Source organism: Scomber scombrus, chromosome 19, assembly GCF_963691925.1.
Source record: "Scomber scombrus chromosome 19, fScoSco1.1, whole genome shotgun sequence".
In the NCBI taxonomy this organism is placed as follows: Eukaryota; Metazoa; Chordata; class Actinopteri; order Scombriformes; family Scombridae; genus Scomber; species Scomber scombrus.
In genome coordinates this window covers 19,172,123-19,296,755 of record NC_084988.1, presented here as the reverse complement: position 1 = coordinate 19,296,755, position 124,633 = coordinate 19,172,123, and the positions used below count along the sequence as shown (strand labels likewise).

At 42.6% G+C, this 124,633-nt stretch overlaps 6 protein-coding genes across 13 annotated transcripts; 2 read left to right on the top strand and 4 right to left on the bottom strand.

Annotated features, from left to right (window-relative positions):
- The first annotated feature begins 28,287 nt into the window (after window positions 1-28,287).
- On the top strand, window positions 28,288-57,443 carry runx3 (RUNX family transcription factor 3). 3 transcript variants are annotated; one of them, XM_062440360.1, is made up of 6 exons: window positions 28,288-29,415; window positions 30,161-30,317; window positions 31,874-31,978; window positions 45,461-45,607; window positions 51,768-51,845; window positions 56,955-57,443. In XM_062440360.1, exons 1-6 carry the CDS (start codon window positions 29,158-29,160, stop codon window positions 57,434-57,436), a joined length of 1,227 nt encoding a protein of 408 aa, XP_062296344.1. In that variant the 5' UTR covers window positions 28,288-29,157; the 3' UTR covers window positions 57,437-57,443. The 3 variants fall into 3 exon arrangements, with proteins under 3 accessions (XP_062296344.1, XP_062296346.1, XP_062296347.1); XM_062440362.1 differs by lacking the exon at window positions 51,768-51,845; XM_062440363.1 differs by lacking the exons at window positions 45,461-45,607; window positions 51,768-51,845.
- A 19,551-nt stretch (window positions 57,444-76,994) lies between these two features.
- Window positions 76,995-95,996, bottom strand: clic4 (chloride intracellular channel 4). The gene is made up of 6 exons (XM_062440696.1): window positions 95,628-95,996; window positions 84,273-84,382; window positions 82,113-82,238; window positions 81,339-81,445; window positions 80,020-80,201; window positions 76,995-78,981 (listed from the first exon to the last, which is right to left on the bottom strand). Exons 1-6 carry the CDS (start codon window positions 95,694-95,696, stop codon window positions 78,817-78,819), a joined length of 759 nt encoding a protein of 252 aa, XP_062296680.1. The 5' UTR covers window positions 95,697-95,996; the 3' UTR covers window positions 76,995-78,816.
- Window positions 95,997-96,783: 787 nt separating this feature from the next.
- Window positions 96,784-106,664, bottom strand: srrm1 (serine/arginine repetitive matrix 1). Of its 4 annotated transcripts, none has more exons than XM_062439960.1 (17): window positions 106,575-106,664; window positions 105,729-105,818; window positions 105,385-105,507; window positions 102,954-103,124; window positions 102,647-102,747; window positions 102,325-102,549; window positions 101,888-102,073; window positions 101,636-101,755; window positions 101,201-101,412; window positions 100,824-100,904; window positions 99,818-99,904; window positions 99,474-99,609; window positions 99,267-99,356; window positions 98,707-99,186; window positions 98,420-98,606; window positions 97,774-97,947; window positions 96,784-97,617 (listed from the first exon to the last, which is right to left on the bottom strand). In XM_062439960.1, the coding sequence occupies exons 1-17, from the start codon at window positions 106,593-106,595 to the stop codon at window positions 97,507-97,509; spliced, it is 2,595 nt and encodes an 864-aa protein (XP_062295944.1). In that variant the 5' UTR covers window positions 106,596-106,664; the 3' UTR covers window positions 96,784-97,506. The 4 variants fall into 4 exon arrangements, with proteins under 4 accessions (XP_062295944.1, XP_062295945.1, XP_062295947.1 ...); XM_062439961.1 differs by having other exon boundaries at window positions 101,201-101,409; XM_062439963.1 differs by lacking the exons at window positions 105,385-105,507; window positions 105,729-105,818; window positions 106,575-106,664 and adding exons at window positions 103,668-103,785; window positions 105,015-105,304.
- A 931-nt stretch (window positions 106,665-107,595) lies between these two features.
- On the bottom strand, window positions 107,596-112,533 carry tdh2 (L-threonine dehydrogenase 2). Its single transcript, XM_062440050.1, has 8 exons — window positions 112,126-112,533; window positions 110,632-110,674; window positions 110,469-110,539; window positions 110,170-110,319; window positions 109,908-110,080; window positions 109,699-109,789; window positions 109,335-109,604; window positions 107,596-108,710 (listed from the first exon to the last, which is right to left on the bottom strand). The coding sequence occupies exons 1-8, from the start codon at window positions 112,322-112,324 to the stop codon at window positions 108,565-108,567; spliced, it is 1,143 nt and encodes a 380-aa protein (XP_062296034.1). The 5' UTR covers window positions 112,325-112,533; the 3' UTR covers window positions 107,596-108,564.
- Window positions 112,534-113,335: 802 nt separating this feature from the next.
- Window positions 113,336-119,052, bottom strand: zgc:154055 (uncharacterized protein LOC556036 homolog). 3 transcript variants are annotated; one of them, XM_062440047.1, is made up of 11 exons: window positions 118,668-119,052; window positions 118,249-118,305; window positions 117,730-117,838; window positions 117,454-117,579; window positions 116,241-116,414; window positions 115,936-116,153; window positions 115,660-115,821; window positions 115,210-115,351; window positions 114,052-114,272; window positions 113,760-113,925; window positions 113,336-113,682 (listed from the first exon to the last, which is right to left on the bottom strand). In XM_062440047.1, the coding sequence occupies exons 1-11, from the start codon at window positions 118,850-118,852 to the stop codon at window positions 113,620-113,622; spliced, it is 1,623 nt and encodes a 540-aa protein (XP_062296031.1). In that variant the 5' UTR covers window positions 118,853-119,052; the 3' UTR covers window positions 113,336-113,619. The 3 variants fall into 3 exon arrangements, with proteins under 3 accessions (XP_062296031.1, XP_062296030.1, XP_062296032.1); XM_062440046.1 differs by having other exon boundaries at window positions 113,336-113,695; window positions 113,774-113,925; XM_062440048.1 differs by lacking the exon at window positions 118,249-118,305 and having other exon boundaries at window positions 113,336-113,695; window positions 113,774-113,925.
- A 1,513-nt stretch (window positions 119,053-120,565) lies between these two features.
- Window positions 120,566-122,877, top strand: fam167b (family with sequence similarity 167 member B). Its single transcript, XM_062440401.1, has 2 exons — window positions 120,566-120,921; window positions 121,376-122,877. Exons 1-2 carry the CDS (start codon window positions 120,619-120,621, stop codon window positions 121,637-121,639), a joined length of 567 nt encoding a protein of 188 aa, XP_062296385.1. The 5' UTR covers window positions 120,566-120,618; the 3' UTR covers window positions 121,640-122,877.
- Window positions 122,878-124,633: the final 1,756 nt, after the last annotated feature.

The window sequence follows — 124,633 nt, the reverse complement described above, 5'->3', positions numbered from 1 at the left end:
AACCACAGTTCACATGCTCGTTGAATTTAAGGGAAATGTCACCCTGTGTAATAGTGTGGCTCACTGATGAACAAATCTATGACAGAGCAATAAGCTATATCAGACACTGGCTACACAAACAATACTTTTTAGTTCTGGTTTTGCCCATTTAATGGGATTTGTAGGAAATTTCCATTGTTCAAATTGGGTTGTTTTTCTTGTCTGACTTCTCCATCTTGAAAGTCAGTAATAAGTGACATTGCAAGCTTTTAAGGGATACGTTTGTGACGTTAAAGCAACTAAAAGGAGTTTTTAACTAGAAACCATAAAATGAAATGAAACAGTCTCAATTTAATCCTGATGCCTCTGTATGACCTACATAATAAAACGAAACCATCATTGAGAAGATTGGCCATTTCGATGTAGTTATTCTTCTAACGTTAGACTTATTGTTGGTTTCCTGACTCATTTAAAAAAGAAAGAGTGTGAGCGTGAATGTTGTTGAATCAGTTGAATCGGAAAAATAAAACGTTATTTTCCGACTGTTTCGTGATGGTTATGTTTTAAAACACGTTCACACCTCCACGCAAACCCAAGGGAAGGCGTCACATTGCAGGATTTTGTGTGAATGCAGCCTTACCTGTAACCAAAGTTTATGAATGTGACTATCACAGTCGTCATATTACAGTTATTAATCATACATAGCCACAAACATATACATTACATCATCGCTGTGCATTCTGCAAACAGCTGTGTTTAAAAAAAAAAAATCTTTCTTCCATTTGCTTCCAAAACAATTCCACATACTAGCCAGATCAAGATCTTTACAACATGAGGCGGTGGAGCTCATGGGAAATGTAATCTTCACTCTGGAAAACATTACCGCTTTTGTCCACAGGGGCCGCTAAAATCAACACGGAATGAAAATTCTTTGTCGTAACTTTAAAGGAGCAGTTAAAGGGCATTTCTTCATGTACTGTGTGGTTAAAAATCTATGGTATGTATGAGGCAAGATTATACACATTTTATAAATAACAATTTTCTTCTCTGTACGAGCAAATTTAAATTGAGAGAAATTTAGCGGTAAGTAGAAACGTGCATTTGCTCTTGTGATTGCAGCACAGTAAATGCAAATGCTTGAAGAGCTCGTTTTTTATCAAGCGTCAGTCTGAGCGGGAGTTTCATTAGAGGTGGTCTCAAGGTGCTTTTTGACACTACAGGCACTATGTATCATATAGGTCTTAGACTGGGGGAGAGGTTCACGCAGTCCACCTACTCTGCTGCTGTGCACCCTTGAGCCCCACCAGTCATCCAGCCTTCCAGCCAGTCCATGGGGCCTGGGATGCATTAGAGGCCAGGGGAGAGGCCGCCCTGAGTGGCCTTCATTAGGAGCAGCATGGCCCCCCCACCACCATACACCCACACGCACACACACACACACACACACACACACACACACACACACACACACACACACACACACACACACACACACACACACACACACACACACACACACACACACACACACTTCCCTCCCACAAAGGAAAGACTGTATGTCTTCGTCAGAATAAAAGCCAGCCCTGGATCATAGATCAGACGTGTAGGGTATGCCTTGCCTGGTTCTCGACTTGTGAGGAGGGCCTGTCGGAGCTGAAGGATTCAGCTGCATACGCACACACACATACACATACACAAAGACAGCAAAGGCATGCATGCATTGCAATGGATGACAGAGAGCAATGAGCTCTGATATTAAAGAGCACAGAGGATGAACGGGGAGGCAGAGCGAGACGGGGAGACTTTGGAGTGTGTGTTTGGGGAGTTGAGACAGTGTTAGGGGCCGTCAAGAGTGCCCTGTGTCACCATCACCTCATAAAGCATCCTAATGGACATCGCTCCTATTTGTCAAAGAGAGAGACAAATGAAAGAGAGGCAGCTCGAGGGAGGGGTGAAAGAGAAAGTGAGAATGACATTTTGGAGAAAAATGGTGTGCACTATCATGTTACTGGCTTTCAGAAGACTATAAAAGGCTTATGCACATATGCGTACATTTACAGTTACGCGGACACACACAGACACAAGTGCACACACTCACACACTCAAACACAGCCGTGGGTTTCCTGAGCCCCCTTCCCTTGTTCTAGGTCAGTAAAACCCACTGAAGTACTGATATGGCTGCCATATGAAAGCAGGTCACCGCTACACACACACACACACACACAAACACACACACACACACACACACACACACACACACACACACACACACACACACACACACACACACACACACACACACACACACACACACACACAGAAATCAGTGGAAGAGTGATGTGTGAAGGGTATGGTTTCGATGCAACCCATTACACTGAGTTTTAAAAATCCAGGTAAGAAAAAAATGTAAGAAAAACATTTTTATTTTTGATGACAATCAGTTATTTACTTCACATACTGCAACTAAAGTTTGAAGGTGAGGTGATTTTGCAGTGGCCCTTGGGGTCCATAAGTAGCAGAATTACGTGGCACTAGCGTTAAACACACAAGTAATGACGTGTTAGTTACTTGAATATAGAGAACAAAATCCCAAGTTGTTTTGATTTAATGATGTTTGAATTTGAAATATGACTTCGAACTAACCACTTTTAGGATTAAAACCCAAAAATGGTTGTAAAGAATATGCAAAAAAATAGGAAAATAATTTCAATATTAGAGATGATGATGTTTTTAGTTTCAGATGTGAGCAAATAAACTGCACAACTAATTTTGGTTAAACCAGCTGTAAGTCTCTCAGTCATGTGTTTTCTCTCACATGCTCAAGTTACTGCTTTGAGTTAATGAGACTGAAAAACAGACACTTATACACACTAGATAACAAATCTTAATGACCCTGAAATATATATTTATATATAAGTAGCTACTAGGGGTGTGACGATATTTCTCGTCGTAGTGAAAGCTGTCTTCGCAAAGCAATATTCAGCTGCAACCAGCATAAGTGGCTGATTTAGATATGGGCGATATGCGCATCATACACTGAAAAAACCCCCAAAAAACCCAACAACAACAAAATAGATGATCGGATTTCTATCCCTCATTTGCACGTCACGTCTTCTGTTTATAATGTCACCGTGTAGATCATTAACCCTGTTAGAGTGGCAGCTTCTACCTGCTGAGAAGGTCAGTCAGAAATAAGAGATAAGGAGAGGAGCAGGGGGAGGTTGACCTCAGGTCTCTACACTGAAAGCCTGAGGTAGGAGGAGCGGGGGAATCTAGTGCACCTATGGAAGCCTAATGATGCAAAAATGATATGTTGTTCTACTTGTGTTTTTGTGTGATATAGAATTTGTGCAATTTACTTTTATTTCTGTGTGGTTTTTTTTAAAATCATCAATATGTAATAATTTGTGATAATTTGATTCTTTATTTCATTTATATTTATGTACTAGAATTGTTATTTTTATCTATCTATATGGGGTGGAGGAGGGGAAACCTTTTACAGTGCTTGCATATTGCATACTGCATATTATAATTCTTACTTAGAAAGTAGAACTGAAGTATTAGTATTAGTTACATTTGAAAATGCAACTGCATGGTTTTGCATTTTATGACTTTCAGTCAAATAAAAGACAATTTTTACAGTCATATATTTTCTTAAAAATAGTGTTAAAATCTCGTCTCATCTCGCTCTCATGCACCCAACGTTGTGAATTGTCTCGTCTTGTGAGCTGTGTGTATCGTCACACCACTAGCAGCTACTGCTCTGCTTGGGTATTTCCATTGTATGCTACTTTATACATTTCAGAGGGAAATAGTAAACTTTTTGCTCCACATTTATTTAAGAGCAACAGGCATTAGTGGTTTTACAAATTAATATTTTACATACAAGATCTGATCAGTTTATAGAATCCAATACATTATTATTAATTAAATTGCCCAAAAAATATGTGAATAAGGCACATTTTGACCACATTCATATTGAACAAAAAAACATAAAAATGCAGCTTAAATGCATTTTTTCATCAGTTTTTTGTTGTTGTTGTTGTTGTTATTGCTATTTTACATTAGTAAATAAGCTGAATACTAGCCATTGCCTTTAAATCTTAAATTGCTACTTTGATTGAGCTGAATCTCAATGTGAATTTTTTCAGTGTTAATATCAGCCTTTATGCTGCATGCACACACTGGACATGTTTCCTTTGAACAGTTCTTAAACAAACTTTAATACCGAAGGGACCGTTTCACGCAGCAATGCAGCGACACATGCTCACACGCACACAGTGTCTAACTTAACCACTGTGCATCTGCTGTAGAGGAACATCCTGCCCCCCCCCCACACACACACACACACCAGCATGCTCGCAAACTCGTCTGTCACATCCAAAACCCATGTCTGAACCACAGGAAATACGTATGCGCACACATGTAGACACAAATACACAAGCACATGCGCACAGACACGCACAGGTAATAAAACATGGTGAGAGCAGCAGTCTGACATACTAACTGCAACTCTGCAAAGTGAAACACGAGACACACAGAAAAATCTGCATTTCCATATGAGTTACATTTCTGTGGTGGTAGCGACAACAATCGCATATTAAATAGAAAAAGAAAAAAGGCTGCAACATTGCACCTGTGTAAACTCAGATCCTGATGTGAGGTCATTGGGATCAGTTGGGTTTGTGGAAAGACCATGGTCTGCTCTATTCTGGTCTGGCTGGGGGACGAGCTGTGTGTGTGTGTGAGTGAGTGTATGTGTGTGTGTTGAGCGTTGGGGCATTTGGGGTAACTGAGGTCTCGGGTTTACGGGTGCTTTTATGTGAGGCTGCAGCACTTCACCCTCCAGCTGCTCCGTTGCCGTGATGTGGTGCCTCTGTGTACCTCAAAGCTGAGTGTAAATTTACCACTCTGGTGAAGACAAGTGGTTCACAAAACACACAAGCACAATGCGATAAGCATTGTGAAACAAAGTACAATAAAACTAGATGGCGCTCAGCGGATTGTTTACTTTGTTTTATAGCTCATCTTCCTGATGTTCAAAAGATTAGCAACTGAATATGACACACATTTGGCAGCAAACACATACAGTATATCACATATATCGAACCTTGCCTACAATACTTATCACCACTTACCATCAAATACATTTTAAAAAAGTGGAAATCCAAATTATTACAACTACTTCAAGAGTAACAAATCACATTTGTCTAATGCTGTCAAAAATAAGGAAATAACATACAGTGTATAAAGTGTACTCTATATGTTGCTTCCCTTATGTTTAAAGCAATAATCACCAACATTTCTATATAAAACAACATGTTAGATTAGATATGCAATAAATAGAAGAAAAAACAGAACTGACTGGACAATTATGCATTTCAAAGTTCTGGTTTATATTACGAGTAAATTATTTATGAAAAACTGAACCTGACTTCCTAGTTGTTTCATTGACTTTTATATCATGGCTATATTTATAGATTATAGATTGATAGATCGACTAACTCCAACAGTCACATCATTTTAAGTTGAACCAGCTTGTATGTTTTTACATTGAGTATCACATGACAAAGATTCCCCTCTTTTAGCAGACATACTTCTCATGCATCATTGTCATGTGTAGCTACTCTCGTTATCTCCTTAATAAAGACGTTCATAGTAAAGAACAGAATGACACCTTCAAAAACATATTGCTATCAAAAAAGCAGATTACAACTTCAAACTTTAACTAATTTCTTCCTCTTCGAATGCCTTAATTTGAATATTTACATCTGAGTAAATGAAGATTGATGCAATGTGATTGATGGGATGAAATTAATTTATTTTCTGTTTCATAAACTATTTGACAGCCATAAATTGTTGAATTAGCCTACACAGTTCATTGCCAGCGGTTGTGAGGGTTTTGAATCGACCTGCTGTAAAGGAAGCTGGATGCTCGGTCTTTGTGTTGGCACAGTTTCTGAATAACAGGAAGAGCTTGGGTGAAGCGGGTAGGATGGAGGCTTACTACCTGTAAACATGGTAAATGTGTCTGAAAGAGCAGCGGCAGGTGCCAGAGGTGCCGGTTACAGTGAAGGAATACAGCTATATCTGTAGCGGCACGTCACAGGCTTTCAGTTGTTACAGTATACATGTAGCACTCCTCAGGAACTCTGGGATACGGCCTGCGCAGTGTGTGGCGACACCGCGCCACCCCCGCCCCCACAACCCTCCCACCCCCCCTCTCTGTGTGGTTACCACAGTCTCCATGTCTGCTGGAGCCAATAAATAAATAATGGGCCCGGTGATCACTTCCAACCGTGATACTGCACGCTAAAACCACTGCATCTGGGAGTGCCTCGCTTACAATGACAACAACAACACAGACACACACACACACATGTGTACGGACGCACAAACACAAATTAATGCTGAGCTGGTAACAGTGAACCAATTTCTCATGCAGCTGCAACTTTCCAAAAACGACAAAAAGATTTTGTCAGAACCGATTGTCTAAACTGTTTGTCTGCTGCTGTGTTCTCTCTCAGCAGTTTATTTCAAACGTGACTTGTTGGGGAATTTTTATGTTTTATATTTTTCTTTCTTACACTGACCTTTGCCAACTTCTTCTTTGGTGGTGCCAGTTCTCCTAGAAATAGAGAATTAACTTAAGAATTTCCAGATTTAATTCTCTTTTAAAAGTGTCTCGTCACAGATAAAAGTGTACTGAATTGGGACTCTACTTCATCTGTCTTTTTTTATTCTCGTTCTTGTTTATTTTACAACCTGTGGAAGTTATAAGAATAGATTATGAGTATGCGGTAGTGAAAGTGAACAGAAATGAGCCTGTGTAATATAATTTGAAGAAAATGGGCTGTATGAGGTGTGAGTGAGTAGTGAGGACATTGGACCTGTGCTTGCAGCCTAAAAAACGGGCTCCCATGGCCTATCCGAGAGGCAGGAAGGACCATGGTGTTTGATGCAATGACGGCCACTTCATTATAAAAGCCTCCTCAAGTCCCACGCTGCATTCCACGTTTATGGGGAACATATGGGGAAGCCTGCAATTTTTAGACCACAAAATAAGCCCCTTTGCAGCTGGACGCACGACCGCACTGGGTCCTTTTTGCCTCGCGAGCCACACCCGAGAGGCGTAGGACCACTGACAGTGATTAAACCACCACAGTTTTCTCAGCAAAACAGGAGTTATATTAAGCTTAAATACAGGGGCTTGATAAACAAGGCCTGGGCAGGGGAAAAAAAGAATTGAGTGAAAGACGGCCACAATGATCTTCAGACTATTTTCCCCTCACGGTCATGGGCAGTGCAAAGCCATGAGATACATTTCAAAACATGAAGCAGATGTTTACCTAGACAAAGAAGAAAAACACAGAGCGGACTGAGGACTGAGGAAAAGGCCTTGACTCCAGCGCTTTCTTCAAATGTCAAGTTTGGACTACACTACAATGGAGCCAATTCCCATTCTTGCACAATGCTGTGGGATGGTCCTATATTTGTTTTGCTTTTCTCTATTCCTCATTGAAAATCCAGATGCGACGTTTTTCTTTCCACAAGTGGACAAAAATAAGGAAATTGACAATAATCCGAAACAGCCTCTTCTTGTGAAGACAACAAGCACAGAAATATATTTCTCACTTAAATGAAATCTGAAAAACAAAACAACATGAATTATTACCAGCAACATGTCTCGAATAATCTCTTGCACAAATACATGCATGTTAAATGATTATAAACTGAAACAACCACAAGCCTCTGAACTGTAAAACCAGTGACTGCACTTGTGAGCATCCCCCTTTCTAAACAAGCACCAGGTCTGAACCCTGAAGAGACCCTCCACTCCAAATACTATACCAGTTGGTCTGGATATAAAGAGACTGGATCCGGCTTGTTGAGAACAAAAAAACAAAGTTGCAAATGTTTACAGCTTCCTATTTCTCTCCTCAGGACATTAGCTAATGAAACTGACTGAAGTATAATTCAGCACACAGGTTTAGTCATCATGTCTGTGGCCTTGTAGACAGCAGTGTTTCCATGTGGGCCTGTATGACAGCAGTACCTCTTGTTCAGCAGAGAGAAACAGAGCTGTAATCTGTCCCTGGGCTGGCAGGCCAGGGCCGAGGCCATGTCGAGAGGCAGCAGAGGTGTTAGAAGAGGAAGCCTCGCTGTGTGTGAGGTTAAGTCAGAGGCCTGTAGTGGCCGCGTGGACGGACTGATAAAAGCCCTGGGGCCACGGCTGTGGCCTCAGCATTCGGCCACACTTGCCGACACGCCGTGTCATTTAGCCCGCGCTGCCGCCTAACTCAACGGCAACTGCTCATTTACAGGGCAGTGCGGGCTACCAGGAAGAGCGGCAAGCTCTCTCTCTCTCTCATTCTCTCTCTCTCTCTCTCTCACACACACACACACACACACACTCAGAACATGGTACGGTATATACACATACAAACACATGCTGTGGTCCATGTTGCACATTTGTCCGGCAATTAGCAGAGGACAACGTGGGCTTACATCCATACACAAAGCAGTGTGAAACAGAAACATACACACAACTACACGTGCACACACGCACACACACACACACACACAGGTTTCTAGGGAAAGCAGCTGGGTCACATGAGTGACCAGACAGTGGTTTGGGTCTGTTGTCCCGTGGCCAGACATGGTCAGTGTGTCACTGAGAGACAGGAGAAAGGAGAGAGGAAGTGTGGATACCACAGCTTTGCAAATGCCAGTGATTTGTGCACTTGCACACACAACAAACACACACATACACATGTAGTACTGCAGGATTGTCAGGTTAACAACATCTCAGCAACAAGTTGGTCTTTCTCTCTGCGTGTACACTTGTCACTGCGCATCACTTCACTTCTATATGAATCTAAAGGATCATGAATCATTTCCTGTTTTTCTCAAAACCTGCAAACTTTTAGCTAAATAGCTTGAATACCAAAAACTGAAAGCAAGAATGACACTCATAGAAAATCAAATCTCTGGCTGATACAGTACAAGCAATATAAGTATTAGCCACATCAGTGACAACTTTTCCGTTCTAAAATTTAACCCAGAAAATGAAAAAGTGTGAAAACCACAATCAGGTTAAATCGCTTTGCACTTTCAGAGTGGGAAAGAGAGCCCACAAATACATTTTCTATAAAGCACAGGGAAGCACAGGTCAAATATAGAAATATATAATTAAAACAGAACATTTTCAATCAAAATACAGATGAAGTCGAACTGAAGTCAATGTTCTTGGGGTGTGCTCATGTGGCTGCGTGATAAGATCAAATATAAAAGAAATTGAGAAAGAGAGACAGAAAAAAAGGTGTGAGTGGGAGATGGAAGATAAGAAAAGTAAAAGAAAGATGAAACAAGAGGGAACAAGAGAGGAGACGAGCCAGTCAGAGTCGAGCAACTGGAACTGCTGCTTCTAATGAGACTAAGATTATGATACTATCAAGTGGTAAGTGAGGGTGGAGGTTTTGCAGGCCCAAAACCACCGGTTCTTACAAACACAGATGTGCTGTGAGTCACACAAACATAAAACTAGCACAGGACATACATACACAGTAAAGAACAACTCGCTCAGTGTTGTTAAGCAGTTAGAGACACAACCCTTCTTCAACACTTTCAGCTCCTTTCCTGTCTCCCGTCAGTGGCAAAAGCCACAGCTATCTCTCATTTTCTCTCACTCTTCATCTCATGCGCTCCTGTCTCTCCCTCTTTCATGTGTTTGTGTTTGGCTCAATACATTTTAATGCCCTGTCTACACTTCTTCTTCTTCTGCAGTGGTTTGAGCGCTCTGTGCAAACTTCAGTGAGCCACAGTGGCGTAGGCCGCTGCCTGGTTTGAACTCAAAAGAAAATAGAACGTTTCCAAAACTTGGATGACCAATGAAAAGTGAGAGGGGAAGACGGCGAGTCAGAGGAGGAGAAGCATGGAAAGTAAAAACTGAAGCAGAGAAACCAGAGAAAAAGCAAAGACGATAGGAGAGGAAGGGAGGGAGGGAGAGGCCCGGTGACCTCACGTGACATGTGATGTGGGCTCCACCACTCACGGAGGGGAGTGTGCGTCTGTGTGGAGGATGGCGAGGAGGATGCAGATACACTGTGGCTTTTAGCTTTTTACTAGCACTGACGCTCCAGTCAGGCCACCACCATCGTGTGAGAGAAAGAGACAGACAGACCACGCTATCAGGCTAGCTGGCTAACCTCAGACCTTCAGCACGCCGTGTGACAGAGGACCACAAATCCAGCCCTCCTCACCGGCCTGCTTCTAACACCCGGTCTCCGTTTGGTGGGCCCCCTCTCATCTCCAGCCCTGGTGAGTCTACCTCAAACACCTGAAGACACAAATGCTGCTGTTGCTTCTTTAAAGTGCACTCTGCTTCTCACTCTCTCTCAACTGCCTCCTCATTCTGTTTCTTCTTTTCTTTCCTCCCCACTTCTCTCTCAAATCTCCCTTGGTGCTGCTACTAACACATGCTGCTGCTCTTTCTCTGCAGGCTTGTGGCTTGGGATTCCTGCGGTAGTCGCAAACCCTAGATTCTTGGTTGCAAGCGGGCTCTGAGCTCCAGGAGTTTTGTCCTCTTGTGCTCTCCTTCTCCCCCCCTCTCTCTCTCTCTCTCTCTCTCTCTCTTTCTTGTGCTCTTTTTCGATCTGTGTTTCAATCCTGTTTCCCCTCTCCAAGGTCGGTGGAGATCAACTGCATCGAGGTCTTCACACCGCTCTGGCTTCCCTGTCATGGCATCCAACAGCATCTTTGACTCCTTCTCCAACTACAGCAGCAGTCTACTCAGAGGTGAGTGCTGATCCTCCCCTCTCTCTCTCTCTCTCTCTCCACTCCACTCAACCAACCCCCCCCCCTCTCCTCCACCTCCTCCCTCCATCATCCCACCTTCTGTTCAGTTGTTTTGAATGGGCATTTGTCAGTTTGACAACTGTACGTCTACTTTGTTTTGACAAAAAAGCATTAAGACGTCCAAATGTGACAGCTTGCCGCTTCTCATAGTGTCAATGCATTTGTCTATCTGTCCACACACACACTCAGATGTGCACTGAGGGAGGTTTAGAAAGGAGGATCTGATTTGCACGGTAGCCCTCCTCTAGTTGACTGATAGGGCCCTTAAAGGCCTTTGCCTCTCTGCTCCTGTGTTTTCTGTAGGCTTGATGGAGTAGCACCATAATGGGATTCTCACCACAGACATTCATTATCAAGTATAACTCGGCGCTCTCTGTAAGAATACGAGCTCAGAGGCTCCATGTGACTGGGCCCTTTACTGGAACACGCCAATACAATAAAAGAGCAAAGAGAGAAAGAGAAAAAAAACAAAAACGTATTAAGCTCTCGCACTCTGCTTTACTTCCAGGAGGTACTTTTGGTCTGTGTGGTGAGGTGAGTGCACTATACTTGGCGACGCTGAACACTAGCCCTCAATGAAGAAGCCATTTGTTGCCATCGTAATTCCAATCAAGCGGCTTTTACTTGGAAATAAGGAAGCTCTTGAGTGCGCGCAAAGACGAAGGCGAGAAATACTGATGAGAAATAAGCGTTACCTGATTTCAATTTGAACTTCTGTTGCGTTTAATTCCTTCTAACTGATGATAAGCCCCTTTGAAAAACAGTGAAACATTAAGTAGTCAGCCTTGACAAACAAGTTGTTAGTGTGATGGTGGACAGTTATTCCTGCTGTTCCTCACACAACCGCTGAGACAGCCACCGAATGGCAGCAGAAAAAAACAAAATTTCCTTCCCAATTAAGGCCTCGTTGCAGTGTTAATTAGAGACAGCCACAGGAGAAATACTACCAGCTCCTAATTGTTTGCAGAGAATATCTTAAAATCTCTGGAGCCTCACACACTCGCACACAGTCAGACACAGACAGTCAGTTGAAACACACACACACACAGTATATAGTACATCTGTGGCTCACATGAGAACAATCCTCTGATATCCTCGGTGGAACCGCAGTGATAGCGGATGATGTTCCAGTGTTCTCACAGCTTCTACAGACACCCAGGCATTTATAGTTTCCTCCTGACAAGTCTCAGGCCTTTTCACCCTTTCTTCTCTATAACCGCTGGATCTGCATCCTTTTATCTCCTTACTGTTTACAGATCAGTGTGTCACTGACTTCAGGTTTCATGGATGCCATCCATCAGGCTTTTTATGCTGTTTAAACTTCTAACATTATGTGCTTTTTGGGGGGTGCCTGAGTTTGATTTTCAGCCCCACCAGAGCACAGAGACAGCATGTGAGACAGTAGGGCAAGAGGGGAGAGAAGAGACAAGCATTTAAAGCTGTAATCACCATTGGAAATCATTAGCGAATATGTAATATCCTTTTACAATTCATTCTGTCAGGAGACTGAAACCGAACTGCGAGAGTACAAAGACCAAGAGTCATTAAATCCTCCAATTCAATCTGAAAGCATTTCGAATCGGGACTACCTCATGTAAGCAAAATACCCCAGTGGTTAGTTTAACAACTTGCATTACACAGGCAGAGCAATTTGGCTAAAGTTCTCTTTTTTAGACTCAAATCAAACTGAAATTAAGAGGAATGGTTACAGAAAATCAAGAAGACTGTTAAATGTCTGGCTGCCCGAGCTCTGACTTTAATACTGTGTGACATGAAGCTCATGGAAATAATGTACTCATCTCTTCAGAAGTCAGGAAATACAGCTGTAAGCAACGTTTCATTTATTTAAGAGATGGAACCAAAAAAAGATAATGAATAGTCATTCAAATAAAAATCTAAAAAGAATTCTTGATAAAAATAAAACAATTTTGATCTTTGTCAGTTGTGACACCTTGACATTTAATTTATGATAACAAGCCAGTACTATCTCAAATATATATCAGCAGCACAGTAAAAAAGCACCCTGACTCTGTAGGTGTTATATTAGTAAGACTTACACATGTCAGCCTATCTCACAGTGCAGACAGAGAACACATGTAAGCATGTGATGTGCAACATCAGATGCACTTCGCGTGAGAAGCGAGAGGACGCCTCACCTCAGAAACCTCAGTCCTCTGCTAAAGCTCGGGAGACACACACACACACACACACACACACACACACACACACACACACACACACACACACACACACACACACACACACACACACACACACACACAGACAGACAGACACCCACACTCACATAAAACATATGACACATGCACACCAAGTCACTAAGACAGATCATCTGCCGTTCTCATAGCTCAGTATAGCATACAAGACAAAGTTAATAGTCTGACCGTTAGTAGACAGAAAGAGAAAGAGAGATGGAGAGTTTTGTGTCAACCAGGCGTTAATCTGATGCAGACTCACAGTGCTGCTGCAGCTCACTGATAATAACCACAATGAGGCTACACCTGCTAACCCCCACACAGCAGCAACACTATTTAATCAGAAAGCAACATTTCTGAGACACTTTTACACTTTTTTTTTTTTTAAATGCATGAGGCTCCAAAAAAAGCAGCGGACTTTCCCCATGTGAAGCTGAATTGTATAAAGTTTACAGAGTTTTCTGATTCTGACATATTGGCAGTGCTTGCATCAGGTGGGGTACCTGGTTTATAGCAGCTGTGATTGGACCGGTGTGGTGGGTCATATCCTTGGCTCGGTTTCTGTCACCGCATTTCCCTCCGCTTGGAAGGGCCGCCGTGTTCCCTGCAGGCTGTTTTATACAGGGGTCCGTTTTAGAGTGTTACGCTCTTGGGAGCCAGCTCCCTTTGTGGCAAAGAAAAAGGCCCTGGTTTATTAGGGTGGGAATGGTTTTATATGTTTGGCTTATTGCGCTGCATGAATGGAAGTGAGGGCTTGTGTGTGAGAAACGTGCCATGCCTCACCACAGTTGTAGCAAGGTTATTTTGGAGGATTCTGGGAGGTGGTCTGGTTTGTTCAACACGTTTTTTGGGGAGGGAAAAGCCTGAGAGACACATGCACAGTGTAAAGAAAAAGACACTTTAAATGCATGCAGCGCTAAAAAGAATCATTAACAGCGGATAAAGCTCAAGATGAATTTCAAAGCTCACAACCACTGACAAATAAAAAGGCACTATACAGTAGCTCTAAAAAGAAAAAGGCAATAAATTTGACAGAGCATATGGCTGGCCTCTGGTGAATTTATTAATAACACAGTCATATGGTGAAGATTTTTTTTTCTCCTCTCTTAAATTAACATGCTTGATTGGAGCCCATTCAAAATCCCGCTGAGTGTGAGGCCCCCGAGTGACGCCAAAACACAAGGACTGGCTGAGCGAGCTGAAATCTGTAACCAGATATTAAGAGTTTCAATATTCTAAAGTGAAAGCAAATAATAGAAAACTCATGACAGCCACAATCCTGTCTCCAATTTAGCTGAGCATAATATCTATTTATAAAACTCTGAAGGCATATTGGATAGAAGAAACGCTCTGGACTTGATTAGGGCTGTAAACGTTTTGGAGGTACTTATTTACTTTTTGGTCCGTCTCGCCGTTTTCACCGTCTGTCAACGCGACTTTATGGGGAACACTTTCAGGGTTTGCCAGCAAGATGGCTTCCAGGTAGACTATGCAGAAGGGGTGTACTGATTATGTGGTCGACTAATTCCAAACCTTCCTCCACCCCTGTACACTTTTGGCTCTAACCACCATGCTTAGTGTTGCGTTGGTCAAGGTTAGAGTCGTGCTAAGTGTAGTAGTAAATACAATTTTCTGGTGGTCGGCAAGCAACCACAGGGGCCAGATTCTTTACAGCCAATCTGATAATATAGATTTATGCTGTAAAGGTTTCTCTAACTTGGGGGGGGGGGGGGGTTGAACAACTTCTATCAACAAACACTCCTGAAGGAGGAGGGGTGGGGGTGGGGGACATAGCGCCGTATGTTCCTACGATTCCAACGCAGCAAATGTGATCTGAAGCTGGTGTCGAGCCAAGCAGGCAAGAAGAATAGCCAGCTCGGCGTCGCAGCCCCTTGAACACAGTTCACTGAGAGTTAGTCTGCATGTTAAACTCTGTGATCTGATTGTGCGTGGCAGCTGTGAGAGAGCTGAACTCAGTGGATGTATGCGGAACACATTCACTGAGATCATCCTCAGATGAAACAGGAAAAAGCAGTGAATATGTCCTATAGTCTTACATGATAATTAGAGAGTGGCTTTTAAAAATAATTGGTATGAGGGACACAAATGTCCAGATATAATGCAAGTGATGTTAGAGGAATTTATTATGTCTAGACAAGTTTCTTTAATTGGGACCTTCAGGAACAAACTCCATGTACTGTAGGCAGGAAAATATGCAGACTTCAAAAAAAATAAAACTTGTATAATTGGATAACGAGGTGGAAATGATCAGAATATAAAATTCTTCTTTAGCTTGATTTCTTAAAAGTAATGCCCATACCGGATGAGGCTCTTCCACATCTATGAGTCATTTCTTTACGGTTAATTTGCTTCACTTATGAGCTGATAATATTTCATATAAAGCCTTACGTTAAAATGATTAAATCCACATCACTGTTATTGGACTCTTCATGATCTCATTGCTCTTGCATGGTGGACAACCAAATTAAGGGAAAGCCTTTCTCGCAATTTTCTGTTTCTTAATTTTGTTTTAAACCTACGCCCTAAACCACAGGCCTGCCCCACAGCTTATTATATGGTGAGGCTGGGTTTGCAGAAAAAAGTATTATTGTAGGCTAATTTATGTATTATTAACCTAAATTTATGCAGCAATTACTTTAGTATATGGAATTTGCTTGCAATTTTCGACAAAGTGGGAAATAAGATAAACAATGCATACTGAAACCTGGCATAAAACATTTGCTTCATCTTATGTTTAGTTGGGTTTTAGGTCTGCAGCTACAATTAGAGAGCTGTGACCTGAGTTTGACTCAGATGAAGAAGACTCATTGTTTAGACCCCTCCCTGTACAGATGTTGTCAACAACATCCTTTTTTGTTGCTGCAAGAGGAGGGAAAGCAAAAACTGCCCGTGACTAAGCACAACGTCTATTGCAGTGCACTTTTGTTTTTAACATTACAGTTACATTCAAAGCCACAAATTACTTTAATGGGCAGGCATGAGTCTGGTCGGCAGCACATAAAATGACTCAAACTTATGGAGATCCCACATGTTCAGAAACATATCAGCGGACAGCAACTTTTCTCCTTTCTTTTTTTTTTTTTTCTTAGATGGAACACAGGAGGAAGGCAGGGTTTTTATTTTATCATGTGTGAAAGTTTAGCAAAGATCTGAGGCCCAGAGGAACTCATTCTGTCACCATCAAAGGATTAAAAGGAATGCTTTTCACAGACAAAAATCCTTCCTCCAGACTGAATCTTCACTTCATTATGACTAACTTTAATCATGCTCAAAACATCCTTATAGCCTATCCCTCTTCCCATAAGCAATAAAGAAAAAACTTAATTACGGTGGAGGAAAAATGCAGATAATGATAGGATGTGAGAGGCTGCAGGCTGTGAAATGTTTTCTGATTCTCCATTTTCCTCCTATTTTCCCAGATTTCTTTTTTCGACTTGTTTACATACAGATAATTGTCATTGCTGCAATAAAACATGTTTTTGGGTTTCTTCTCCCCTCCCCTCAAGCACAACTTTAACCACAGGGAATTGATTTTGTAGAGACAGCACTTCAAAAATGGGATTTCAGTTTTCTCTTGTCCTATTCATCAGGGGTTACAAATAACTGACGGCACTACTAACTGCACCAGTAATGGCCCACCTAATTGTACTTTCCTACTAAGCGCTGTGGAGGCAGGATGCAAATCTAAGCATTTGGCATTATCATTTGTGTTGTTACTAAACACTGATTGATCATTCTGGGAAATGTTGGCCTTCTTGCTGAGAGTTAGATGAGAAGATTGATATCACTAATTTTATGTATCAGTTCAATAAGAAGCTACAGCCAGGAAATGGTTATCTTAACTTAGCATAAAGACAGGAAAGCCCTATCTAAAGTTAACAAAATCAACCTATCAGCACCTCTGAAGCTCACTTATTAACATGCTATATCTCATTTGTTTAAACTAAAGTGTAAAAATCACAAAATGTCATTTTTATTCTTCTGTTTTTGTCTCAAATAAGCACAATTCCAATTATATTCAACTGTTCCTTTAAGTATGAAACTGAATTATCAAATTCCTCCTCAAGTGTCGCCCATATTTGCATGTCTTACTTCTACGTTAGCTTCTTTTCTACCGTCCTACACATAAAAAAACATGCAGAAGTCATAAAACAATCTATAATCCCTGTATTGCAGCAGATTTTGCCCTGAAGTAAACTCCAGCCAGCTTGTACTTTCTCTACAGCTGCTCACTTCTGTATTAGCTCAGTAGGAAACACCATGCCAGGGATTCCCCGTCAGCTGCGCAGCAGAAGTGGCCCCTCCATCTCTTCACCATAGTCTGTCTGCTGTGAGGTCACTCTGTCTGCTGCATACACTCTTCTCACGGTCCCAGACGCGGCCTTCACATGTGCAGACACATAAGGGCCCTCATGGTATACGCAAATGAAACTGCGACTGTCGTGTGTACATGCTCACAGACACGCGGAGAAGTCATCGCCTGATGTTTTTTCCCAGTGCTGAGTCAGAGAGGAGCAGTGCATGTCAACATGATGACCGTGACGCTTTCCCCCCTCCTAAATCCTGTCTGACCTCACCGTAATAGCTGGTCAGGACTAACATATGGTCTCCTGATGCCTTAGTCCAGCAGAATTACCCACATGGTGACTAAACAGCAGGGGACTTAACTGAAAAATATCAGTGACTGCTTTCTTGATTTTATAAACTGCCAATTTGTGTCCTGCGCTTAAAAAAATATTTAACTGACTACTGTGTCCTGCGGTTACACGAACAGGACTCTAACCAGCGAGCATTTCCTGTGAGATACAACCTTGTTGAATTAACTGTCCACAAAATCTAAGTGTGACCTAGAGGTTTAACCATTGATTTTAAAAAAAAGAAGTAAGGAGCTCAATTTTTGCTGTTAGATAGCATGTTAAAATGAGTGAAATCTTGGTTTAATTTCTCACTTTAATGGGGAGTCCCCTCTGGTCCCATAACCCCCAACTTTTGGAGCCACACTTGCATGACGGCTAGCTGCGCTAACACTGCCAACCTGGCAGAGAGACGTTTGTGTTAGAGGGCCTGACGGACTTGAACACAACTTTTCCCCTTTAATCAGCGTGATGACATAAGAGGCAGACAGTGAGCCAGTCATTCAGTCAGTATATAGTTTGATTAACCTAATCACCAGGCAGCCAGACTCCAGGCTACTGATTGGGTTTACAAACGCTCCTTGTCATCGTTTTGTCATTAGCTCGTCGTTAACCGTGGCCGCCTTGACGTGGAGCAGCGACGTGCCGGGCCTAAACACAGCAATCAGGGGATTAGTGTGCAGTTACAGCAAAGCCTCGATGGACGCCTCAGGCTCTGAGTCAATGAGAAGAAAGTCCTGCCTTACTACTCAAGCTCCACGTGGCCGGGGTGCTAACTGTACATGAGCAACGCCACTACTGATTAGTGATAGAGATGATGAGAGGAAACATTCAGTCACTTTGGACACACGGGTTGTTTCCTAGACTCCGATGAAGCCAAGCCCTTGACTCTTGCAATGATTTGAATAGAGAGATTGAAAATAAGGTTTTGCCTCCAATTAGGTTTGCTTAATCTAGAACTGGGAATCGAGCCCAAAAACATGACAGACAAACAGTTGCATGCAACACAGCGACTCTGCACTTGCTCCAGAAAGGCTCGTCGCAAGGCTCGTCGCCATCTGATTGAATATGAAATCAATTGGAATGATTGACAATAATCACCTACTGTGCTTAATAGTGGATTTATAGGGGATGACAGTATTATGCGTCTGAGTGCTGTCCTGAGCTCCTTGGCTTGCAGGCTGAGAGTCACCACACCCTTGTTTCTTTATGATGAAAAACCCCAAAGCCCAGCCGAGTACTTTCCAAGAGTTGTCTCACGTCTGCAGAGGAAAGTGGCATGGACACTTGTCAGGAAACCAGGTTCCTGCTTGAATCTAGTTGGATTCTGCGGTGAGTCAGATGGTGTTTGGGAGGCTGAACCCCTCTGAAGAGGGAAATAAATGCAAATGTAATATTTGGGGCCTCTTTGAAGTCCATTTGCAATTGAATGAGTGTGACAGAACCTGGAATTACCCCTGTTGAAAGGGTCCCTTAACGGCAATGAAAAGAGTTGAAAGGGACAAACAGTGTAGTTGGAAAAGTTGGAAATGTGTACATGCTGTTTTTTTGTATGTGTTTATATAACTCTTGAATGTGTGTCTGCAGCGGTGTCACGCATCCACAGACAGCAGAGATTAATAAGAAGGTTTGTCTCCATCTCAAAACCATTTGAATACCAATACACAATACAGCTAAAACAATACAGTTGGCACAGCGCCTGCCCCGGCTGGCAGACTCTCAGCTCTCTGTCTTGTGTTTTGCTGGTTAGCGTTCATACCATTCATTTCATACGTTACATACCTCACCGTGTTCCTTCGCAGTTCGAAGTAACTGCGACCTAGTCCCAAAAAATAAAAACGTGGCTTTTGTTGCAGGGAGGAATGAACAACAGCATTCCATGTGCAACCACATCAAAGGTCCTCCTCACCATGGGGCTAAATGAGGGCAGACTGTCCTACTTGCCCCTCCTGACACGACTGCCACTAATTAACCAAAGATCTAAAACTGACACTCCTCTTCATTCATGCCTCTGGATCTTGCTAGTCGTCATTTTTCCTCACATCTTCACTCTAATCTCCACAGTTTTTTTAAAAAATGTGCAGGGTTTCTCTTCGGGTTCCAGTGAGAGGGGACAGCCACACAACAAGCACAAAGGGGCATTGTCTGCTGGTGAAAATGTGGTTTACAGGCTCTGCTATAATGGCTTGGTGGTTGCTGGAAGCCATGCGCACTTCCTAATATTCGGCTCACATGCGATTTCATTTTGAGAAAAGACTGAGCTATGGGGCTTTGCCTTTGTGTGAGAGGGACGCCTCACAACTTATTTTCTGAGCCGACAGGCTCGGGCTCCCTTACCCCCTCCCCGCTCTTCACCCCCTCTTCCCCTCTCTGGTGGCGCTACTATATTTGTGTGGGATCTCTAGCGATGGAAGAGTAGACACAGGCTGCGTTGCCAGTCAAACGTGTTCGGGCTGTCAGACTGAACGGCTTCCAGCGCTGCGATCTGTCTCCTCTCCTCGTCAGTGGGAGCTGTTTGATCTGACAGAGAGACTCCATTAGAGACACAGGGAAGTTCAACTGCTGGGAGGTTGGATGGCTTCAGCAGTCAGAGTAGCAGCCCAGAGAGGAAAAGGTTTGCACACACAGTCTGGTTGCAATCTTGGTGTCTGTGCTGTGTATCTATAAATGTCTCTGAGCATTACTTGTCCTTATACTAGGTGTGTGTGGTTACACGTTGAAGAGAGCAACGTAACAAAGCCAAACTGGGCTGACATATTTTGGGGCTCTGTTGGGCAAAGGGGTGATGACGCAGTGGGTAATGATATCATAAATGTGTGGGGCTGTCGAGCTGCAATGTCAGAGAGATAGAGGTAGAGGTAGAGAGAGAGGGCGAGAGAGAGAGAGAGAGTGAGAGAGATTATTTGCTGAATGAGATGAGTAAGTCAACCGTGCTGTCTTCTTCAGCACACACCGTAGTTTTCCCTCAGTCTCATAGTGGTGATGACCTCATAAACCTGCGCCGCAGTCCAACAGAGTAGATGCTGGTGTCAAAGTGGTGAAATGGTAGACGATGGTTTGATAAATATGTATCAATGGTTCAGCCACAGACCGTCACTACACTCCCTCTATTTAATGTGGCTTCAACTTCCACTAATCAGGAGGAACTCTGACAAAATGACTCAATTCTCCAAGATGTATTTATAAGAAATATTAGGGCATTAGTAATAGGCATGCTCGGGGTAATTGTATCACCTGCTTGCACTGTTTGATACTGTCGCTGTTAAAAGAGAAGGGAGAGTGAATTGATGTGGCTCCTCTGAAAGATTGGTCTCCTGATCTGTGTGTGGCAGCTGGGCTCTGGCAGCGCTCTGGCACTTGGGCTGCATGGCAGTTAAACTGTCACTGGCAGGAACTGTAAATCTTTTGCAGAAGGTGAATGCAGCATGACAGAGCCACAGGTGTGGGTGTGTGTATGTGTATGTGTGTGGGAGTTTGTGTGACTGTGTAACGCTTTCCAATCACCAGTTTGTCACAATGCAACAGTTGCTTGTCTCTCTTACTGTCTGTGTCCCTCAGCCATCCTGAGGAGCGGTATCCAAATTTTTCACTGGACACATTTGGCAAAGTCAGAGCGAGTCAGGATACTGTGTGTGTGTGTGTGTGTGTGTGTGTGCATGTGCGCGTGCCTGTGTGTATGTGTGTCTGTAGGGGGTGGGGGTGCTGTCACTTTGGCAACGCAACTGCACATATTGCAGCGATTACCACAGCGGAAAAATGTTTTTCTGCAACATGCAATTACTACAGATTACAGATTGCCGTCCTTGCATCAGAAGCTCTCGCCAGAAAAAGGAGAAACACTGTGCATTTGTGCGTGTGTGTATGTGGATTTGCGTGTGTGTGTGTGTGTGTATGTCGTTACACACAAATAGACAGACAGACACAGAGACAAAGAAAGATGAGAAATGATTATAGCTCACACTAAAAACCACAACTGAAAAAAATAGGGGAGTTGACGTATTTATGGGACTCATTTAGATTTAAAAGTTATACTGACTTTCTGGGGTAAATAAGGACCCTGGAAAAAAAATACAATCTGTCCTTCAGTGAGATGAGGAAAAGCAGAGCGGGGTATATTTCGTAGGCTTTTGTCCATCATCATCAGTATTATGAAAAACATACACTGATCTCAACATGGAGTATACAACTGAAAAGGCCACAAGTTATATCAAGTTTGGACTTTGCATTTTGTTCCAGGTTGCAAATCACCCTCAATATCAAAAAGCTTCCTTCAGGTCACACTAAACAATATAACCCAAAAGTGGTGCCCCGCAGCAAGGCAGGGCCCTATTTACAAACTCACCAGATCAAAACTCAACCCAAAGTGCTCCTATAATAGCACTGGGGCCTTTTGGTGAGCTTACCATCCAATGCTACTTTTAGTGGGTTTCCAAAGAATAAACAGCCCTGCGAACCACATCACAGGCTGCTGACTGTCATCGTTGGGTGAGTGTACCCGACGGATGATGTGAGGGCGGAGCGACCGTGACACCGGGGTTTACAGCGAGCCCCCCTCCCTCACCCAGCCCCAGCCCCACCCCCACCCTCCCCTCCCTCGCCTGCCTCGGGGTGTGGTGTGTGCCATTGAACTGCCACTGAAAGGACAGGGAGGAGGGGGGGGGGGCCTGACCACGTTCAACCCCGGAACAGCCGATCGCAGTGAACCCATCAGATTGTCTCAATTGTGTCTTTTCGTGGCGTTTACTCTGAGGAGAAGAAAAGGAGTACGTCCTGATTTTGAGAGTTTAAGAGCTAGAGAGGTGTGTTTAATCTTGCAATCTTATATGCAAACTCTCCAAATCTGATCTGCAGCAGCCCCCTCTAGAGCAGTGATAGAAGAAGTACTCACATCCTTTACTTAAGTATCAGTGTGTTAAAAGTGACCAGTTCAAGTGCAGAAATAAAAGAAGCAAAAGCAGCAAAATGTCCCCTGTGGCTATTATGTTATAATACATGACACTATCAGACTGTTAATAGTGATTCATCAATGCGTACATGGCATTTTATTGTTGTGTCAATTAAGTCAATGTGGAGCTAGTTTGAACCATTTCATATACTGTGAGTTAAGCCCACTGGTTCCCAACCAGGGGGTTAGCCCCTCCAAAGGGTCACAAGTTAAATCTGTAGGGTCGTGAGATGAGTAAAAGGTTAGGAAAGCAGAAAAAAACTTTTTTTAATCTTTTAAATATTGGATAATTTGACCTCTTTGGGACTCATACAGCTATTCAATAATAAACCATCTGAGAGATTTAGAGGGGAAATCTTTCTTTGGTGGTTTTGCTAACAACTCATGGATATCTGATCTGACAGATACAAGCCAAAAAGGTTTAATAATGCATTGTATTTTTCTGCTTTTATGTTTTCTTTAAATGTAAAATCTCAATCTAAAAAGTAGTCAGTAAGAACAGCTGTCAATAGCAGAAAATGGATATACTGAAGGAAATGAGTTTAGTTACTTGCCACTGCTGCTCTGGAAGATTGGGAAACATCAAAGTGGTAACGCTACCAAACTTCTCCAATAATGCATTCAATATGAAATGAAGTGACAGATAGATAGATAGACACGCGCCTGGCATGTTTGAAATTGAATGTAGTCTTTAAGAAGCCCATTTACATTCAGCAGACAGAAATAAAAACAGAGTCGGAGTCGTCCCCCAACAGCCATTATGTTGCTCAATTGATTCCGAAGGCCTTAATAAGCCCTTGGCTCCACTCTGCACCTTTTATAAAATGTAAGCAGAGTATTAAAGATGCATGAGATGAATGTGCTCATTGTCTCCTCTGGTGACTTACCGCATCTCAACTCATCACGCTTGCATAGTAATTAGCTGCTCGGTTTGGAAATGTCACCATACTCTTCATCATTTTTAGTGTAATATATTCTCTGAACGCCTTCAAGGATCTGGAACTGGGGCCTGACACTCTACACTCATGAGTTACTGGATATATAAAGTGCTACAAGAGGCGAACTGTAGAGGAAAACTACAGAAATTCAAATTAAAATAAAGTCTCTTAGGGTCATTAGGACCTAAAACAAAGTTTGAGTACACAGATGCATTCCAGTGATCATTAAAACTAACACAGACAGCCTTGGTGGAGAAAAAATAACATACAAATTTATATGATCAAAATTGGTCAATGTGTTTCATATTTTCCTGTCTGAACATCAAAATGGACACAAATGACCACCAATTGTGATGTGCTGACACATTATGTAATCAAAATTTGAGAGAGAATCAGGCATCAGAGCAGCAAGAGCCCAAAACCCAAACAGTCTGTACCCACTCACTGTTGTTTAAAAGTTTCCCCATATACTTGTGTATATAAACACTCCGACGCTAGAATATGATTTGGCTTTGAGGAGACTGGCACAAATGGCTTTGGTGACTTACATCATGCTTGTGAGTCTAATCACAGACACTCTTGTCATATCAACCAGAAAAAGTCCATTTCATAGTGAGCTACATTTCAGCAAAAAAAAAAAAGAGAAAAAAAAGGAGGGAAGGGTAAACAAGCCTGGCGTTCCACAGCCACCGCAGAATTCATCATTCATACAAAAAAATACCCCGAGCCCCAAAGTGGAGCTAATTTAATCCGAGAGGAATAAAACTCCATTTCATAGAAGTCGTCCATTCAGAACACTCATATTTCCACTGAGCAGAAACCCCCGGATGAAATTTGAGCAGACACTTTTCGGAAGGAATGCATTCGGTGGGTTGAGGGCCAAAGCTTGCCCTGTAATTTGTGAATGTACAGAAATGTGTGACCGCCACAGCTTCTCTAAAGATAGAAATCTTTGTCTTATGTCATCACCGAACCTCAAACTATTTCTAATTGCCCCCATAGCCCCCTTTCCAAATGAATAGCTACCCATCCAAAGGCTTATGTGTGCAAGTCTGAAAATAGCCCAGGAGTTTACACAGGCTAATGGATCATATTCAGAATTTAAAAAATGAAAAACTTTAAAGGGATCTCCACATATCGGAGACTGTCCCCATCTTCAAAGTGACTTTTAAGTGGCACTGAAAGCTGTGTGGGTGGCATTTAGAATCAGGTATAAGTTTACAGACCCCAAAGGCTTCCATGGGTTTCTCTGCTTAATGGGGATCATACTCATATTAGCCTTTACAATCTGACTCATTACATGTGTAACCTAAAGTAATTGGGGTTTCCACTGCTTTTAAACACACACAGAAGGGGAGAAATCTCAAGTGTGTCTTTGTACGGACTCCAAGTAATCTTATTAGTTAAACTTAATTTTGTACATTTCTTTAAAGTGTCATAAAGGTCCCTTTTAGACTGGTTTTGGTACTGCAGAAAGACTTCATGGTGTCTTTATAGCCAACAAACCACTTTCTGGTACCACAGGGAGCTCTTTTTTTGTTATGAGCATGCATTCAGATTTCAGGCCTGGGATACAGAGCTGAAGGCAACTTCTCAGTCTCAAGTTTTCACAGAGTCACCATCAGTAAACAATGATGTGATTTCTTGATTTATATCTGAAGGATCCATTTTCCTTTTTTATCCTTCGATGGTACAAATTGTATATGCTGAGGCCTATTTGAGGTGGGTCTGGGGTTTCACGTGTCCTCCAGGAGTTCTGTCTTGATTTCAAGCTCAACCCACCCGGATCATTAAAAATCGTTCAGGGGCACGGCGGGCTCTGTCCTAAATGCCTGTGCGGCTGAAACTGTAGAAACTGCATGTTGAAATGCAGAGGTCTAAATGTGACAGGCGCCCGGAGCGCACATTACAGCTGAGCAGGGTATAGCTAGGGCGTGTGGTCACATATTAATAATGAACTAGGGCAGGAGGGCGACTAAAATATCTGCGGCATTGTCATTGTCCCATTTGAGTTTTATTTGAAATAGAGGCTGCACATAGGTGATCTGATCAGAGGTGATTTTTTTTTTTTTTTTTTTTACAGTTGATATTGTGGGGATGCTGCTGCTGCTGCTGCTGCTGCTGCTGCTCTACTGCTGCTTGTTATGTAGAGTGATTTTAGTGCAAGTGTTGGATACACTTCAATGATTTTGGCTTCCCCTTTAGTCAAAAACACCAAAATCGACACCTCAGGCCTCATTGTCTCTCCTCAGGGACCTTATTAAGTAGAATTCCTGTTGTGAAGTTATTTAGAAGATGGAGATAATGATAATTGCTTTGTTATCATGATTTAATGATTCTTTAATTGGTGTAATTAATTACAATAGTGAGTCTTTTTAATGTTGTTGCTAACCCCCTTGAGTCAATCAGACCCCACATCAAGAACCACTGTCCTAGAATCCCCGAAATAACAAGCAAGGAGTGTCTGAGTGTTTAAATGAGCTTACAGACTAATATTCCTGTGACCTCAAAAGTCCTGAAGTGGTGCTCAAGAAGAAAAAAAAAAGTGAGAAGAGAAGAGAGGGAAAGTAGATGCTCCTGATTACATGTTTAATTAAGTAATTGGATAAACACTTTCATTTTTCAGATGTGGTTTATATTTAAAAATGTACATTTTTTTCTGCTTGTCCTACTAAAGTGTTTGAGTATTCTGCATTGAAACTTCACCTCTAATAAAGTGAAGTTTGTGGCCAGGTGTGATCTCACGTAAACTACTCTGAAATCACGCTATGACGCACAAACTTTATTTGAACGTCACCTCCATAATTAGAAATTTCAGTTCACAGTTCTCTAATTTTTTTTTATGTTGTTTTAAAGCTGTGTAATCTTTGGTCTGCTTCTCTCTCTCTCCCTCTCTCTCTCTCACACTCTCTCTCTCTGTGGCTCTGACTTAGATCAGTGTGATGGGGGGAAATTAAAGGAAAATATGAAGCCCCTCTGATGCCAATTACCTGCCTTTAATTTATTCTCCTTCAATTAAAAAACAGCTTCAATCCCGCCACACAGATGCAGACGTGCACGCGCATGGAAATTAAGTGCGTTATCGATTGATTGGGTGTTTTTTAAACGCGCCACAACGAAATTCCAGATGGATGATTCAAACGTTTCTTTTCAATTTTTTTTGATTTGATTGAATTTGTGTCGTTTATTATTTTTCATCATATTTTTTTAAAGTATTTTTTAATATTAAATCTGGAAGGGATTTCTTTACACATTTCTGCACCAGTTAAGTCGCAAAATCTTCCAAAAACCATGTAAACTGTAATAATTTTAAACATAACAGACCCTAAAAAGATAAATGAATAAGTAGTATTTTAATCGGTGTTTACTTCTAGATAAATGAAGTGAAGCATCTGCAGTAAAAGTCACACAATACAGGGAGCCACTGAATCCCCTAAATGTGCCCTCAGCGATGGAAATATAAACTGTAATCCACCACATGGCTTCAGAGAGCGCTTATTAAACGAATAACGTCAACGCATTCATATTTATATCATTTCTCAAAAAAGAATCAAATTTATTGTGATTAGAGCAACAACAAAAAAACTGAAATCAGGCATTCTTTCAATCACAAAAAATATCTTAAAAAAAAAACAGGATTCGTTTTACTGTTTTGGATGAAGTCTAAATTAATTCAGATTTCCGTCTATCTTAGAGTACAGATAAAAGTTTCCTTTTCTCTGCAGCAGATGTGAAATGTCTGCCTCAGACTGTCTGAGCTGACAGCGATTGAAAAGGCAAATGCGCCAACTAGTGTCAGAAAGTAGCATGGCCGAGGGCGCGCAGGGTGTGCCGTCATTTGATGTGCAACATTCAGGTTCCTAATGAATTCAGCCTCTGGCACACGCTTATTGCTCTGTTGTGTCCTTTGATGTATCCAAAAACAACAACACATTTGTCTGTTTGCTTTAATTGTCTTATTAAATTAGCCCCGTAAATTAAAATGATACAGATCTGTCTCATACGCCCACAATTTCACTTTATGAAAAAATGTTATTTACCTGGAGTGAAGGTGTGATGTGACAGCTCTTCAAAAGGTGTAAAGGACAATAACAACACAGGTCTCTGCAGTCCAAACACTTCTCTAGATGCATTATAAACAGCTCTAATAAAAATAGGTCAGAGCAGGTGCTGTGACAGTGACGAGGATACATGTGCAGATCATTCTGCATCTATATTAGTTATGTATTATGTTCCCCGTCAGACTTATAACCCACATTCAACGCAGAGCTGGGTTTGCATTCTTTCTTTTTTTTTAAAGCGTTAAATTCAAATCACATTTAATAACTTACAGTTGTTTCATCTCATACAAACGGTGTCCAATGAGGAGAATTTTAAAAGCAATTTGTATTCAGATTCATTTATAGACTACATATGCAAAACTAAATAAATAAATAAAATAAAAAAATCTCTCTTTTTTATCGTTTCTATTCCTCTCTGTTAATATCTGTATATGCTGTATAAAAGCAGAAAGAAAAGCAGAAATGTGTATCAATAATTCAGCTCAGTGTGTAACAACAGTAAAAGGCTGCACCGGAGTGTGATTGGTCTGATGAAAGCCCAACCCAGCAGATTCATTGGTGGAAATCATCTCCACACTCCCAACCACTAAACACTAAAATGACTCGGGTAAAATAATATCGCGGCACTCTGCACTCCGTTCAGCCTCACGGCTCCTGCTTGCGCCCTGTAACCCCGCTCTAAAGGATAACTTTAAAGGAAATCCATCTGGAGTGACGGGACAGTTCCTGTAAACGCCAGAATAACGCTGTTGTGTGTGTTTTTTGGGGTGTTTTTTTTGGAGGGGAGGAGATCCAACGAGGATAAAGTTGGAAGAACTTTAACGCAGGAAAAAGGGACATTGATGTACTTCTGCGGCTTCAGTTTGACGCTAGATATTCGGCTTTGAGAAAGAGTTTTTCGGCATTTCAAGAGGAGGCTGGTGAGATCTGAAGAGGCGTCTGGCAAAGTTTAGTCGAGATCACTTTTTTAAAAAAAAGAAGTTTAGCCGCGAACGCCAGTCAGCTGGATTGTTTTACTTTTTACATCACGGCTGGATTACCTGATCATTACCAAGAGATCGCTCCTGATCGAAACTAAATTATTTAGGAGATTCATTTTAAGATTTAGACGGGAGGCTTCCAGTAGTTTGTGTAGTGTTGATTTATTGTTTACACGCGGCTGAAACTGTCCATCAGCGTGCGATAGATAAGAGCGCTGATCTAAGACAAGCGCAGAGCTGTGAGAGAGTTAGGAGAGCTTTTGTTTGTGCATTTTTGCAAAAAACAGAGCAACCCTGGTGTTCCTGGGCTGACATCCTGTACAGATGATCTAACCCACAGCTATCAGTTGATTGTTTCGGTTAAGGTAGCGAGGCTTTTCACTCAGACTCAGTGCGCTCTCGCCTCCATCCTTTTGCGCTGTGGACCTGAGACCATCAGCGTCCGGAGGAAAACAAACTGTTGTTCCCCCTAAAGAGTCCCACACGTGTGATACAACCCAGTCAGGTGGCACTGACCCAAGCTGTTGTGATGCATATTCCCGTAGAGCCGCCCACCACCAGACGGTTCACGCCGCCCTCCACGTCCTTCCCCTGCAGTAAGATTGGAGACGGCAACGGGGCCATGGCCACCTCGGGGCCCCTCAGGTCAAGACCGGACACCAGGAACGTGGTGGACGTCCTGGCAGACCACGCCGGCGAGCTGGTCCGGACCGACAGCCCCAACTTCCTCTGCTCCGTCCTCCCGTCTCACTGGAGGTGCAACAAGACGCTTCCCGTGGCTTTCAAGGCAAGACACATGGCTTCTTTTTGTCCTTTATAATATTTTTATTTTTAAATGACGCACACGCTGACTTTCTGACTGTAGTGCATGAGTGAGAAACGTTTTGTGGAATTAAAGAAACAATGTAGATTTTTTTAAGGAGGTTTTTAAGTTTCATTTAGTCATAAATCAGACTGAGCTCTAGAACTTGTGTTTTTAGCATTTTTCAGTTGCTTTATAGTTTTTATATATGATTATGAATAAAATGCACAGACAAGTTTAATATTAATTGGCTATAAATTGCACCATCCAAAATAATAATATCATAAATCGGGATATAAATTATTGTAAACAAGATTTTTGAAATTACAACAGATCTGAATAATTTTTGAGTAATAATTTTGTATTAAGCCATATATGAGTAAGATGCTTTATATCTGTGGCTTGTCTCAATATTAGTTATGTGTATTGTCATGTCCTGTGCTTGGGTGAGTTGAGATTAGAAAACAAGGAAAATAAATAACAGGACAAGAGTAGGTAATAAAATGCATGTCATACGAAATTTACATATTTTTTTTAATTTAAATGTTAAAAAGCTACATTGGAGCCCTCCCTCTAATTTATGCCGTATTTGTTGTTGACATTGTGGTCAAACTGAGAAGATATTCGTGCTTAATATTACTGGAGGCGGATGCTGTTTTACGCGCGCAGTGTGCGCTTTTGGTTTGGTGACCCAGAGTGACCGCCTGCTTTCTCTGCTTTGCTCATGCAGGTGGTGGCTCTAGGTGAGGTCCCCGACGGGACTCTGGTCACCGTGATGGCCGGGAATGATGAGAATTACTCGGCCGAGCTGAGGAACGCCTCCGCCGTGATGAAGAACCAGGTGGCCCGCTTTAACGACCTGCGCTTCGTGGGCAGGAGCGGACGAGGTGAGCTCAGGCTCTGAATTTCTCTCTCTCTTTTTTTTTCTCTCTCCCTCTCTCACACATAGGCACACATACATCGACAAGCAAAAACACACACACACACACACACACACACACACACACACACACACACACACACACACACACACACAGAATGGCACAGATTCTGCCTGTAATGCCATTTGCAGAAACATACTCGCTTATAATAATTATAGTGGATCATATTTCTCATATTTCTGCGTCTAGGTGACTGAGAACTGACAGCATGTTATTATTTTTTAGTGAATGTGATGAATTATTTTGCGTCTAGGTCACCAAATAGGTTGCACAGAGATTCAAATAGGAAACAGCGATGCAATGTGTTTCTGAAAATATGGCTTTTGAATAATTTCAATAAATTTGGGCCTCATTTCTGTTATTCCAAAGATAAAAACCGCAAGAAGACCAAATGTGGAATCATTTAGGTATGGGTACGGTGAGTGCCCTCATTGTGCCAACTGACGTTCATGGGTGTCATCTGAAACATCTGGCCTGCGTCACGGTGCACGGTTGCGATGTGGCTGTAATTTTCTTAATCCAGGGAATACAGATAATTATCCACGTGGTGTGGATCTGCGGGATGGATAAAAAAAACCCACCACGCAATTCATGTCCCCGGGGGCAATTTGTCAAACAATCCCCGCCACCATTTAGGATACATAAAGCTTATAGAGTAATACTGTATTTATCATGGGTGTTGTGTTTAATTGTTGAGGAGCAGACACACACAAGCAGGCTTGTTTGCACGGGCCCGCTGATGTAATTGTTTTTGCTATATTGAATAAAATCAAAAGCTCTACATTTTCATGCTCAGATGGAACGGACTGAGAATATTTTTAAAAGTCTGCTTGCTCCCAAAATTGTTCTACTAAAAGAGGCATTTTTCTTATTCCCCTCGGAGCCTTTTCTGGCCTTTGTGCGGCCTTTTATTTTATTGTTAGGATAATTGCTGGTTAAAAAAAAAGAAAGAAAGAAAAGTGTGGTTTGTCTCTGAATTAAAAAGTAGTCTATACCGTTAATTTCTGTACTCAATTATTCCACCCGAGGATTCTTTCTTTCTTTCTTTTTAAACTTTCCTCCCACGCAGTCTCTTTTTAACAAGAGATGCCTTTCTCATAGCTGGAGACATGTACCGGTCCCGCTGTATGATGCAGCTTTCCTCCCGCTGCACGGACTTTGATGCAGATGGGAGCAAGATCCTGTCTTGTTGAACAATAAACTATCGCTGTAAGCCTTTTCGGACAATCTGGAACACATTCTCTCAATAATCTAAATCATACCCACAGTCAGACGCATCAAAAGAGGTGGTCCGTGGCTGCTTCTTCTTCTTTCTTTTTTAATTCAAAGGCTTCAGTGGGAGAAAAGGCGGTGATGATTTGAAGTTGAACAAGTGAGGTATTGTTACAGAGGAAAGAAAACAATGTTTCATGAATAAATAGGGGAAAGGGAAGTTCAAGAAGGTGACATTAAACATTTTTTATGAGTCTCATAAATCTCACGGGCAATGATGCTGTGTGCAGGAAAGAGCTTCACTCTGACCATCACCGTGTTCACCGGACCCCCGCAAGTGGCCACCTACCACCGCGCCATCAAAGTCACTGTGGATGGACCCCGAGAACCACGCAGTGAGTACACACACACACACACACACACACACACACACACACACACACACACACACACACACACACACACACACACACACACAGGCACGCACGCACGCGCGCGCGCACACACACACACACACACACACACACACACACACACACACAGCTACTGTGTTGTTTCTGAAATGCATTGTGATGTGATGTGAGCGCTGCAGTCACTCAGTTGGAGCTGCTATTACTGGCTCTTAAAGTGGGGGTGTCAGTGGCTTTACAAGCTGAATGAGTCATATGCAGATAATATATGAATATCTAACACTTTGAGCATGTGGGGTTTTGCGTGTGTGAGAACTAGAGAGAGAGAGAGAGAGAGAGAGAGAGAGAGAGAGAGAGAGAGAGAGAGAGAGAGAGAGAGAGAGAGAGAGAGAGTGTGTGTGTGTGTGTTATACATCCATCACTTTGTGGAGGTAAAAAAAAAAAATGTTTTCACACCATCAAGATCAATCATGCTTCCACTAGATCTCTTTTGGGGTTAAGACTTGGTTTTTGGGGTTAAGATTAAGACTAGTCTTGTAGTGGTTATGGTAAGCCTCTAGAAAACAAAAGTAGGGCAGTATGTTGTCCTCACTAGTATGCTTGCGCAGGTGTGTGTGTGTGTGTGTGTGTGTGTGTGTGTGTGTGTGTGTGTGTGTGTGTGTGTGTGTGTGTGTGTGTGTGTGTGTGTGTGTGTGTGTGTGTGTGTGTGTGCGCGCGCGCAGTAGGGGCACAGGGACAGGCCCAGTCAGAGGAAACTGTAAAGAATATTAAGGCATAACCCAAGACCGCTAAGAGGAGCTGAGTGAGTCTCCAAGCCGCAGGTGGCTCAGCTCATTGGATCCCTCCCTCCCTCCTCACCCACCCCTCACCCCCTACCTTCCCAAGTGCTGGTCAGAGGGGTCGTACCTGACCCGACCACATAAGTGGCTCGTTGATTTAACACGGGACAGACTCTGAGACACTGTTAGGCCTGGCAGTGAGGCTCGGCGCGCTAAAAGCTGTTAGTACCACCGGTCAGCCGCAGCTACATGTGGTTTAATACTGCCGGTGTGGTACAGTAGTGTTACTCAGATGAATCAGGGGCTGATGGCTGGAGCTGTATCTGCAGGCACGCATGATTTATTTGTTATGTTTTGTTTTATTTAAGCTCAAGTTGGGATGGACGAGATTGGTAGGATTTCCTGATGGTTCCAGCTTTTAATGGTTCTAGTGCGCACCGTTTTAGAGGTGTCCAGTCGGGTTGATAGCTGAGGCTTTGTGCTCATGTCTGTGCAGGAGGATATTTGGGACAGGGGGCATTTAGCTCAGTCAAAGCAGAGAAAGGTAACAAGTGCCACATGAAGTGGTGGTGCATGGCAAAGAGAGAGAGAGAGAGAGAGAGAGAGAGAGAGAGAGAGAGAGAGAGAGAGAGAGAGAGAGAGAGAGAGAGAGTGGAGAGAGAGAGAGAGAGAGAGAGAGAGAGAGAGAGAGAGAGAGAGAGAGAGAGAGAGAGAGAAGGCCGAGGGGCACAGAGAGAGGGGACCTCACCCCTCCTGCCAGGCTGGACGCTATTTACAGAGGCATAAAAGAGAACAGTGACTGCCACGGAGGGAGGGACTAGATAATAATAAACACTGTATGTATGTGTGTGTGTGGATGGTTTCAATTGTATCGTGTTTGGTTTTGCAGAAGAAAGACAGAACGAAAGAACAGAGCTGAACGCGCCAGTCTGTGCATTGACGCATATTCTCATCTGCATCTGCAAGTGTCTCTTGAAATAACTAACTGTGTGCATTCAGGACGTCTCCTGCCTGTCTGTCTGTCAACAAGTTGCGGCTTCAGCTGAGGCGTCAGAGTGGCCGTGCTACTTTTACACTGGCGCTGGGTGCTATAAGGTGACACTGTTTAATATAGGGCAGGAGGAATTTAGGGCTCCATTAAAGTCTCTTACACTGTGCTGAAAGGAAATTCGTGGAAAGACAGAAAATAAACTTCTGCTATGGGTGTTTTTTTCTCTTTTTAATGCATCTGAATATTATTTCAATATGTACCTCACTCAGCTTTAACCCCATGGAAGCTGATAGATTGTTAGATTTGCGCAAATGTTTAAATGGGAAAAGCTTATCTGAAATATGAATAATACATCCAGTTACTTTGCAATGAAAACAGAGCCGGCACCACACAGGAAACAGCTGATCGCAGTTAATAGAATAAGCATTTTAAGACACAGCATATTTATATTGTTGATTATATTGGTCTGAATGAGCTGTCAGATCTGAGACTGAGATGAGGTTTCAGTCCAGTTTATTCTTTTGAAGGACTCGTGGCCTCGAAATAGAAATCGCTGGCAAGATTAGATAAAGGAGCCCAGTCTAAGAGCAGCCTATAATATCAGTCATGTCCCTGCAGTCAAAGCACAGGAACACACACTACCATTCAGACATTATTAGGACCATAAAAATAATTAGATTCTTCTCTAACCACAAGGCACCACATTATATCGTCTGTGCAACGTTTCGAGCCAAAGCAGAGAAGCACTTTTGCCAACACATAAAACTAACAGCGTTTTTTCATTATAACTCGCATCCTTAGGGATAGTTACATATTCCAGCGCTGCTTTGATCCAGTTTTGTATTTTTTTTTTTCATTTAATTTTTTTTAACATCATCTGTACACCTCCGTTTTATCATTCATAGAGTGCAGACAGCCTGACTTGGCCGCGCAGTGTTCACCTGTCCGCAGGCTGGCAGGTCTGCTGGGTGAGCCTGCGCTGGGCTTTACAGGCTGTTTGTGTAGGGGCTGCATTTGCATGGCTGCCTGCCGAGCCACGGCAGGAGCTGGCACCGATGGGGGTGGTGGTGGAAGAGGAGGAGGAGGAGGTTTCATTTAATGTTTACTGATCCAGTCAGGAGGAGAACCTGACTGACAGGACTCCAGAGCGTGGCAGCTCTCGCCCGAGGCAATGTAACAAAGAAGACGCACAGATGGGCATGACTGAGTAAACATTCTCACATGCCCCCCCCCCACACACACACACACACACACATACACACACGCACGCGCGCGTAAATGGATATAAACACGCACAGACAGCATTATGATTATGAGCAGAGAATAGGCTAAAATGAAATGTTCAGCTAAGAATGTTTTTCTCGCTTGCTGCCGATTTCCTCATCACACATCCGGCATTCGTCATCACACTACCCCCTCTACTCACCCCCCCAATCTATCTGTCATTCTATATTATCACACTTCTGCTGGGGCCAAACTGGAAAAAAACAACTGTCGTAACTAAAAGCTCAGCCTCCACTTCTGTTAAAAACAATGCCAACGACAAGAGAGGACACGCTGAGCTACAAAAAGAGAGAAACGCAAAAAATGATAGCAAGATGACTTAAGTGTCGAGACCCCTCCCTGCTTGTTGATGCTATCAGATGTCTCCCCACCGCAACGACGCAGTGTTATTCACACCAATGAATCCCACAACTATATATTTGGTGTCCTTCTCTCTCCCTCACTTATATATGACATCAGCCGCTGCCTATTTAAGAAAAGAAGATAAGATGAACTTACCACAGGAAAGGCTTGGTTACAGAGTTCAAAACTGTGTCTGAATATTTTGAGCTTGTGAAATAGGTGTTCAGAAATAATTTCCTTTTTTTCAGCATGTGGTGTGTGTGTGTGTGTGTAACTTTTTTGAGCCTGAGAAAATGATTTGGAAAGTATTTAAACTTATAAATAAACATTTCTCAGAAAGTTAAGTTTGTCAATGTATAAAGTGCAGTTGTAAATGCACAGAAAAGCTCTGCAGATGCGGTGGGAAAACATGCAGCATATCAAGATTAGAATTTGTGCATGAATGAAAAAAAAAAGTAGAAGGAAACGTCATCTTTGTGACTTTCTATGAGTAAAAGTTATCTGCCTGCATGTGAAACTCACCATTCAAAGGTCAAGTCAACTGTGACACTTGAACTGCAAAGAACAATTTTCTGAGCAGCAGATGAGAACAAAAACTTTTGACTATCTTAATTTTTTCAAACTCATTAAAATGAAGTCAAACAGTACAACCCACTCAGCAAATAGTGCTTTAAGACGTTCATTTATTAATTATAATTTTTTCTGAGCATCAAATCTTTTATACCCTTTCTGCTCACACACAGATCTGTGAGTGTGAGAACTTTGCTACAAGGAGAGAGAAGCAGAGAGTTTGTTAAATGATGAGGATGCGGGATGCCTCAGCGAGGTCAGAGTGGCAATTTGTCTGATGACACTAGATACATGAATACACCGTAACAGCTAACTCAGTTGTACAGTGTATATATTGCACCGGCATACACTGAGGTAAAGCATGTCGCTCACACCACCCACAGGCCCACACATCCACCGAAATAACACAAGTGCTGTCGTGTTTTGTTGCCTCTATTTATTCGGCAGGGTGTGTTCACACAGCTACAGGAGGAGAATGGCGGGCGTGGGGGGTCGCATGTTGGAGTTGGCGGGTTGATTCTATTTGCATTTGGCACACAGACTGTACAAAGTATGCAAATAGACAAACAATGACATTTGCTGTGTTATTTTTCCTGTGATATTGCAGTCTCTCTGTAGAGTAAACAAAAGGATAGCATGCATGTGTGTTGCTGCGTATGCATTTGCGTGTGCAGGTGCTCAGCTCACGCACCTGCCAGGTGCATCCATCTCTTTAAGTCGGCCCCTGCGGGCCACGCCCATGCCCCACAAATCACATGAAAGGTTCACCCTCGGTGCGAATTGCTCTCTCAAAGGCAACTTTGATGTTTGAAAATGGAGATGGGTGTCTTTGAAAGAAAGGCCTACAGGTGTATCAATGCCAGGGGAGGAGAAAAACAGTGTCATGTCTGACGTTGGGTGCTTTCCTGACTGCTAGTGGCTTACCATCACTCCGACATGTACAACCTGGACACATAGTGGCCTATGCACACACACACACGCACGCACACACACACACACACGCACGCACTCACGCACGCACGCATGCACGCACGCACGCACGCACGCACGCACACACACACACACACACACACACACACACACACAAACAAAGAGTGGCTAGCCTCAACAATCAAACTCATGACCATCTCATCTATGATTTCATAGAAGATAGTCTGCTTCAATACCACGCACAGAAAGATGGGAACAGATAAGGGAAGATTTTATGTGTTCGGAGAAATGACACTGTGGTGTCTGCCGTGACTTGAGGCCAGCGTCTGTGGCGTTCCTCCTCCCTGGGGTCACTGCAGACGCGTCATACTTGGCCTCAGTGATTAGAAGTAGAGCAAATATTGGCCAACTGATAAATACACTGGAATGCAGCAGTGTATGTTGAATAGGTCTGGACTGATTTCAGAGAGCAACTTGTGTTCTGGGGCAAAACAATCACCACATTCTGAGGTCAGAGGCTTGTGATGGGTGGCAGAAGAGGACGTTGTCCTTAGACTGTCTCTGCACACTGCATTATAAATCATTTTTTTGACATTTTTATGTTAGATATGAATGGCTGTGGGACTGTTGTTGTCAGAGTCAATAAAGTGTAATAAGACAGACATGAAAGCATCTGTAATATAATCAAATTTTGTCGTGGGAGGGTAAATAAAGGACTGAGATAGAAGCTTTTTGACCACTGTTGCCACCTTAACCACATCTAGAAGCTTTGAGGCCAACTCCCTTTGAGGGCTACTACACACACATACACGCACACACACACACAGCTGTTGGTAATCCTGCTTGGGCTTTTGTACTTAAGCTTTCCTGTGAAAGCAGAGCTAATTAGTCTAAATACCTCAACCAAGCAGAGATATAAACAAAGAAAAAATATACCCATTAGTCTATTGCTGGCACTTTTTTTCTTTTCTCTCCTCGCTGCCTCTATTTTCTCTTCGGCATGCTGCTGCAGCGTCAATGCACAAAACAGGAAAAAAGAAGAACATTGTCTAACATTTTGAAACGGCGCGATGTCTGCTCCTCAGGCCAGTTGATGACTGTCGAGACACACAATAGCCTCGGGGTGAAATGCCCTTTCTTTTTCCACTCAGACTAAAATTTCCACCCTATATTTGCTGACGCCAGATAGAACACACAGACGCAGTAGGAATTACCAAATTATTCACAGACAATCCCAGACAGTACTTTAAATTCACTCCGATGATGCAAGTGAGGCAGCGAGAAGACATTTTCTGAGAATCACTGCAAAGCCTCGGCCAACGTCAGCTCTCTCCCCCCCCCCCCCCCGCCTCTCTGTCTCCCCACCTACTCACTACCCACTCCCCTCTAAACTCACCGACCAAGCGTCTTTCCTGTTTACCTACCTATGAAGGGAAGTAAAATGCCCACTCTGTGTGTGCTCACTCTTCCTTATTTACTCTGACCCATACAGGAGGGAGCCATTACGACCTTTCAGCCGTAATTCAATAAAAGTTCCGATCTGCATTTAGAAAAATAAATGGCCCATGAGTGGAGGAATATTTTCTCCCCCGCTGCATTATGACAATAAACCGTTTTTCTGTGTTGGGGCATTGGGGACGGGGGTGGAGTGGGGCGGTTTGTGGGAAGAAGGCACCTGCTGGTTACTGGAAAAGACGCTGTGTACCACCACCCTGCGGTTTGAATATTTATTTCTTCAGGCCTTAATGGTTAGGAACAGCAAGAAAATAATAGGTGTAGCAAGATCTTTCTTTTGCTTCCAGCAGCAGAGAAGGTTGTAATCCTTTGGGTAAACACAGAGGGAAGCCTTGGCTCTCGTCTTCAAAATGGGCTGGAAACATCACAGAAGAAGAGAGGTCACTCTCGGCAGCCTCGTCACTACTGCGGCAATCCACAAATAGCACGATAACCTTTGAGAAAATATTCAAAGTGAAATATCTGCATGCCTACACAGTGGAACATTCACACATTTCACATTTTCACACATTTAGTTTGAGCCACCTGGAATATTAATTGTCATTCTTGGGAAACTGTGCGCATTTGGGGGCAAATGCACATTATTGTGTGCGAGCTAGTATGCACTGAGGTGTGAACGCGAAGCCGTTTGACACATCTGCTGGCGTTGCATTGATGTATGTGACAGCAGCAGCTTGCTTTCCTTTCTCACAGCCTTGCTAGGCTAGGCCCCCACCTTTCTCCCCCAGACACCTCGCCGCTTCGAACAACCTGACTACCACGTATACACAAACATACATACACGCACACACCCACACCCACACATACACACACACACACACACACACACACAGCAACCCCATTCACCATTAGAGCTAAAATAACATACTCAAAGCAGCTTATTGCTTTAATATGATCTGTCACTGGAGCCAAATAGGCCTTCTGTGCTCAACAAGGTTAAAGCAGCAGCAGCGGCAGTACTGGGAAATATACGATGTCTGCAGGCAAGCAGCCAAAAAGCCTGAAAAACATCCCCCTTCATATCACCCCCAACACGCCTCAACTCTCAACTAGATGACAGTAACACACACACACACACACACACACACACACACACACACACACACACTATAGAATGGCAGGACAAAAGAGGGATGATTGCTCTCAAATGTGCTATGGGCCTTATTTTGTTGTTAGGGAATCCGGGTGCACTGGGCCTTATTTTGGCACCCCTTCACTCTTCTTGCTTGCCTCAACCTGCCTCACTGTAGGGCTGTCCTTGTGTGGCACTGCTTCTGTTCCACACACACACACACACACACACACACACACACACACACACACACACACACACACACACACACACACACACACACACACACACACACACACACACACACACACACACACACTCACACACACACACACACACAAAGAGCTTTATCCCCTTATCAGAAAAGGAAGGCTGTGCTCTTTGCTCAAACAGTCTCATGTAGCAACTTCCGCTGTGAGCAGCTTATTTTCAGGCCTGCGAGGGGGATTTTCACACTGCTGATGTCCCCAGAGAGACTGATGCATCTGCCTGTGGGACCAGACAATCCCCCAGCTGTGGCCTGTGAGGGTGAACTATAGATAAAAGCATGCCAAAACTTATACTGATCTCCCTCCAAAAGCTTAGACGGACATGTTTCCCAAAAAAAAAAAAAAAAAAAAACTCTCGACTGTCCACAGTGCTCGCTATGTTTATGACAAAGACTTAGTTTATGTCCCAACAAATAAATAGTCTGTTGATTCAATGCACGGTAATGCCACAATCGTAAAGCTTAATGCATTCATACTGAAAGTGTTACGAGACTGTTATGTAAATGAGTGCAAAGCAGTGTAATGTCTGTGTGGCTAGTATCGACTCATTTAGGCGCAGACGAGACAGCCACAATCACCAGCCAAGGGTAAAAGCCACATCCTTCAGGGTCAGCCTCAAAACAAGAACTTTGATTCGCCCCACTTTAAATACCCAAATGTGTGATTGGTGGCCTTGGGAAACACGGTGCCAAACACACTGATGCTTTTCGAGCTGTGCAATGCCACCATTAATTGAACGAAAAGGGAAGTATGAGAAAAGGAGTCGGAAAGAAGCAGGGTGGGAACAAGAACATCAGGGGTTCAGGTCCGCTAGAGAGGAGGAAGAGGAAGACAGGTGTGCAAAACTTTGCTCAACAGATGTTGAAACGTCCCCAGTGTCTGTTGAGGGCAAACGGAAGTTTGCTCGCAGGCAAGTAGGCCTCGCTGCAACATATGTTCAACTGTCACCCCACATTGTGCTGCAGGGTTTCAAAAGCTAGATAAGGATTCTGTGTTCGTGTCTTCTCAACTCTTAGCTTTCAATATATGAGTGTATACTGCATGGGCTTCCCTAACCTCAAAGGAAAGGTGGATGCATTTTAAGTTGTGGTAATATTGATTTGAGTCAACATGAGCTCATGCAAATATACCATAACTTCCTTGAGCAGAAAAACATAACACTAAGCTGACATTTTGTGGCCTTCAAATTAGAATCTGAAATGCATGCAGACATTTTTTGTATGTAATCCTATACCATACTTACCATAGACTTTACAGTCCAGACATACTTTTCAGTGTTAAGAGTAATACACGCACTCCAAATCAATTCTAGTCTGTTATCAGGGGCCTATCAAGTCCATTTATACGACGAATACAAATATTTACACTTCAAATATATTCAGTGCAGACTTGGGTCAGGGCCAAAGCACGTATTGCCCTTTGCCGTCCAGATAGAGTTTCAGTTTGCCCCTGAAAAAGCGCCCAGCCCTTTACTAAAAAGAGCTTGTGTTTAATGTGTCTCCCTTCGGACGGGAACATATGTTCTTTCTTTCAATGGAGACAGAGACAAACAGACAGAGAAAAGGAGAAAGAGAGTAGAAGTAGAGGGAATAGTGGGGGATGAAGGCAGGAAACAGGTCGTATTGGGTGATCGTTCAGCTGTGGCAGTCAGTGTGTAAGGCCTGGCTGTCACCTTACTGAGCAAACACTGTCTCTGTTTTGAGCTGATACGGGCTTTGTGAAGGGAAGGCTGGGCAAGACTCGAGTCAAGTTTGCTCGGCTGAGTCTAGTCTCAAAACACCGGGTGTAATCTCATGAAAAACAACTTCACACTTTTTGCATCACTTCCACTTCAACCCATTTCCATGCGCTTCAAAGCACCGGGGCAAAAGAGCAAAGCAGCATGCTTCATCTCAAGTTATTCTGCAGAGAAGATAAAGCACTATCAGGAAATAAAAAGACACACATACCAACACACACACACACACACACACATGCACGCACAAAACAAAGCAGGTCTGAGAAAGGCACACCCATTCCTTCAAAACACAGCCATCGCCTTTCAGTGCATCGTTAATACCAGACATTTTATATCAAGCATTTTATTTGTTCTTCATAGACTTCCATAATGCTTTCAGATGATGTGACCGCTACTCTGAGAGGAGGCTAGTAAATCTACAACCTTTAGCGTCCATTTCAGCTCCGGGTGCGTATTGAGCGCTGCTGTTTAGGCCTCATGTGTGCATTGGCCCCCATCTCCCAGCTCTATCTTGTGGTTATGATATCATAATGAGAAAAAAATAGGGCATTCTCTCCTAAGTGCACCCTGACACATTAAATATTCATCCGACCACAGAAACCCCTCTGAAATAGGGTTGGTGTGTAGAGCCTGCACCCCTCTGGCCCTCGGCCCTGCAGGAGTGGAAGTCAAATGTTTGGCGGTCGGAACAGACGCACTGCGGCTAAAGCCAGGGTCAGCCGGCCAAAGACAGCGTATTAACACAAGGTTTAAGTGGAAGATACAGGTGGAGATTCTCTGGTGCTCTATTTCAGAGACTGTAATGATTTAGACAGCTATCAAAACTCCTCTGCTGTTAAATAAAGCTGTTCAGTAAATCAGTAAATCGTTTCCTTCCATTGCTATCTCCACAGCAGTATTCACATCTTATATCAATCAGAATATCAGGCTTCTTAATTTATCTAACATATACTACCTACATATACAGCAGAAGGAAATAGGAGTCTCATCACAATATCTAGCAGTAGTTGTAGCCACAAAAGCCAACAGTTCCTTCCTGTAGTAGCTAAGTATACAAATCAAACTGTCTTAAAAAGATGAGGGGAAGGTGGTGTGAGTGTGTTCCCCACATGTTGGCTTGATTAAAAAAGCATCCAAGAAACAAAGGCGTTGAGTTAGGAACGAGTGTTTCAACAAATGAGAGAAAAGCAGCGCAAGAAAGGGAGAAAGAAAGTTTACAGCCTCCTCCCAGTTGATTAGTAGTGTTAACAGCGACTGTGGGCTTCGGGTTAATGAGCTCCAGGCCTTATTCTAATGAAGCCTCTGCTCCCCAAAAATCACCCTCTCACAGCCCACTAAACCCCCCTACTGGAAGCTGCATAGAGCGTGTCGCCAAACGTAGTGTGTGTCCCTGCCAGCTGGAACGGGGCCACGGGATCCACGGCTAGACTCAAGTGTGTGTGTGTGTGTGTGTGTGTGTGTGTGTGTGTGTGTGTCAGTGTGTTTGTGGGCAGCTGAATGATCACTTTCATCCCTAAAGAGCCAACCAATTCATCTTAGACCACCATTGGCCGCAGAAAAACTGACCAATTATCATTTTTTTCCCTGCCTGTCTGTGTTTTTTTCCAACCAGTGAGCGGTGGGATGTATCATTTCCCTGACCTCAGCCGTTTGAGGTGGTGTAAATCTCTTAATAACTACACAAGGACACATATAGGGGCTATATTTGGAGGGCTGCTTCCCCTGGCCGCCCCTGCTCTGGACTAGAACAGACAGTAGCCACAGTGTCTATGCGGGTGATGGAGCCTGGACCTGGCGCTGTGTGTGTGTGTGTGTGTGTGTGTGTGTGTGTGTGTGTGTGTGTGTGTGTGTGTGTGTGTGTGTGTGTGTGTGTGTGTGTGTGTAAGTGTGTGTACGTGTGTGTAAGTGTGTGTGCGTGAGAGTGGGTGAGTGAGTGAGAACTCTGGCCTTCATTCCTTCCATCACTGTTTAAAGAGAAGGCAGACTGTGAGCATGAATAAAAAAGATATTACAGAGCGTGAGTCCGCCCAGGATATGTTCCTGAGTAACGGCACGGAGCAAAACTGGTGGGACGGTGGGTGGAATCACACACACACACTGTCTTTTTCTTTGGGAAAACAAACAGCTGGAGAGCAGCAACAGAACTGCTGTCTCTGCTCAGACAGATTAGTCATGACTGAGTCGTTCTCTTTCTCACACACGCTCACACACGTAAAGTGCAAGCAAACTGCTGAAAAAGTTCTGAGGTGTTTTGAATTTGGGCAGCAGGGATTTGGACTTAAGATCCGAGATGATTTCAATGCCTGGCCGCACTTAGACATTGTGTCTGTACATGCGCGCCTGTGTCCCCTGTGTCTGATCCCATGTGTGGTGGTGGTGGGGTGGTGGGGGTGGGGGGCGTCAAAGCTAGATATTTCTATATTGTTCATAAAGACAGGATGGAAGGGAGGCGGTGGGCACAAACAAATGGACAGAGCGGTAAACGAGAGCAAACTTTACCCATGGGTCAGCCTCCGAGGGAAGATATATTGCCCATGGGTCAGTGTAGAGAAAGGACGGGCAAAATCCATATTGGTCCGTCTGCCTTGCCCCCTTTATATAGTGATAAAATATTCAAATCCAGCCATTACTTCACATTAGGCTACTCTGTAGAGATGCCAGGGAGAAAACCACAGAATGTATACATGCCGGTTCACACACAGTTTTGGTGCATTGATAGTTACATTAAAATGTCTTCCTCCCATTAGAGGAATAACCCTCATCCGGACTGACGTCTGACATTTAAAGGTGTGTTCACATGTAGAGCATGTGCACGTATGTATGTGTGTGTGTGTGTGTGTGTGTGTGTGTGTGTGTGTGTACATGTGTATTTGTACATGTAAGCGTACATGTGAGTGTCTTCATAAAAAGCATGATCAGAGGTTGTTGTTTTTTTCCCTTATCATCTCCCTGAACGGGACATCAAAGCGATAAGAAGCGCTAAGTGTGTTGGTTAGTTTTCCGGGTCTGGATAAAAGAAGTGCAGGAGATATGCTTCACTTAGTCAGAGTTAAATCTCACCTCCTACGTTCGCACACACACACACACACACACACACACACACACACACACACACACACACACACACACACACACACACACACACACACACACACACACACACACACACACACACACACACACACAAAAGCTCTCTCTCTCTCTCTGTCTTTCTCTTTCTCTCCGTTATGTTTAAGACTGATGACTATATGGTCTGGTAGCTTTGTCTGGGTGTTTCCTTCTGACTAAGTGCTGTGTCAGTCAGTGTGTGTGTATGTGTGTGTGTGGTAGTTAGTGGGGTCACATCTACTCACTATATCTTGTTTTTTAAGCAAGATTGCAAGATTTAAATCACTTTACTTAAGCAGTTCATGGAAATGCCTGATGTAGCCATTCATTGTTCATTATTTCTTTCACTTTTGGGAAAAACAGCATTCCTCCAGCAATTATTTTCAACCACTTATGCTATCGTTATCTGCTGATGACGCGGCAGCAGGTGCAGTTTTGGTAACACTTAGTGTCTAGCCAATGTATTTCAAGGTCTGCTAACACTCTAATAATATTTTTGTTTTGGAGGCTAAAAACACGGAAACAGTGTATCTTCCCCCCGACTCCCCTTATATAACTTCATCCTGTGTGTGAATTACAATAGAGGAAATTGATGGTCACAGTCCAAGTTGATTTTACATTAATTACACTTCAGACAGGTGAAGAAATGTTGTTTTGCCTGGACATGTCAAACTGCCCGGCTCCATTAAGAAATTTGGGGAGAAGAGAAGGAAAGGTTTTCCAACAGGACTTGTGTTATTGTTTTTGCTATTTTGGTACAACTGTGGAAATATAAAGTCCACTTGGTGCCATTTTCCTGGTTGTGTAGGAGGTAAATTTGGCAGTCCTTCGCTCCTCTCTTACCTGTCCTCTTTATATGGTTGTTTCAGGGCACAGAGTGAAGATAGAAGACCCTCAGAAGATGCAGTTCTCGGACAGGCTGTCAGAGATCGAGCGCTACCAGCGGACTATGCGGATAGGCCCAGTGAACAATAATCCCCGCCCCATCCACCAAACCCACCTCAGCACCACACAAGGTGAGGACCGCTGATACCTACAATCACAACCTACCATCATCCCCATAATCACCACAACACTGTAAAGCTAATAAATCCGCTCACATTGACCGCTATTTCCTAGAAGTAAATAATTCCTCGAATAAGACAAACATATTTTGCTTTATTTGGCCCGAGGGTAAGTAATCTGTAAAACAAATCTGTTACACATCAACACAGTACGTACTGTTCACCCAACATTAAACTAAGCCAAGTGCCCTTCATGTACGTTTCCTCCACGGGGGGCTTTCAAGTTCGGTTCCACTAATCTGGGAGCTCTTATATGTGTTGGCTGCTCGAGGGGAAGCTCATGTCAGCTCTGTCCCCGGATGCCCTGCGTTGGTGGGTCCGGGCCCCACAGCGTGCTGGGTTGAGTCTGTGGCCAGGTGGCACGGCGGATGCTGCCAACCGAGCTTGGCCTGGGTGCTGATGCTGGCCTCCGCACACCGCACACTACAGCCTCAGGAATGTAACAGCCGCCCGCTACCTTGGCAATCACGTCACTCTCAGACTGGTCGAATGTGGGGGCTGGAGGGGGGGTGGGGTGAAGCTGAGTGCTCAGACTGAGGTGGTGCGATGGCGGGGAGGGGGTTGTTTCAAGCTTACGTGTGTGTGTGTACTGTGAAGCAGCTGCGTGGGTGACAGTTCGAGTTTAGAGTTGAAGATGAGTGTTCATTCTCCGTCATTTGTCACAACCTCTTTAACAGGATGCCACGTCTGGAAGCGTGCAGACTAAACACACACACACACACACACACACATGCACGCACGCACACATGCACGCACACACACACACACACACACACACACAGATTTACACACACAGTATGCTCTCCTCTCCCGCCCACGCTCTAGTTCTCATGCTAGCTAATGAATCTCATTACCTTTGTATCAGCATGTTGCTGTGTACAGGAGGGCTTGTTTGGGAGCGCTGGGCCGTGTGTGGGTGGAACTCTATCAGTGTGTATCACAGCCATACACCACAGTTTGGCCTTGCACTTAGCTTAGCCACTGCTGAGTCACCTATCTAACAGCTGACTGTGGAGAACACAGGGTCTTTTACCCTGCTCCCCCCATGTCCTTACTTACTGTTGATATTGATTTTGTTCCCTCGCACAGCCTGTACCGAGCAGAAAACATGTCAGCCCTTTTAGAAACACCACCGACTGGTTACGCTGAAAATAAACAGTGTGGAGCTTCAACACAATACAGCCACTGTGATGATAATTTTTTGATGGTTTAGCATTTGGCGTGAGCTCAGTAGGGCGTCTGCCAATAAAAAGCCCCCTGCAGCTAAGCTTATACAGGGAGCTTTAAGATTTTGAGGGCTGACTTAAATAAGAGGGGGGGTGCTCTGGTCGGCAGAGAGAGGTGTACAGACTTGGTTCAGACAGCAGATGAGGAGCAGTCCTTTGCTCTACTCTTGTCTGCCTAACATAGGATTAAGGCAGGAATTAGAGTGTCATAGACTTATCAGGCTTCAAAGGGCTGCGATGTTGCAACACACACATGTACAGTACATACACCGTGAGCAGAGACAACACATTAACATCAGTTGGAACTGTTGGACCTGTCAGAGGCAGCGAAGTGCTCGAGCTTCATGTTACAGCTGCCGGTGACTGGAAGCCGCGTATAAGAGGTGCCTGCGAGTGAGACGGGAGAAGGGGAAGGGCTGTTAAAACCACACACCTTAATCTGTGGTATTACCATCATGACGGCATACCGCAGGGCAACAGTGGTAAAATAATTAAATAACAGAGCAGAGGGCCCTTTCCCCTCCCACCTCCTCGTCTATCTTTGGAGTAGGCAGACTGGAGATGTATGTCACGGCAAAGATCACACAGAGCACTCCCATATGTGAAGGAATCAGGCGCAGACAACAACACTGCAGTATTACAAGAGCAGCTCAAACTAAAATAGGCTTGTTGTAATAAATCCCATTCAGAGAAACAGGGAGGTGTTTACATATAAACAGCGCACACGTCTGTGCTGTTGGCAGCTCTGCCAGACACTGTTGTATTTTGCAGATACTTTTAATCCCGGGGCCTGTTTGTTTGGGAATTGCTGGCTGATAGATCGCCCATCACCACGTTATAATTAAATGGATTCCCGTCTCGCTGTTACAAAAGATGTTTTCCATTATCCCAGGCAGGAACCTTATATTTTCCCTTGAAGGCGACTAAATAAGAAAATACAGTGTCATCTCCTCCTAAAGCCCCCTTGCTTCATTTTGTTGTTTGAGGCATGAAATACTGTCTCAGTTTTGTTGTCAACAGGACATGTCTCCAGACATCTCCTCAACACTACTCAGGATTCTTAAATCAGACAAGACGCACACACACACACAGACGATTGCACCATAGGCTCATTGAAAATACAAAACACACACACTCACACAAGCACACACACACACACACAGATCTGTGCTAGTGTTGCAAATTCTCCGCTAGTGCCCCAGACAGACAGGGTAATTAAGAGCTCATTACAGTGCATGCAGTGACAGGAATCCTGCACGCTGGCAGACGCTGTATACGCTGCTTGTTTTTGTTCTTCTGTGGCCACAGGTAAGCCTGCTAGACATGTAGAATGATTCTTAGCGAGGGCGGAGGGAATGTGTGTGTGTGTGTGTGTGTGTGTGTGTGTGTGTGTGTGTGTGTGTGTGTGTGTGTGTGTGTGTGTGTGTGTGTGTGTGTGTGTGTGTGTGTGTGTGTGTGTGTGTGTGTGTGTGTGTGTGTGGTTGACTAGTGCAGTCAAGTAAATCTGACACTCAGACAATCAAGTACTAAATTGTTATTCTGGTTTTCAAAACCTCAGGTGTGGTACATGTGTATACTATATGTGTCTGTGTGTGGCTCCTTTTGATAAAGAATGTAGTTCATCCTTTAACATCTTAACTGTGACATTGCATTTCTAATACATACGCAGTTCTCGCCAGCTTTAAGAATAGCAAACAGCTGATCGAAATGAGATTTTCCTCAAAGTGCAAAGTGGAAAACAGATTCCCGTTTTACCTTGTTCCATTTTAAATGCAGACAAAACTCAACAAGCCCTTGGCACAGCCTCTAACAGACAGCCGAGACGAAAGCGGCTCTTTTAACTTAAATGTGTTTTAACAGAGAGAGAGGAGGGGGGGAAAAAAGAAATACAGCAGCAATTTAATCATCCAAAAAGAAAGTCCTGGCACTTTTGAGGTGGTATCATTTAACATGTTATTTGTTCCAACACCTGTGTGTTCCACTCTAAAGATGAATATCAGATACTAGCATAACGTTCCGCCATCAAGTCAAGTGCGCAGTGCTTTGATGATGGCCCAAAAGTGTGTGTGCGTGCGCGCGTGTGTGTGTGTCTTTATTTGAGTGTAAGTGTGTGCCTGTCTGTCTGAATGAGTGACTCATGTGGTGATGTTATTAAAAATGTCAGTACAATCTTGCAGAAATAATATATTACACACATCATTTTTTTTAAATGTACTCAGCATTAATCCTCCAAATTCAGTCTCAAAAAAGGAGCAAACCTCTCTATTAGTGTCACTTCCACAAATGTTGGTACCGCTGGCTTCCTCCTGCACAACTGGCACACATCTGGTGCAGCTGTGCTTTGGCCTTTCTCAGTTCAGTATGTTCAGGTTGTGGCCTCTGGACTGGACTTTACTTGAGAAAGTCCTGTTTGATGAAGGACCAGCCCAATGTAGCCGGGCCCCTCCCGCCTCGTCCACAGTGACCACACTGTTTACTCCACATAAACAAGCTGGCCGGCCCCCCAGGTTCGAGGCGGCACTCCGCTACTGCCGCAGCAGAGAGGCTCACACTAATTCACACATCCAGAATGACATGATCAGCCAATTAGAAGCAAGAGCGAGACAGGAAATTAGCACCGTCAGGTAGCTGTGGTGTGGACTTTAGAGTATAGCCGTCACACTAGTTGGGTTTCATGCTGATTTCTGCCAAACCCAAGCAGGAAGCTGGCCCACTGAGGCCAATACAACCAAAACTAGCAGGAATCTGGACCAGTCCTTTAGACACTCTGTTTTACTTCTGCACTCCACTATTTACATAATATGTCAATGGCCGCCACAGAGTTTATTTGTTATGGTGCCTGAAAGCTTCACTTGTGGTTACTCTCTTTTTGTGACCCTGAGATGAATAATTCAAACTGAAAATGTTTCTGTTCTTTGACACAAAAAAAGAGAATCTTTTGATGCTGCCTCCTTGGTTAAGAGAAAAAAAAGAAGAAAGAAAAAGAGAAGTGAGAGCGAGTTGTTTTTTACCAGACTCTACTGTTTGTGTAAGTTATAATTTCACATCAGAGTCGGGCTGAGTTTTACATTTCAGCAATTACAGAAACTACATGTGTGCCATGAACAGTCTCTATTGAGTCTGGGGAGAGGGGAAGGGAGAGAAGGGGGGTGAGGAGGGAGCTCTCAGAGAGAACATAGGATTTTTCAGCCCATGTGTTTGTTTTTGCTCACGTTATAAGTGAGGGCTCAAAAGACATATCAAATGTCCCACATAGCAGAGCCAAGGCCGTGTTCCTCCCCTCTCTAACACGCTCTCTTTCTCTCTCCTTCCCTCTCTGGCGTCTTTCTTTCTCTCTTGCTTGCTCTCTCACATTCTCTCCCCGTTGCGACGCCTAGGGCCTAAGCGAAACAGGAAGCCAGCACAAGGACCGGCATTCACTGTGTCTCAATGACACGCTTCATTACGGCAGGCGCATTACATGTCTCAGAGGCGTTGCTGGATCCGGAGTCACGAGGATGGACGCCATTTTGGCTCAAACATCTTCTCAGCCACCCCTTTCATCTAAACATGCACTTCAAACACAGCACATGTGTTTATTTGTGTCCTCCCCAAAACTTCACTGGCACCACCCCAAAGCTACTTATTAGTGACGCAGTCGCTGCTTCTTCCCATTTCGGCCCCTGCCTTCCCTACTCCTCAGCTCCGCCCAGGGGTTGGTCCTCTTATTAACAGGGGTAATCTGTGCCTCTGGTATTGACGTTGTCTGCTGGCCAATCAAAATATTTGAAGGAAATGTTTATTTTCTTGAGCGAATCGCACCAGCTGCTTGCAAGCCTTTCTGAATAAGGCCATTTATGTGTAAGAATTTGCCATTGTGAGGCATAGTGCAGGACCTCTCGGTGACTGAGTGCTGATTTGGGCCTTTGCAAAGGAAGTGGAGGAGCTCCGGGGAAGCACAGATCTTACACATGCTGAGCCCAGTGCGGCTATAGGTGAACAGCCCAGCATCACACCCCCATCCCCCCTCTCTCTCTCTGCTTCTGGAATCCTTCTCCGTCCTAATTGCCACTACAGGAGGTTAGGAGTTTACTATATTGCGGTATCTCAACAGCGGAGGGCAGAGTCATAGTGATACCACATGGTTGACTGGTGCTCTCATTAAGATTAGAGTGCAAAGAGAATAAATAGGTTGTATAAAGTGCATGTTTCTGTCCGTGTGATGAAATATTTTAATTTTAGATTTTCAAAAGTGTTCAGAGGCGTGTACACTAGACTTCTGTACAACTCAGGTGTTGTGACTGGCCATGTCCACAGTGCTCCGTGCAAGTTGTCTTGTAACAACTGCACCGTCTCAGACCTAGAGCAAACAGCCCCTGTTTGTTTCAGCCCTCTTGCGGTGTGTCCGTTGAGTGTGAAGCAGGGTCCCACGCGTTGGGCCAGTAGGTCCTCGACCCTACTTCGCTTCGTGACAGCTTGGCCGGACAGGCTAGTGAGTGTCCTGCGCTTCACAGGTCTCCGCTGCCCCTCCAATGTCTCGCCTGAAAGACCCAAAAATATCTCCCATGCACCCATCAAGCATGTTTTTCCAAGCCTGCTCTCACTCTAGTGAGAAAAACCACCCCTCCTCTTCCCAGTCTTCACTGCTCAGTCAGCAGAGGCCAACCTGTGACAGGAAGACACATCTCCAAACCGCCAGATGTCAAGACAGTTTTGACAAGTCTGTCATGAAGGGGTTTTTTTGGATCGTGCTTTAGATTTTTACGGCGCTGTGCACATATACAAAGTTTCTCTGCATTCCAGAAAATATGGAGATTTTACATTCCTGCATGAACACAGTTCCTCCACTGATTACTTCTAATAAGCAGATCCTAGTGTTCACCTATTGTTCATATTGTGTGTTACAGCAGCCCTGTGGCAAGAGCAAATGGACACCCCTGCTCTGAAGCAATGCAAGGTGGAAGAAGACCTAAGACCATGGCCAGGTAAAACACTGCCATGCCCTCTACTACTTCTGTTCACTGTGCTCAGTGTAACCCTGCTGTTGGTCACTCCTTTAAGCCTTTCTTTCACTTTTCCTCACACAAATAGCTCGGTATAAACACAGGAATATACGCACAAACAAGACTTTCCCTCAGTTGACCCCAAATTTTTTGTGACTTTTAAGAAAGCGTGTATGTGCATGTATGTGTGTATGCTGATGAGATAATAGTTGTGTTTGTAAGTTAATCATAACGTGAGGTCCAGTCAACATGTGAAATGAGGTCAGCAGCAAGAAATGGCTTTTAATTACTAAGTGTCAGCAAACAGGCTTGAAAAAAACACAGGCGGTAATTGCAAGATTTTAGACTGCCAAAAACAGTTCACACCTTTCAAATGGTACTTAACAACACCTCGGAGCAAACTAGGGATTTTCAAACTAATTTATTTTAAATAATAGTCAGTGTGTCAGCGTTTCAAATTGAAATAAACAATACTGAAGTGGAGAAGCTGGAAAGGCGGGCATAAAACAGGGCGTGCCATTCGTTGTTACAATTTTGGAGTCTGTTTCGTTTTGCCCGTAGGGCTCTACTACATCCCAGAACATTCCTAAAACGCCACCACCCTGCCTTCTTCTGCCTCTTCTTCTTTTCCTCCCACTCACTCTTTCTTTCAATTGTTTCTTGGCGATTTGGATCTTTGCTGCTGTCTAACATCCCCCTCAGTCTCCTACCCTTCTACCCATCCCCTACACAGAAACCACCACACCACACCAGACGTGCTGAGTCATCCACTCGCACTTTGATGAGGACATACACTCAGAGACACACACACACACACACACACACACACACACACACACACACACACACACACACACACACACACACACACACACACACACACACACACACACACACACACACACACACAGAGAGAGAGAAGAAAGAATAAAACGACTTTTAGATTTGGCTGACTGATCTGGCTTTTTTTCTACAATTAATCAGATATGATTCAATACCTGAGGCAGAAAAACAGAAATACGAACCTGGAATGGGATTACATATTTACAAACAGTACATTACTGGCTGTGCAGGACATTTTTTAGCTAGAGATTCACTGCAAAGCAAAACATCCATAGTGGTTCTAAAAATATGATTAACTGCGATGGTTACAAAAACAAATTTTTGAGATCTTAAAGCCTACATTTGAGATTCTAGTCAAAAGTACAAACAATGTGAAAGAGATGGAAGATAGTGATGCTACCTACAGTCATATAACTTAATTGTTACAGTAACACTTTACGTGATCTTAGGTAAGCAAAACTACACATTACATCACTGGACTACAGCTGCCAAGCAACAAGCTTTCACAGAAAAGGATTTACTTAACAAACAAACATATAAATCGCGTCACCTTGTTTGTTGATACATTAGGAAAATCTCAGGTTTTTTGTAATCACAAACTTCATATTGCTTTGCTTGTATTGCATATCACAAGTTGGCAACATGCAAAATCCTCTGCGCTCATATGATAAAGTGCCTAACGTAGATGAGGCTTTGGGGCTATTGACCATGGTGCCACAGAACAGAGGTGATTATCATTTGCATTCGACATGATGCTCTGGTCCCAAAGCCTAAGTGCTTATATAAACACCTGGAGATCATTTGTGTTCATTTGGGTCTCCTATTCGTTGACCTGCGCAACAGCAGCAACAGCAGCTCTGCCCTGGCATTATGTTGCCTTGTCATCATCACCCTGTTATCAACAGTGACTGCTCATCCTTATGGCATCCACCACCACCCAAAGCAGTCAGTAAATCAAAGAGAACCTCATTACCTCTGATGGGAGTTAAATCCTTTATTGATAAGATCCAAAATAAAGTGCAGTAGTGTCTCTTTGAGGGAGATATGAGGAGAAAGATTAGAAAACCATCTCCCTGCACAGCACATGGTGTCTTTACATGTAGCTGGGTGAACCTGTGGTTTTCTCTCTCCCCTCTCCCCTTTCCTTCCCTCCACTTATTTGCCTGAGACACCATTCCCTGGGCTCTGGCCGTCACAGTTTGCATCAAGCCTGAGTAAACATTTCACAGGTGAGCGCTTGGATTTGCATCTCCCCATCGCTAGCCACCACATGCGGACACACACATGCACACACACACATAACCTGCGCACAATTAGACACACAAACGTGACCGCCTCAAACTTGCTCTTATGTTGACAGCCAAAATCAGTTTCGCCCATAAGCAAATGAGGCAAACCTCCAGTCATATCTGGGTTACACGCTTGACTGTGGACTAGTGGACTTCTTGAGCTAAGCAAAAAGGAGGAGGAGGAGGACTCCACCCTTGGTGTTGCAGAATTAAATAAATGCATGGTGCTATGCTTCAGAGCAAGAGGAGGAAAAAGAGCGCTGGAACACTATGTTCTCTATAAAACCCCTGATTCCCAGCTACTCGCTTCATAGACTGGGAACATCACAGACGGTAGACTGTGCCAGCTAGCCCTCTGGGGTCCATCCCCTCTCCTGTCCCTGCAATTTAGTCAACACGTTTCAGATGAGCCTAATGGAGATCATGTGTGGTTTTGGGCCACAGAGGTTACAGGCAGCTACTACTCGTCTCAGTTAGGAAGACCCTCTCTGCCAAAGATACACCACTGTTACCACAGCCACAACAGCAAGGCCTGTACTTATACTGGGTGGGGGAGGGTGGGGATGCAGTAAGGTATGCAACATGGTTAAGTGGGAGAAAAAGCAGACTGCAAAACTTTGCTTCTCAATTACAAAAGAGTTTATTTAGCCCTCTCCTCCAGAGGGAGCTACTGTACTGCAGAGAGTTTAAGGTGGTGGCAGGCTCCACCTGGATCACGTCCAAGAGGTTGATACTGCACAAGCCCATTAAGGTGTTGTGATAAGTGTCCAGTCCAGTTTCCCCTGACAGAACACAGGAGTCGATCCCCACCGCAGTTTAGCCAACACGTTTCCACCCAGCCCAATTAAATGGAGATCATGAGCTGGTTGGGCCGCAGCAGTCAGAGCCATCATGTCCCCACGCCACAGATCCCCTACCCAGCTTCACCCTGAAGCCTAAATTTAGCACAGACAGAGAGAGAGAGATGGAGGGGCAGAGGGAGAGAGAGAGAGAGAGAGAGAGAGAGAGAGAGAGAGAGAGAGAGAGAGAGAGAGAGAGAGAGAGAGAGAGAGAGAGAGAGAGCACAGGCTTTTTGGAAGTCCGGTAGGAATTAGTGGGCCGACTCCACTTCACCCGAATCAACAGCAGCTGAAGGCTTGGATTTTCCTCGCGTGAAATCAGATATGGAGCCCGACTCCGGTGCCTGGTAGACTCTGGAAAAAGAAACAGCCCCCCCACCACCACCAAACTCCCTCATCCCAAAAAGAAGAGGAAATTCAACTGCAGAAATGTGTTGTTGAAAAAAAAAAAAAAAAAAAAAAAGTGTAGCAGGGGCCATGGAAATTGCAAAGGAACAGATTTTTTTGTAGCTGAAAATGGACCCAGTTCTCCAGACATAGGGAAAAGACATTTCAACAAGACTGTGGCACGCAAGTTTGGCATTCTCCCCCCTCAGGGCTGTGGCGTGCAAGCGCTTGCTATTTCACAAATACAAGCTCTCTTTTCTCTGCCATCCAAATCCACATTTTACACTTGCAGTCATGTGGGCACATTGGACCCATGAACGCCACATGCGGACAAACAAAAATTTCCACGGGCTGAGGTGTTTGAGCGTTTGTGTGTATATGTGTGTGTGTTTACATGTATCAGGTGTGAACGTAGTGTACGTGGACATCATGTATGAGGAACTCACCCTCATCATTGTGTCATATTAGGTAAAGGGCGTTTACAGTTCCAGAGAACCTTGGCCACCTTGCCTTTTTTCCAAAATATGTCAGTATCATGTAGCACAAAGACTAGACATGTTGAACTTGTCAGACAAGACTTAATTTTTCACACTTTCTAAATGAGCACTGTAATGCAGCGTTGGCTTTTCAGACACAGAGGTTTCCAAAGCAGAAGTCACCCACACAATGATGAATGACTTAATCTACTGATGCTATGTGTATATAAATATAATATAGTGGAAATGTATATATAGAATAAAATGGCCCCTCTACCAGGGTTCAAATACTACAGCAGGTGGCAGCAGGCAGCGTTCAGTAGTCCTACACGACTGCAGGACTGTGAACGGGTTCATATCCAAAGCTCAGGATGTAAGATTAGCCAATAATACCCCTCAGTTAAGTGAGAGGGGCAATATGGTGTTTTACTTAAGGCCCTACGTTGGTGACAGTAACGGCCCAAAATCTCAGAGAAGCAAACTCGCCAAGTCAAACCCTCTAGCGATATTTCTATTTCCCTCTTGTCAGCTGAATAAATTAGAAAGTGTTCAGTGAAATTGAAGTCCTAACAGCTGGCTTCACTGTGCTCTGTTACCTGTGAGATTACACTTTGCAGTTGACCCCGTCACAGGGCCTGGACTGTGATACACATTAGTTTAGAGGACATTCACACAAAAAAAGCAAACTTTCCTTCTTCTTCCTTCCCTTTTATCCCCTTTCATTTTCCTCTCAGTCTGTGTCTGATTGTGACCGTCTGCCTCTGTCACTTAAGTATGATTTATGATGAGTTGCACAACAGCGCAACAAGCCGTCGCTGCTTATACAAAGCACCCCTCAGTGCTGACAATGCCTCTTTTCATTGCTCTGAGAAAGATAGATACTGTATATTGCTCTCCTTTTTGAAGGAATGGTAGGAGGGCTGTGGCGAGGGGAGGGGGGGGGCTTTCATAACTTCAGTCTTGTGCATGGGGCTGTGGGATGATGTGCTGTCAGTGCTTGATGACTGTTATTAAGCAAAAAATGTCTCAGTTCATTACTTTGCGAAAACATTTCCATAGACAGGCATATCGCGAGAAATCTGAGCTGAGAATTGGGGGTTTGGGAAGGTCTGCAGCTCTGGAGATGTGGGTTGTTTTTTTTAAAAAATAACAGCAAATGAGAATTCTCTGAGTCCCTTGTTTCATAATCACAACAGCAGTTTTCATTCATGGACGAATGTTTGTTGACTCTTGCCAATCTTTTGTTTCTGCTGACAGGGACTACAGATCTCTTCCAGCAGAGGACCACCTTCCCGTCTCTGTCGCCGCTGACTGACCCTCGTTTCTCGGACCCCCGCATGCACTACCCTGGGGCCTTCCCTTACTCCGCCAACACTTCCAGTACTGGCATCAGCGGCCTCAGCATGTCAGCCTCTTCTAGATACCACACCTACCTGCCGCCACCCTACTCAAACAACCAGACCCAGAACTTCCAGTCCAACTCCTACCTGTATTACGGCACAGGCTCTGGATCCTACCAGTTCTCCATGGTGGCACCGGGTAACACCGGGGGCGAGCGCTCCCCCACCCGCCTGCTGTCCTGCTCGGGTGCCGCGGGCACCGGAGGGACCAACAGCCTGATGAACCCGGGCCTGAACACCCAGAGCGACGGCGTGGAGGCCGACGGCAGCCACAGCAACTCCCCCACGGCCATGAGCGCCTCGGGCCGTTTGGATGAGTCCGTCTGGAGGCCTTACTGACTGACAGACAGCTAGACAATCAGAGGGGTGGGAGAGAAGTGAGGGAGGGGGTGAGGTTGGGGTGGGGGAGGTGAAGAGGATAATGAACAAAAAAGCTGAACACTGAAACAAAAGGAGAAAAAAAAACTAGCAAAAAAAAAGAGAAATGCTGCATGTTTGTCTTTAATTTCCCGAGCACTCGCTTAAAAGACTTTCAGCGTTTTACCATCTCTCTGAAGACTTCCATGTATTTTGTACATTTTGAGTGAACTCCTGCACTGTTCTAAGACATGTACTCTTTAAGGACTAGCCTATAAAAGCCATATAAGTTGAGTTGATGTTCAGCTGAAACTGTAAATAGAAGTGAAGGCAAAAACCAGAGAAGCCATGGTGATGTTTCCTTGATCCTTTGTGTGGTGTAAACAGGTTCTCATCGATAACAAAAGGACAAAAAGCTCAATCAGTGCAGCTGATGAGCTGTAAAAACCACAGCAGACATTCGACAAACAGACTCTTCAGACTGATCCCACTCACTTGGTAGGCGGAGAATTGCAGCCAGACTGAATGTTTGCTCCACGAGTGACTTGGACATCCTCCCAAGGCTTGGCTGCACTGCTGTAGCAATCGGTCCTTTTAAGCTTTAATTTCTATCAAATTTTAATATTGCAACAAAAAAATAACAAGTTGTGAAAACATCCTCAGTTGCATCCAGGGCTGTTTTATGTGCTCACAGTAATTATGCAGTACCTTATTGCCTAATTTATTATCCGAATGGACACATTAGCCTTTGGTGCTACAGTAAGCAGCGGATGTTTTTACTCTGCATCTTTGAGCGAAAAGCATTTGATCTCCTCTGCTGTCTCATCAGTGTATCAAGTTTCAACAGGACAATGGCTGATATTTTGAAGAATGTACTAAAGACTAAAGCAGAGGGGTGTTTATTGGTTTCTTTTTCTGCAGGAATAGTTAAGTCCTGTTGTGTCTACTCTTGACCTTTTTTTCCCTTCAATTTCTTATTCAAGCCCTTTTCTGAAAAACAAATGTCCTACTCTGGTCTTTTTTAACTGGATGACATGGTTTACTTTTGATATTTATTTGAGCCAAATTTTGAGGAAATGTACGCATATACCCAAAAAATCCATAAGCATTTCTCTCTTCCTTTCCTTTTTATATATATATACAGTATATATACCATGTTTTGTTGTTAAGTAAAATTTGGAATTTGTGTAATATATTGCTACTAAATTATAAAAAAAACAAAACCTTTAATGTAATTATTTTGTCTTCCAATGTAGCTTTGATGCACTAAAAACCTTTATTACATAAGACACGCCCAACAGATTCTGTTAGTGAGATGGTGTATCTAGAGCCGCAATCTTTTAAAACAACTTCCAAATTGCCTTCCTACGCTAAAAAAGCCATTCGCTTAATTTTTGCACTATGTTTGAACTTTCATTTCTCCTTTTCAATTATGTATTTACAAATATCTGAAAGTCTGTAGACCTAAATATTACCTATTCCTGCACATGTATTTGCTGAACACACATCAAGTGTCCTTGTCCTTAAACACACACATACCAACACACACACACACACACACACACACACACACACACACAAAAGATTCATCTCGTAATTAATAATTTCATGATTAAACACACACACACACACATTCCTGCACCTCAGGTGTGTGTGCACATTCCCCCCCATCCTAAGGGCCTTTCCCCTTTATTTACACACGTGATCCCTCTATCCCTGGTGGAGGAAGAAAGTAAGGATGAAGGGATAGAGGGTGGAGGTGGGGTCAGAGTGGTATCTTCTTACCAACACCAAGGGCAATTCCAAAAAACCAAAAAAAACCAACGTTTTGCCTTTGTTCTGTTTAATCAGTAAGTGCTTTGAAGCTTTTATGGCCCTGGTTCTGTCTGTTCTGGTCTAATTTACTGATCAGCAGTGCCAGGGGCTCACAGCTCTGCCAATATTTCATACGTGTGCACAGATCATCCTGGTATGAGCCTCACTAAGGCATTTATGGCATGCATCAGGTGTCTAACGTCTACCAGGAAACTGTTCCATTACAAGGAAGATTATTAGCATTTATGACTCTGAAAGATGGGCGTTTAAGTTGCTACATAAGTGAGATTTAATTTCAAAGCAAATAGTGATCTAAAAAAAAGCTAGCATTTGAAGCTCAGGTACAAAAATAGGTTATGCAAGGCGTTCTGTAGATCTCACATTCACACCCTCTGCCTTATTCCTCTTTTTGAAATAATCAGCAACAATGCCTCATTCCTGTCTCCCTTCTATTTAGAGGAAAAGCATGTTCCACGCTCTCTCCTCTGGAGCCTTCATACGGTTCAAGACCTCACTTTATTATGGGCAAAACTCATGCAGCTAGAGAAACCACATTTTTATTTATTCTTGTGTGGTTCCTTCACAAAAACCAAAGATCTTCACAAACTGCCTGTAATACTGTCAGGATGTTAATGACATGCTGTAAACAAATGATGTCTTTCATTGATCTAATATCATTCTTATTGCAAGACTAGGAAGCCAAAATGTACAAGTATTTTATTGTATATTGGATTAAAGAGCACAATGATACTTTTTTTTTCTTTTTAAAAGAACCCCCTTTTTTCCTTTTCAGGTACCAAAAAAGTTAATTCATCTTGCTCTCCTTATTTCTTTTTATGCTCAAAGCATGTACATCTGAAACTGATATGTTAATTTAAAGATCTCATCCCTGTATGTATTATTATCGTTAATGCTTCCATACTGTGTGCTTGTAAAGTTTGCAGATAATGTAGTTTTTAATCATTTTAATTAAAAAACATGTGTTCCACGTTTCGCTTCACAGCTGCTGTTTATTTCATTTTTAAAAATCCTATTTTTAAAGTCATTTTAATTAAAGGAATTCCAAGAGAGAGCTATGACACTATCATTATTCTACATAAGAAAAATCACACCCATGTTAGATTTAGGATCAGTATTTATGGCCTACATTCTTCACTTTACTATAAAAACAACACCAGACTGTAATAGTTCTCTAATTTTGAGGCTCAAAGCTCAAAATGTCTGGATTGTGAGATTTCTTTTATAGTTTATATGGTGGTGTAGAGCGGGAAAATGTTAAACATGGGGGCACAGAATATAATTCACCTCCAGAAACCCAGCCTCCATCAGCTGACAAATGAGCTGGGAGATAAAAAAAATAAAATAAAAAAAAAAACACCATAAAAGGTTCATGGGACCCAATTTCATGCCAGTACATTCTGATCCAACAAATTCTGTTCTCCTAACATCTTTATCCTCATGCAGTAAATACCATACATGCCACCACCTCCATTTCATAACCCTGGCAGTTCATTGGTGGTTCGTTCCCAATAACCCCCTAAAATAATTATCCTCCCATTAGTGAGACTGTCGCTGGCAATTACCCACACTTCTCAGGGGTTTGAAAATGCCTCAGCTGTCAACACGGTGGTACCCAGAGCGTAAATAAAGCGAGGCTCAGGAATCCAACACCGCCCTGGCAGACTCCATGTTAGCGCACGTCGGCAAGTTGTCACTTGTTAAAAACAATACGGGAGAAGTTTGGAATGTCGGCCGTCTTTTTTACCAGCTACGTGCTTGTTAATTTATGCAGCACTGATGGCATCTGTTTGGCCCATTTGAATCCCGGCCACAAGATTAAACACTAGAGATGCTACCTTGTGGGGTGGTCTGATTTCAGATGTCTCATGTGGTTAACCTGAAATACAATACCCACAATTCCTCACTCTTAAACTAATGCCACCTGTTGATTCACTTTGAAAGGGCTTTCACCGCTTTTTTTTCTTCACATTTTCCCAAATTTTCCCTGTTTACACTCTCCTGTATGTAAACTTATTCCTCGCCTCTTTTATCCTTTCTTCTCATTCAATCCCCTGCTTTCTTTCCTTCTGTATGGCTTCTGCTGTGTGTGTGTGTGTGTGTGTGTGTGTGTGTGTGTGTGTGTGTGTGTGTGTGTGTGTGTGTGTGTGTGTGTGTGTGCGTGTGTGTGTGTGTGTGTGTGTGTGCGTGTGTGTGTCAGGCCTTCTATGGGGGCAGTGTTGGCAGAACAACAAAGCCTCAGGACGCACACACGCAGCCTTGATACACACTGTGTTCAATTAACTCTGCACTCTCAAAGCATCCCCACACACGCACAAGAAACTCTCTCTCTCACACACACACACACACACACACACACGCACACACACACACACACACACACACACACACACACACACAAAATCCCCTGCTGACAGATCTCACACCACCCTCCACCCAGACTGTCTGAGCTCCACTTCACAGTGTGAGTGTATGACAGATCTGCACCGTCTTAAACATTCCCAACTATTTCCTCCAGGTCTCATCACAGAGTCGCTCTCTGGGTTGCTCCTCGACGATCCCCCGCCGCTCAGGAAGCACAAAGAGAAGATGATAAGCTTTCAATTAGACTGGGCTCAGGGGAATTTTCCAGCTGTCTTCGCACACTCTGTGAGACCCGAGCCTCTCGTCCACATGTGGGGAGCAGAGGAGCTCTCATCTGGCTCTGTCTTTGTCCTGGATGTACATGAGCCGAGCTGCTTTTTTTTTCATCTCTCGTCTCTGTTCCCGCTATGCTGTTCTTCCGAAAATTGTAACTCTCCAGGAAGAATGGAAACGTTTGCCTGGATGAGGTTGCTTGTCTGGATGTAATTGTAGTCAAAGGCATGATGAATTGGTTTATAGGACGATGGGCAAAATAGCTTTGTAAGTAGATGAAATATGAAGAGAACTTGGAGGCATGAACGTCACAGGAAAGAAAAACTAAAACAATGAGAATCATTGAGGAGAAAATACTTTGTCAAGTCAATCATTTGTTCTGATGAGCGGCACTTTTGATTCTTCCTCTGCACCCTTGTTCAACTTGATGTTCTATTAATCACAGCAGTTTTTCAGAAAGATTAAAGCACTATTTATAAATGCAAACTGGTAAGCAGACACAGAGAAAGAAAGGCAGGAGACGGAGAGAAAAACAGAAAGAGAGAGAGAGAGAGAGAGAAGAGAAGAGAAGGGAGAGGGAGTGTTTTGGAAAGAGCACAGAATCATTAAAGCCCTCTCATTTCTCATGAACACAATATCCCGTGTCCCTTCTGCGGTACCTGCATACGAAACCCATTAGGGCCTCTTCTGCAGCCACTGACCTCTCCTCCCCCAAACCCGTGAGAAGGAGCGGGCTAGGACCGGTTTGGTTTGGGTGCCTGGTACATGACCAGAAGTCTATTTTCTAACCGGACTGGTGGTGGGAACAGAGGCTGCCGTCCAAAATCAGGATTCCCACAGATTGACCGAGAAACACAGGGGCCAGGGGCTAAGAAACCACGAGAGCTGTGATGCAACCGTTCTCACACTAAGAACCAGCGCTGCCTCGCTGACAGGGAGCGGAATAAAAAAGGAGAGATGAAGAAAGAGAGAGAGAGATGGAGGGTTGTCCCAGTTCAGAGGCATCTCAGTGAAGGTAGTTTCTCATCCACGCTGGGTCTACAGAGACCGCTCTTGTGTTACGATACACCAGGCAGCTCCCAGTTCCCACATTGGAGCACCTCTCCACGGGGCTCGGACTCAGACCCAGAGGATCACTGAAAACTTAGAAGAGGCAAATGCAGAAACAGTCACACTATCAGGTCCATCTAGAGAGCTGCCACCGTGGATTTAAGGTCACAGGCTTGATGTGGGACCCTTAAAAGATCAGATGTCAGATGATCTGTTAAGGCCAACTTTAAGCTCCACTTAAGCAGTTCACCCTTTCAACATCTCTATAAGATACAGCCATCTTAAAATGCTAATATTAAAAGAGATGAAACATTTGGTTGGTTACTTGATTAGTCGATTAGTCTAAATCCGTTTCTGAGCCAAGATCCTCTGGTTTCAGTCTCTCAGCTGTGAGGATTTGTTGCTTTTCTTTGTCTTATGCGACCGTTTACTGAATATCTTTGGGTTTTTGAATGTTGGTCCGAAAAGCCAAGCAAAATTGAGACTTTACCTTGGGTTTTAGGATGTGAAAGACACTTTTCACTGTTTCTCACACGTATTACTCAGAATGATGAGTCAAATAACTAAGAAGATAATTGGCAGATTAAATCATAATAAAAAGAATCACTGATTGCAGATCTAATCTTGGGTTTATAATCAGATGTTAGTTTTCTTTGAAAAAAGTAAATGTAACAGATATAAATGTAAGGCTTTTACACTTATGTTAATGTAGTTTCACCTATAGTATGATTAATAAATAACATTTGTTCATGAGCAGTTCCTAACTGTTACTATGTAAGGCAGGGCTCATACTAAGAAATATTCTGACAGCACTGATAAAGAAAAACAGAAAAACAATCCTCTGAACTTCCTTCCTCTCTCTCGTCACCAGATGAGTCAAAAGCAGCAGAAGGCCTTTATGGGAACCCCATCAGACCACTGCATGGTGGACCTGTGGCTCAGACCATGGTTCGGGGGTGAGCTGGTGAAGACCACAGCAGCTAGCTTTCATTTATATGTCCTAATGGCTTGAATGTAGATTCTTCTCATTGCATAATGACCACAGCCGTCTGTGTCTAACCAGTCTTAATTGAATTAGTAAGAGGAAAAGAGTAGAGCATTTGATATGAGAGGATAATAGCTTGTAGTGTTTTAGAGTTTTTTTGTTGACTGGGATAATATAATGACATGCTTTTCAAAGCTGAATTTAGACACTGAATTTGCACTTTTGCAGTGAACCGAAATATGTTTTTACTAACAGAGTAGGGCAGCTTCCCAGAAACAATGCTAGTTGTTTCCCATACTGATTCATGAGAATTGACACAATCTTTTTTTCTGTCCTTTTTTCTCACAGAGAGAATCAGAATAACGATCTGTACATGTGAACACTGCTTCCCCTATAAAACAGGAAATTGACATACACACATACGCACGCAAAGAGCCACACAAACACCACACACTGTAGCTCTCTGCCAGGCTCTTTTCGGGAGCCTCCCCCGTCACGGTGGGGTCCTGAGTGGGGGGGTGTGGGTGGGGCGAAAAGGCGAGAAGGGGAAGCGGGGATCCCTGCGGACCAGGTCTCTGTTCACTTCCTGCTTGAGCAGGGGAACACACTAAATTGGCAGTTCACATACACACTCTTTATCTCTCTATCTCCCTTACTTTTTTCATCCATGTACGCAAGCAGTGAGCAAAATGAGGATGATTGCTCAAGTCTGTTTTGGATCACGTGGGAACATGAATGGTCATTAAAAAGCCTCCGTTGTCCCTTCCTGCTGGTTCCCACTATCAAGTTTGGAAGCCACAAAACAAAGTCAGATACATTTATGCCTTTGATTGTTTGTTGCTTTTTTTCTTTGTCTCTAAAAACTCTGTCTCGGACTGACCACCAAACTAGATGATTAAAATCCTTTCACCAGTGAGGGTTGAAAAGAAATCAGTGAAAACCACTGAAGCACCACAGACCTACAGCCTGCTCTAACCCATAAACCAAACAGAGTGACGACATCAAACACAGCTTTTCCCTCATCCTCTCAAGTGTCACCAAACACAAGAGCTTCACAGAAATGTGTCTGTCATCAAATTTCTCATATCATCATTCTCTGTGTTAGAGCCAGTTTTATTGTTGCTGCTATTGTGGCACTTTGATCGTAAAACATTGTCATCGAGACAATCAAAGCCAGGCCTGAATAAATCAAGCTACTGCAGACACCAAATAAAGTGTCGGGTATTGTTGTTGTTAGACAGGTGAGGTGACTAAAAGCCATCGCTTTGGTGTTTCTGTCTCCAGTCTGCAGTGTGTGCGTGTGTGTGTGTGGCAGTGTTATACACCCCCGTGTCTGGCCAAGGCTGCCCCGCAGGCCTCTGCTAACCAGTTCCCAGGGTTCCACTATAGCGACTATGGACTTCCTCGAGGGACACCTCCCACTCACTGGTTTGTTTTCATCCTTAATGGAAGATCATCTTACGGTCTTTATGGTGTGTGCGTGTGAAGTAAACAGTTTGTGTGTGTTTTTTTCTGTGCATGCACCTGCACAGACAAAGGCATATTATTGGGTATGAGTCTGCATGCTTGTGTGAGTAAGTTAGCGCACATGCATGGAGCAAAATGTATGTTCACTGGCCTACAGACACCAGACACCTTGACTTTTGCTCCTTTTGTTTTTGCCCATGAGGCATAGAGGAAGATGAAGGAAGAAAAAGTGTCTGGAGACGACTGTAGGGGAGCATTCATATTTAGGAATAATTATTTTAAGTGCTGAGATATAACAGCCAAATGGGCTGTGGAACAAAGAGGGCTTGTGGGGGGATGGAAAATGAAGCATTTACATTCAGGGCCTGGTAATGAGGGGGTTTTCCTGAGAATTGACAGTGAGGAGGTGGATCAGAGAAAGACAGGGAGAGAGAGGTAAAACAGAGAGAATATATCAGATCAGGGGATGGAAATTACACTACTGATCCGCAGACTAGCTTTTTTGGCTGTAAAGGTGGCGTCAGACTGTGACACACTCTGGCCAAAAGGATTGTGCACACGCATAACCCCACAGTTTGAAGCATACAGGTGTTTGTGCTTTGAGAGAGGCCCTATACTGTACCTCAGCAGGGGCTACAGCAGCAGAGCGAGCCAAGGAGGATTTGGGCTCTGGGACGTCTTGGCGGATTCACAGCTACATTATGAGGTGCGGCCTTCTGGCAGGCCACTCGCAGCAGGGCACAGCAGACCTGAACATAAACACAGTCAGACCTTAAAAACCATCCATCAAATAGGTCCACCTGGGAGCAAAACCCATCAATCTCACTCACTGAGACGGACATAGAGACAGATTATAGAGGACACTGAAAGGAATTAATAGATTTTTTGGAAGACTTTTAGTTGGTATGGTGGATGAGTAGGTCTAAATGTGTTATTTAGATTTTAAAAAAATGTATTGCTTTTACAGTAAAGTGTCAAACAATAGATTTATACTTGTTTTTTTCAGAGAAGTGCCGTTCCACTCTGCTCCGCAGTCACTCTGTATTTTGCCAAAGAGTGGCAGCCCTGCAGTTTTCTTTTTGTGGTTTTTGGAAATGCCCCCACTTTTCCGGCCCCGCTCCAATTTTCTTTAAATACAACCGTAATTGGTTTGATTTCCTACCTCCGGCCTGGTGGTGAGGGGGGTAATGAGCAGTGGTGGGAGCTAGCAAGGGCCAAGCGAAGGGGACCCAGCCCACAGCAGGCGATCCGCACGCTTGGGTGGCAATACAGCTTGGACTTCAGTGCCAGCACTACTATTCCCCCTGTTTAAAGGCAGTTTTTTGGGGGCAGATTCTGGAAGCCCATCAGTGGAAACTCACATAAATCAGCACGGCAAACACACCCACACACTCAACTGCACAATACTCCCAAATTCTAGTTTCTGATACCTGAATCATGAACATACACGCATCATAACTCTCCCCTCAAAGTCTCTCCTTTTCGACTCACACACATCTATCATACTCCTGCCAACAAAATCTTGCGACATTATCACAAAGGCATTCCAGCCTCCAAATGAAAACCAGCCTCCTACAAAAAGTCTTTTCTTTGTGATTTCTCTCACGGGCAGTTAGACAAAGAGGAGTGTGAGTGTGCCGCTCATCAGGCAGGCATGAGTAATCAAAAAGGAAATAAGACGTAGCGTCTGGGAGAGGCCAAGCAGGCCCCTACTGATCTCCAGCCAGCTCAATGTTCTGGCCTTCTATTGTTTCCTGCTTGGTTGGCAGACCAGAGAACAGCCAACCAATAAGAAACTAGTCTAGATCTTGTCTCCTTGTCTTGGAGCACCTTTAGGATATGCTTCAGGCCGCACTGATGGTGGAGCAAGATCTTGGAAAATCACTGCCAATGAATGCACCACTATAAGAAGACAATGAAAGGAGGGGATGTGAGGAACCTTATCAAAACATAATGATGTTCATTATATTAGTGCTGAATGAAAATCACGTTTTATCAACCAAACAAGCCACTGTTAAGCTGGAGATCTGGTGATAGAGAGTTTAGCACTATACATACACACCTCCTGAACAGGCCAAGTGTGCGTTGGAGAAACTGGATCTGCACGTTGAAAAGTCTCAGTCTGGGGTAGAGGAGGTGTTGATTTTTACTGTAACCAGCGGCAACCCAGAGAGGACCTGTTATGGTGAGTCCAGGGCCAACACAGACAGTCAAGGAGTTTGTCTTCTTTACGATGGCTGGAAAAAAAACAGACGTGTTTCCAACCAAAGCAGGATTCTGGGGTATGTGGTCTAGCCGCAGAAGAAATGGACCCAGGAGGCTTCCGTAGCCCGAGCGCTGGTGCATAGAGAACACAGGGAGTCTTCCAAAAATGGCACAAATGCACGCACGCACGTACACACGATGTGCAGCTTTTCCCGGCAAGCGACAGTCATCTCGGTGGAAAAATATGGTAACCGATGCATTAAAGTCCAGGACTCTGAAGGATTGCAGGGACACAGGGGCATTAAAGACAGAGCTAGCAGGGGGAAACACACGACACAATATTCAGAAAGCAGAGTGGTTTGTTTGGCTGAATGTGCCAGTGCTGCAGCAAACACCCACAGTGTGATTTGGCTCATGTATAAAATATGTGCATGTATTTGCGCACATGTGTCCACTCACTCACACATTAGATACAGTATATGCAGCCTTTCTACATATCAGTGCCAGTGTGTGCACCATGAAAGACAGACCTACCCAATAATTACTGTGATCTGAAACAGTGTAGGCCACAGCGCCTTTCTCTGCAAAAGAGAGGGACAACTTTTATAAAAACAAGATGGCTTTAGAAGCAGAACCAGAGAGCTGCTCAATAGCAAAAAAAACAAAAAAAACCTCCCCCAAACTGACTTTCATGCTGGTTGAGGCCTGCGGTTGTGCTGCCAAATAACACCAAACAATGCACTTCTAACCCCACTCGTCCTGAGCCCCTTTCCCAGTATTGAGCCATAGGTCTCTCCTCGTTAAGTGAACCATACAAATGTTCAGAGCCCCTGGCACTCCCTCCTATGTTTTTCTGTGTGGGACTTTCACTACACACAACTCTGGGGACATTTGTGAGTTTACGGGGTGAGTGAGCCACAGCTTTCACTGCTCAATCTAACAAATTCCCCAAAGTCTAAAAGCTAATCCTGCCAAAGAAACGCTCAAGATGACGACAGTAAACCAGCCTTTTGGCTTTGTGAATCTCAACTTGTGTGTTCCTGATGAGCTGACAGGCTAGAGAAGTTACACTGACTGTCTTATTAATGCTTAAAGCATTCTGACAGAGCCTTTTGTTACTTACTTAAACCACGCTGCCTGCAACGACCTAATGGAAGTTTAAAAGCCATTAGGCTAGAGGGCTTAGCCAACTCAAACCATGCACAGAGGCTATGAAGGAGCAGCAAAGGCCAATCAATATATCTCCCCTCCACCTCCTCCTCCTCCTCCTGCTTTCCTCCTCCAGTGTTGTGTTAAAGCTGGATGTCATAGCATCCTCTATGGTTGCTGGCGAGTAAAGGAAACACTTTGGTTTAGTTTAGAGAGAAAGCATGGATGCAGGCACCTGCAGCGTGGGCAGAGATCAAATACATCCATTAACACCAACTGGCAGTTAATTACTGGTTGCTGTGGGCTTACACACACTTATTTCTACTGTACTCCAATGTCAGTGCTAAGTGTGTTTTAAAGGATAGGTTCACAGTTTTTTCATGTTTGTCCTAAGGCGATATTCAGGCATCCATATGAACCTTGAAGCAGGTTTTTCTCGCTGTAATCATTCATTCTGTTTGTACTGACTATTAAGAGATCGCTTCATAATGCGCTTGCAATGTAAATGACGTTGGATAGAATCTACAGGCCTACATCTGTGCCAACATTTATTTAATAGTTTATCACAAGCTAATATGAAGCTTCAGCCATCCAAGTTAGTCAAATAAATGTTGTGTCCATACTTTGTTACTATTCTTCCACTGCAGCTCAACAGGCAAACAAAAAAAGGGATTTTATTCTAGAAAGAAAATAATTTTGGAAGATATCCACTAACTCATACTGCTGAAGCACTACATTGGCTTTATATAAACTTTTAGATATATTTTTACACAAAATAAGGACTTTTGATTTTGTTCCCCATTACTTACATTTGAAAGGGATGTTTTTGTAATGGCCAGTATGAATAGGAGGAATGATTTCAGCAAGCAAAACCTCTTTTATTCTTCATATGGGTACCTCACTATTGTGTTAAGACAGACTTGAAAAATTGTGAACCTATATTTAAGTGCACCTAAACCAAAACGCCAGTATCAACAGAATCAAAACAGAGACAAGGTTTACTGTCAGTAGGGGCATGTGAGTATAGTCTGTTGTCATTTTACCATGGAGACATTCAAGGGAGGAGCTGGCCGGGGCGTTTCTTCTTTTTTTTTTTTTTTACAGGACTGCTCTCTGCAGTGGCTGGCATGAAAAGAAAGCCAGTGAGCTGGAGACGGATGGCAGAACCAAAACTTCAAAAGACCTCCTCTCCCCCTAGATGTGCTACACGGTTCTAAAAGGAGAACCTGCTAGTTCACTTTAGCACAAAGCCATGCACACACACACACACACACTGTCTCTAACACGCACACGCACACACACACACACACCTGGGATTATCAGCACACCCAGCAGACATTAATGTAACATAAACTGCAAGGTAGATCTTCCTGGGTAGAGCTGAAATGGTGGGGGGGAGTGGCTGCTGACAGAGCAAACTCTTTTATGTCTAATAGTTTTTTCCGTCACAGACTAAATAAAACAGGCCACTATTGTAGTCTTATAGAGAGACAAAACAACCTGGACAAAGGCACCTGGAGGCATGGAATACCTGCTGTCCTGATGTGTTTCAAGTACACAGCTGACACAGACTCATAGTAGCCTTTTTATCTTTAAAACCACTTGCTTTAAGACCCACATCTCTCTTTATACTGTCCACACAAAAAAAAACACACACACACCTCTCATGCTTCCTGTGAAAAACTGCTGACCATGTACAGGAGATAAGAACAAAACCCCCGGGAGAGCAGTCTGCCAGCTTTTTTAGAGTCGCCCCCTCTTTCAGCTTACTGTGGCTGAGTACCCTCTAGTGGTAATTACGGTGAATGGCACTTCTCCTCCTTGAATTTGGATCCTTGAACCCTCACTCTGCCTCTTTACCAGCCAACAGCCGCAGTAAACCGCAGCTCTGCCACAGGGTGTGACTGCAGGACCCACATGGGGTGAGTGGCAAGCAGGGGGAAAAGGGGGTGAGGCAGCTTTTGTGGGCAGCCCAAGGGGGTCCACCACAGTCCCCTATCTCCCCACCACAGTAGCCACTGAGCCCCGGAGAGAGAAAGCCACCCCACCACATTTTAATGAGGGCTAAAATAAACAATGTGAGCACACAAAACCCACCCCGACTGGTTGACTGCAGGCACTGGAGTGGAGTAGATAAGCTGGGCTGTTAGTTGGTGGTGTGGGAGTTGATGGGGTGGCTGATGCCACAATGAACTCCACTATGAACTCCCATAGACCCTTACACTGCTCTGACAGTGTTCGACGCAGAGGCAGTGTGCAAACCATGAAATCACGGGGCGAGCTTGTGGTTCATTTCAAAAGTTGGTTCACCCAAATTACAAAAATACATATTTTCTTATCTTTAGTGGTATGTAGACATTCAGATAAGTTTGGTTTTATTTGCCCAGGTTTTAAGATATCAGTGTCAGAGATTCCTCTTTCCACACCAACAATGCAGCTGAACGGAATTTCAATTGTGGAGTTGTCGGAAATACTTTCTATCAAATAAATAATTGCTATGAAAACAAAAACTATACAAATTCAGTACTTTTACTCCACTACATTTCACAAGCAAATATTCCTCTTTTTACTCTACCACACTTACTCTGCTACACTTACATTATGGATTAAGGGTTAGGGTTAGGATTTTACACATTGAATATATGATAAATTTGTAATATTTGATGGGTTCTTATTGATTGGACTAGCCAATAACATGTTAAAAAATAAATACAAATTCTTCCACCAACTACAACATACCCATTAACACATCAGTGACAACAATCCGATATTATAATATAATATAATATGTGATAGTATGACTCACAGAGGCCATTTTTCATTATGAGTACTCACTTTGAATAATATATGTACATTTTGCTATTTTGAAATCATGATTTTTACTTGTAATAGAAAAAAAGTGTGGTTTTAACTTACATGTTAATTAAAGATGTGAACACTATTTCCTCCACTGCTGTTAACACTTCTGTATATTATAAAGAACAAGGTGTGCAACCTCTGGAAATGTATGTTTGCTGTTGATATCATTTTTCAACTAAATTCAAGTCACCTCCATGATGTAGTCGACTAGCAAAAACTTCAGAAACAGATGAGAAAAAAAAGGTGTTGTTTTGTTTGTTCGTTTGTTTGGTTTTGGGTGAACTGAACCTATAAAATCCACCTCTCATAACATGCGAACAATTTATTCTAGTCTTGACACCAGATGAATACCCAAACTGTTGTGATTCATTGCATTTGAAACCAGTTTAAACACACAAAATGCAGCCTACGAGAATATTCTCATGTTTCAGTCTGTCCTCCAGTGTGCCACTCTTCATCACTGTTATACTGATGTGTTATGTGGAGCTGTAGGCCTATTTATGAGTATACTATATTCCTACCAGACAAAAACCCTCTGTTGCAGCCAAAAAAGACATACAAGATGATGGGTCAATGACAGCTTGTATGACTTTAAGGAGTTTGGCAAGAAAAACACACCTTGTTGGAGGATCAACATACCCCTCGGCTTGCTAACCAGTCACAGATGACGGCTTTTTTTTTGATGGACGGTGGGTGCCAACATCATTTCTGAATAAAGGCCAACATTGCTGAAGATGTAAGGTGAAGATAAAGGGCATGAGAAGCATTATGGGGGCTGTAGAAGTACTGAAGTCTGACAGGAATGCCTGAATTCAACCACTATCCAACAACAACAACAACACGCCGTGTGGTCTGTGTGTGCCATGCTGGCAGCTGCTGTGTTTTCACTTCTGCCGCTGCGTTCCGATTGGCTCCTAGCTGCTTATAAACACAACCACTAGTTTTTAATATTAACTATTTGATAACTATGGTGAGTATCCATTTATAATGTGAGTCATGTGATTTTTATAGATAGTTCTCTCTGCACATACAGACTTACCAAAGCAGAAAAACACAGGTGGAACTAATAACATTAATTATGCCACTGTTCCATGTGTGTGTGCCAGTGTTTCTTGCCAGTGAGACGGCATGTAAAACACCAGAACTGACACTGGCACACCTGAGTGGAATACGGCCATAATTAATGTTATTAGGTCACTTACAAGTCACACAAGTTTAAACAGCTAAAACTTTATATATTGCTTCAAGGTGTGCCTCAAAGCACAAGCTTGGCTGATGACTTTACCTCAAACATACGGTATATTTCCTATTTTTTATGTAATTGCCTGGGTGGTAACTAAAAAATAGGAAATAAATAAAGTAGTATTGGCTCCTGTCCCATACATGTGTCCAGTGTAGTCCTGTGGTTCCTAACCTGAGGAACTTGACCCCACAAGAGGTCATAAGATAAACCTGAGGGGTCACAAGATGATTAACAGGTTAGAAAATCATATCTTTGTTTTTCTTTATTTTTTCCAAAACTTCCTCCAATTGTTTTTTTTTCTTGTGAATTACTGCATTTACCTCTGAAGGTCTCACAAGCAAACACACTACACTACTCACAAACAAGAGGAAATGTCATCCTATTTCGTAATCCGTAGACATGTGATTGGTTACAATGGGTCACAAGTAGCTTTATTATAAGGTTTCACAGGCCAAAAAGGCTGGAAGCTAACCTTACAACCATGCATTTAGTTATTAAGGTGTCATATCATTTTTATAGTTAACTCTCACTGGACATTATGACTTAGCAAAGCAGGAAAAACACAGGTGGAACTAATAACATTAATTATGCTTCTGTTCCATGCATGTGTGCCAGTATGTCTTGCCAGTGAGACGGCATGTATAATACTAGAACTGGCACTGGCTCACCTGAGTGGAACACAGCCATAATTAATGTTATTAGGTGTCACAGTCCAAAAAGGTCGGGAACCGCCGCCTCAGGCTGATTCTCGTAGCCTTCAAGAACTCTTTTGCTTGAAAATGAAAATATTTATAATTTAAAAATGAAAGATGTATTTGCGCCCCTTCTTGAGAATACATTGAACGGACACAGTGAACTTTGAAAACTGGCAAAGGGGCAGTGAAAATAACATTTATCCTTCCCTTTCATTTACTTATGTCAGGCTAAGTCTAGATTATGTATGTGACTTGATTATAATGGACAAGTTCAAAATGAAAAAGAAATTTCCCAACGTATATATTTCTTACTCAAATTGAGAGTCCTGATATTCCTGTTTCCACAAACATTCTACATACAGGTCTGTGTGCTGTCAGTCACTCAGTGACATGCAGTAAATCAGATAAAAGCCAACCTATATCCACATCAGATATCAGGTACACACAGTCCATATGCAAAGAGGGTTTTTCACGCATTGTAGATCCAAAACCAAGCCGGGATATCACTGTGTACCCTTGAGCGAGCTACTTTACCAATGTAAATATTTAGCCAGCTGTATAAATGGGTGTTGTGTAAAACTGAACTGACACAGCAGAGAAGGAGTCGATGCCAAACAGCAAAAGACTTTTGGGCTGTGCTATTAGGGATCATTCACATGGAGGCATGGCTAGGGAGTGAATAATATAGAATAGTTATAGTAAAAGCATAATGTTAAAATATATATATATATATATATCAAGGTTGAAGAAACTGCACCCTTGTATCTCATTCTGATAAATGATGATCAGAGATATAACTGTGGCTGCAAACTGTGTGTTTCATAGCTTTGCTGACTTGTTGGCTCCCTCTCATGGTGTGTAATATAGCCCTGCTCTTTCCACACACACACACACACACACACACACACACACACACACACACACACACACACACACACACACACACACACACACACACACACACACACACACACACACACACACACACACACACACAGTCAACATGTTTGAGAAACAACACTGAGCCCCTCCTGGCCTCACCTTCATTACCCAATTACACTAATACACTCACCCTGCAGTAATGAGTGTGTGGTCTGAATGATAGCCAGCCTTGTTGTGTCTTCTCTTTCCTCACACTCACACTCACACATACATCTGTCTGGTTGTGTCTGGGTGGATTTCCTCCCTGTGAATTACAAGTGGAGACCGTGTCTCAGTGAGCTCCAGCAAAGGAGAGGAGAATGTCTGGGGCTGAAACATGACACTTTAATGATCTGGAGAACATCCAGAAACTGTACGCCCCCACACCTTTTCTCTTTTTTTTTTGCTTCTTCTCCCCCCTCTATTGCGAAATTCCGGCTGCAATCAGCCCTGCAGAATAGACTTGTTTGTGCCTCTGAACAGTAGGGAATTGGCTGGAAAACATCGTGAAGCGGACTGCGAGAGGGTGTCTTCAGGGGGAGGTGTAGACCACAGTGGGTGCACACCCACACGAGACATTCCTCGGGGAGCAGGAGCTGTAAACAAACATACTTTGGCTCAGGGGTTCCCAAATTTTTTCTGTGTTTTGTCAGTCAGTGACCTCCAACAAAAGTGTAAAGCAGGAAACTCAATATGAGATGTTTTTGAATCAAGAATGCAAAGCTGCCTCTGATGAGTCTAAAACCAGTGAGCAAAACATTCCCTACATCCATTTACCCTCTGAGAGTGAAAAAACAGGGACATGTGACTGTTTGTCATTTTACTCATGAAAGCCCCTCAAATTCCCCCAGGCTCCAGGGTGGAGTCCTAAGGCTGTGTTTATACTCCAGGTGGAAATGTCCCTAATATGAATTTCCCCTCTCACAAGTGACACAAATTTGTTTTTTAAAACAAGACATTTTAACTTATGATTGAGGAAATGTTCATACTATGGTCATGCTTTTGTGACTTTACAGCTAGTAAGGAAGCCAACCATGGTCCAGTATGCAGTTTACACAAGTGTGATGTAGAAACTTGAACACATATACTGAGAATGGACTATCGAGTGAAATTGAATTTGTTTTGTGGAAAACATCTGATGGAAATTATGTTTATTTTTAGATGACTTAAAATGCATCTGAAGTCTCCCTCCACTCAATAAATCCTGTTCTCTTCTTGTTACTTTCGTTGGATGTTTGAGCGTCACTGAGTAGAATAATGTATGTGCAGAGTTTGATAATAGAAGGTTGTTTTCGCATTCATTGGACGCTGTGGATCAGGAGGTAATTGGAGGATCAGCAGTTCGATCCCTGGCTCCTGCAGACAGCATGAAGAAGTGTCCTTGAGCAAGAAACTGAACTCCAAATTGCACCCAATAGCATTAAATGTGCATTAGATTTGATCTCGATGAGCAGGTTGGCAGCCTCTGCCATCAGTGTGTGAATGGGGGCGAATGTTTACAGGTATTGTAAAGTGTCTTGACTGGTGCTATATAAATGCAGTCCATTTACCATCTGTCTGGGGGAAAGGTTTCTCTGTGCTCACTTCAAATCTTTAAATCTCACTTTAAATAAAGAGATTAAAGTGTGCACATACGAGAATTTTTATCACATCATAACTAGATTGGAAGTTAATCCTGCTTCAATATGCAACCTACACAAGTTTGATGTGGAAACTTGAAGCCTCCTTTGCACACACTGAGATTTATCATTTCCATCCAGCAGTTTAACTTTTGAAAGGAACAATAGTATATTCACAGAATCCAGATTTTTGTTAATGAGGGAGAAGAAGTAGATAACATTTAAAGGATTGTTTTTGCAGAAAAACCATATCAGAAATAAATTATTTATATTGTTTATATTCCATACATGTGTGAAGGGGATCTTTACAGTAAGGTATATGGCTCTCAACCTTGGATTGCCTATGTTTTCTATGCAGGCTATCAATTTGAGCTTTTCTTGCATTGATACATTTCAAATCTTTAAAGGGAACTCTCATCACACAGTCCAACCTACCCAACCTCCAACTTGTTTCCCAAGCTTTCAACCACATCCAGCAGACTTCCTCCATGGAGAGTTGCTCAGTTGTCACAGAGAAATGATTGAAAGCTTGAGAAACAAGTAACTTGGCTGTTGTGTTGAGATTTTCTTGTTGTAGCAACTGCTAGAATGAATGTTCAAGATCAACCGCCAGGAAGATTGTTAAAAAAAAAAGGCTGGATAACATGTTTAACAATAAGCTACACTGCCAATATCCATTCAGAGATGACACATATGATGCTAATAGCCATTCACTTCCTGGAATGTAGGTCTGTAACTGATCTTTTGTCATTTCAAAGGGTGACTTGATCAGATTGGTATGGGACAGCAAAACCAGATCTGAGCAGCTAATGAAACACAACCTCACATACGGTAAATCCGACAAATATGTAATAAAACCACACGTTTAAAACAAAAACACAAGTGCCAATAAGAAGTTTATTTCATTTCGGTCAATATTGTTAAAAAAAAAAAAAAAGCCTGACATAGCCTGGATATTTTCTTTGTACAACGTCACTCATGTTGTAATGAAATGATCTTTGAAAAAAAACAACACAAAAAACCTTCCTGCAAAAAATCCGCAGAGAGAAAACCAGGTAAGGCAAACAGGAGATGCTTCAATCTAAAAAATTCTAAATCCAAGCAGGCAAAGAACGGCCTCGGTTTCCTCAAAAATCTGATGACATGTATAAAATTTACACAATGAATTCTGAGCAAAACAAATATGTACAATTCCTTTTTTTAAATCAAATTCGTCTCATAACAAAGTGTCCGGAAAAACATGGCAGACGGGAGAAAACAAAAACAGGTTTTGCTTTGTCTGCACTAAAGCACTTTTGGAGCTACTGTATCGTAACATACATTCACTACATGGAGGATCAATCTATATGCTGACGATGACGTGGACTTCGACCGTTGCTACTCTCCTCGATTTGTTTTGTCATAAATATCTTTAGTGTCGTCTTTACTGGCGCATGAACGCACATTTCAGTCCTTCAATCTGTATTCTATGGAGAAACAGTGTGAGGTTTCTTTTTATTTATGTACTTTACTAGTTTACACAGCCAGAGTCATCCTATCCACAGTGAGATCAGAATAATGTGCCCCTTTTTTTTTTGGTCCGCAGTATGAAATTAAAACTACTGCTACTGTCAGCAAGATGCAAGCGTGGACTTCCTTCATGCTTCACAAGAGAGGAGTCGGCTCACTTTTCTGTGCTACTCAGATTTGGACATTTTCTATGGCAATGTGGTGATTAATTTAAAAAAAAAAAAAAAAGGCCAGCCTGGGCATCTGTACATCCTCAAACAGGTGTGTGAGCTACATATGGATGAATATTTCTTAGAGCTCAGGTTATATTGTTCCTGAGTTGATACTTCTGCAGCCGGTACAGATCATTTCCTACAATTCTACTGAGTTTGAGCTACAAGAGTTTTGCCCCGTTTGAGGCAGTAAAGAAATCAGAGAGTGGACGCCAGGTAGCTTTACCTGCAGTTAACAATTACGCTGACTTACTTTAAACAAGCTCGACATTAAAATAAAGCATCACTCACTTGATATGTCAACCAGTCAGGTTTTGGGTTAGCTTCAGCTTCTACTTACACCTGTCTAATACTTGAGCCAGAAACACTGAAGCTTCAACACTGTTTACAACGCTTCTTAATAAAAGCCAAAAGACAGAAAAAAAACCTGCTTCTCAGTGTTCTTTTCTTTTTTATAGCGATCCTAGAAAGAAGAGCAATTTCAGTATTAAACAGACAAACAGGAAATTAACAACAGCTTGCAACCTTTTCCCCCTGCATACACAGAGAAGGTCAGCTTGAAGGTCACTTATCGGGAGTTTGGCTCCCGACACTGATAAGCACTGATACACGTTGACTGGCTTGCTTCTCCGTTGCCTCTGCATCTCAAAAAACACCTCGCAACATTCATCGGCAAACGAAAGAGAAAGGCGATTAATGCTTGAAAGATGGAACAATAGTGACCTCTGCTGAATCAACTAAAAGAGATCTTCACGTAATCGGACAAGGAGGAGGAAAAAAAAAAAAAAAAAAAGATCGAGGAGGGTTCATGCGCTGGGGGTAGAAGAGAAGGAAAAGATGTCCAGAGTTTTTCTTTCTCGTGAATGAGCACTTCAGTCCCGGTGCTGGGGAGAGGAGGGGTTGGGATTTGTGTGTGAGGGGTAGGTGAAGGGGGGATGTGGGGTGAGGGATGGGAGGAGGATGTCGGGACAGAGGAGCTTATTTGACCAGCCTCTTGGCCACGCCTTCGTAGGCGATCTCGATCTCTTTGTCGCTGGGGCAGGTGTTGGTGAACTCTTCGCGTGTGTAAGCGTTGTTCAGATACTTCCAGATGGCCGTCATCTCTTTGGGGATGTCGAAGCCTCTGTACTTCTTGGCCACCACCTGGAGGAAATCATAAATCATGAGCTGCAGGCTTCAACAACTGGGCTGTGACTTATATTACGAGCTCACCAGTAAAGAAGATTATTTTGTATTAAACCTTTGTGAAACACTGTGGTGCTACTTGTTAAATCCTTGCATTAGATCAGGATTAATCTAATCCAACCAAAACTGCTTCTCATTAAATTACACCTCTTAAGAAGTTAATGACCCTTAACCAATAACAGAATAGTTACTTTCTACTAAAGTAAACAATTAATCATTAAAAAAGGGCCTCAAACTAATTATAAAGCCGGTAAATGGTTATTTTCTTGATTTCACTATGTATATGCAACATTTCAATGTTTCTATTCATTTTAAGGTTTCAGAATGATATTAGCTTCCTTACTGCATTTTTTCATCATGAGCCCTCAAACTATACTCAGTAAACTATACTCAGCACAAAGGGGCAGTGTTTAGTGGCACAAGGCATGGCTGTTGTAGAGCTGAAAAAGCATGACTAGCCCATTGCTTAGTCCAAATTTGACAGTTGATTTTTATTAAGGTCAATTATTTATATGGAAAACGTGCCACAAATTCACTGCAGATTCTGCTTAAAGCTGCTTTTCTTTTCCTTCTGTGGCTGTAAACTGAGTATTTTAGAGTTTTAGATTGTCTGTCGGACAAAACAAGATATGTAAAGACATCAACTTTAGCTGTAGGTAAGTGTGATGGGTAATACAAATTATAAGGACCTAATAATATATAGATGGCAGAATCAATAATGGAAATAATTGTAAGTTGCAGCTGACAATGTTAGTCAGAAAATGTGGCTTATGGGAACAATGGTGTACTTTAGTGAATTTTAAACAAACAAAATCATACACTTTATCATTGGAATACTAATATATAACCAATAACACAAAAAAATGGTAATTTATATCAAGTGTCATATTAAAACAGAAGTCATTAAAATACAACTCTATTAAGTTCCTAAATATATTGTCAAAATGGTTCGCCTTGTTAAGTTAAACCATTTTTTAAATGTGACTCCATACTCACTTTGACTATGTGCAGCTTGGGCAGCAGGTTGCAGTCGGCCAGAGTCATTTCCTCTCCGTCCAAGAACTTGCGGTTGGAAACCTTGACGTCTTCGATGCTGTTGTGGTCGATCTCGTCGGGCAGTGGTGAGCGAAGATACTCATCCAGCTTCTGCAAAGTCTTCAGCAGCCCACGCTCCAGAGCTGCAATGAGTCCAACAAGAAATGTTGTTAAAACATTAAAAACTTTAAGTTTAGTTCTTTATGTTTTCAGTATGAGCAAATAATCTACTTTTTTTTCTCCTTTTCTCCTCACAGTGTTAACTTCTGGAGGTTTCTCTACCAAAGCTGTCATATATTAATCCACCACATGAGGGCAGCATTTCATCAAGAGACGAGCCCTTTGTGTGCATGGATAATTATGAATTCATGAACACAAACTAACACTCTCTACTACAGGAGCTATTTAATACAATAGCCCAGGAACAAATACCATCTTTGGGGAAACCTGTATTGTATTGTAAGATGCACATAATGTCCCCCTCCTCATTTCAATGGATTGCATGTGATTGTACAGGTGTTCTATTTTCTCCTCAGCCTATATTTATTCATCCATCTATAGGTTATTCATAGGCAGTACGTTCTATTGTTGGACAAATATGATATGAATGTAGTTACGTGCACCAGTCAGTAGTTCAACAGTAGACTAGACTACTTTAGAGAGCACTTATCATTGAACCATGAGATACAGCCTCAAACTGTGTTTACACAGCCTTGGCTTTCAGATCCAGCTCACCATGGTTCAATATTTTCCCAGAGTGGAGAACAGCCAACTACAACATGACAGAAACTCTTGGTATTTGGTGAGTATTATAAACATCCTTCCAAAAAATGTTTCACCCAGGATGCAACAGAATCTTTGAGACAATAGATTGCATATTTTTCCACATTATTCCAATAATCTAATCTGTTGTGTTTGTGATAGTGCTTTTCTCTGACAGTGTCTGGGGTGCACAAATCTAGGGACAGGAAGGATGAGATTGTGAGCGCTGGTTAATTTTCAGGACAGCTGCTGTGGTTTTTCCACAGTGCCGTACCAGGTGAGGCAGAGAGCATGAGGACAGGAGGAGGCAGCAGAACAAAAGCTCTGTGTTTCTGAGAGTCAGGTCATAATCGACCAATCAGGGCAGGGCTACCACTGTCGCCTAGCAACCAGAGAAATCTCCCTGCACAATTGGAAGGTCCCTGGATCCCCGATCTTAACCAGCAGACCTTACTCTGCGTTTGTGTGTGTGTGTCAGTGTGTGTGTGTGTGTTTTACAAACAGTACAGGTAACCTACCTTCATTTGCATCTGGTTTTGAGTTCTTGATAAAGGCTGAAAACTTGGCAAAGATGTCCATACCAGCTGTGTTAGACTCAGGGTGTCTTGCACCAAGCTTGATGAACCTGCATACAAGTCACACGCGAAAAAAAACACTTATAAAAACACTTAAATTTAGTATGTATGAATTGCTGCTAGACATATATCCCATTAATTACCAATACACCAACAATTAATTGAATATACTAACAAATCCTTTCTGTGTAACCAAAAAAGGTCTAGAAATGACCATGAACATGTGTATTCTAGTTCATCTTGAGTCAATCCCACATACATTGTTGTGTTGTGGAAAATATTCACTAGACCACCAAATGTGTATTAATCCGCCACTGAAAATAGTCCAGAAAATGCACCATGATGTAAGCCAATGTAATGTACATGTGATGTACACCAATGTAAGTACATACAGTACTCTATTTGTGACATGTATTCAGTAAAAAGGAATGGACTTTCAAGCTGGTGAACTCAGTGAGCATTAAAAAGGACAGCCTAACACATTTTGGGTTTCTGTTCACTGGTTTTGATGACAATACGTAAAATATAGAGTATCATCACTCTTATCCTTAACGGAGTAAAACATTTCTCTACATTTAAATCCAGCTATTACTTCTCCCCTTCATCACATGCTAACAGTGTGTGAAAAAGCCAGCACAGTGTGCTCATGACAGCAGTGTGGTGTGTTCAGAGTTTAGGCGTAGCGAGCTGTTACCACAGAGATGAGAAAGTACTCACTTGGGTGGGCAGAGGACATCCTCAAGGAACTCCTCGATCTTATTGACGTCGGTTTTGACCTCGCCGTTGAAGGTGATGAAGGGTGGGTGCGTGCCTGGGGCCAGATTCTGAAGATCTGCAGGCTTCCTGCAAGACACGGAGTGAGGGGGGATTTAAACAAGAGGCAAGTCAGCAAACTATGCAAATGTTTATTTACTTTTACAGTTTACAGTTGCTGAGCTAACATGATTGTTGTTTGGTTGTAAAAGCTACCTTTAGTTATATATAGTTGGGAGAGAGCTGTGGTTCTGTGATAGCCTGCGTCACTTTAAAAAACACTTCTTCTAGAGCCATCCAGCCCTCCTCTCTCTCTCTTTCTCTCTCACAACTAGACTGTCTCCATGAGTGTGTTTATGTCTCTCTCACTCTATCTCTGTCTGTCTCTCTGCAGCCTTCAAACCAGCACATTTTGTACCAGATGTCTCTGGGCGGCAGATGACACTGATGCACATGAATAAAACTGAGCATGTGTTAAATGATTAGTGTGAATACTTGTGAAACCAACAGAACCCAGACGCTTAAATCCCTTTAGTATCAAACAATATAACAAAGCACTGAGTAATAGCTTGGTGTAAGGCAGCAGACAGTGTGAATCCTTTTGATCTAATGTAACATTCATTTACAGTGAGCTTTTTATTGTGACCATGTTCACAATGGTGGCTGAGTTTTGGGACAAGCCATCTAAGGGCACAAATTAAAAAGAAAAACACATGGGAAATGACCTCAAATCTTTGGCATGCGAAGGGGAAGTGGCACCCTCACCCGATGATGTGAGTGAGGAACGGGTCAGAAGCCGCCTTTCAGATTTTACCGATTTTCATGGCAGACACAAATATTGACACGATAGCCTTGACCCAAGAAAAGATGTAAACTCAGGGAAGATTTCACGAGACATGTGACATTCATTTACTCCCACTTGTCCTTCTATTTAAATACTACAATAAAAAAGAGCCATAAATACAGCAAACACACGCCTTCTTATTCAACACACGGTCCATTTTCTGTTGACTCAAGATTACAGGCAGCATGGAAAAGCCTGAATCAGTCGTCCTTCGAGAAAGAAATAAAACTGCTAAGTAGTCACTCCAAGTTGAACAAAAGGCTTGTTAGAGGAGTGAGGGGTAAACAGACACTGCTAAGTAGACGGACATCCTCCATTGCCTTTTACAGGATATCATGAAGCTCTGTTTTATGTTATGCTGCCTCTGTCGGTGTATGCCAGGGAAATATATGCAAATACACCCCAAATGTATGCACTCATCTCGAATGTGCGGGCATGCGTGAAAACCAAATTCAAACCAAATTACTAGTCAGAAATACATCCTAAAAGAAACAGGAAAGTGGGTTATGTGTAAAAAGAGACAGTTGTCTTTTTGAATTTTGTCAGTGAGCAGTGGTCTACACGTCCCAGAAGAGGAGACAGACCAGCTGCCATGTGGATGAATGGCGCTTTGGAATAAAACATCAGGAGTCCTGCGTCTCTGAGTCAAAAGACACATGATGAAGAAAGACCATAGAAACCAGTAGTCCATGTGAGCGTGGCTGAAAATATCTGGCACTTGCCTGTGCTGGCTTCCATGAGTGGAAAAAAAACATTTAGGGGAGCATTTAGATGAATCATACAGGCAGCAACATCAGTCGGTTTAGTTAAAGAGCTTCTGCTGCTGGAATCCGTATGCGTCCTCATTGCAGCCGGGATGATAAAGGAAAATCGAGGTCGAAATTGCAGAGGATCGTCGTTTTCTGACTTAACTGGCGAAAAATAACATGTTGCCCACCTAAAAAATCTAGACAGGAAGTGAGCGGAGCAGAAGAACCTTAAATAGCCTCTCCAGAGTCCAGTGTGTTTGTTTTTTCTCTGATTTTCTCCAGCCTGGGAAAGGGTCATGGGAAAACCAAATAAGCAGCTGGAGAAGCAGCGAGCTTGTTAGAGGTGGGGTTGAATCAAAGCGTTACAAAGCCGCCTAAAGGCCTGTGAGGAAACGCCCAGGAAAGCAGTAGGTGGCTATCAAAAAGGAGGAGGAAAATTTGGAAGATTTTGTTTGTTATTTAAATGATGGAGTAACCGCTGACAAAAGGACAGAGCGACCGACAGACGGGGGGACAGGGAGCAGGACTCACCTCTTAAGGTCCACTGTGGTGACATTGAAGACGACTCCTTTAAGCCAAAGGATCATGAACAGCCTCTGGGAGAAGGGGCAGTTCCCGATGCTCTCGCCATCACTTCCCGCCTTAAAATAAAAGACACACACATAGCCAGTTAGAAAAAGAGTATCAGCAATGTTTTTATTACTTAAAATCAGCTTCCTAAGTAAAGGAGACATTAAGCTAAAGAGGGGGACTTCCCACGGAGTCATTACTGCAAAAAACAAGAAATAAAAAAATCTGCATCAGGTTTCGATCATAATTGAGGGAGAAACTGGGAAAAAAAGGCCCCAATAATCTTGATAGAGATCACATCTTTGTTGCACAACCTTATGGCCCGGGGCATTTTCACTGCTCTCACCCACAGCGAGGGTCCGCTTCAGACAACGGCTCTTTCACACACATTACAGGACTGCCTTCGAAATACTCTAGGAGGAGGGTAAGAGTAGAGGGCCGACCCCCCTCCTCTTAAACGCTCCGGCACACTTCCCCTCCATTAATCTGTAGGACTGCTGTTTAAGTGGTAAGAGGAAACTTCTGAGGTGATTAAGATGAACCTCTTTAGGTTGACTGCACAATCACAAGACTGAGCGGCGGCAGCAGAGGCGGCGATGGGATCAATGAACGTGGCGCACGCCCTTTAAATTAATAACAAATGCTCATCTTTCGGCACCAGAAGCACAACAAAAACATGTTTTTTTGGACAACACACTCTCATCACCCCCACAATGGAAGTGGTCTGTGCCACACTCTCAGCAGTAAACAGAGCAGCTCTGGGAGGGTGCCGCAAACTGTCAGAGATATCTCCTCCCCTTCCTAACAACCATCCATCCCTTTGTCCATTTGCCCTCCCTCTTCTCTCTCCAAACCTCTAAATGATCCCTTCGCTTTGTGTGAGGAGGGTGCAGCAGAGGACAAATGCGGTTTGGAGTCTAAATCAGAGGGCAGAATTAACATTTCATTTGATTAACTGAGTTTTGCACGCTATCTTAATTAAATCTGCTGTGCTGAGAGGCGCGCAGTTGTGTCCCCCTGCAAGACATCCCATTTAATGTCAATTAAAGCAAAATTGAGAGCCTAATTGTTCTCATTAACTCCTTTTTATTCATAGAGCTTTGCCTGAATGTCATTTTGATTTTCCTTCTTAAATATTTGAAAGCAGCAGTGCATCGCAACCTTAACAAAAAAAAAACAAAAACAAAAAAAATCACACACTTTGTGCGGTTTGTGAAGCTGCTTAAATGCATGTTAAGGAATGCCATTCTCCAGGCGAGGCGAGGTGAGGCCAAAAAATCCCAGAATGGAGCGTATTCATCTATTCACAAGGACGAAGCACAGAGGTCATTCAAGTATCTTGTGCTGTGGAATGCACCTCTTCATTCAGCGTGATACTGTAGCAGGGCCCTCTGAGAAACAGCTGAATACCGTCTCGTTTTTTTTGTCCGCCTCTTGTGTCGCTCCTCATTCACCGCAGCTTTCCTGCTCGCCTCTGCGTCAGCCCCCCCCCCGACCCTTTTCACTCTTTCTGGCAGCTGCTGGGGGAGGCGAAATGTAAGGCGTGTCTGCATGTGCGATGCAAACGGACACTGCAAATCAGGGTGTTTTCATATATGCTGCTTAAGTTGCTGACAGATTTGCAAAGAGAAGCAGGAATAATAAAAGAGGAAGAGGTTGAGTTGAACAGCTGGATGCTCATTGAGATGCAACATTGAGTAAAAATAAGATTAGAATCAGTTTTAACTTGGAAAAAAAAACACTGCTGCATTGAAATATTTGGGTGTCAGGGATGCAGGTTCTAAAATGTCCTCAATAGAGAACTTTGTCTGGTCTGTCCAGCAGCTCCATGCTGGTGTGGACAGGCTGGCTGCTGTTGTCTTCAATGTGACGCCCAGTGGGATGGCCATGTTTGATTTGCCTGCTGGCTTCCATTGTACCACCACTGTCCTCTCTCTGAATTCAATATCCGACGAAGCTTGGATTACATCACTGCCTTTGTTGGGCAAATGAAAGTCCCCTTTCCATCTTACATGATTAAATTCCAAAATAAAGCTCTGGTGTGTGAAGTCCTGGGGGGGTATCATAGTTCATAGCCGTCACTGGACTGGCATTAGCTGCTCCTTAAAGAGTTGATTACTCCATTTTCCACCCACAGCGCTACACCTACAGAGAACCATTCAGTTCTTGGATCAAGGGGTGGCAAATGCAGCGTGGCGACTGTTCCCATGGCGATGGCCAGACACATATGACATTGAAAGCAGAGCACACAGTGTGGAGAGGGATTACCAATTCACAGGTAAACCGTCTCAAGTGAGCTCTCTTTTTGAAGGGATAAAAAAATGCAAAACCGCACAACGCAGTGTGATTTGTAATTCAAAAAAAGAGAGAAGGATTTTACTGTATTTCAGCACAGCGAGCCACTTTCAAGCTGAGTTCATTTAAGATCTGAGCCTCGAGTGGCCAAAAAAGAAGGCCACAGCAGCTGAGAAAGACATTTCACACTCCTCTTTCTCTCTCTCTTTCTCTCGGCCTGCTCTCGGAGTCGTGGCAGGGCGCCTACCCTCTGGAGTCTGCAGCACAGCAGACTGCAGCTCTCTGCCAAAAGACACTGATAGCAGGGATCTGATGCATACAGAGAGACATTATAGGAAATAGGGAGGAAATGAGGGATTGTAGGTAGCGCTAACCGATGTGAGAGGGAGAGAAAGCCGTAATAGATGCTTTAAGCGGGAGGAAGAAAAAGATAGCCAGCTTTAAGAGGCTGCGTTCTGTTTGGCACGCTGCTCTTTTCTTCCTCCTCCTCCTCCCCCCTCTATCCTTCTCCCCTTGTGCTGGGCCCCTCTGTGGAGTCGGAGGGGGTGGGGGGGACTATTCCAGAAATGTCTTGTTACTCCCGCCGAAGAGGGCGCTTTGTTTAGTTTAAGTGATGATGCTGGTGGAGCTGCATTTCCTCTGCCCGTTACATATAAACTGCTGCGCTGTTAAAAGAAGGGCCGACCTACAAACTGTCACTGTGTGGACTCAAGACAGTAAAATAATTGTGCTAAATAACATTTAAAAGTAGCACCTGAATCATTAATTAGCTTGGAGGGTGATCTCAGTGAAACCATGAATCATATTTGAAGCCTGTGTGACCCAAAACAAAAAAAAAAGACTCCAAACATTGTCCTCCTCCACCACTACTAATGCTTTCTCCAGTGCCAGTATTATAGTTTGACATTCAGAAAAAAAGCTTCTGGACAAACTTCTATACAGCAACAACAAAAAGCACTTTTGCACTTTTTTGTTTGTAGAGTTTCAGGCACGTCACTGGTTAGTAAAGAGGGGGGAAAAAACAAAAAAAAACACTCCAATAAAAAACACCCGAGCAAGGCACTGAAATTATTTTTCAGAACAAGCCCTTACAAGGCAAAAGGCACACCGGCTGAGAAAGATGCACATTTTCCAAGAAGTAAACCAGCCATTCTGTTCCAAATATAACACTAAACAGTTGCCCGGTGTGTGTATAAGCTTTCTAGTTTTGCCTTGTGTGTCGAAAATGACTCGCACCTCGCACACCCATCTTGTACGGACAATGTGAAGCTGCTATAGTAACGTCTGGGACACTGAACAGCTGACTCTGGGAAGATGGACCCGAGAGTCAACACATGCTTGTTTATTTAATGCCAAACACGCACAGCTGCCCGTTGGAGGGTGTGAGTCATGCAGAAGTCGGATGTTATCTAGGAGTTGGTTGTCCAGGACATCGCGGCCCTGCAGCAGTACAATGAGACCTCAGCGAGGGGGGCGGTGAGGGGGGGAAAGGACAGTCATGTCTTTGAAAACAGTCTTTTCTGAAACACTGGTGAGGTCATACCTAAATATCACTTCCTCTCTGACTTTACTCATGTGCCTCTGACTAACACATCTCAGTGCTAAGGAGGATGATGCTAGGTCTTAATTAATTAGCCGTGTACCCACTAGATGCTGTTAGCACTATAACAGGTCTTCACAAGTCTGGTCCTGTAACATTTTATGAGCATCCAGCTGTTCCAGCTTAAGTTTCTTATCATCACATCATCATCATCATCTAAAACAGAATTTTTTTTCCCGAGACTGATGATGAGAGATCACAGTTACATCAGCCAAGCAGTCAGAGACAATGGGTCCTGTTCAGGCTGGGCACAGCCCTCACAGTATGTGCTCACAGCCTAATTTTAGTAACATGGCGGCCTGTGCCTTCACCCTCCCCGACACACTTCATATTCTAAAATTGGGTGGGTTGCTCAGCGAGTTCAAGCCACTCTTTGACCGAATAAGGAACTGACGATGCAACGGGCTCCGCAGCTTTCCTCCTCCTCCTCCTCCTCCTCCTGCTGCTGCTGCTGCTGCTCTGACACACAGCAGGAATGTCCGTTGGAGAGAGTGGGCAGCCATGGTAACGTCATGGCAACGCCTCTCCCCATTTGCTGGACAAGTAAGCGGGGCTGGGCTGAGGTTAAGGACTGTGACAGGGCTGTAGCACTTGGACTCAAAGCTGGATGTTTCACACAGGGTTAGTCAGCTTTCTGCTATCTTAGCTGACTGCTACATTGAAGCAGGTTGAGTGGGATAATAAGTTATGTTTATGACCCATAAACCCTTTATCATACATGCTACTCCTAACATATTAGAGATCAGGGTTGATTACAGTGCAGATACCAAGACAGAGGTTAAAGAGTTTTAAAACTGTCCATGTGAATAGACAGGAAAGGTTTTTTAAAAGTCAGGAAGACTCCTTTTAGATTCAAACTTCATATATATGTTCAGCATTTGCATCAGTAAATAGCAACCTGGCTGAAGATGAGTTGTCTGAGTAGAGCTGGACATTTTTCAACATTACATGTTATCTCAGTGTTGGGACTGTTGCCTAGGCGATATGTTTTTCAGTACTTTAGTTGAAGCTAGGGTTTGAACTAGCTATTTTCATTATTGAGTAATTATTTTCCCTCTTAATCATTAAGTCTATGAAAATTTACAAAGTGATGAATAAATGTTCATCTCAGTTAGTCTAAGGTAATTTCTTCAAGTTTTTTTTTTCTGTCTTTACCAACAAAGTATTTAGTCTCAATAAGCAGCCCCCATATCTGAATGACTGGATCTGGGCTGGGTGTGTACTTGCAGCCTTGTCTCTAAGCCTGACCACAGTCAGGGAGATAAGTGTACACAGGAGTCAGATATTGCTGTAGCATGGAAACGCATCACATCCTTGGTGTGGCTCTGACTCAGGCTGACATCACTCAATGGAAACCTCAAGACTTCCAGTCAGACACAGGCTTAGTGTGCTGGAGAACATGAGAACGTCAGCTTCAGTGGAAAGTTGGGAGGCCGGAGCCTAAAAGAGGGTTACTGCATAACCGTGCAACAGCCATGATGTAAGCTAAGTCAATAATGTTAGAACCGCTGTATTTCGTCTCAGCGTAAAGTAGATAAGACAACAGTTCGGTTTTCTAGAGGCACGAGAAGAGCGTTTGGGGATGAGTAATACAGCCCTGAAATTACGGAAAAACAAACAGACAGCCATGTGGGAGATGAACAAATAATGGTCCTCGCTCTGACTGTTGTTTCAAGCGTCCAACACAAACAACCAGCTGCATACTGAAGCTCCGACCCTCCACCCACTTACACACACTCATAGACCCCAGACTGGTGACTAGGGAAGACTCATGCAATCACACTTACACACCCCCAGACACTGAACCCATACTTCCTTTTTTCCTCCACATCTTCCTGGGAAATGACAAAGAAAACTGGCCACTGAAACCCATCTAAATTACAACAACTTTTCACTGTTGGTCGTAATCAGTTTGAACCGAAATGAAGCTTTTAGCAATTTTTTCAGATCAAATGTTTTAATCAGTTTGATAGTAAGCCCAATACCAGACCTGCAATACCGAATTTTACCTCTAGGTATCAGCTGCTCCCAAGTGGAACATAGTGAGAGCTGCAAAGAGAGCTGTGTAGAGTGTATTGAGAGGGGACTATTAACTGCGTACCTTTCTTACTAACAGTTACATACCTAACAGTTATAACCCACAACTAAATCTCTCTAATATGGCAAAACACCATGGTACACTGCTGTAGAGCTAGCTAGCTAGCCAGGTAGCTTAACCGCTAGTTTACAGCTGGGAAGGGCTCTGTTGCTACAGTATATTAAAAAAAAGAGAGATGGACCAATCAGCATAGCGGAGCCAGCTGTCTCACAAGTTAGGATAGTGATAGGTGGTTCATACAATCACTTGCCAAGTATTTTTTGAAAGTGCCTGCCGTTTTCCAAACAGTTTCCATGGATAACTTCTCAGATGGTTCTGTGTATCAAACCATCAATGCGGTTATGGGTCAGGTTATAGTTGAGGTGGCTCTGGAAAGGCTAAAACCAGGCTGGATGGATATTGTAATCAGGGTAGACATGTCTATACAGATCTGCGATCAATTCGTCCATGTGCTAGCCCTACATCAGCGAAGGTTGTCAGAACCTCTCATGAAGGCTAACATAAACATAAAAATCAGTTGGTCCATATAAAATCAAACCAGTTTAAGCTTGTACACCGGACCGGACGGGCAAAACCAGAAACTGACCCAACCCTAATCTAGACAGCTGTGAACCACCCTTTGGCACCTACACAACACCAGCATTCCGTTACCACACAGGCCAGATACACATGCACCATGGCCACACAAACACCGGCCTCATCAGTAATTCCAAGCAGACACAGCGTCTCTCTGGTGGTACCAGTCTGGGACACTCTGCCTTGCTTTTCACGTCATAAAAAACTCAAACATGCAAAGCACTTGAGGACCAACTCACGAACAGGCCTTCGAGTTTGCATGGGTGTAGACTGTATGGATCATATTACAGCACGTACTAAAGTAACCAATCAAACTAAATGACAAATATTTTATTAGAAACTGTTGTATTTGAAAAGAGACACAATATCAATACAGAATATGATTAAGGTAAATTCCTGTTTTTAAATCAACCTTTATCATAGCCTTCACTGTTGAGCCATTGATGGGATGACAACATTACCAAGAGGAGCGCTCCATTTGCTTTCCTCTGCCTAGAAATGGTATGTGGGACACTTGATGTTCAACAATGATGAGATGATGAGTCAAGAAGCGGCCTGTCATCCTATCCTCCACGTTCAGGTACCACACTTGGGGTTACAAACACTTCAGCAGGCTCTGCTATGAAGACCACGGCATGTGAAACACAAGCTGACTGGATCAGGTTGAGACTGATTGAGTTACATGTGCAGCGAGGGAGGCAGATTGTCCTCATTTAAGGAGTCAAAAAACACACCTCTGCTGACACTGAAGGTGAGGTAGAGGCTCATTTTCCCTCTGTACTCTACCCTCTGCAATCTGTATAGCCGTATTAGTTAACTAGTAAAAACACACCAATGTATACACTGGCATTTGTCTACGTGGGGATCAAACCCTCAAAGTCTCAGATCTATGTTGTTCTAGGCTGGCCGCACTTCCTGTCATTGAGCTCACAGGAGAAATGCCTCATTAGCCATTGGCTTCCTGGTTGGCAAACACAAATGAGACAAGCTTTTCCTCTTTCTAATATACTGAAGTAAGCTTTTCCTCCTCTAGATATGTTGGCACAACATAATTTCACACAGGACATATTTAGTCACATATTCAGTCGCAATGATTTGGCCGATACGTTCCTGACGAGTACTTGAAATGGACATCTGAATTGGTGTAATAACACATTGCCAGGTCGATTAGGCCGGTGTCCAGAGAGCCAGTCAACCAGACAGCTACACTGAAGAATCAGTGACAGGCCAGGTGCTGCAAAAGCAAAAATCGCAATGCAGAAACAACAACACTCTACAACAGTAACAAGCCATTAATCTTTGTCCCCTAGCTCATGATGCTGACTGCAGCATTGCTATGGTGCTTGGGAAAAATAAACTGCTCTATTGATTTTTCTATTTAAAAAAAGAAAAGAAAAAGCAGCACTCAATTACCTAGAATACCACCCAAGGGGGAGACTAATTTTAAGATGAAAGGAACATACAAACAATAAGGCTTTTTCTTCCTTTCTTTCTTTCTCTAAAGGCAGATTTCATGTTTGGTGTTGCCAGATTACTCCCACAAAAAGGTTCAATCAATTACACACTAGTAAAAATGATATACTATACAAGTCATACTTGACCCTGCTATGTAATTTCATTTAACTGCATTGACTGGAGCACAATAACTGCTGAAAAAGGTCATTGTGCTTCCATAAAACATTACATCACAAGGCATTAAAGCCTGGTTGTCACATGTTGATAGCACAATACGAGATCAGCAGCTTTTCTCGAGGCCTCTTCAATGAACCTGAAACAACAGTGTCATCATGTCTTGGATTTACACGTTTCAAAGCACATTTTCTCATGTTTACAGGGAAAGAAAATGACAAATCCGAGTTAGTCCAGCAAACTTGGACCGACGTCGTTCATCCCTACAGAAGTGCGCCTTTGTTGGTACCTCTTCGGTTTGTTTGTGGCCTTCCATCTCCATGGTTCCCATGGGACTGTCGTGAAGGGCATACACACAAACACAGACAGGCCTTATGCCACCCAGACATAAAAGCACTTCTCCAAGATGTTTGCTGGCTCTGCTGTCATTGCTGGCAGGAGTGCGGAGGCAGCGAGAGGAGGCTTTGCGAGCGGTAGTCCGACCTTGGCACGCTAGCAGCCACGAGACACACGCAAGGGGAGATAAAGCCTGTCTGTTTCTCTTGACTCATCTATATTCTATACACCTTCATACAGTCAGGTCATACACTGGTGGAGAATTACTCTCTAGATGTGCCTGAATTAAAGCTGTGGACAAAAATTACTGAAAACATAAGCAAAACTGTAATGATTTCATGAGAATGAAGCACTTTAACTACAATGAATCTCCTCTAACACAAGCTTCAGCTCAGCCTGATTCAATAAGGTAGAGCTGGAATCAATAGAAAAAGGGATGGACGCACTGACCATTTCATACTTTTCCTAAACACATCACCCAGTTCTAACAAGCAGAGTAGACGTGCACAGATGCTGGGAAATCACAGTAAATTACTACTGTGTGTGCATAACGATATGTAATGAGGTCAAAGGACGATCCTCCCTCTTACAAAGTCATTATATCATTTGCAACTGAGAGGTAATAAAAACAGGACAACCATGAGTTTCGCCTCCACACCCTTCAAAGATGAGCACAATGTAAAGTGTTCCCATAGCGATGAAACAACTGTTGCTATAAACACTGCAGGTGGACTTCAAGTTTGCAGGATCATCAAAATATCTTCTAAAGAACAGGAGTGGAAGTCAGCTACTTTTGTAAGTGTTAGCAGTGCTGTGTCAGGTCAGTTTATACGAACACAGTAAAAACGCACGTCCTCTAATTGAATTAGTCAGCTTTGATATGTGGCAGTGTCCTAACAGATCGGACACTGGAGTGTGTGTGGAGGGTACACACAGTTTGTTATCAGCTGTTCCCAGAGGCCATGCTCGCGGCGGTGCGTCTATGGCAACCTGCGCGCCTGCCATTGTCTCCCATGACTGTGTTTAATGTACCACAGTAAGAACAACAGCATCAATAATAGACATGGACATGTCAGACGCTGGACCAGACGATAGGGATGAAAGGCCATCTCACAGACACACTGGGAGAGAGAAAACACACAATGGAAGAAACTTCTGCACACTACAAGCTGCACAGTCCAATGAGGGAGGGGCTGAGAGGGAAGAGTTGGCCACATGTGTAAACCTTCCAGGCCCGGGGATGATGTAACCTCTCCTGTAGGCTGTGAGAGGTAGCTAAGAGAAATGTTCTGGCCCCTACTTAGGCGCCTGCTTCTCAGCCTATCAATGCCTTGCCACTCACCACTCCAACAAAAGGCTCCTCTTTAAAAAGAGTCAACAGGAACAATACAAGTAGGACAGAGTTTTTATATGGGAAACTCATAGGAGGTCACCCTAATTCGCAACTTAAACGTAAACGTAGCAAACTTTAAGGTCTTTTAAAAGCCCCTGATGACAGAATGACACACTCCATGGCAGTGAAGGGTACAAATGTGTGATAGAAATTGAGTAACCCATGTATGGGATAACTGCAGATAAACACAGCAAATTATCTTATTTGAAGTGTTTACAAATGCTTTTCAGTGCTTAGAGTGTCCACCATCACCACCATAATAAAGCATTTGTTGTTCTGGTCAGAAACATCCCACTCTCAGTCAATTCAGGACGCCATGTACCCCCTCCCCACTGCCCCAGTCCCTTGTGTCCAAGCCCCACACACCAGTCCCCCTCCCCTTTTTTTGTTCCTCTCCCATTTTCCCGCCTTGGAGAGCAACAGGCTGAAGAAAGGAAAACAGCCTTCACAAACCTCCAACATCACCATCATCATGGTTGTGGTCATGGATGCATGAACAGTTTTGGGGGAAGTTGTGGAGATAATATAACATGAAAATAGAATTATATGTAAAAAGAGGAGCATCCATCAGGCTTTGTGATACATCACCATATAAAAACGTGATGAACTGTGCTGAAAAGCAAGATTAACAGACATTAAACAGCAACTGTCAAGACCATCAATTACAGATGCAGGCTGCATACATTTCTCTTTCATACTCCTGTCTTATGAAACAATAAATAAATGTAGGGGAAAAACAACACAACAGCATCACCAAACTTGATGACAAGGTGACCCAAACACCAAACTTAAAGTCAATTTGACTCATGCTTTGGGTCAGCATCCATCATGGCTGGATAGAAATACTTTCAGCACTTCAAACACACTCCCATCACTCTGTTTTTCTATATATAGTGTATCAATTAACTTACAAGCGTAACAATGCAATTACAGCAATAAAGTTACTCAATATAAAGTGTTGAATCTGCTGTTACGGATCACAAGTGCTGATTTTTTGTTAACAAATGAGCGGCCAGTGCCAGTGTTCAGCATGGCAGACTCGTCTTTTCCCCCGACGAGAGGAAAACTGCGCCCGCCCTGCCTGTGACACTGCACCGGGTTATGGATATGAAACTAGTGGCAAAATTAAACTTAATAGGTCTGGAAATGTTGTTCTTCAAGCTTGTATTACATTTAAAAAGCACCGAGGTTTAAATACTACAGCTAGCTTTAGTGGGTCTAACTATATTACTCCTCCTTTGTGGAAATAGCTAACATTATTGTTAACGTTACTTTGCTTTTATCAAGGCAGAAATAAAGCGTGTATCATCACAGTGCTAATTAATTACAGTAGGTTTATAATTAAGTGTGGTTAAAATGATACAACTTGTCTCATGCGACTGGTCTTACCTTCACAAACAGCTCGATAACGGGCTCGTTATCCGCCTTTACTCCGTTCTGCGGTACCGACAGCGACATTGTGACTGCTACTTTTTGAAGTTTTTTCTAACAAAGATTAGTTTTTTTCTTCTCTCGCTACCACGCCCGACACCACCCCACCTTTTCCCACACTGAAGCCCCACTAGGCGCCTTTTCTCCCCCAAGGAGAGCCCGGTGCTGGAAGCAAAGAAAATTCTGTTTAAGCAAAGCGGTGTCCGCCAGATAAGGTTGGGGTTTTTTTTGCTGTTGTTTTTTTATTTAATCGGTGCTATATAAGTTCAAAGCTAGCTGAGCTACAAAGACATCGTTGGACCGCGAGGCTGTGGTGCTGCTGGTTGAGGAGCGATGATGAGGACTGGTGGGAAGAAGCAACGGGAATATATTTAAAGCCGTGATGTCATCCGCAGTGCAAACATACAAAAATGTGGGAGGGTTTGAAAAGGGGAGTCCGTTGTTGGGAGGAGCAGGAGGAGGCTGTGATACTGCGGCTTTCAAGCCCCCAGCCTGGGATACACCTTCTCTGTTCACCGTTAGGAAATGAGCTATTTTAAATTCCCTATCAAGGTGCCAATGTATGACACAGAGCTCCCCACTAATGTACAGTCATTTCTTTGTCCGTTATTTAGTCTACACACTTCTCTATTTTATAGTCGTTTATTAGCATTTACTTTGTATTTTTATTGTTCAATTCATGTTTATATAAATGCAGAACTTGGCGTTTTGCCGGGTTTTCCATAAGGGTCCCTGTCGTTTAATAACTACACGCAATTAAAGGGATATGTCGTGTGTGAACACTTTCAGTGATATTAAATACGTAAACATATGGTTTGATATTGGGGTTATAATGCTAACAATGAACTCTTTTCTGATAAAACATGTCATGGGAGGGTTTTTTAAAATTTTGTAGCAAACTATAGATTTAACACATGGAGGTATTATAGACCCAACTCCCCAAGATGTAGACCTACTTCATACAGTGGCTTGCATCCAAACTCTATAACTTTTAACTCTTTTTAATCATGTTTCTTTCCTATTATCTGTTATATAACATTAGACAAATGTCCACCAAAACAGAAAGGTCAAAATCTTATAGATTTAAATTTTAATATAAAGAAAAGCACATAAATCCTATAAAACGGTTTTAATTCTGAATGACGACAATATGACAGGAGTCAGGGGTACTAAATACAAATCATAAAGCAGTCCCAATAGAGATTTGCTTGGTGCAAGGGCGTCAACATAAAATTGCATATCAACTCAGTTGGGAAAATTAAAGCATACTCTGTATCACATCAGATTGTTTTAGTCTTCAAAGTGAGAGAAAGAAAACAGCAGGTTAAACAATGCCAACACCTCTATTAAGTTACAATATCAGACAAGACATTCTGTTACAACCTCTTTAACAGTTCACACAGCTGTGCCTGTTTCCACTGATAAAAAGGCAATGGTAACAGTGTGTTACTGTATGTTGGTTTGTCTCTACACTCCAGAAGTTCAGTGGTTCATGCACACAGACAATCACTGCACATGCAATCATTTGTCAATGGAATCTACTGTAGTCTGTGGAAAAGATCTTAGACTTGCCCAACTCAAACCTCTGAGATTAAACCGTTTCCCTGCTAAACAATTTAAAATTATGGACAACACAAGCTTTTTTTACAGTTTAGATAATACACTAACTGACAAATCAAGCTCTTAATGAAACACACAGTTCTGAATGTACCAAACTTGTAAAAAGAAAACAAAAGACTCAAGAATTAACAATTTGTACATTCTAAAGCTGAACCAGGTTGATGACAAACATCAAGAGTAAGTGGAAAATTTAGGGGGGGGGGGGTGCTCCTTGTTTTCAGGACATTTGTGATGGAGAAATCTGGGCCTTCCTCATGGAGCGCAGGGCCTTCTCTCTAAGGTGTTTCTCCAGGTCGTCCAGGCTGTCGTCTACTTCACTGTCTGATTCCTAAAACAAAAGCAACATGACATTTCACTCAACTTGGTCACAAAAGCAGAATGTTGGTAAGTGGTAAATAAAGTAAAATCCTACTTTCATGTGCCCTTCATCCTTTAACATTTACTCAATCAGAATGTTGCTAAAAAGCGCAGAAACCAACTTAACCTTTCTCGATTCTCCATCCTCATCCACACCCTGGTTCTCTTGTCCATCTCCAGTCCCAGCAGCACCACTCTTCTCCTTCTTGTGCTTCTTGTGCTTCTTGTGTTTCTTCTCTTTCTTGTGCTTCTTTTCCTTCTTCTTCTTCTTTTTCTTTCCACTGCCATCAACGTCTGAATTCTGCAATAATAAAGTAGTAAGGACGTCATTACCAGTGAATAACACCACAAAGGAATACAGGATGCTCAAAGCATTACTGTGCTAAGGAGGGATTTATGACATTTATAACAATTTCCAGGGCACTTCTATCCTCAACTATCCTTCATCTCTTTTTGAAGTTCAAGATACATTTAAAACCTCTCAGTTAACAAGGTCATAGCCAAGGTCAAAATGTTAAAAGAAATATAACAATGTTGTTCACAATACTGTAGATTTCCAACTAAATGCAGAGACAGTTCTGACTTGCTCTGTGAGTATTTGCACAGATGCAAATTCATGAATGCTGCCTGTATATTTTCACTGCCAACACATCCCTAAACAAATACATTATTAAACTGCCACCAGTTATAACACTAGACAGGCTTAACTTTGGGGGTGTGTGTGGGGGTGTACACACACACACACACACACACACACAGTTGAAATATCAAACCTTGCTTGGTGACTGACTGCCTGAACCACTGCTGGCCTTCTTGGCTGGTGGTGGGGACACACTGGCAGAGCGAGATGGTGAGGGTGAAGCAGATGCAGCAGCTGGACGTTTCGGAGCTACTGGTTGAGGGGAAACAGATCTGGATCTGGAGGACACTCTCCTCATTGGCTGAGGGCTCGGAGATGGTCTTTAGAGAAAGCAGAAGTGACATTAAAAAAGGCAATGACATATACACAATGACTTCTGGTGTACAAAACGAGTGGATGAATGCTCACTGCCTTATTTACCTCTGGTTGTTACGTGGCTCTGGGGTGCGGGAAACTCTGCGGATGGGTTTACCAGTGTGTGAGGGGGATTGCCTCCGCTGGCTACATGGAGATGTACTAGAGGTTTCAAAACGTCCCTGAGGACTGGTGGAACCCCTAACAGCACGGCCGCGGTTTGCGGGGGACGGGGAGAGGCGACTGGCTGCTGCAACAGGAGATCGTGTATCCCTGCTTGGCCTCACGGAAGGCAACATGGGGCTTCTCCTGTGTCTGGGTGGAGACGCTGAAGAAGGAGGTGTGCGCCGCCTTTGAGCAGGAGAACTTCTGCGCTTGGGGGACCTGGAAGGGCGTCGCTTTGCCCCTGGAGAAGAGCGTTTTGAGGGAGAGTTAGAAAACCTCCTCTTCTGTGGAGGTAAAGGTGAGGGGCTGTAGCGACGCTGGATGGGGGGAGAGTAACGTCTCGGGGATGGAGATCGTCGGCGGGGAGGTGGGGAAGGAGACCTGGGAAGCACCAAAGACTATTAGAAAAATTCTTGATCGTTCAAATGACAGCTCTGTAGATGGAATAAACATGCCTATACCTGCGTCTAGGAGGAGAGGGAGATCTGCGACGTCGTGGCGGAGAAGGAGAGCGACGTCTACGTCCACCAGGAGATGGAGAACGTCTTTTCCTGAATGAGTAGTTGAAAAAATAACAATTAAAAACAAGCAAAAAACTAGTCAACATTAATTTTTCGTAAACATCCGTTTAAATCATTCAGGTTGCAAATAAACACCAGGTGTCTGACCTTGGAGAGGCATCCCTGTGTCGCCTTCGTGGAGAAGGTGTACGGCTACGTCGCCTCCTGGCTTCACCATTTCTGGCACCTGGCCCTGCCTTTGGCCTCTTGGGCCCCTCATCTTCTGAAGAGGAAGACCCTGTATCTGAAACCAAAGAGAAATAGGACATCAACAACTGTTTCACTGTAGCCTACGCTGTATGGACTGAGGGAAAGAAACACCAAGGTTGGGGTTAGGGCACAGCTTCAAAAGTCCATGAGACGATGGGTGCAAGATGACATGGACAGAGACTTGGTTAGAGAGAGGGTTTGGGTATGGGAGAGGAAAGAACGGGGATAAAAACGCTTATAACCTGAAGACGTTTGTCGATTCTGTCTGCGATACTGACGTCGCTGTTGCACCGAATCTGCTGTTGCCCCTTTCTCATTTTTATCCTCCTCTGAAATGTAGAGCATTGAGCGTCCCATCAGTGTAAGCAAAACCAGTGAGACATACTGTAGATTTCCATGGAAAAGTTACATTAGACAGAAAACAGATTTATACCCTTGTGGTTTAGATTTTCCCCTTTTATTATTAGGTTTGAACATGGCACTTCACAAGTTATTTATTCCTACAACTACTGAACCTTGTGTTGTTATAAAATGTGGTTAATCATGTTTTTGCTAATTATGTATTGAATAAGTGAAATACATGATCATTACACAGAATTATCAAATCAGGCTAACCAATGGGACCACTGATTTGAGGTTATTGCGACAAGGCTGTTCTCATCCCTAAACTGTGCATCTCTCTCAACTTCTTAACAAAACATCTGCAAAAAATCTGGTACCAAGCCCAGCAGAGCTCAGAAATGTCATCTGACAATTTTCAGACAGACCAAGCCTTAACCATTGCTTTATAAAATATTATATAAATTTCACAATTTACATATTGATTTAAGTTCTGAGCTGAGTGATGTTTTGTGTACACCAAGTTAGTTAATTTTGTCAAAACAAAGCTTTTAGGAAACAGGTGAGCACCTGCACCAGACCCTTTCCTGCTCAATACAAAGTAACACTTAGTGTAAAGTGTCACCAATCTTCTTTAGAATCCAATTACTGTATTAAAATGTATCTGCGGTGGTATGTCAATGCAAGATGAATCAATTAGTAAAATAATCCTTTAAATTAGGGCCCTTTTGGTGTTAGTTTGAGTTTAGCTCTCTTATCATGGAAGACTGGTTAATAGTGAGCGAAAAAAGACAAAAAAAACCCCACAAGCAGAAGTGGTTGAGAGCTCCGTATGAGTGAACCTCTCCTTGTGATCTGTGAGGTGAAAAGCCATTATGGTTCTTAAAGCAGACAAAATCTCACACTTACCCGACTCGGATCCTTCAGAAGGTCTGGATTTGGCATTATCAGATGGAGAATCACCCCTTCCTCCTTGTTTACGCTTCAGACCTGAAGAACAAGGCACAATATTAGAATAACTCATAACTGTTGTACTGCTTTATGACTCAGGATATAACAGTTTAGTCTTGTACAAAAGCAACAGAGTGATTTTGTTTCAGTAGCAGTTAATAAGGCAGCTTTCTGCATCTTTAACCTCAAAAACAAGAGGAAAAGATTTCCAATAGTGAAATACATTGCATAGCCACAGAGGGAGCTACGGAGCCCAAAGTGTCATGTGGTTGACAGCACAAGAACAAAAGGGTAATAATTATAAGAGAACAAAGAAAGAATTAAAAAGACTATACCAGATGATCTGGGTGGTGACGCTGAGCCTCTGCCCCTTCTGGCCCGTGGAGATGGTGACCGTCTATCTTTCCCAGCAGGACTAATGGAGGCGTCCGGATGATGGGCCTGTTTTCGGGGTGGAGTGTTGGATATTCTTTTCATTGCTTTTTTAGGTGAACGGGAGCCTGAGGAGCTGCTGCCAGAGGATGAAGCTGAACGAGAACGCCTCCTGCTGGACACAAACAGTAACAACTTTTAAAAAGAAAACTAAAGTCACATCTTTAGCAGAGCCAGGATAAAGTGGGTGTGTGAAGGCTATGCCAATAAAATAGTAAAATGATAAAAATAGAGATAATAAATGAATTGAGATTTTAAGACTTAAGGACATTGCTTTAGCCAGTAGGCAACCCCGTATTCTTATGTTTCCCTTTTAACAGCCTGTGCAACATATTAACCTGCGGACAGGGGAGCGCCTGTGTCTATGTCTAGAGCCTGTGGGACCTCGTCTGGGAGGGCTCCTTCGACGAGGAGACATTCTTCTCCTTGGACTCTGCCTTCTACGAGGGGAGAAAGACCTGAAATAGGGCATAAGATGAGTTACAAAAGTTAAAGCAACTCTGAAGTCCTTGATTTTTTCCTTGAATGTAATTTTTACACAAGTCCAGAGGATACCAGAATAACTTAATACAATCAATGCCAGAAATTACCTTGAACGGGAGCGTCGTCTGCGAGAGCGGGAATGAGAACGGGAGCGGTGGTGAGGTCGTTCCCTCCTGCTGTCCTTTTCCCTTTCCCGAGACCGGGGCCTTTCCTCTTTCTTCTGAATTTTCTCTGGGGAGGGTTCTTTGACTTCAGTCACTGAGTCTGCTTTCACCACCTCCACAACTGTGTCACTGCAGGACAAAGGAATAATTCTAGTCCTAAATGTTCCACATCATTTTATTATAACCTAAAAACACAACTAAACATTTGTATACTAAAACAAACTCATGTTAAAAGAACAGAAATCAAGAATACAAAAATACAAATTTCACAAAATATCAGAAAACAAAAATATTAATATAAACAATACAATAATATAAATATTCTAAACTACACTAACTTCCCACTTGAGACAAAATTTCAAACAAAGTATTCCACAAACCAGGTCGAAGAAGCTTCTTGGACGACTGGTTCCGGCATGGCTCTTCCTGATGTGTCCGGCTCCACAAGCTGCTCCAAAGGTTTTGAGGGCAGCTGCATCAGAGGTGGAGGGGGTGAACTACCTCCGACTGGACTGGCTTTACGTCTGGGGGAGCGTGAGGGGCTTCGTTTCCTTTCTCGCTTCACTGGTGACCTTCGCCGTGGTGATGGTGATCTTGTCTTCCGCCTGGACAGAAAGGACAGAATACATTTTCATTGTCTGCGAAAAAATACACAAATCCAACTTCTGTCCACTGAGCTTTTTCCTTTTCTTTTTTTTTTACCTCCTTGGGCTCTTTGACTGAGCTCTATCTCTGATGTCCTTGTCTTTTTCCTTCTTATCCTCATCCACCTTCTTCAGAGACGCTAGCTTCTCCTGCTCAATCTGTCAAAAACAGAACAATGGGGGGGGGGGGGGGAGAATCACATCATTATCACCAATAAGATCTTATTTTCAACGAGTTCAATGTTATTGGGTCTGTAATTCATTATTTTAGGGCATATTGTACACCCAGTAGAGCCTCCTAAACATTGTCAGCAGCCACAGATCCTTAACAGCCTAGTTAGTTATTCGCTCAGTGAGAAGTTCACCTGTCTCTGTTTGATTTCCTCCTTCTTCTGTTCCAGAAAAGCTGACGGGATGCCAGCAATGTTCTCCTGGGCACTCAGCAGCAGGGGCCACAGATCCTTCATGAACTCCCTGGCGTTCTTCCCATTCAGGAAGCCTGTCAGGTTGATCTGCATCACCTTGCTATCCGGGTGCTGCAACACACACACGAAGGGGGGAGAGAAAAGACCATATGGCCATTGAAATAATGGAAGGTACAATATTAGGGGGAGGTAGGATCCCATAAATGGGACTGCCTACCTTCTAGTCTTCACTTAACTATACCTGTGACTATGTAATTAACCATACTCAAAACAAATAGACACTGACTAAATGTATTTACCAACTCTGGGTTCAATACTGGACTCATAACGTAAAAGTGTAATTGATTTAAATTGTACTCACAAACTCATTAAACTGAGAATGCGAGCTACTTGAGGGGAGACAAATCTAGTAATATGAACACTGCATGCAATACTGCCTTTATTCCAATTATTATTAATTAATAAATAATAATCTATCCAAAAATACAAAAATGATTTTTCATAATTTGATTTCCACAGTGCTATTACCACTACTATACATTTCTGTGTCCCTACCCACCCCCTTGTTAACCCTGTCTCCCCCACAGTCTACACTTCAGCAGTTAAACAAATAGCCACAATACAAGGTGCATTAAAACCCAACACTGCAAGTACAGTTCCGGTGTCTTCAGTGAGTCCCGTGGGATCAGTGGGCACGGAGCTCCCTTGGCTTGCTTCCGCCTCCCTACTGCTTGAGACTCAACCACCTTGAGCTTAATGTTATATCATTTATCTAAATTGCAAGAGACGAACAAGCAATAATGAGTACACAGTTACACAAAAAAAGGAGTTTTTATTCAACAACTGATTATAGAATTATTCTGAGATACCGTAATCTCAATTCAAATAACCTTTTCTTACCATAATGCAACAGTATCCTTTAAACTTAGCTGAAACAGCCCTTCCCACCCCTCAAATGCTACAGCAAGCATGAAATTAAATTAAAAAGATCTTAGACTGGTGTCACATATATTTAAAAAAAGAGACATCTGATTTTCACAATTTAAGGGACATCAAAGTCATTATATATATATATATATTATAAAAAGCAATATGGTATGGGAACTATGGGTTCCCAGTAATAGTCTTTTAAAGCATATTAGGCGTATATGAATTGGGTCTTTCACCACATTTATATTTTACCTATTTCCAAAAGTTAGCCTGTGTAATGGAAACTACCCATTACCCAGACATCCCAAGTGGTTTTAATGTATCAGTGGGGCACAAAGTATGATAAAAAAAGGGAAACCATTGAATAGATACTCCTCTTTTTTCTAACTTTACTTTAGTGTTCTATGAGCTATGGGATGAAGAAGACACATAATGTAGTATTAAAAAAGGAAATTAGTTTGTATATTATAGCATTAAAGCTCTACTGGAAAGTATGATATTGCTAACATAAAAAACTTGACATTTAAAAATATCCAATGAAACTCTAGTTTTTGAAGAGTAACATAATACCAAGCTGAAATTCATGGTTTCCTCAAGTCTGTTGCACCTCTGACCACATGCAGATGAGATGCCAAATTGATACAAGAAGAAAATCCTGTCTTTGCTGACCTCCAGTGGGTTAAGTTAACATGCCCTTCCCATGTAGAGATAAAGTACCCTCTGGGTGTGTTCAAGATACCCTCCAATCATTGTTATGTGTGGTTATAAGTGCAAGAGAAGACACAAGTGACCACACCCAATAGAGGGGGAGATGGTCAGTTTAACAATGTTTTCCAGCTTGGGGTTAAAGTTACTCTTTAACAAATGTAAAGATGGAACTCCATTACCCTAACAATGTACTATGGCAAATTGTTAAAACTTTCCTGTTTTGAGCTTATAACTCCAGTTGCGTTTAAAGGGATCTGGGCAGTTTAATGATGCGTTGCAAACATCTACGAAGAATATGATTATGGCATTGTTCAGGTGTGTCTTTCACTGACATGATATTGGTGATCCCTGCATATAACTCACCTCAAACCACACACTGCATCATGAAGGGAGAGTTGGGCTCAGTGACTTTGGGCTCAGGAGAGAGCTAATTAGGTGTTGGTGCTATACTTCTGATGCAAGGTATAACATCCATATTGGTTCAGGCCTTTTAAATCATAAATCACATCATCATTAGAAGACTGCTGAATAAAGGCACTTTGTCACATAACAGCAAAAACATGGTTATGTCATTATAAATCAGTTTTACACCAATTGTTACTTTACCCATTCATTTTGACTAGGATGAGCATTATTTAATTATATCCCTTCTTACTGACTAAGCATTTTCCTCAAATTTATAAACGTTTTGTTCAAAAAACATCAACAAAATAAACACAAAGAAAGACATTACCTTTTCCTCAAGCTGGTTAAATATGAACTCTATGACGACGTCATCCTCGAACCCCAGAATCTCTGTCACGCGCTTGGTAATCCAAGGTTTGATGACTTCCAGGTTCACTTTGGTCATGTCCACCTAAGGGTCAAATAAACAACCATCAGCACCCACTTAACAGTGCCAATAAATGGATTGCAGTGACCTAAAGCTAGTGTTAACAGGGGGCTGTGTGTTTCACAGGTTTATGCTATCAGAATGAAATTTCTACATGCATCACCCATCTAACCTTTCTAATGCAACAATTTATTAGGAATAGAAATTGTTTGTTTTGTTACTTTTAAAAAGATGATCTTCTCTACCTTCTTGTCCAGACATTCTGCAAACTTCAGCTGCTTCAGCAGTTTCTTGTGCTTGTTGCTGAACCGGTTGTCTTGCTCCGCACTTGTGCCCTAAAGAAAAAAACAATAATGTTAAACAGCTTGTTCAGTATCAATTAACAATCATAACCGACACGCACAGCAGCGTATGTCTGAAGGACTCTTTAATTTGCACATAAACTTTGCTGTTGTTGCCCTGCGTAACTTTTCTGCATAGTAACATGACATAGAAACCAAAACACAAGGTTCACATAGCAAACATTACAATAACGTACTTCTGCAATTTTATGTTATATTAAAAAATGATGCTTAAAACTGGATCATGCTAATTCCTCTGACCACAGCATACAACACATATTTTGCTGTACTCATTAGCGTATTAGTGGTCGTGACTAGCTTAGAAGCGATGCACCGCCCGGGCGCCATCTTTAGCCAAGGCTAACAAATTAGCAGCACCAAGCGAATGTTAGCTAGAGATGACCCGTCTACTTCCTGGAAGTGTGTCTGCTTGCACATAAACGTGAAAAGGCTATTATTCTTACAAACGAAACTACGGCACACGAAGCTGCAAAGTTAACACTTTATGATTTATTATAACATGTAAAGCCTGGCGCAAAACCTAGTTGGGACAGAGCGCATAGCAAAACTCAAGATTGCCTAATATCAGTTAATAGTCGGGGCCCTGACCGAACCGTTGCTAACTGGATGGCCCTCCACCCAAAGACACATGCCATATTAATTCTCTGAACAAGACACACATACATGAATATCGCTACACTTAGCAGCACACGAAAAAAAGAGTCAAACAAAGAAGTTTAAATATCTTACGCGGAAGAAGCCCGCGTCCATTGTCGAAGAGAGTGAATGTTAGCAGGCGCTGTTGAGAAAGACGTGTGGCTCCGGGGAAATTCAGAGGCAAGCCGCAGGAGGAGAGCGCCTCTACGGGAAGAAATAGTTATTACATCTGCGGAGTAATGAATCCTGACCCACTTACTGTTAATAAACACAACTATTCAACCATTCAAAACTAATTATTGATTCATTAATGCCGCATTTTAACATTTTAGCTGTTCGATTTGGAGCATCATTCTACAATTCAATACTTTAACTGGGTAGTTTAATCTATAACAATACATCGTGTTTTATTTGTTGATAATATACTTTGTTAAAAAAATGAATTTGCAAAATCACCTGTAGTTATAGTTATCTGATAAATGTAGTGAAGTAGAAAGTATACAGTTTCCCTTTAAAATGTAGTAGAGGTCAAGCATCATAACATAACATAACATAACATAACATAACATAACATAACATAACAAGAACCACTGCCTCACTGTTGTATACCACCAACCAGTCAAGTTGCAGTTTATATACATTTCTGTCCATACTTGTATACATAATATTTGTAGTGAAGACTTGGAAGGAATTTAATAAAATCATGGTGGGCACCCAAGATTACTGTCATCAATTCAGTATCCACCAAATCTGAAATATGGTCACAAATCTCTCCTTCTCTTCCTGAATTATGGAGTTGAATAATGACCAAAATAATGTTTTTGCAGAACATTATAATGCCACAGTGAAGTTGACCTTGGATATAAAACGTCATCACTTCATCATCTTATCGTACTATACATTTGTGCAAAACATTGTCATAATTATCATATGAATTCTTGTGTTATAGCCAAAAACATGTTTTGTGAGGTCACAGTGACCTTGACCTTTGACCACCAAATACTAATCAGTTCACTGAGTCCTAATAGACATTTGTGAATGGGATGGACAACCCAAAAATGACATGACATAGCATTACATAAAAATGGAGATACTCAAGTGAAAGTGCGTCAGAATTGTACTTCCTTATACCATAATCAATATTATTGTTACCAACATCATCCTAAACATCACATAATTCATCAGAAGTTTAGCAACATACAATAATCACTACTACTGGTTAAATAACTTTTTTTTTTTTATTATTCAAGGTCTGATTCAAAGTACACTGCATTTTTAATACATTGTTTTTCAAAGTAATTTAGGGTAAATAAGGCAATTTTTGTTATTGGTACTCAATCATTACCAAAATCCCACTGCTGGCAAAAAAGGGAGAAAAGGCTTTTTCGTTAAATGCCACAAATTTAGATCAGATTAGATTAGATCTACACAAAGGTAGTGGATTTTTATACGTACATTTTGGCTAGCAGGGTATTCAGTATATGATTTTCATTTCATAGACTATCTTATAAAAGTCTGCTCCATAAAACAGTCAGAATACACTATTAGTCATTATAGTTCAGAAAAATCTAAGCCAGCTGTTCCAGATGATTCTGGAGTCATAGTGTACCACAGGTTTGCTACGCTAATGTGCAACTGGTCCATAGTTCCATAGTGTGATAGATATTGTAGCAGACTGTTGTGTACATGGATGTAATTAACTTGACAGTTTTAAAGCTTAAGAAATAAGTAATTTGCTGTTCCATCTGGAGGAACATACCCATGTTTAAAGTGATGTTTATACCATGATAACAGTTAAAACAACAAAAATGAAGAGAAGGTTTGACAGTATATGATTCCCTGAAAAAGACTGAAATGTGTGTCTTTGTGTGAACATGTATGACTCTCCAGTGTATAGTGAGTGAGGTTGTGACTGAGAATACTTTACAAACAGTCCCTGGCTCATTGCTCTAATGCTCCAGTGGAACATAGGATACTGGTCAACAGGTTGTAAGAGAGTGAAACGAAGTGCATTGTGTGTAAATGCAGGCTGAAGAAAAGTTAGGAATAGGGCATTAGGTCAGTCTTTGATGAGCAGGTTTCGCTAGCTGACTGGCAAGCCCTCGCTGGCCCTCTTGTTTCGAATGGAGCGTAGCATGTCTGACACCAGCTCCTCAAGCCCGAAGGCTGGTGCCCAGCCCCAATCTCTCCTGGCATTGGTGTCATCAAACCTCACTGGCCAGCTGTCTGCTGCAAAGTCACAGACAAGACGAGTACATTACTTTTATGTTGTTGTAAAACTTCAATAATATCAATCCAACAAATGATTTCAAAATTAGGAGGTGAAGCCAGAAGTAAAAACTCATTGTTGCTTTAATCCCAGAAAACAGCACGACACCTACTACATTACAAATCTTTCTTATTTTTAAATAGTGAAACCTGATTTCAAGTAAACATTTCATCTACCATGATATAATTGGACAAGTACTCTTGCAATTACCAGTGCCGAAATGCTTCCAAAAGTCCAGTTTAATCAAAATTGGACCAATGGTTTACTAGGCCAATCAAAGTCTTTTTTTTATTTTTTAAATATAGTTGTATTTGTGTCATGTCATTTGCTTAAATGCTATGTATCAAAATTCTCCAATTGTATTTTGTGGGATGACAAGCACTTGGGGGTGAAGCCCTTTCACAGATTTTACTACCAAAGCATTATAGCATTCCCAATCTTCCTCCCAATCTAGATTTTTAGTTGAAAGAACATAAATATAGAATAGAGAAGTATCTGTTATATCACACGTATGTGATTGACAGACAGCCAGATGCAAACACCTGATCCTGGATAGAAAGTGTACCCTCTGCGTTAAGTCGTACCGATGGTCTGGCGGACAGAGTCAGGATTGTAGGTGACTTTGAGGTGAGGAAGGTGCTTGCGGATTTCTGAGGCCACCTCTTCTGGAGTGAAGCTCATGGCTGCGATGTTGTAGGTACGCAGGGACAGCTGGCACTCTGGAGCCTGCATGAACTCGACCGTGGCACGGTGGCAGTCAGAGATATGCATCATGGGAAGACGGGTGTCCGGACGCAGGTAGCACTCATGGTGACCTGTGCTGAGAGCATCATGGAAGATTTGAACTGCATAGTCTGTGAAAACAAAGGCACGAGGGGTTTAGTCCAAGACATCCAGCATGATTATAGTGTATACATATGCATACTCAGAGGCTGGGTGAAGCAATACCTGTTGTTCCTCCCCCAGGAGGAGTGTTGACCGATATCACACCTGGGTAACGTAGGCAGCGGAAGTCCAGGCCATATTTGTGATGGAGATACTAAAGAAAAAGAAGCACAGAAGATTGATAAGTTACTAAATTTCATAAATAGATATATAGGACTACTAGGTCCTTCTGTATGTTTGGGCATTTCAAGATAGCTTAAAGATGGACCCACCTCTCCCATCAGTTCTCCGTGAACTTTGGACACCCCGTAGATGGTTCGAGGTCTCTGGACACAGAGGTCAGGTGCTGGGTCACGAGGAGAAGAAGGACCAAATGCTCCAATGGTGCTTGGGACAAAGAGGCGCAGGCAGTTCTCCAGGGCCAAGTCCAGCACATTATGAAGACCTAGATGGACAGCAGAAAATTAGAAGAGGTTGAACATAACAATCCATTAAAAAGGGGGAAAATGTAACGATGTGTATGTTCAAGCAGACCTGTGATGTTGATTTTGCGTGCCAAAGCAACATTAGCCTCGCCAACAGCACTAAGCAGAGCACTGTAGTGGACAAGCCAAGTAATGCGATTATTTACAATCAGTTCTCTGAGGTGTTTATAGTCCAGCACATCAGCGTATACAAATGGACCTGGAGAGGTGGGGAGATGAACAATATGATTTAAACAGCAGGGAAATTATATACAATGTCTTTAAGTGTAAATTTGACAAGAATGTCAATTTTAAAGGTAAAACATATCATAAAAAGAACAAAAAAAACATGGATTAAATTTTGCATACCACTGCTGAAAACATGAGGTGGAGGCTTCTTAATGTCTGACAGGATTACATTCTCTGTTCCAAAGTGTTTCCTGGACATTGATAAAGGTATCACGACATTGATATTTTATACATTAGAACAAACTCAGCTATCAACTATCAAAGGAATTTCTAAATATCTCACCTCAACATCTGTGCAAGCCCCACACCCAACTGCCCCAGACCACCTGCGTACAGAGACAAAATGTCCTATTATATACATGCAGGTGACAAATTAAAGGAAAAACCTGAATAAATGTAGATGCTTCCACACAGGTGAAATTAGGCAAATAACATCCAATCATTCTCTGTGGCATGTATAAAATGAGCCTGAGCAGGCCCATCTGATTCTGATTTTGTATCAATATGGCAAGGATGAAAGAGGATTGATTGTTGTGGCATGGATGGCTGGTGTTTCAATAGGAACAGTGGATGAAGTGACATCTTCATTCAGATCTATGGGAAAGACATCAGTAAATAGGTTTGGAAATTATGATCAGCAACACACATTTGATGATTGTGATGCTTGTATATTAATGAGATATGTGAAGAAAAAAAGAAGAGCAACTCATCCTCAGGTGTCTGAGGATGTCAATACAGGTGTAAATGCTTGTCTCCTACAGTGCAGGGACCTAGTGATGCTGTGGGGGGCATTTTGGTCGCATTGTTTGGGTCTAACTGTCACTTAGAGGGAAGGGTCACTGCAAATCAATACAAAGTTGTTGTGAATGATCATCATTATCCTATGATGAAACATTTCTACCCTGATGGGAGTGGTCTCTTCCAGGACAATGCCCCCATCCATAGGGCACGAAGGGTCACTGAATGATTTGATGAGTTGATTTGACTGTGTTAGACAGCGCTCTCCTCTCCCATCATTAAAACACAAAATGAGGGAATATCTTTTTTTAAAATGGTGTTCATCCCTCCAGCAGAGATCAGATATTTGAAAAATCAACAGAAAAGCACAGTGAAGCTGTTCCAGCGGCATGTATTGGCCCAACAGTTGACAGAGACACTCTGTTTTTTCCTTTAGTTTGCCGTTTGTCTGTATTTCCAAAGGAAACAAAAAGATGTTTGGAGCTTGGTATGAAATTGAAACCAATGTTTTTGGAGCACCATGCTTCAGCTGGAAAAAAAGGTTTTTGTTTGTTCCAAAGCTTTATCCTGGGACAAAAAGTGGTAGCAGGCTATTATTCTCCCCACAGTCACTCATTGGCTCTTTTATGTCACCAGCACTGTCTGCACACACCCTATTGTGATGAGTGAAAATGGGGCCGCACTGTTGCTACATAGTGAAAACAACTCGAAAAGAAAAAAGCCAACAGCACGTGTCTCTAGTATTCCACTCATGGCACTAATGCCATTATGATACAACTCATTCCTTCGAATATTCCTCCATCTCATTTTATTTTAGACCTCAGATTTGCTTGGAAGTAACCCTGTCTTTAAAGGTTGCCCTTTAGTCAAGCATTCAATCCGTATTGTAACTACTCTATGGCCAGTAGTGTAAAACAGGGGCACAGTGAAAATGGTAGAAAACAGTGGCAGCTTCACAGGTTCAGTGTTTGGGCAGGTGTGGAAAAGTCCACCTTTCCCTGAATAAATATACAGTAGAAAAGAAGGGAAACTGTTTCACCTGTGATGAGGACACGGGGGTTGTCCTGAGGAGGCGTTGGGTTGCAAGTCTCCCGGCTGTTCCACCTGCTCATCTGCCTGGGCAAACAGCTGAAGGTGCGAACAGGCAAACTCTGCTTCCGCGTCTTGCTGAGACAACCTCGGCAAAACAGGCCCAGCACAGCCACGGTGGGCACAAAGGCTCGCACACCAGATTGCATGTCTAGTAGCAGTCCTTAGAAAAGTTAAAGCAAACTTAACTAGCTGACCAAACCATACTGGTGAGACAGAACTTTATCATTGGGGAATATACAAGTTGTTTTACAATTAAATCAAAGACACAAAGTCCACACAGACTGAACTGAAACAGTATATGGAAAAAGATATATTACCTTGGTGCTGATTAAATCAGAAACCTCCAGACAGATGATTCTTTGATCCACCAGATGCAACTTGGTAAATCCAAAACTATTTCTATTACTATTGTATTATAAAATAACAGCATAAACTATAAAATAGTTTTTCATGGCAGTGTTTGAATTTCAAAGATTACCATCCGTTCTGTCGCCGCTTCAGTCCACCCAGTAACCACTGGTTAAATAAGCAGGTATAGAGAGTCATGCTGGGCTATGTGGTTGTTTTCCACATCGTATCATCACCAGGCCTTGTGGCTGTTGACTGAACAGGACTACAGTCTCCAGCCTGCAAAGCTCTGTGTGTGCAAACATGCTGACTTGCTGTGCATGGGGATTTGTATTGTGAAGAGTGTTTAGCTGAGCTTAACAGGACTGGGAGGTGTGTCACTTACGCAGTCTTCTTCTAATAATAATATACATGAGTTGAATTGTGTAGGAAAATTATCGACCCTTTGCCATTATGCAAAACATAGGCTATAATTAAAGAACATAAAACACTCTGTCGGCAGTTTTTAAAGCACTAAAATATTCCGATAAAAATACGGACGGATAAAAAGTAAGAAAGGAATAGCTCTATATTTTGTGAAATATGCTTAACCACTTTCTTTCTGAGAGCTGAAGCCAGCAGCTAGTTAGCTTAGCTTAGCATAAAGACTGGAAACAGAGGAAAATAGCTAGCTCAAAAGGTGGCGAGATGTGCCCACAAGCTCATTTAATTTTATATCTTGTTTGTTTAAAGTAAGCAGTGTAACAGGAGTGTACATTTTTACAATAATTTGTAGTTATACATATGGACGCACTATTTTTTGGCGGCTAGCGTAACTTCTCTGCTGGTTGCCACACAACCTCTGTGTGACAGCAAGCGTGTTTCCCACAGATTTTTTTTTTACTATGCTTTAAATCACACCAGTAATTCTGCTTTTTTTTTCAACACGATTTTTTATCAAAGTATGAAAGTGACTGTACATAAAAAAAATTGTTAAAAATTGTGAGGAACAATTCAGTCGAAAGAAAGCACATTGGTAACACTCCTATTTATGTAAATCCACTCCATTGTTCATACACTAATAGAGCATCAGCTCAGTGCCAGCTTCCCCCACTCAATGATCATGTTCCTTATTTCCTCCTGGGCTTCTTCCAGGTGGCGAGCCTGCTGGGTCCACCTAAGAAAAAAGCCTGTGGGAAAGACATGAGCTTGAGACAGTTCAAAAAGCATAAGATCAAGTTTGAATGCATACACCAACTGAAACTCACCTCTCCACAGCTGCAGGGACTGAGGTTGGACTGAAGGCCAAATGGCCAGCTCAGTGGGCTCATATAAGGGATTGGAGTAGAGCTCTCTCTCTCTTGACCTCAGCAGGGCCTGGAATAAACAGTGAGTCTTTTCTTTCACTCCTAGAGCACACCTGAGAGGGAAGGACAAAGACAGAAGAGTGAGTTGTGAGGTAACTAACAACATGCATGTATCAGCCATCTGAATATTCAGTTTAGCTGCCTGAAAGGTGTAGTCACACTCTACAGGTACAACTGACCTCTCCCTTTCATTGTTACAGAGGAAGGTTCCATAGTCAGAGGCGTAGACTTCGGTCGCCAGCCTCAGGAGTAGAGCCTCAGAGAACTCCAGTGCCAGGGGGAACTGGTGCCACACCTGCCACACACAGTCCAGCAACAGCAAGAAGACTGGGGATTCCTGCTGGAGACGAGCGTGGGAGTAGGCTGAGTGGGCACATCGCTGTTGGAATGGGTGCCCTGCCTGATGAGAAAACACACTTATTCATAAACACATACACACTATACAGCACACACACACACCAAGTCACACCTAATTTTGCTGCTTATTCGTTTTATGACTGTCAAAACAAAGTGCTTGTGAATTAAAGCAACTAGGATTGCTTATTATGGGACTGTGAAAATTAGTCCTGATTGACTGTTGACTTGCAGTTTTAATATCATACATCTCAAATTGTGAGAAATACTTAACCGGATGCAGAGTTAATGAAAAAGACTAGACTGAATCTATTATTACTACATGCAACTGAATAAACATTTCCTGCTAGGCCCTGTTCGGTCATACTGTACCACATGTGAAAATGTGCTTAAAAAAACTCTGCAGCTGCAAATGTCACATGTTAGGCAAAATACTTGTATGTCCTCACTTTGGGTGCAACTCCTTTATTTAAGATTATGGTATTAAGTCTGGAATGCTTCACCTTGTTAGACACTTTTTTTTTCTTCTGAAAGCATTAAAATAATCACTGAGCTTTATTTAATATAAAGTTGTTGTTGTTTTTTTATCGTATCCCCAACATTATTTCAACTTCTATCATTTGTAAGCTCTGCCAAGTTGTACCAAAATGTTCTTGAACAATATATGTGGTACAGTACTGTATGTCCAAAATGTATTCCAACAAGTCTTTGCAAAAGAGACACTTTAGCACCATCCCAGTCTTTCCACATGTCCAAAACCACTCCTTCATTCACAGAAACTCATTAGTTTGCTCTGTGTGAGCATTAAATCAAAAAATCAAGACACTTATCAGCCACTGAAAGGTGCAGGGCCACACAGCAGTAATCTTTGCATCTGTAAAATTCTCAGTGTTGTTGACGTTTTTGAAAGCACCTTACTTATTGCGCATAAAGGTCACACACTTACAATAAAATGCACACTATATAATTTGGGACACTCTCACCTGTACCCACTCCCTCTCCAGCAAAGCCAGGAAGCCCTCCAGTGTGCGGCAGCTTGGGTCCATGATGAGCTGTGCCAGGGTGCTAATGAGCAAAGTGGAGTCTGTCCCTTCAGAGCCATGCACCAGAACTGAGTGACCATCCCTGGACAAAAAACAATACAGTTGTTCCTCCGTCTCTAAAGGACATGCATTTGATTTCTTGTATTCTATCCTCACATCCATAGAGTGTATGCATTTTCAGCTTATGTGGTATTTGACTGTCTTTTAACATATTTTACTATATATTTTGCCCTTATGAATACATTAAGAACATATTATTACCATATTATTCACATGCTAGCATTTTTGCATTTTGCTATCTTTCAGTGAAAGATTTACTTGTGTGGTTATATAAGCACGAGATAAGCGTAGACACAGTTTAATCCCACGACAGATAGCTGTAGTTCCTACCTCTCCACACACTCTGCCAGCAGGCCAGCTGTTGACAGAGCAGTCTGGACATGAGACAGCCACTTTGAGTTTTCAAGCTTACTGAGCCAACGGTCCATATTGTTGGCCTCGTCACCACAGGCCTCCACCAGCTTAATTAGACTCTCCTGGAGTGCTTTACCCCTGCACAAATACATTTATACCTCTTATACATGTGTGCACATGCAGAATCACATGCAAGAAAATGAATTAGTTGTATCAGTGTCATGAAACAGTGGAGAAAAGCATCTAGCAAACCTTTCCATCTGTCTGTGCAGTCTCTTCCAGTGGTTGTAGCACGATTTGGACTCAAACCCTCCACCCGTCATCCGGGCCTGCTGCGCCTGCTGACTGGAGCGTGTGTCAATAATGTAACCTTTATCTGAGCCGTCAATCACAGCCTGGAAGAAGTGCTCATCTTCCCTGCAGCGCTTCCTATTGGCTCCCGTCAGCGGCTGACTGCTACGCACGATTACCTGGAAAGCATTGGTGTTATTAGCAGTGGGAAACATAGTTTGCTGTAAACTGTGCTCAGTGCAGCAGTGTGGAGACAAACACCTCACCATGCCATTCTTCCTGTGGTAGTAGCAGAGGACAGGGAAGCGTCCTCCCTGTCTGAATTTGGCCACCTTCTTCAGCGCCTCATCATCTACGTCCATTGGGACGATGACAGCTGCAGGGTAGGAAGGACACAGTGTGTATTCTTTGTTCACAGTGCTCAGTCTCCACTTATTTTGCTGTAAACACAGGAGAGAGAAGGCGATGAAAGCTTGTCACAGCGAAACAACAACTAATGGATGAAAATTTGAACTTTGATACATATAAATAATGCAACCTGCAGTCAGTAAACTGCACACTCCATGTCTGGTCTATACTCGCTTGATGCTAAAGGACACTAAAGTCACAGGAAACAGCTCTAATATGGGTGGATCCACCTTCCTCTGCACATAGCACATGCTAACTGCTGACATGTCTACAGTTTAAAACAAGACAGCAGTTTGTGCTTCACTTTTGATTTTTGTGTCATGAAAATGTATAAGTATTTTAAATTTAAAGTTCGCCTATAATGACCAAATTACAGCGTGGAATGTAAAGCCAGCTTGTTATATATGCTAATTAGTGTCAATTGATGCTTACTGGTGGTTTAAAAGTCTATTTGACAAACTGCAAAAATATTTCCTTTCCTTTAAGACCAATAAAACGCTATGGTTTGTATAGCCAGCTACTTAGCTCCATTGATAGAGTCGATTTCAGCAGGACCAGTGTGCTTGAACATGCAAGCTCCAACCAGATTCTTCTAGATGAACGATAGTAACCAGGCCAGCCTGATGAAAACTAAAGATATCTTTCTGGGAATGTTGTGCCAGTAAAACACATACAACAATGCTGTCTTCAGGGTCCACCCTTCCCCATAGCAACACACCATTCCCAAAGGAAGACATTTGTAGATTAAGCACAAATTCAAGCTGTGTGCAGCACATTCTAAAGTAAAGTAAAACAAAAAATAGACCTTTGCCCTTAGCAACCAGGGAAATCCTGAATTTTGACCCCTATGTTGAGTTTCCCTGGTACTTTCCTGTCATGTGGTTGCTGGATCATTGTTGGAAAAGGTTGCTTGTAAGACTGTGTGTGTGTGTGTGTGTGTGTGTGTGTGTGTGTGTGTGTGTGTGTGTGTGTGTGTGTGTGTGTGTGTGTTTGTTATTTTTTAATGGATTTTGGAAGTATGTGCAGCAACCAGCAAGTGTTTAAGTACAGAGAGTTTATCATGTTACTTACGAGCTCCTTCATTTGAGTGTAGTGCTTTTCAGGGGATGAGAGACCCCACTGGTCCTGGAGGCTGAGATCAGAAGGTCTGTAAAAGAAAGGGTACATCTCCGACACACAGTCCAGACAGGACAGGGTCTAGAGAAAATGAAAGTGAGACTGTTGTGAGATATCACCAGAATGTTATCAGATGTAAAGATGCGATGAGGGCGAGGAAGAAATAATGAGTAATACATACATAGAAATATAGATTATTTTATCCCTTCCTGACAGTATTAATTATTGTACCTCAATAGAGCGTGCAATGTTGAGACACTGCTCCATGCCTGGGATGTCAAGCTGGAGCACACGTAGGTCTTTACACTTGATGGTAATCGTCCCTGAAGATCCAGATATCCTACATACACATACACAAACACACCCACACACGCTGCTATGAATCCTACAAAACAATGGAAACAATACCCCTGTGTCTACTTCATGTTTTGACGCTAGCAGTGCGGAAAGTTTGACTTGCAGATAATGGAAGGCGTACCAAGTCAGCTGGGGTGTGTATGTGTGGGGGAAAGGGGTTTCTCTTGATGACAAATTGACGAATTTCTGTTAGTGAGCAAAAACAAATTAGGTAAGCTTTCACAGAAGACAAGAACAAGCTGTTAGTAGCAGGCGACACACAGCCTAGCGTGTGTGTGGAAGGTGACGAGAAAGGGAGTTGCTGCAATTTTGTTAGCAAATTTCCTTCTTCTTCAGTGCTGTGGACAACAAAAGCAGCACAGCAGACACACTGTAACACAAATCATGTCCAACCTTTCACTGCGGCCTGCACTAGAGAAGAGGCTGGAGTAGCCCAAAAGGTTTTCCACACTGGTTAAAAAAGATGTAAGGAATAATGTAATTAGACATTAATTAGACACTGGTGGTTTGGTGATGATTAATATATTCTTAATTAGTGTGATTATTAGTTTGATTATAATGATTGTGATTATAATGATCAGAGTAAATCAATTCTAAAAAAAACATCCATAAGACATTGATGCTCTAAAAGTTTTTAAAGCAATTAAATGATGTTTATTGGAAAGATAACAGAATGTGAAGGCAACACCTGGAAACATCTGGAAACAAATGAAGTTAGATATTTTATTGTAAATGATGTAAAGCCCAGCTAAACTGATATCACATATTGTTTTTTTTTTAAATTTTATTTACATATTTCTCCTCTTCCTCACCTTTTCTCGATGGCATCGATGTTCCTGAGTAGCAGAAAAACCTGCCGAGAGCTGCCCTCCTCCCTGTCTGAGAAGAGCAGGTGGTGGCCAGTGATACACAGGGTGCCTCTACTCGGTGGGTGCAGAGGCTGCCGGAGCACCACATCCTCCACATTGGCGGTCTTAATATGCTCAGAAAACTCCATCAGCTCCTCGTCAAGCAGAAGTATCACGGCCCTCAACTTCAAATCACTTCCTCGCCTCTCTCTTAAGAAAATGAAAGCGAAGCTCCCTCCTTTGCTCACACTGCTGCTGGTTGGGTAGCACCGCAGTTGCGCTGTGTTCGTTTGACGATAAGGACTCTATAAATAGATGTAGCTTCATAGCCAGGCACTATGGTGCAGCACACAGGTGGCGAAGCTATGAGAATGAAAATGTCTTGCTAGAGGCGACAAAAGACGGAAGTGCACGTTTCCTGAGGCACAGCAAAACTGAGATGTGTCACACACACTGCTAGTAAAAGTTTTGCTCATTGTGGGGGTGCAGCAGGCAGCAACGATGTGATGCTATATAGGAAAAGGCCGCTAGATGGCAGAATAATCAAACGTAAGAAAGTGGTTCCCTACACTTTTGGCCTACGACCCTTAAAACAGCAGTGTCTACTTGGGACCCCTCATAACATGTTCCATCTTCCAAATGTCAGAAAATAGTTTAAAAAATGACATTTAAAGTTCCCCACAGTCCAAAGTTACGTCTTCAAATGTCCAGGTATTGTTTAGTCTGAGAAAGAGTATCTATTTTGTTTTATTTGAATATTTTTTAGAGACTTGAGTGGGTAAAACACAGTAATCCATGAGAAAAAAGTAAAAATTGAAGTTGCTTTTTTTGGTCACAATTACAATTCTGTGTGTCCAAATGTTCCTGTATCCAATAACGTCCAATCAAGTAGCGACCACTTTGCTTAATCTCGCTACCCCTTTGCTTAATCTCGCGACCTCTTGTGGGGGTCCCGACCCCCAGGTTTGGGAACCATTGGTCTAAATCACAGCCAGACTGACTAAAATAAATAAATTTAAAAAAGTAACTAAGTAACTAAGTAAAAATAGCTACTTAGGGAAATACGTCATTAGCTTTCCGTTCAAAAGTAAAGTAAATGTAAATGCTGGCAGTTTAAGTTTTTAGTGACATTATTAGCACGTTTAAGCTTCTCAGATGTGATGATTTGATGCGTTTCTTTGTCATACCGGACAGTAAATTGATCAGCTACCTCTTGATTATCTTTGGGCTGTCGGACAAAGTAGCTATGTAATAAAAGCTGTCCTGACCCCTGTTTTCGAACAACACAATCAATCGACTAATCGAAAAAACTTGAAACATTTGAAAAAAATAATCGTTAATCGTAAAGTAATATTTCAAAATAATCGTTAAGCAAAAGCCCACATTTCAAAAGTATTATACTGTTACACATGTTATAACACAGCATTCATGCATTACTGTGCATTTTAATGCTATTGCTGAACCCGATGAAGCTCATTTTAATGGTTTAATCTATTTCAATGCCTCATGTTTATAGGTTCAACTATCATTTAGCCTACAGTCTAAATGAAAAATATAAAAATGTATAGTATGTGCTAGCCTAGTCTTACATAGTGTAACTGTACTTTTCATCGCCTTTGTGATAAAATGGATAAAGTTGGAACAACACTTTAAAACACGCTTCATTTATGCATTTTCAATCATTACGAGACAACGCGTCACCTCAACATTGTTCCAATGTCTTAAAGGAAATCTGTCTTCCTCTCATGTATCCAGCCTGTGATTTATCCAGCCTCTCTGTCCTCAACGGGATGGGCGGTCACTGCCTCCCAGCTCCCTATAAAGGAGGTGAGGACCTGTTGCGCTCCAGTCGCCAAGCTGCCGGTCCAGAAAGCGATCTTTAAGTCTATTACCAAAGTCTGCTCTCGTTGCTGCAATGATGGATTTCAAGGCGTTTGGAGAAGAGTCTTCTGAGGGAGACGCGGAGGATCTGGACAGTGTGAAAGCACTGACAGAAAAGCTGAAGTTACAGACTCGCAGACCATCCTATCTGGAGTGGCAGGAGCAGTTACAGAGTGGGCCGTGGAAGGAGAGATATCCAGCTGACCGCCCGGACTCAGAGGGACAAGAGGTCTCCATGCCTGAAATTTTGAGAAATGAGAGATCTGAGCTCGTAATTCGTAACATCTGTGGCTTTGATACTATTGATGATGCTTTGGAGTTTTTGAGAAAAGAGCTGGTGAGTACATGGCACTTTATTTTACCCAAAAATAGATTTTATCCAAGATAGTGCAAATAAAGTTCATACCATCATTTCAACTACTTGTTACAACTTTAGTCAAGAAAAAAAAACTTCATATCTGTGATTTTTATCTTCGTGTTTCACCTATAAAGTAGATAGTCAGTTTTTTCAGGTGTCAGTGATCTGCTCTGCATGGACGCTTGGATTATTTTCAAAGAATTGCATGACTGACTTCAAGCATTACTTGCAAACTAAACAATATGATGTCTGTTTTCTCACAGTGCTTTGCTGTAACCCGTACATTACACACACCTGTAATCTGTCTACACCTTCTGATAAGAAAGATAAAAACTCTTGATAAGAGTGCCTGAATTCAAATGTCAAACAACCACATATTTTCTCACTGATGCTCATTATCTTCTCAATCTCTCTTACTCATCCCCCTCCTCAGAGGGAGATGCAGGTTCAGGACAACCGCCTGGCCCGTCAGCTGATCCGCCTGCGTGTGGAGATCCACCGGCTCAAAGTGGAGCAGGTATGCGACCGCCATAAGGAGATGCTCGATGATGCAACGTACGAGCTGGAGGAGTGTGGCGAGGAATCAGATCTGCTGTGTGACATCCCCATGAAGGCCGCTTTCGCCTTGTCCACCCCACTGAAACACCTGGGCCTCACCAAGATGAACATCAACTCCAGACGTTTCTCACTGTGTTAAAACCTCAACCCCCTGAATCTTTGTTACTGAGGACGCTTCCATCGCCTCCCTCTCTGTTTGTGTAGGCAAATGAGGAGGTGCTTTTTTTGACAGAGTGGCTGGCCAGCTTCTGTTGTCACGGATGGAAATGAAAATGAGTCCTCTGACGTACACCATGACTTGACAGGCATGAGGAAGCTTCTGCGTGCAGACCTGTAGTGGCACACACCCAAAAACACTGACACACCTTTCTGCTGCACAGAGCCTGAGCTGCTCTAACATTGTGTGTTCTTTGCACAGTGTAGGGTGAAAGTAGATAGATGAAGAATTAGAGCTAGACTGAAATGTAAAGGTGAATATGAAATGGGCATTATGTTTGGTATCTTATACTCAGTTCATTTTGGTGTCGTAAAAACAAAGTTTGCCAAAGATGTGCAAAACAGTAAGGGGGAAAGTAGTTATTTGTTGCTCAATGGTTGTCATAAAAATAAGAAAACGCTCACTTCAAGACACAAAATCTCATGGGTCACAATACCATACATGTAAAAAGGTTTACCACAGTTGACTGAAATGAAAATGTATGAAGGCAATGTGTGTGGTCCAGTCTGAAAGAAATGCTCAGCAGAATTTTAAAGTAAGCATAGTCCTTTGATAAAGTGACATAACATATACATAGAAACCACCATCTCATACAGCATCCTCACAGGAAGTGGGAGGCCACACTCCCAGCATTTTTACACCTCTTCTTCATGAACCAAAAATATCTCTATGGCCTCGCCACTGCAGTGACGGAACCCAGGAGGCTCTTCTTAATGTATTTTGTTTTCCATTACGGAGTCCAGATGCTGCTGAGCACTATATATGGCTGGAAAGTGACCAAGTGTTTTCTGTTGCTCAGTAAGCGATTCAGGGCAAATTAAATAGGTTATTACATAGCTTAATATTATCAGATAGTAATCTTTTTGTTGAGTTATATTTTACTTTACTATTACTATTAATACTATTATATTTTGTTGAACGAAAAACAGCAGTTCACATTTTTATCATTCTATGCAGAATCATACTACTGTAATATGAATGTATCTACTTGACAACACTGTAAAAAGTTATACAAGCAAAAAACAATGAGATGTATATTACCATTGCACAAACAACTGAATATTAAACAGATGTTTCCGTATTCATGTCAATTGTACATTTTATTAGCATGCATATACACAGACGTGTAAGATATTGATCAATACATGATTGGAAAAGGTTATTTGGGTTAGTTCTGTGGATCTGTCTTGCACAATCCTCTATCAATCTTATTTAGGGTAAATGTTACCACATGCCCCATCGTCAGTCTTAAAGCCACTCTACACAATAGCCTCTTCTTTTCTTCCACGAGATAAGCATGACCTGGTGTTATATCCAAACATATGAATGGGGCCCCAGAGGGATGTGCAGAACCACAGACATTGTTGGATGCAACTAGTCCAACAAGAAACCAAATATGCCTCAACAGAGTGCAGCCACTGTGTGAAATGAGAGCACAACCAGGACTGTTGAAATGATGATAATGTGGCATGATACTCCGGGACACGGGTGACCTCATGTGTGACGTTAGACTTCAACAGTGGAAATGAATATGGTATGGAAAATGCAAAGAGGCCGAGGTATTGCGCCTGGAGGCCTTATTTGTCAGTGAATTCTTTTACAATAAAGCTCTGTAGACTTATGTTTCTCGTGCCACTCAACTCTGCCCTACAGATAGTTTCTCTTGACCTTTCCCTCATATCATAGCACGCTGTCATTACATGAGCAGAAGCTGATATTAGCTCAGTCTATCAGTTTATTTTTAAACTAAATTCCTCTAAAGATGCACGACAGGAATTTTTAAAGAGAGGCTGCAATTTGTTAAATGAAAGAATGTTAAAGTGTACATGAGTAAGCATTAGCAGCAAACAAAAGCCTCGCTCACACACTCACTCACTGACTGACTCGCTCACATAAAGAGCACCTGCAGCGCGGAGCAGGAGGTAGGAGGGTCGGAAAACATTCTGCATATTGATAACATCTCAATTTGATTGCGTAATAGAATGTGATTTCCAACCGCATTTGGTTGTAGTGACAGCTGTGGTCCAGGAGAGTATAGGAATACCCTTAAAGCCTCATAAAGCCATGCCAATAGCTGATCTCCAAAGATGGCGACAGTCCTTTAGGTATCTGAAGCGCAGAATGATTTAATCCTATATATGACGAATTTGTCTGATTAGATTCTGCCTTTAGAAGCTGATAAAGTACTAAGAATGTGCACTGCATCATTTTCTGGTTGTCTTACTGAAATCAGCACAGCTTTTAAAATTGAAACCGCTTCACCCACCCTCTAGAGTTACACTGTAACATTTAAATGGAAAAAAAGAGTAAACTCAGGTGGTTTCATTGCAAGTGAGACTTAATCTAAGCTGTGGCAGTTTTAGCACATATTTCGGTGCACTTCCTGTAATGTTTGGACTGACTTCCTGCCAGTGCATGCTCTGTAGCAGCAGCCGTTCACCACAAGAGAAGAGATGTGGTCCACAGCAGAGCTTTCTGAAAGGCAGACAGCGCGGCAGCTCAGGCTTACAGTGTGTTGGGAATGTGAAAGATTCAATAATTCATGTCCGCTCTCAGTGCTTGAATGTGACCACTCAAAAAACCTCTTGTGAAAACGAGAGGGTCATTCTCACATTTACATTTGTATATATTCAGCCTCCTGTACGTGAGAAATGGGCTGCTGATTTTCTTGTTGGTGAGAACTACAGTCAACCAAGTCTATTTTAAACAGGTTACTGGCCACAACAGGCCAATAACAAACACAAACCACATGTGTAATTGACAAAAATAGCCTTGTAGTGTTGTTGAAACCTGGGACCCAAAACCACTACACAAGAAACACGACTGTCCCAAAGTCACTAAAATGGTCTCTTTTCTGTGGCAATAATAGCGATAAGATCAATCTGCGGCTATCTGAAATGCTCTGTCTTATCAAAT

Bases quoted from the DNA above. Each gene is read 5' to 3' on its own strand.
- runx3 (XM_062440360.1), top strand. From the start codon at position 29,158: ATGCATATTCCCGTAGAGCCGCCCACCACCAGACGGTTCACGCCGCCC. The intron at 31,979-45,460 runs GTGAGTACACAC...TGGTTGTTTCAG, and splicing joins TGGACCCCGAGAACCACGCA to GGCACAGAGTGAAGATAGAA. The intron at 45,608-51,767 runs GTGAGGACCGCT...TGTGTGTTACAG, and splicing joins CCACCTCAGCACCACACAAG to CAGCCCTGTGGCAAGAGCAA.
- clic4 (XM_062440696.1), bottom strand. From the start codon at position 95,696: ATGTCGCTGTCGGTACCGCAGAACGGAGTAAAGGCGGATAACGAGCCC. The intron at 80,202-81,338 runs GTAGGTTACCTG...GACTCATTGCAG, and splicing joins AAAACCAGATGCAAATGAAG to CTCTGGAGCGTGGGCTGCTG. The intron at 78,982-80,019 runs GTGAGTATGGAG...GATTTCCTCCAG, and splicing joins CCAAGCTGCACATAGTCAAA to GTGGTGGCCAAGAAGTACAG.
- srrm1 (XM_062439960.1), bottom strand. From the start codon at position 106,595: ATGGACGCGGGCTTCTTCCGC. The intron at 101,756-101,887 runs GTAATTTCTGGC...GCCCTATTTCAG, and splicing joins AGACGACGCTCCCGTTCAAG to GTCTTTCTCCCCTCGTAGAA. The intron at 97,618-97,773 runs GTTAAGTTGGTT...CTTTTGTTTTAG, and splicing joins AGGATGGAGAATCGAGAAAG to GAATCAGACAGTGAAGTAGA.
- tdh2 (XM_062440050.1), bottom strand. From the start codon at position 112,324: ATGCAATCTGGTGTGCGAGCCTTTGTGCCCACCGTGGCTGTGCTGGGC. The intron at 110,675-112,125 runs GTGAAACAGTTT...CTCTGTACGCAG, and splicing joins CCCCCGTGTCCTCATCACAG to GTGGTCTGGGGCAGTTGGGT. The intron at 110,320-110,468 runs GTATGCAAAATT...CCACCTCTCCAG, and splicing joins ACCTCATGTTTTCAGCAGTG to GTCCATTTGTATACGCTGAT.
- zgc:154055 (XM_062440046.1), bottom strand. From the start codon at position 118,852: ATGGAGTTTTCTGAGCATATTAAGACCGCCAATGTGGAGGATGTGGTG. The intron at 115,352-115,659 runs GTAGGAACTACA...TTTTTTGTCCAG, and splicing joins CTGGCAGAGTGTGTGGAGAG to GGATGGTCACTCAGTTCTGG. The intron at 114,273-115,209 runs GTGAGAGTGTCC...TTTTCTCATCAG, and splicing joins TGGAGAGGGAGTGGGTACAG to GCAGGGCACCCATTCCAACA.
- fam167b (XM_062440401.1), top strand. From the start codon at position 120,619: ATGATGGATTTCAAGGCGTTTGGAGAAGAGTCTTCTGAGGGAGACGCG. The intron at 120,922-121,375 runs GTGAGTACATGG...CCCCCTCCTCAG, and splicing joins AGTTTTTGAGAAAAGAGCTG to AGGGAGATGCAGGTTCAGGA.